This window comes from Castor canadensis, chromosome 1 (genome assembly GCF_047511655.1).
Source record: "Castor canadensis chromosome 1, mCasCan1.hap1v2, whole genome shotgun sequence".
NCBI classification, from domain to species: domain Eukaryota; kingdom Metazoa; phylum Chordata; class Mammalia; order Rodentia; family Castoridae; genus Castor; species Castor canadensis.
Window position 1 is genome coordinate 132,585,368 of NC_133386.1, and position 116,195 is coordinate 132,701,562.

Sequence of the window (116,195 nt, forward strand, 5' to 3'; positions counted from 1 at the left end):
TTATCTAGGGAACCCTCCCCCACTCACCCTTTAACCTCCTCCCTCCTTAAAATTCCTTTCCAGAATCTTCTTTTCACTGTCTCTTCCCCAGGGTAGCCTCTGAACTGAGGAGGAGGCAGGGAGCTCTTGGGAGGGTCTAAAACACCAGCTTCGCAAGGATCCCCTAGGAAAGGAATAGCCAGGACACCACCAGCTCTGGGTTTCCCATTCCCACACATCTGAGAAAGGCCTGTTCATAAGATTGGCAAGTGCTCGGACCAGACGTTGGTCTTCTAACCAATAACAGCAGTTCCCTTTTTAAAAACATCTATTCTGGGACAGACATTTCACTAGGGGGTTTCCTCCGTAATTTTTTAATTTAATATCCCCCCTCCTCCAACGATTGGCCCGATTTTACAAAAGAGGAGCCTCAGACTCCCAAAGGTGAAGCGACCAGCCCAAGGACAGCAAGTCGTCAGGAGCTTGGGATTTGAGCCCACCAAGGTCCCAGATCTGCTGTTGCCCAGGAGCAGAGGAGGGCGGAGCTGCCAGAGCTGCGGGAGGAGGGGACACAGAGAGGGCAAGCTCCCAGCAGCACGCGCTGACGACAGCAGGTGATTTTTTTCTGCAGCGCGCTTTCTCTCAGCATCTTTCCTGGATTTTTCCCCCTCTTGCTGAGCGGCAGAAAAGGGTGGGGCCGTCTCTCTGCAGCAGCAGCAGCAGCATCGGAGGCAGCGGCGGAAGCTGCAGTGCCCAGTCTCCACTGGAGGTGACCACCTCCAAGCCCTGCTCGGTGGCCGGCTGCGACCAGAGGCCGGAGGAAAGGAGAATCGAGCCAGTCGGCAGATCCTACCCAGCCCTTCCACTGCGCCATGGCTTAAACCCGCAGCCACCTTGCTTTGAGTCGCCTCGTTCCACCTGGGTCTGCGCTCCGCCGCAGCAGCCGCAGGGAGGGGCGCGACACAGACGCCCTAGGCCGGGGACTCCAGGACGCAGAGCCTCTCATCCTTTCATGCCCTCAGCAGCTGCGCTCCTGAAGGCGTTTGCAGCCGGTAATCGAGGGACTTCACAGTCCCAATCTCTGCGACAGCTCTCTCTGGGTGCTCCCTGAGGGAGGAGGGCGATAGGGGGAGAAAGCGGTGGGAACCACATTGGTGGGTTGGGGCCGTGGGCTAAAGGAAGAAGAGAGACTTGTTTTAGAACCACAAAAAGAAAGAGCGGGGCAGCTTTGCATCTAGCATCATGGCGTGGCCGTGCATCACACGGGCCTGCTGCATCGCCCGTTTCTGGAACCAGCTGGACAAGGCGGACATCGCCGTGCCGCTGGTTTTCACCAAGTACTCGGAGGCCACCGAGCACCCGGGCGCCCCACCGCAGCCGCCACTGGCACAACAGCAGCCGGCGCTCGCGCCCCCCTCCGCGCGCGCGGTCGCCATAGAGACGCAGCCGGCCCAGGGCGAGTTGGATGCAGTTGCCCGGGCAACAGGGCCGGCGCCCGGGCCTAGCGGCCAACGCGAGGGTGCGGCTGCGCCAGGCCGTAGTGGGCCTGGCCCGGGCGCGGGCTCAGGCTCCACCTCCAGCGCAGGCCCGGCGGACTCGGTGATGCGACAGGACTATCGAGCCTGGAAGGTGCAGCGGCCCGAGCCTAGCTGCCGGCCGCGCAGTGAGTACCAGCCATCCGACGCGCCCTTTGAGCGCGAGACCCAGTACCAGAAGGACTTTCGCGCCTGGCCGCTGCCGCGCCGCGGGGACCACCCTTGGATCCCCAAACCCGTGCAGATCCCCGCGTCCTCTCAAGCTTCGGCGCCCATTCTCGGGGCGCCCAAGCGCCGGCCGCAGAGCCAGGAGCGCTGGCCCATGCAGTCCGCTGCCGAAGTCCCAGAGCAGGGGACCCCTGGAGGAGCCGGTGTCCTGGCGGCTGGAAAGGCTTCCGGCGCTGACGAGCGCGATACGCGCAGGAAGGCCGGGCCCGCCTGGATGATGCGTCGCTCTGAAGGGTACGAGCACTCGCCGCTTCCCGCCGCCCAGGCCCAGGCCGAAGAGGGTGGCCCAGCGGCTGGAAAGGCTTCCGGTGCGGATGAGCGCGACACCCGCAGGAAGGCCGGGCCCGCCTGGATGGTGCGCCGCACAGAAGGGCACGACCAGACGCCTGTGCCCGCCATCCAGGCCCAGGCCGAAGAGGGTGGCCCGGCAGCTGGGAAGGCATCGGGGGCGGATGAGCGCGACACGCGCAGGAAGGCCGGGCCCGCCTGGATGGTGCGCCGCACAGAAGGGCACGACCAGACGCCTGTGCCCGCCATCCAGGCCCAGGCCGAAGAGGGTGGCCCCGCAGCTGGGAAGGCATCGGGGGCGGATGAGCGCGATACCCGCAGGAAGGCCGGGCCGGCTTGGATGGTGCGCCGCACAGAAGGGCACGACCAGACGCCTGTGCCCGCCACCCAGGCCCAGGCCGAAGAGGGTGGCCCGGCAGCTGGGAAGGCATCGGGGGCGGATGAGCGCGACACCCGCAGGAAGGCTGGGCCGGCCTGGATGGTGCGCCGCACAGAAGGGCACGACCAGACACCTGTGCCCGCCATCCAGGCCCAGGCCGAAGAGGGTGGCCCGGCAGCTGGGAAGGCATCGGGGGCGGATGAGCGCGACACCCGCAGGAAGGCCGGGCCCGCCTGGATGGTGCGTCGCACAGAAGGGCACGACCAGACCCAGGCCACAGGCCCCGAAGGTGGCAAGGGGCGCGCAGTAGCGGATGCCCTCAACCGGCAAATCCGTGAGGAGGTAACAAGTGCAGTGAGCAGCTCCTACAGGTGAGAAGCAGGCAGCGGGACGCGGTGAGGTTGGTCACCCTTTTCGTCTTCGGAGGATTGCCCAGGGCTCATTCTCACCATCACAGGGCTTACATTCGGGGTCCTTTTGCTTACCAGACCACACCCTTCTCTAGTCGCATCCCAGGCACCTTCCCTTCGCAAACTTCTTTTCCCTGTCCTGTGGGAAAGCTGTCGTATTGTCCATCTCAGCCTTCCCAGCCCTTTCTCTTTACAACTTTAGCCACTTCCCTCCCCGCCCCCTCCGCCCCCCCCCCACCCTGTCCCCCAGTTCGGATCTCTGTCTGCGCAACAGAGATTCTGCTAGTTTCTCAATGCCCCACCCAAATTCGCCTGTTGCTTTAGCCTGGATGCTGCCCCCTAGCTGGCTCCCCTGTCACCCACCCACCTTAGGGTCCTCATCCTTCTAAAACAAATTTTCCTCTCCTTGCTAGCCCACTTCACTTGGCCTTTCATTCTTCCTCCTCTCAGTCCTTGAACCACACCCTTTTCTAGATTCTCCACAGGATCTTTACAAATCACCTTCCTCCTCTATCACTTGTATTTTGGGGCAATTTTCCACTTGCTTCTTACTAGCTGTGAACACATTGGGCAAGTTTCTTAATCTTTCGAGGCCTCAGATTTTTACTTCTAAGATGTAATTGGTAATAGATTCCTTTTAGGATTATTCACACATTTATTGATACAAATTATTAGCATATTTTTGAATGTCTGTTATATACCAAGCACTGTGCTAGGCTTTGTGAATATTAAGGGAGATGATTCCGGAAGACTGATCATGACCTGCAACTGTGGTAATTAGGTTTGTTTCCATTCCTGCTTTCCACAGATGCTTCATTATTCTGATTTCTACTTCCTAGATACCTCCAGCCATCGCTCCTAATTGAGGCATCTCCTTTCCCTTTGTGTGTTCAGATGTGGTTCTTACTCTGTCGCCAACAAGAACTCCCTCTTTAGCATGTTCACATTCCTTATAAATGAATTCTTTCATGCATGGAAACACCCACCAACATCCCCCACCGCCTTCTAGAATTCTCCCTGTGCTGTAGCCTTGGTCCTTCCAGTCTGCTTTCTCACCTTTCATCCATGCAATATATATTTCTGAATGTTTCGTTCTCAGTCCTGCCTTTGTGTTTCAACCAACATTAATTAACAGATCCCAGTTGACTCTGAAATGTAATTCTGGGTTTAGGGTCTCTGAGGAAGCAGACATGCATGATGAGCAATGAGCTAGAAATATTCAAAATATGGTTTATGAGGTCCTTCATCACTGCCACAGCCAGTTAGTTGCCTCCTTCCTGCAGGAGGGTATGATGGGAGGACTGCAGAATTCGTGTCCTCTGCCAAGACCCCGTATGTGGCCTTGGGTCAGACTGATGTCATCCAACGAATATGACACATACTCCCTATTGTGCTGCAGAAAGTCTAGCACATGTCAACATCTTCTCTTAAGACAAAATATGACCCCTCCCTCACTGCCCCAGGGATTCATGTCTTCCTGAATCCCACTTGCTGTCTCCCTCAGTTTATTGCTATTTCAACCTCACTGGCCTCCCAGCAGTAGAGCATCACTTCCTTTTAAAACTCTGGGTCAAGCAAAAGCACATCCTTTTCCTTGGTTAGCCACAGGGAGGTGGGATTTTCACAATATTTTTTATGCTGTAACTAAGGGAGGATCAAAAGAAAAGAGCGGACACAAACAAGCAAGGAGTATTTAAAAAATGAAACTAAGACATAGTTTTCTGATTCTGTCATGGCTTTCTTGTGTGCAAGGCCCTACCTCATTCTCTGAGAAGCCTAAGGCTGGCCCACCATCACAGATTCCTGGCGTGGCTGCTTCATTATCCTACTCTTCTTCTATTACCCCTGTGGCAAGTGGAACCTTCCCACCCACCAGGCAGGAGCTATGTTTTCTCACCTGTTTACAGTCAGTGCCAATCCAGAGAGTCCAGGCTTTCATACCTAACTGGAAGGACTTGCTTTGCTCATGGATGATTGGCCACACAGTCAGGGAATGATCGCACCTGTCAGACTCAACTCACTCCAAATTTTGGTTTGTACCTTTAAAGCTTTTTTCCCAAAACAAAACATTCACTGTGCAGTTAGCATGTCATGCTTCACAGTTGGAATCACACACACGTACTGGAAAGGGTAGACTGGGTTGGGAAAAGCAAGCCTCTTGTAGCTGGTAAGAATTTTTTTTTTTTTTTTTTTTTAGCAGCTATCAGAATTCTAGCAACCTGTCAAGAAAACTCTTTGAACATCTCAAACTGTTTTTAAATTCAGATCTTCTGTAAAACATAATTATACATAAGACTTTGGGGCCATCAGTACCATTTTGTGTATAATCAAAAGCCTTTCAAAACATAATAAGCAAATGAGTGTTGCTAAGAGACATAAATTTCTTTAATGAATAATTTGAATGCATGACAAATTTGATGTGAAATTTAACTTAATTTTTGTTACAGAAAAAAATTAACCAATAATAGGGAAATGGATGAAAGTAGACATGAAGAAATAAGATAGTCAATAAATTAAACACACTGTAGAGAAAAAAATGCTTGGAAATTATAGAGATTTCTGGAACATTGATTTCTCCTCCCTGTTGTCTGATATGTTTTCCTTGCTGTGATTCTGGCTATCTCCTGAAATTAAGTATGCGCAATGCCTACTGTAGATGGTCCTTACATCACTGTAGAAACCAAGTAAGGGTTCATTTCAATGATAATTTGATTTACAAAACCTTTTTTTCTGCCGCTCTACATAAATTACGGTGTATGTACACCATGGTGTCTGGTTCCTCTCAAGGGCTTGGAAGTGGTATCCCTCACATGACATCATTGTGAACAATTTGCTTGAATAAAGAAAGGACACATAATCTGTCAGCTTAATATGTTGGTGTGTAATGTTAAATATACATTTGACGTTCAGAAGCATATGTATGCTAATATAGTCAGTAAATACCATTAGATATCCTTTGACACTAGGGTTTTGAGAAATAGTCTTTATTCAACAGTTCATCTGATCCATAACCCATTCATACTAGTTTGGGATTTTTGCATTCAAGTGATATCTGAGATGTCTTTGGAATTATTCACAATCACGAGGTTGATTAATTTAATACATTCATTTTACAAAGATGATATTCTAAAATTGAGAAGCATGTCTTTATTACTATTTTTCATGTTAAGAATGGATTTCACTGGGAAGCCATTTGTGACTTTAGACCTGGGTGCTCTCAGTTAGAAAATAGATGAGTCACCAGGAGGAGATTAAAATTCCCTTCCCAGTCAGCCCCATTGCCCTGGTCATCAGTTAATAGGGATAGATGGGGTAGCAGGTGCTCCCTATAGAAATGCTAATGAGAAACTTCTAGAAGAAATCAGCGGAGGCACCGGGAGGTAGAATTAATAAACCAAAGGGAAAATGCTTGAAAAATGAGAGCAATAACAAGGATGTCAGACAGAAAAAAGAGCCTTTGATGTCTGCCCTCCAGCCTTGCATGAAGGTGAGAGAAAGGGCCTTCTGACTTAGCTTCTGTTGGGAGAACTGCCCTCAGCCACAACCCTCCGTTTCCTTAACTTCATCCTGCCTAAGTCCCAGCAACACCTCAAAGCCAATCTTCCGGGACACCTTCCTGGGTCCTGCCGTTCAGAATTAATTTGCCATTCAGAATTAATTTTTTTATTCCCATTTTATTGACTGAATCCTTTTCGCTGTGTTCCTGCTTACTGTGTGTCAAATACTTTTGCTGTATCTGCCTCTCACCTCTCTTCCCGATCATGAACACATGGAGAAAGGGGCTGGGTTTTGTCCATTTCTGTGTGTCTCACAGTCTAACCTTGGGCCTCTGTGCTGTTTTAGAGTTGTTGATCCAATGGAATTTTTAGGACTTGGTGAAAATTTTATTTACCTACATATTGATTCATTTCCTTCAGTTTCATTTAGTTGAATTTATCTCAGAAAATGATCCTCGACCCTTGCTATGTACCAGCCAGGGTGCTGAATAAGTTGTAATTCTATCTGAGGAGGTTGTGTCTTAAAAATCTGGATAGAGTTCGACTCCTACCAGGTTACACCGGAAAGAAATGTTCACATGAGGAAGGCAAGCTTTCCAGGTGTGACTTTGGATGTACCTTCACCTAGGGCAGGGACCTCCACCTCCTGGCACATTGGAATTGCTTTTCAAATGTTGATGCACTAAGTGCCTTGCCCAGAAAATCTGATGTAGTCAGTCTGGGGTGTGGCCAGGGCACCTGAATGTTCTAATGGGCAACCCAGGTTCCACAAAGCAAGGACCTCAAAATTGAGTACTCGAGCTGGGCACCAGTAGCTCATGCCTATTCCTAGCTATATGGGGAGGATCAAAGTCCAGATTGGCCTGCACAAAAAGCAAGACCCTGTCTCCAAAATCACCAAAGCAAAAAGAGCTGAAGGTGTGGCTTTAGGGATAGAGTGCCTGCCTCACAAGCTTGGACTGTCTCTGGAGATGATGTGTGTATGTGTAAGACCAATATAAAAAGGAAAAAGGATCACACACGAGGAACTGATTAGAACATCCAGGATAGTGTTTGAATAGCGTGTGATACCAGACGTGAGACTGCTTCTAAAATTTTATCATTAAGTCTGAGGAGATCAGGTTAAGAACCTTCTTAGAGTTTTTTTTTCTTTTCTTTCCTTTTTTTTGGTTCTGTTGTTGGGGGTTGAACTCAGAGCCTCCTGCTTGCTACGCAGGTGCTCTGTATCACTTGAGCTACTTCCCAGCCCTTTTTGTTTGTTTATTTTTGAGATAGGCTTGCCTGTACCATGACCCTCCTATTTGTGCTTTTGAGAGTAACTGGATGAGAAGCATGCACCACCACGCCCAGCCAGGAGTTTCTAAAAATGTAGAGGGGTGTTGAATTTTATTGAATGGTTTTTCTATATCAATTGAGATGATCTCGTGATTTTTGTTTTTTAATTATGTTACAGATTTCTTCCTGATATTAAGCCATTTTAACATTCCTGGGAAAAATCTTCCTTAGACAAAATATTTTTTATTATGCTGAATTTGGTTTGCTATTTATTTAAAATGTTGGCATATTTATTTGTCAATAAAAATGGTCTACAGTTTTTCCTTTTTAAATATTGTTCCTGTACAGTATTGGGATCAAGATGATAAAATTGCATAAACAGATTTTCCTCCTTTTCAGTCGTTTGGAACAATTTGAATAAGGGCTGTTTCTTAAATATCTGATAAGAATGTCCTATAAAACTTTCTGGACCTGGTTTCTTTTCTATGATTTTTTTTTAAAATACCACTTTGATGTCTTTAATGGTAATTTACTTATTCAGAATTTATATTTCTACTTGGGCCAATTTTAGTAATCGATATTTTCTGGAAATTTTTATATTTCTTCTAATTTTAAATCTTATTGGCATAAAATTGATTATCAAATTACCTTGTGGATTAAAAATCTCTGGTTTTCTATAGCCATATCCCCTTTTTCATACCTATTTTTTCTTCAGTGCTGGTGATAGAACTCAGGGTCTCTCCCATTCTACCTCTTGAGCCATGCCCCCAGTCCTTTTGTTTTTAGTTTTCAGACTGAATCTTGAGCTTCTCTCTTGGCTGACCTTGGACCAGAATTTCCTTCCTAGGTCTCCAGTGTAGTTGGGATTACAAGAATGCATTACCACACCTGGTTGCTAATATTAATTTTTTCCTTCTCTCTCTTTTACAGGATAAGTCTTGTTGTGGTTAATTTTGTTTTTTAATCTTTTCAAAGAATAAAATTTCAGTTTTGCTGAACATCTTTGTTTTCAGTAAGATTCACGTTCTGTATATTATTCCCTTTCTAAAAAGAGGGGAACATAGGCCAGACTATGCATAGCCTTGCAGCCCTGGCTAAGGAGTTTGATTGCTCCTGTTGACTATCATGAGTCAGTGAAGGAATCTGGGAGGGAACAACATACTTTGATTGAAATGTTATAATTTCTCACTGGCTGGTTGACCTGGGGAGATCAGAGAAAGGAAAGCCAATAAGAAAGCTACTGAAACAATCCAAAGAGTAAGATAATGGCCGCACCGTGCTATAGGTAGAGAGTCCTAATGTAATGTAGATACAAAACAGATCTTAATGGCCACTGAGGTGCAAGGCTACACCCAAGATGACCCCCATGTTTCTGGTTTTGGAACTGGTAGTGGTGCTAGTCACCGGACCAGGGAATATAGAGGAGAAAAAGGCCAGAGGTGGAGTTGGAACTTACTTTTTAGTAGATAGGGTTTGAGTTGGGGCACTTGATGGGGCTGGTTGAGTAAATGGATATGAGGAATAACCGTAGAATGGAGCACTGTCAGCGTGTGGGTATTACTGAAGCTGTAGAGGGAGGTGCAATCATCCCTAGGGAGGGGGCAGAGGAGATCAGCTGTCAGAGAATGGAGCACCGGGGAATGCCAGTATTTGGAGGGTGATGGCAGAAGGGATATCAATGGAAAAGATGAAGTAGTGATCAAGGGAAGGAAGAAAGCTAGAAGAGAGATTTGTCATGGAAACCACATCACATGCCTCACTCAGCAGTACTTTATGCCTACTTGGGAATTTTTTCGGAGGCTCTACTATGCGCAAGGCATTTTGGTAGATCATTGGTTGATTTGCATTTTACTCTGAGGGATATATTACTAAGACAAACCCACAGAGGAGGTATGTTCCATGATTAGTTCTTGCTTGCTGTCCTAGAGAAAAATGGCATCTATATGAGCACGCAAAACAACAATCCCAAACCTACAGCTGCTAAGGCTCACTCAATATCCTGCATACAGCGCAGAAATAACCCAGTGAGTGTCTGCTAGCATTAAGGGGCCAGCTTTATAAGACAGTTTTGGCTTTACAAGTTGTGTCAACTGCATTGATGTAGATAGGCTAGGTGGCCCTTTAATTCTTGCTGAAGGAAGGTAATTTCAAGATGGGCCTGAACCAACAAACTAAAACTTCTCTTGTTCACTGAAGAAGCTACTTTTACTGTTAGAAAGTAGCTAGTTGAGGGCCTACTTCTACTGCTTGTCAGAAAGCTAGAAGCCTCAGATGCATTTTCTTCAGTGATTTTTGCAGTAGCCCTGCAGGTACAGAACTGTTACTTCCTGGTTGCACTTAGAACCCATAAGGTCTCTTGACCTTAGGTTTTGAAATCATTGAAAGCACAGACTTTATGTACACCCGTCTTTCTCTGCCCTTCTTTCAGGTCGTATTAACATGTACTGTTTCAATTTAGTCACCTTGGTCTCAATCCAGCAAGTACTTGTTAGCATCTACCCTATGTCAGGCTATGAACTAGGTCCTGAAATAACAAAGTGGCCTTTTTCTCTCAAGAAGTTTGTGTTTATTAGGCAAAAACAAATGTGCTGAGAAGTTATAGATGCCATTGTAAACAAAACAAAACAACCCTGCGCAGGGTCGGGTATGGCACAGAGGAGAGAGGAATTAAGTCCACCAGATTCAATGACTATGGGAAAAGGGCTCAGTAGAGAATGTGACTGGTAGGCTGAGGCTTGAACGATGAGTGGACACTAAATGGGGAGTTGAGTAAAAGTATAGAAGTTTTTTAAAGTAATTCTGTGCAAGTAGAACTTGCTTGTGGATGGGGTGGTGAGGAGGGATGGGGAACATAGGCTGTCCCAGACCCTTTAGAAGCTAAGAGAAGAATCAGGATCTGTTTTGGATTTTAGAAAAGGTGGCTATGTCAGCAGTGGGAAGGATGGATTGGAGAGAGAGGGTTGGAAGCACTGGGGCTAGGAAAGAAGTTGTAGGCTAGGTGAGAGATGATGAGGACCTTCAGCAAGGGAAGAATGTAAGTAAGTGCTGTTGGCAGAGAATAAAATAATGAGTGGCTAATGGAAAGTAGACAGAAAGGGAGCAGGAAGAGTCTAAGTTTCCCAGGTCTCCTGCTCTGGATGTCTGGATAACGATGGAATCATTCACTGAACTGAACAGCACAGTTTGGAGGTGTCTTTAAAAGGTTTGCATGGAGATGCTCAGTACAGAATGAAAATGGAAACACTGCCAGTAATGGCATAAGTTGGTATGACCACTTCATAGTATTGCCTGTTCAATTTAAATGTTTATCATGTAACCCAACAACTCCTGTTATGAGTATAGACCTAACAGGAATAAGTGTAGAATATTTGTTCCTGAAAACTTATAGTGACATTGTTAATGAAAGCCAGAAAACTAAAACAGAAAGATGTCCATCAAGAACAGAATACACAAATATTATGGAGAATATTGTATCAGGGTGTGTAAGTAGAATAACGCCTCCCTCAAGAAGGCATTATTCTCAACTGGGAAGAAATTTGTCCCCAACAGGTGCCTTTGGGCAATGCCTGGAGACATTTTCATTGTCACCACTCAGGGCAGGGAGAAGTAGAAAAGAGCATGAGCACGGACTGGGTAAAGGCCAAGAGAAGTTGCTAAACATCCTGCAATGTACAAGACAGTGCCTCCCAACAAGGAATTATCCAGTGTAAATTGTCTACAATGCTGAACTAGAAAAGTCCTATGTATCAGTCTCTGTTAGCACTGTAACAGAATGTTACAGTAATGTAAGAATGTCCACATCTTAGCGCCTGGAACCTGTGAATATTTTACCTCATATGGCAAAGGGGATTTTGCAGATGCTATTAAGTTAAGGACCTTGAGATGGGGAGACTAGCTTGGATTATACAGGTGGGCTAAATGTAATCTTTTAGGTGAAATAGGAAGACAGGTGTCAAGGTGAAGAGTGAAACAGCGTGATAGTCTTGGCTGGCCATTACTGACTGAAGATGGAAGGGTGATACATGCCCAGGAATGCAGGCAAGCTGGGAAAAGCTAGGAAATGGATTCTGTCCTAAAGTCCCAAATGAGATCCAGTTTGGACTTCTGAGCAACAGAATTGTGAGATAATGAATTTTAGTTGTTTTAAGCCATTCAGTTCATGGCAGTTTGTTACAGTAGCTAACAGAGACTGATACATAGGACTTTTCTAGTTCAGCATTGTAGACAATTTACACTGGATAATTCCTTGTTGGGAGGCACTGTCTTGTACATTGCAGGATGTTTAGCAACTTCTCTTGGCCTTTACCCAGTCCGTGCTCATGCTCTTTTCTACTTCTCCCTGCCCTGAGTGGTGACAATGAAAATGTCTCCAGGCATTGCCCAAAGGCACCTGTTGGGGACAAATTTCTTCCCAGTTGAGAACTACTTACATAGCAAAAAAAAAAAAAAAAAGTGACTGGGACACTCAGGAATATAGACAGATCACACACATAATGCTGAGTAAAAGAAACTGAATACAGGTGCACTTGCTGAATGACTCCATTTATGTAAAGTTCAAAAACAGGGACAGTAAATTGATGTGGTAGAATAGTGGTGATGTCTGCAACTGGGGTATTTGGTCAAGAAGGAACATAAGGAACCTTCTGAGGTACTGGAAATGTTCTATATCTTGATCTCAGTGGTAATTTCATGGGTCTGTACATGCCAACAACTAAGACTTATGGACTTTATTCTTGGTATTATTATACTGCAACAAAAAATAAGCTCAAAATACAAACCACCTAAATGGAGATATAGTTTGCTGCTTAGGAGAAAGGACAGAACAGAAAAGAAAGATCTGACATCGACATGTTGCTGGGTGGGGTATACAGAAGATGAGCAGAAAAGAATGCTAAAGTCAGAGCCCAGCAAGCCCTGACCTTCCAGGGATGGAGGGAGAAGCCAATAAAGGTGTGCCACTGTTTTCTATGCCTCCCCATCTGAGAGGAGAGTGAGTCTCCCCACTGTGTCCACCTTCCCAGCTCCCTTCACCTCGGCTTTGCCTAACATCTCCACTGTGCCTTTCTTATTCTAGCGTAGTCCACCAGCAATGTGTAACTGCTTTCAGATGAATGAAGAGTTGTTTTTATCGGACCAAGCCTGGTATAGCTTCTTTTGGTGGGAAAATTGTGGCCAGGCCTCAAGCCACAAAACCCACAAATGTCTCCTAGAAGCACTGCCTCCTTCACTTGCCATTCCTTGTGGTTGCTGTGCATTTCCTACAGTGACTTCAAAAAGTTGGCCTACATCATGACATATCCTCAAGTACATTTTTCAAGCCTCTTCACCTTTAGGATTGTTCACTATTAAACAATAGTCATTAGGAGAAGGGTAGCAATGGCAAAATGCAAAAGAACAAAATGTTAGAGGGAATGCACACTTAATTGAGTTTCAGCTTCACTTTTTGAGTGCTTACTCTGTGCCAACTGCTATAACATATCTTTTTATTTAGCATTTTTAATGGCCTTTTAAGGAAAGTATCTCTATCTTTACAGGTGAAGGATAGAGTTAAGGAGGTGTGGGGACTGGGATCACATAGCCAGTCAGCATCCAAATTGGCTTGGAAATTCTCTTTCCCTCACTCCAACCACAACTGTATCTGACTTGTGAGCTCATGCAGACCCTTACTTGTCTCCTCAGTCCCCTCAGTTCATCAGCCATTCTTGAGAGGGCTGCTGCTAACCTCAAACTTTGTGCTGTTTCTGCGGTCCCCAACTCTCCTAAACCTAAGCAGTTCTCCTCCACCAAGTTGTTTCTTGCTGTGGAGGTTGGTGGGGAGAGTCTCACCACTCCTTGTCCTAGCTCTCCGTGGTTCCCCTTCCCTCCAGGACAAGGCCCAAACTTTGGCCTGCAGTCAAAACCTTCCAGTGCTTCTAGGCTTTCCATTTCCTGTTCCCTGCACACACCTGAGAACTCCTGGGAGTCCTTGATTCACATTAAAATCACAGAGAACCCAAATCTGGCCAAATCACAGCCAAGCTGGGCTCTTATAAACCCCACACTTAACTAGTGCAGGATTTTTTGTGTGTGTATGTGGTGGCACAAGGGTTTGAACTCAGGGCCTCATACTTGCTAGGCAGGTGCTCTTACTGCTCAAGACACTCCACCAATCCTTTTTTGTGTTGGGTTTTTTGCAATAGGGTCTCGTGAACTATTTGCCTGGAGCTGGCTTCAAACTGCAGTCCTCCTGACCTCTGCCTCCTGAGTAGCTAGGGTTACAGGCGTGAGACACCGGCACCCAGCTAGTGCAGGATTTTGCTCACAATTTTTCCTCCTGCCCTCCTCCCATCTTCTTTCTAAATCCTCTCTATCCTTCAGAGCTTTTAGTCCATTGCGAAAGAGGCTTATACTGTAAGTACAGGGAATTAGGTTGGATTTATTTGATCCTGATTCCATAGTAATGCATTGAGATGAATAATATTAATAATACTTCATTATTGCAACATCTTAAGAGCATGAAAGGCTGGGACTATGGGCTCTGAGGGTCTTGGTTAAGAGTGCATGCCTGCTCGCTGAAGATTGCTGTCTCATGACCGCATGTATGCAAATATCTAAAGTACAGGCAGGCCCCTATCAGAGGCCAGAATTCTCAAGGGGCATGACAAGGGCTGTTTAATTCTGTTGGAAGATTTATGGGAGGAATGGTTGTTTACATCCTGTCTTGATGTCCTGTGAAGGACTTGGCGACCGTTAAAACTGGGTTTGAATCATGTCTCTAACTTAAAATCTGTGTGACTTTGGGAAAGCTTTGATTGTCCCCGTCAGTTAAATGGGGACAATGACACAGAAGGAACTTCAGAGTCATGATAAAGGTGGATGGTAGTAATGCTGTGTGCAGTACATGCCTACCACAGCAAGTGCTGTATGCTTTTGTTATTATTACTGAGAACATGGAGCAGAATAGGTTATCAAGGGAAGTCTTTCATTTATTCATTCAGGAAACATCTGTCAATTCTCATATGAGGCACCTGTGCTAGGACCTGGAGGTAAAAGATGAATTACATAGATACTGGTCCCAAAGGAGCATCTAGTCTAGTGAGAGAAACACATGGTAAGGAAATTATAGAAATGGTACTAAGTGCAATCATAGAAATATGAATGTAGTGTTGAGGGATGTAGATGAAAGGTGAGTATGAATCTGGCCAGGGACTGCTTCCTGGAGGAGCGAGGCGTGTGCAGTGTCAAGGCATTGAAACTAGTTCCTTTGGGAAAGGAAAGGATTGGGATCTATATTTCTTACTAAAAGTCTTTAACAACTAAGTGAGGATGCAGAAGGCCATTTAAGGGTACCATATTTGTAATTCCAGCTCCTCCCAGATATGTAACTTTTTGGGGAGCTGTGGCTTCAAATCCTTCATGACACATATTAACTCTTTGACTTTGGGCAAATTACTTAGCTTCTCTCCTCCAATTTTGTTTCTTCACTGATAAAATAGAACCAATAATACTTACCTTGTAAGGTTGTTGAAAGACTTAACATTCCATTAAGTCCTTGACTCTTACCTGCCTTATTTCTCATTATATTCCCTGAACTTAGCTTAGAAGTACATGGTGTTTAGAAAATGTTTAATGGATTTTAATTGAACAAATGAATGAATGATGTATGTAGTTAGCATAGTGCCTCACGCATAGTAATCACTTAATGGTGGGTTGAGTGCCACTTGTTTACACAAATTCTTGAATTTCTGGGAAAAGAACCATGAAATACTCAGACAAGATTTTCTATGGGCATTCTTTTCAGCCTAACAACCATCTCTGAGTCACTATTTTATAATCTGTCTGTGCAAATATGAATTAACGGGGGAGCCAGGCTCTTGCCACGTTGTATACAGGAAAACATTGCATACACAAAACAAGAAACATAAAATTAGACTCTTAATGAAAGCAATTAGAAAAGATTGTTAGCAAGCTTAAATTTGCACTGAAAATGAATTCAGAACTGTTTCTGGATTTAGTAAACTGCTGTTATCTAATTTTTGCCACATTCCAGATTTTTCATTTCCTAGGTGGCATGAGTCAGAGTTTGGGTTGTTTATGTGCAAACTCAGGATAGACTTTTCCACTTTTAGCTGTAATGACTTCCCAGCTGAGTATCTAGCTGTGCTTCACTGACAACATTATGCCAGTCGCTCCCCAAAATCCCAGGGCTTTAAGGAGTCCTCCCATGGATATAGTATATGTCACCTGATCCTGCAGGACTGTACAAGAAAGTCCACTAGCCTAAGTTCCTTGTGAGGCAGTGCCTGAGTCTGTTCTTTTCTCTCTGTCTCTGGACTTGGACAGAAGAAAATCCAATCTATGTAGAATCTGTGTGAGTGAACAGGCCCATTACCATTCCTTCAGTGCCTCCTGAGGACCATCTTCTTCCTTGTGCATTTACCACACTGCTGGGTTAAATGTGCAATTCAGACACTGAGATTCCTTCCAAGAGCACAGGGGAAAAATGGGGAGTCATGATGTAATACTAGTGGGAGAGAATGTAAGAGGGCAAGGTGTAGGGACATCACTGGGAGTGTTGCTGTCCACCTGCACTGTGCCCACAGCCCAGTGACATGAGAAGAAACTACTTAGCAAGGGCTCGAAGGATGGATTCATGGTGTCATTTTTAAGTCATACTCACTACTGTGGCATGGGGGCCATACACCATTCTCTATCCTTGTAACTCAGCCACTTCTTTCCTAGGGCTGACAATGACCCAAGTCACTGGCAAAAATAAAAGCCACACAATTTTGAATAGAGTTTAGATCATCCTTTCAATAGGAATCAGGTTAGCTTCGCATTATTTCCCCTCTGTGCAAGAGTCCATTATTCATCCATTAAGCAGACATTTGTCAGTCTCCTGTACACAGGTAGTCTCTTGTCCAGCACTCTTGCTGTCTAGGAGGGGAAACAGCCACAGTTAGATGTGAGCTAACTATAGCAGTGTTACATTCTATAGGATGTCACAGGCTGTCTCAGCAGAAGAACATGATTACTTCTGACTTGAAGGATCAGGGAAGATTTCAAAGGAGGGTAACACTTGAGCTGGACCTTGAAGGATCAATCTGATTTCAGTAGACAAAGCAAACAGGCAGGCAGGGAGGTGGCACATTCCAGGCAGAACGGGTGCTTTGCCATGGAAAGCTGGAGATGCATATGGAGAACCACAGACATGCAGATTTGCCAAGTGTTCCAAGTGTAAGGACTAACCTGGGGACATGAGTCTGGAAAAGTGACTTCAGCCTAACTAGAAGTCGGCTAACTTCCTGTAAAGGGACAGATTGTAAACATTTTAGGCTTTGCGGGTCAAGATGCAAAATTAAGGATATTTTGTAGGTACTTATGTGACAAGAAGGAAAACAAATTTCCCCAAAAAATGTTATTGCCAAAATTATATATAATAATGTATAATGACAATAATTGAATATACTCATATACCATACATTAATGACAAAAATGGATTTTGGGAATAATATTGGCTTAGTTGAAGTTCAAAATTAGTGTTTCCTTTTATCAAATTGACTGCAAAAATTCATTTATAAAACCATTCTTAGGGCTGGAGTGTGGTGGAGTGGTAGAGCATTTGTTTAGCATGCCTGAGGCCCTGGTTTCAAACCGCCCCCCCCCAAAAAAAAAACAAACCAACAAAGCTGTTCTTAGCTCATCTCTAAACAAAACCAGGTGGAGGGCTAGATTTGGCTCATGGCCCATAGTTTACTAATCTCTGATCTATGTTATTGAGGACAAAATTCTGTGCTACCAAGTTGAGACTGTATTTAATTAACAAATAACCAACTATCTGAACAGAGTGTCTGAGAATACTTGGGTTGACTGTGTCTTATTAAGGACATCATTTATTCTTCCCAAGTGACATAGTCATTCTCTTTATTTCTTTATAACTGAAAAGCAGTAGAAGCTATGGACATGTAAGAATCTCTTTGTCTTTATTTATAATGAGTAACCAAGCCATCTTTCATAGCAACCAAGAGTACAAGATACAGATTCACCACTGTTAAATAGTGGCCTGGCTGCTATGATCATTTTGTGTGGGGTTCCCTTGGGAGTTGGAAGACTTTTAAAACAAATGGGCAAGAATAAATGGTATTGAAATATGCTAAGGAAATTGTCTGACTAGAATCCAGTACCCAAGAGTAGCACAGAAGAGCACTACCAAGAAGGGGTTGGATCTTCTCACAGAAGCCCTGCTTAACATTTCTCAGGGTTGACCAAAGGCAGACTGTGAAGTACAGAGAGGCTTAGTGATTCTAGCTGCTAAAAATCTAATCTAGCAATACCATTCCCTAGGGAGCCCTTTAACACATCAGAATTGTCCTAATCCAAGCTCTATTTGGGAGAAGGTGACACTCTACAAGCACTGTCATAATCTCTGTCTAGCTGGAGGAATTTTGACAGAGATTATTACTTTAGTCATTTGTTTATTCATTCAATTAATATTTGTTGAGCTCATGCTATGAACAACACTGAGCTGGGCTTTGGAGATACGGTTCTGAGGTCCAGAGTTTGGGGCATCTTGATTTACTCTATGTTAGCTCCTACTTCAGTAGGGGAAATACAATGATGGTGGTGGTAGTGGTTGTTGTCATGGAGCAGGGGACAGACAAATCAGCGGAAATATAAATGTTTTTAAATAACTAAACCTTCAGGGATGTGGTCAGTGATGGAGGAAGGAAAAGCGCTGAAGAAAAAGTGAGGACCACAAAGTAAATTAGTTACATAGTCCTCTCTTACCCAGGGTTTTGTTTTCCATGGTTTCAGCTACTTGTGATCAAACAGTAAATGGAAAACTCCAGAAATAAATCATTCGTAAGTTTTAAGTTGCATGCCATTTGAAGTAGCATGATGAACTCTCCCATCATCCCTCTCTGTCTTGTTTAGGATGTGAACCATCCCTTTGTCCAGTATATCCAAGCTGTATTATGACCCCTGCACAACACATTGTAGATATTTCGGTTATCAGATTGACTGTTGAGGTATCACAGTACTTGGGTTCACGTGACCCATATTTTACTTATTACTGGTCTCAAAGTACAAAAGTAACGATGCTGGCAATTTTATTGTGTTATATTAGAATTGCTTTATTTTATTATTAGTTATTATTGTCACTCTCTTACTGTGCCCCTTAATTTATAAATTAAACTTGTCATAGTTATTTATGTATAGGAAAAAACATAGTGTATGTATATATATATATATATGTATATGGTGTATATGGTTTGGTATTATCCAGTTTCTGGCATCCACTGGGGGTCTTTAAAGTACATCCTTCATGAACAAGGGGGGCCCACTGTAAACATGGCTGCTGTTCTGGTAGCCACTGTGCAGTGTATCAGCCAAATGTCTTAGGATCAGAAAGGCTCAGCTCAAATCCAACCCTTTCTGTTTACTATTTGTGTGAGCTTGTGGAAGTTATTTTGACTCCAAGCCTCAATCTCCTCTTTAGGAACCTGAAATTTAAATAGTCTTTTAAGATTACTCTTTTCTTTTTTTGTGGTACTAGGGTTTGAACTCAGAGCCTACACCTTGAGCCACTCTACAGGCCCTTTTGGGGAGAATGGGTTTTTTCGAGATAGGGTCTCACAAACGATTCGTGATCCGCTTGTTCTCTGGCTCCTGAGTAGCTAGGATTACAGGCATGAGCCACCAGCACCCGGTTTCTAAGATTATTCTCGTGCACACCAACAGTCTTCAGTAATTCAAAAAAGACTTGGCCCAAAACAGCCATATTTGACTGGGATTAGGAAAACTGAACTCCTTAAACTGACCTGGAAAGTTACTGACTTCCTTTGTATGCAAAGCATATAGTTTGTTGTCTGGCAGGTAGCACTTGTTGTAGTATTTATGAAATTTGTCTTGAGTGCCTTGTCAAGGCCAGAACCACACAGGATCTATGGGGTATGTGTGTGTGTATGCTTGGAGCAGGGGGAGTGAACAGAAGGATGCAGAATACTGGGTAATTCAGATGTCCCTCCAGCCTGTTCCCTGCCCAATACTAGCAGCCATCTGCTCTGAGCAGCCTGCGGTCTGGGAGTGGAGGGTATCCATGGGAACCAGTGTGGAGATTACCAAGAGGATGCTATGGCAGCCAGCCAGAGGGGAAAGTAGAAATCAAGTGGAACTGAGAGTGACAGACTTGTGTGTTCAGTGAAGTGGGAAGTGTTCAGCTGTTAGGGCCAGGGTGGGGGCCTTAGCACAGCCAAGCTAGCATTTGGGCACCCAGAGGAAACCCTCTGACAATGCCATGCGCTCACCCAGTTGAGCCCTGGAGAGTCAACTTTAGGGAATATTAGCAGTGATTTCTCTCTCTGTGTCTGTCTCTCCTTTCCCCACCCTTCTCTCTTCCTTTAATGGGAAATTTAGTAAGCACAATACGGAGAAGTAAAAGAAAAAAAAAACCTTTATTTTTATTAAAAAAGAAAAATTTAATCACCTCACATAACACTGTTCATAAGTAGATGTTTTAGTTTTGGTGTTGGTTTGTCTTTTTTTTTTTTGTGACTTTGAAATCATGCATTTGCAATTCTGTATTCTTCTTTCTAAAAAGTTCTTTTGAGTCAGACATTTAGGTGTGAGAAAAAGGCATGGGATTTGGAGCAAGATGGCTTCTGCATTTGCATCCCAGATCAGCCTCAGCTAATGGCCGAAACCAAGATGGCAAATTGGTCCAAAATGGATATTCATAACTGAATGTACGTGCTGTCTTAGCCAGCAGCACCCATTTTAGTCATTTCTCGGTGTTTGAATTGGGAATTTCTTGGGTCTTTAAGCAGTTTTGATTGAAGAGAAAAATGGAAAAGAACAAAGAGAAAGGAGATTGTTTTGCTATTTCTGAAAAGAGAATTGAAATTCAAAATGCTACACTCACACAGGAATAGTGCAACAACCAGATGGCTCTTGCTCCAGTTACCCAAGGAGAACCAAGGGTGGAGTTGGGGAAGGTGGGGAAGAACACCTCAATGGCAGGTCTGAGTCCTCCCAGTGGCCAACACGTGTGAGAAGGAATGGGCGTGACCTGGAGGGAGACCCAGCTGTCATTCAAATCAGACGTGTCACACATGAGTCACTGTTTAGAACATTCTTGTTCTGATCGATTTGTCCGGCTTCATAGGATCATGAGCAGGACATTTCATGGGGATGATGACAGCCATCCTGACAGCCACAGGATGGGCTAATTTGGGGGGAGCTTATCAGTACACTGTGCAAAGCATGGCTCAGACAAGGCCACCTTAGTCTTTTTGCATTTTCTCTTCATTTATGTCACTTAAGTGATTTCATGCTACTCTGTCATGTGGATGTAGCACATTTTATTTATCCATTTCCCCATTACTGAATGTCTCACTTATTTTTAGCTTTTTACCACTGTTAATTTTTTTCTTTTTTTTTCCTTCCCTCCCTTCCCCTATTCCATCCTTCTGAATCAGCTCCATTTCAAAGCCACAATTTAGGAGTTTTAAGTAGTCCATTCTACTCTCCCATTTTACAGATACAACATTTGAGGCTGAGAGCTGGGTTTGTGATTTGTCCAGTGGCACAGAGAGGTAGGTTCCAGAGTAAAGAATGGAATCTGAGTCTTTTTGGACCCCTGGTCTCATGCTCTCCATCTTTCAGGTTTGCTTCCTCTCAATTTCATATCCCATCACACAGGAATACTCCAAAGCAGATCATCCAAAACACTTTAAATAGTTGGCTTTATTTTATTGGATGTGTTTTCACCCTTTAAAATATTTCTATCCTTTTAAATGCTTATTTATAAGTCAATACTGTCATTTTCCTGGCAACCTAGAAAGGAGAAACTGCTTTTTTCTTGCATGTTTGAAAGGAACCTGTGATAGCTCGACCAGTCCATGTAGTCATTTGTTTTTACACTTTTTCTTGAGAAAAGCAATGTGTATTTGAGAGGAGTTTGAAAATCGACATGAAATGCTAAACCCCAAAGTGAACAAGATCAAGTTTTTAAACATACTCAACAAACATTTTAAAACCCCACAGTGAGTGAAACAGTGTTCATCCAATAAGTGTTCAACAGAAAGCGTGTCTTCAAGTTGCCTCTATTTAGTCTGAGAGGTCATGTTAAAATGTTTTGTTACTATTTATTTATTACTATTCAGGTTTGGTGAGGCCAACTGCTCAGCAGAGAACTACCATTGAGAAGATCGTTTGTTCCCAAAAGGAACACCATGCCATCCATGTAGGGAAGCACCAGGGTTGGTCAGGAGGAGAAGAAGTGAGAGAAAAGAGCCTTTGTTTTGGTTTTCCTGGGAAGGACTGGGCCTGGTGGGGTGAGTAGGCGAGGTAGATTTTGTGTTGCTCATTCAAATAGTTTGGGGGGCTCTGAGGCATAGGAGCTGCCCATGGTTGTATGATACTAGGGCAGTAGATAGTACAAGAGCCCTGTGAGAGCCTGATAAAGCAGGTACTGGGGAGTAGCCATGGATGGGTTGGCTTGCACACACATGAAAGTCACACTCTCAGGCAAATTGCTTACTGATTGAGAATTGGGTAGGCCTGGGGTGGGGGAAGAGTTTCAGGGTCCATAAGGCCCCACATCGGGAGAAGACATGCCTAATTCAGGGGCAAGACAGGTACTTAATGCTAGCATTGTATAGTGGGGAAAGCTGCAAGGAACTGCACACTCTAGGTGTTAAGATGATGGGGTTGCTGGAGGAGTGGCTCAAGAAGTGTTAGAGTGCCTGCCTAGTAAGCACGAAGCCCTGAGTTTAAACCCCAGTACTGAAAAAAAAATCCTTAAGATGAAGGGGTTATTTCTAGAATAGTTGTCCTGGCACAGGCTTAATGGAAGAATTGGCTTTTCAGTAGGGTGGGTGAGGGGAAAGAGCACCCACCACTCATTGGCAAGCTGCCCACTGTGGGCAAATTACAGAAACCCTCCAGCCATATTTATTCTGATTCTATCCAAAGGTTGCTGGGCAGATCAGGTCAATATCTGTTTTTCTCAAGGTGCATAGTCCACAGTCCTGCATCAGAATCACCTGGAGTGCTTGTTTATAAGGCAGCTTCCTAGGACCAGAGCCAGACTCTGACATTGGGGCTGGGAGCTTGCATTCTAACACACCCCTCATCTTCACCCTGGGTGACTCATAGGAGCACTGAAGCTGCACAACAGCCCAGAGAAAACAATGCTAGGCGCCTTCTAGAATCTAAAGGGTACAATTCTACACATTCCCAGAGCCTTTCTGTATTTGTTACTACTGTGCTTCAGTGTCTTACACATGTCAGCTCCTTAGACAAGAATTATGTGTGGGTGGCCTTCCTCTGTAGCATCTTCTTAGCCAGGTACTACACACATTGCCAACAACAAACATCCCTCCCACAAACCCTGCCTCCTGCCACTAGCTGGGCTGTCTTAGGCCAGCTGCTGGGGGAGGCTAATGTTACAGATGTTCTGATACGACTCCGACAGGCATGAAGCCAAGCAACCAAGTCCTCAGACTTCAAGAAGACTTCAGGCACAACTTGGCTGCAGATGCAACTCTGTCATTTCAAATCCATATTTATCCCATGGGTTTCTATTCTTATCTCAGATTTTTAAAAATATGAGCTGACAAGCTAACCAAAAATGATCTTGGCAGTTTCAAAGGAAAATACATGGGTAAAAGTGATTGAATAATTGCTGAGTCCTTTGGCCTTGCTGAATGGGGTTTTCCATAGGCAGGCTCCATGTGAGCTCTAGGGGCTGAAGGGGTTGAGAGACTAACATTTACTAAGTGCCAGGTGCCACTTGTACCTTGGTGTTGAGATTTTCAGTCTTCACAGTACCTAGGAGGGACATTTCCCACATTTCACTTCTGCACAGTGAGGCTCAGAGGTGTTCTCCTTTGCCTATCGTTGAAAGTATGGTTAGGATGAAGATTTTTGACCAGCTTCTTCTGCTCACACAGAGCCTCATTTTATTGTCCTGCCCGGCTGGAAAGGGGGAGTCAAAGGCCATCCCTTTACCTCCCAACAATGGACCTTTCCCTCTCTGTTCACTGACCTTCCCAGAGATAATTCTCAGATCCCTAACAGAACAACCAAAATCCTGCCTATCCACGTTTTTCCTTCCTATTTCCCTAGTAATTATACAGTAATTATTGTGTTGGCAATTACCTCATTAGTAATTTGGTATGAGAAAGCTTAATGAAAGTATAATAAAAAGGCCTTTATAGCTACAAGATTATAAATGACACCTACGGTTTTAATAGCTGTTAAACCCTCATTAAGAGAAAAAGTTTTCCTGTACTGTGTTTTGAAAAATGTTGGCATTTCCTTTAATCAATACATGTTTCTCTAAAGAGCCCAAGTTGTTCTTGTCTAAAGAAAAGTGAGCAATGTTAGGTACCAGTCCATGAGGTCGGTGCACAGGGTATGAAAGATTTCACGGAAAAACAAGAAGTGAAGCAGAAGCTAAGTTTTATTCACTTTCCAAGGGAGAAAAGGGGCCAATACTAAAAGGTATTGGCCCAGAATGACTAGGACTGAGGTTTATAAGCATTTGAGATGTAGAAGGAATATACTGTTGATGTTTTGTGTTTTTTTGATTTAGCTAGCCATTCCAGGAACTGGCTAGGGTGGTTAGTTTCTCAATATTTTGCCAAGGTGGTGGTTTGTCAGTTTGTACAATATTTTCTATGGCATCGTGAAGTAAAATATGTTGTGGACAAGATGCAAGTGGGGTTCCATGTGAGTTCAGAAAAACAGTTTCTGCAAAACAAAGTAAAATAGCCTTCCTTCCTGACAAGATGGAGTCCTTTACAACATGGAGTAGTAGGTCAGGCCAATTTACAAGCATGGGAGCTCTGAAAGTTCTAGTGAAAAAGAGTGGCAGCAACTGGTTTGAGCAGCCTCACGGCTTCCCTGGTTATGCTGCAGATGGAGGGAGATGTGGCCACAGCTTCATAAAAACTGGAAAAGAAGTTCAGCTGACAAGGAAACTTGTATCCTTGTATCCTGTCATAGGTCCCCAGAGCCAGCACCTCAAAGTCTTTTCCCCTGAAACCAGGTTAGAAGCCCGTGGAGGCAGAGCCTTTGTCCCACGCAAGCCCAGGGCTCCTTGGTGCGGTAGGCCTGGCTCCTCATGGTCTGGCTTCAGTGACAGCCCTGCACTCCCATGCTCCCCACCCTCCAGTGACTCAGGCCACAGTCACATCTTGGAATCGTTGTGGAATTTGCATTCACCATTTTGTGGCTATGAAAAGCCCTATGTCTCCCATCTTTGGAAAATTCCTGTCATCAAGATTGAACAAATGTTTTCTTTGACATTTTTTGCTATTGCCGCACATTCATAAGATAGAATAAATCTTCTCATCTTTATACCCTTAGCCCATTTTCCATACTTCTTGTGTAATGCTGTTCATTCAGCAAGCACTGGTAACTTGCCCCCAAGGTCACAGAGTTAACATTTGAATCCCAAAGCCACAGCAGAAAACAAATATAAAAGGAGTCAAAAGAGTGCCTCCTATAATTATAGACTGTTGATTAATGTATTTAAAGTAAGAAACATCGGTAAGGTGCTCACAGAGGTAATAACACCACTGTTATAAATCCACTTCTTCACATACTTAATGTGTGAATAAATATAACAAATATATCAGCAAAATATAGCTGAAATGCCTTTGCAGGTGGTGTTTGCTGGATGGAATTGGATCATCCCATCTAAGTAAGACAATCCTCCTGTTCTATCCCAGTGCCTATCTCTTGGGACAGCAAAGATGATTACTTTCCATTGATCTCCTTCTGTACCTGCCCTTGATATTCCTTCCTGTGTCCCCTACATGTATCAAAGCACCTGAAGAGATACGTGTACTCTCCAATTGAATTTCACTGCTCTCATGCTGAGGCTTGTCTCAAAACAAGCCTTGATCAGTGAGTCACCAGCCTTTGAATCTGCTTCTTTTTCTTCCCTTTTCCTGTGTGAGTTCTGTGAGCTAAAACAGCCACTCAAGGGTCATCCATCATTGTCATTGTGACAATGCATTTGTGCTGTCTCCTGCTGGCCCTGTGTTCAATGATCCCATCTGGAGGAGGGCCTAGGAGGGAGCAGAGGGCAGAGGACAGTTAAGAAAATATTTCTAGGGACTGGGATATAGCTCAGTGGTACAGCATGTACTTAGCATGTGCAAGGCTGGATTTAATCCCCAGTATCCCCATCCCTCCCACACACACGCAAAAACACTTCTGTATTTCATTACATCAATACAGCAAGGTAGAAGACATTATCTCTATTTTGCAGACGAGGGAGCTGAGGCTCAGGAAAGGCAGTTCTTTACATTATGCAGCTGGTCTGGCAAAATTGAAATTCCATACCCATGCTCCTTCTGATGGGTCACGATTGGTTACTGCAGAGAATGAATGAGATCGTAGACCCCAAGAGACCTAGATCTGCCTGCAATTCCACCAACAATTGAGTTTTACCCATTATACCCCTCTTTAAGGGAATTCAAATTATACTCCCTGAACTAGTCACACTGGTATCCACAGCGTGCTGTCTGGCCAGGCACTTTCCAGACACTATTTCCTTTATTCATCACTCTCGTGATAACTTTAAAGTAGTGGTCAGTGTTTCTCACTACCGTTTCTGAAGTCTTTATAAGTTAAACTTTTTGTACTTTAAATGCAGTTATTGACTCTTTTCATGAATAATGAGTTTAGGAAGGACACAGACAGGAACCTGGTGTAAGGCTTAGTTGAATGAATTTTGCCTGGTACCCAGAAGAATTTGAGGTAATTTATTTTTAGGACTGACTACTGGGTCACAACTATAAAATTCAAGTCCTGGTATAAATAGTCTGAAATTTGGCCTAGAGCCTAGACTTTTGTAATATTCTATGACATACCATAGAAGCCTCTTTTAAATATTTAAATAAAATATCCATGACAAATTATATCTGAGAAGATATGAAATTATAGAAACAGATTCATTTCAACCGGATTTCTTTTAATGATTATTAACTACGTGCTGGGTACAACTGGTTACAAAAACAAACAAGTCAGTGAATTCTAACAAACCTTCAAAGAAGAATTAATATTAATTTTTCAAAGAATAGAAGGGGGGAAAGCTCATCCTGTACTGTTGGTTTGCCCTGATACCAAAACCAGACAAAGACAGAAGTCACCTGTGAAGGTGGGAAGTAGCTACGTGAGGAGACAAGCGATGGTTCTCTGACCCTTCAAGGGGAGGGTTCAGACAGGAGGCCAGTTAAAAGACCACGATGAGGCCCATAGTAGCAAGGTGATGACAATGACAGCAGTGCATGTGCACACACTCCTGTATACGGCTTTGAGACCAACGGTATGTTTGTGTCAGGCACTCTTCCCTAAGGTAGGTCTTGTCTTTTCCATGTTCCAGATATCTCACTGTTGTGGGTATTGGGACAACGTAGAAATTAGATGTGTCACTCGTGAACAAGATTGAGACTTTACTCCTGTGCCGACAAAATGGCTGTCTTTGTCTTCTTGCTTTCCCTTCTCCCCTTCAGGCAACAGTCTCCCGTGATCCCTCGCTGTCCTTTCAGATAGCTATCTCCAGTTAACACCCCTGCCAGTGTTTCTCCAGCTCCGTTTTACAAACTTGGATTCAGACCTTGACCTAGGTGTTTGCTTATGGTTACTGAAAGTTTTATTAATTCTTTGACACACAATCAAGTGATGGCTGCCACACAATAAGTATCTTCTTTCCGACCCTTTTAGTCTCCAAATAGAGGACTACATTTTGTGTTAGTATGTAGAGAAAAGTCTTTTGCTCTTTGCGGGGAAATCTGTATTGGATGCACGAGAAAAGGATTAACTCAGAATAAGTATACCTCTGGTACAGGATGCCACAAAAGCTCCCATTCCAAGAACTACCCTCAGTTGGCTCAGGTTGACCTACTGGAGACTCAGGAGAAGACAAAATAGGAGACCTGACTTGAGTCCTTGTGAGTTTGGGTCCTGGCGCTGACAAGGACTTAGCTCTATGACTTTAGGCATTCCTTGACCTCTCTGAGCCTCCATATTCCAATCTGTAAAATAGGAATAATAACTTCCATCTTGAAGATTAGTTTAAGATTAAATTACATCAAGAGTCTAAATCCATTTTTAAAGCTTCGGACACACAGTGAAATCCTCACTATTTGTAAATATAACTTTTACATTGACCAACAGCAGCATTGAATGGTTTATACCTCCCCCACTATCCCTTTCAATCTATTCTGTGGTAGAAGTTCTTCCCCAGTCTGTGGATGAAACTGCAGACAAGTCTCATAACTTGTACAGTATTTGAGAAAATCTCATAAGTTGGCAAAAATAGTAAATAAAAGCCCTCTCATTATTAAAATGCCCCATCTTGTGTAACAGCCCAAAGACCAGTCTATTTAAAGTAGTGTTTTTTTCCCCTTGCCTCTCTGGTCTGCTCCAGAGGAGATGCCCACAGTGGGACTTCTATCCTTTCCCTACCCCTCCCCCAGCTTCAACCTTTCCAAGTTGGTGTGTGGGTAGCCAGAGGGGAGGCACAGGAGCAGGAGAGCTGTTGCTTGGACTTGGAGCCATGATCTGTGCTGTTCACCAGCAGGTGCTTAAGGTGGACTCTGTGTCTTATGGGTGTTTTGCTGGATTCTTCAGAGGCGCCTACCACTGTTGCAGATCTCATCCCACAGGCACCCTGAATCCCTCTGGCTGGTCCCCTGTTCCTCCCTGAGCATCTTGCAGTCCCTCCAGCTTTACTGGGGAGAGCTGTTTACCCCTTGAGTTGGCACTCTTGACCCTCTGTGGGCCAGGGATTTGGCAGGGTGCTGGTAGCCCTAACAGAATCTCTGAGCCAGCTGCAGCACAGCCATTTCTCCCTCACTCTGCCCTGGCACTGGCTAGCCAGCCTCTCCTGAGCCTTTGCATTTTTTAGATGGGCCTCATGGCCCATCACAGCCCATGAGGTCCAAGTGCCGTTGACCCTGTCTCTTGATTTCAGCTGACGAGAGTAGTGGTCTCTACACAGCTCCCAGACTCTCACCAATATCCTTTCTCTCCATCAATCCCAGCCTTTCCTTTGGAAATCTTGCTTCCATTGGGAGCGCCTGCTTCACTTAGAGATATGATATTGCCTGAGCACCTGGACTGTCTGACCTTCAGTCCTGGGACACAGCTATAAATTGTGCTGTCCTTGTATAATTCTAGCATCTCCACTCAGTACTCTCCAAGGTCAGGACACTTAAGCTGCGCAGCTCCCGTCTCCTCCTCTGTAAAACAGGAATGATAATAATAGTGCCTGCCTTTCAGGGTTTCATGAGCATGAAATGAGAGAATGTGTAAAGAATGTGTAAAGTGCACGTCTCCTGGTTCCCACCCCAAGCAGGCTCTGTGTGCCTGGGCAGCTTTCACTGTCACAATTATCATGTTTAATCACAAAGCAAATCAGTCTCTAACTGGAAAGACTCTTACTTTCATATCCTTTTGTTACCCTGCCACACACACACACACACACAGACACACATGACACAGGAAGTCACATGTGCAGAGTGGTGTCCATTTGGAGGAGTCTTCCACAACTAGCACCCTGATGCCCTGCCCCCTCCACCACCACTAACTAAGGGGCGGGCCAGCTGCTGCTGACCTGCTAGCTGTCTGTCCCAGGCCTCCTGGGGTCCCCTAATGGAGCAGTTTCCTGTAGTAGAGCGATGGCTTACCCCATGGTTGGGAAATCCCATGTGGATCCTCCCTGTGAATTGATGAGTGGGAAGATGGTTTCTGAATTTCATGTAGTAATTCGATGTGGACTCCTCCTCTTCTTTCAGTCATTTCCTCTTAGGTCTTCCCCAGTCTGGCTTTGCTCAAAGAGGAAAAATAAGGGATAGGGTGGTAGACCCACTTTCAACTCAACATTTTTCTGTTACCCATGACAATAAGACTTCATCCATCCCATACCAGTGGTTGCAGCCTCTGCTCTGAGCCTTTTTCGTTCCCTTTGTTTCTCTGGGTTACGGCTGCTAGCATGCAATGTGACTCAGATCATTTGTCTTTCTGCCCTGCCCCTCACCAGACTGGGAGTGCCTTGTCTCTCATCCAGGTATAACAGAGCCTGGCCATAGTGCTACACTCTGAGGCCTGAGATGAGTAACTGCACCTCTTCAAGATTTAGTTTCTCTCCCATAAAATGAAAAGTCATAGATTCCTTTCAAAAGGAAGCCCCTGGGATTACACTGGATAAAGAGAGCAAAGCTCTGCTACTCAATAGGCCCTCCATAAGGGCATCCATCTTATGATTGCTGTAGGCGCTCCATCAGTAAATTAAATAATTTGTTAGCGTTAACACTAGGTGTATATTCAGCCCATCACTAAGTAATGCATGAATCTGCAGCCTCCAGTCTCTTCCTATCCCTGCCTCTCATTGCCCCCAAGTGGCCTGAGTCACCCAACCAAGGTACCTCCCAGTCCACATTGTCATGTCATTCCTCTACTCTGAGGCCTGGAGCAGCTCCTGCTGCTTCCAGAGTCAAAGCTGAGCTCCAGTGCTTGGCTTTGTTCACCATGTCACCTGATTTGTCACTACTGCCATTCTCATGATTCTCAGGTGTAAAACAAAGTGAGTCTTCACGTGCTGTCCAGCTCTGCCGCTTTGTGCATCTCACATCTTTATGTCTCCTCCACTCAAGGGAGACTTGGGAACTCAGAACAGTACAGTGCTCAAGAGCTCCCATCTGAAGGAGGACAAAGACAATGACAGCAGTGTGGTGTGGATGTGATAGCCGGAATGGGCATTCTCAACCTGTCTGGGGGTCAGCGATGGCTCACGGAGTTGACATTTGAGTGGAGTCAAGCCAAGAGTACAGAGACTAGGTGGCATTCTAGAAAGAGAGAACAGTATCAGTAAAGTGTATAGGGTATGGCTAAGCTACTGGGGGATGGGAGTGGGAGGCAGTAGGCCTACTAAAGTGGATTGTGTTGAACTAGAACCCATGTCTGCCAGGGAGCCTGACCTTGATCCTTCAGAGGTGAAACTGGCAGAAGTTGTTTAACCATTCTGAGCATATCAACCATGGCCAGAAATGTATGTGTCTCCCTCTGGCAGCATAATTTGTACATGTGTTTGGGCACCAAATTTTATTTTGGTATTCCAGTAAGAGAAAAAAAGCTGTGAGTTTTGGTTTGATTTGGTTTTTGTTCTCCATATGGAAACTTGATTAATGTAAATAATGAGAAAATATCAGATCTGTAGTTAGTTGTTCACTCTTAAATTTGATTTCTGGTCCTTCCATTTACTATCTGTGTGCCCTTGAGCAAATCATTTGCCTTTCTGAGGCTAGGTTTGCTCATTTAGTAAAATGGTGTGATGTCCCCCACCTTATGACGTTTTCGTGAAGCAACTGGCACACTGTAGGCCTGGCTATCCCCTTCTCTTCAATTCCCCCAGTCTCTGATGCCAAACTCATGACCTGCATGTTGGCAGGTAAAAAATGCAGGAGCCTGCTGTGAAGGCGATTTCCTTTGAAATATCCACTGTGTTCCCCAAAGAAAGTGTTCCGAAGGCTTTGTTTTCCCAGCCCAACACTCATGGCATGGACCAGCCCCACCCTGCTACCCCCAACTGCCTGGAAGACGCCACTGCAGCCAGCCCTGCACTGAGGCCGTGTGAACACATCTTCCTGGGAGTAGCTCTGGGAAGCTGGGAGGAGGGAGGATCAGGAATGTCAGTGCCTCCCTAAAGCTGCACTTGGATCCCTCTGTGAGGGCCTGGGTTCCCACAGCCCTTCCCTTGGTGGCCCTATCGTGTACCTTTGTCTTCCTTGTGTTCGTGAGACCACATCCCTACCGGGCAGCAAGTCGTTAAAGGCCAGTTCATTTCATTCTCCGGGGAGCTGAGCCAGCAGGTGCTCAGAGGCAGGAAACAGTATTTTAAATGTAGCTGACCACCAGCTAAGTGCAAGGTGTGTGCCCAGAAAATGTTGGCTGCCCAGTGGGGTGAACTGGGGGACATAGGGACCTGGGGTACAGGTGATACCTGCCTTTTTTAAGAAATATTGGCCTTCTCCTGAGGGGCTCATACATTATGAAGGCTTGTGTCTTTTGCCTCTTTCTCTCTACTGCTTTCTTTGCTGTATTTGAGTTGCATCTTGAAATTAGTAAAAAAAGGGAAGAAAAACATTCAGGCAAGGACAGGACATGCTGACAGATGAATGAAAATGCTTCAAGCTTCTGCAGGGCAGCATTTAGAGCTTGAGATGTGGGGTTGGACAGGCCTAGGTTCCAATCTGGCCTGGCTGGCCAAAATACCTCAAGGAAGATCTTGTACTTTTCTGGGACCCAGAAGGTCTCCAGCCTGACTTGCCTGGAAGGTGAATGCTGCCCACCCCTCACACAGACAGGGAGCCAGGAAACACAAACGTGTTTGTGTCCTTCTCTTGCCCCTGGGCAGCTGACCTCTAAAGGTGTCAACCACACCAAATCACTGTCACCCTGGGTGTTGCTACTTTGTGATGAGATTCTAGATCCCATTTTTGAGGAAACCTCTCTGGTTTCATGACCTGCAAAGCAGTCTCACATTTCCTTAGCCTCTGACACCTCTGAGAGTGTCTGTTGTTCCTCTCAAAGTGAGCAGGGTGCTGAAAAACTTGCTGAAGTTAAAATTACAATGTGAAAAAGAAAGATTCGGAATCATGAAAGGTTAGTTGTGCCTGGGGAAAAAAAAGTCCAAAATGCATTCAGCAGACTGCTGGCCCCATTACTGCCAGGCTGCACTTTCTCGGAAGCACTCCAGGGCTCCCATCACTTTAGATGAGCCAGTGTGGGCAGCCAGAGGCAGAACTTAGTGGGCATCACCTCCAGTGAGTCATTCCCAACAAGAAACAAAAGTGGCATTACATGTAAAAATGGCATTGTAAGATCACCTACTTAATTGGGTTACACCCAATATTATTTAGTCTAAGGTTTAGTCATGACCCAGACAGGCTTAGAATTCATTTTTATTTCTAAACAAAGGCGTGCCTTGGAGACCTCACACAGGATGATAACCAAGTTTGTAATACCTAAAAAAAGATGCTGTCTTGCACAGTTACTTCTTTATCACAAGTTCCTGGAAGTGGAATCACCAGATCAAAGGATAGCAACATGAAAGGTTCCATTCATTAACTCATGTATTCTGCAAGTAGCCATTGAACACCGTGGATGCACCAGACCCTCTGCAGGGCCCTGGAGCGGCCACAGTACCACTGGTTAGACCAGGCTACTTTTCCCTCCTTATCAGCAGAGGATACTATTATATCTCTTCTGCTTTGCCAGTCTGCATGAACATAGTGACTTAAAGATCTAAATGTAAATTAAATACATAAATGTGTAAAATCACAAATAAATATTGATACCATTGTGGGATATGGAATATGGAAGGGCTTTTCAAGTGTAAACTCAAGAGCAGGTACCTCTTTTCCTTTTCACTTTGCAACTCAGATTGGTCTCAAGCTTGTGATCCTCCTGCCTCAACCTCTTGAGAGCTGGGCTTACAAGCATGCAGTCACCAAGAGCAGATAAAGCAAAAGCTAAATTAGTCCACATCCAATTTAAAGCTTATTTGGAGATACAAGGCAAAAGACAAACTGGGAAACATATTTCAAAGAATCATGACCTTTTATTTATCTCTAATAGCGTGTTCTTTTTTAAAAATTGTATTAGTATAGTTATACAGGGGATTTCGTTATGACTTTTCTTTATAAATATATATTGTACCCTGGTTTGGTTCATCCCCTCCATTATTCTCCCTTTCCCCACTGCCCTTCTTGAAATGACGGTGACAGGTTTCAGTGTTCCATATTCATACATGTATAGAAAGTATGTCAACCATGTTCACCCTCCTTCACTCTCTTCCTTTGCCCTCCCCCTCCTGCTAATACTCTCCTCTTACCATGACCTGTTTCAGTGTCTGTTCATTGGTCAGTGGGGTTTCGCCTTGGTATTTTACCTGTGAATATATTGTACTTTAATCAGTCTAATCCTCTCTATAAATCTTCCTTACCCTTTTTTTCCTATCCTGCATTGTTCAACAGTTTTCAGTTATTTTGTTGTGTCTTATTCTTACACAGATGTGATGTATTTCAATATTATTCACTCCCTATCACTTTTTTCTTCCTCCCTTAGTCTCCTCTAACATCCCACTTTTGGCAACATTTATACATACATGTATATACAATAATGCTTGTATTTGTATTCAGGTCTGTCTTCCACATATGACAGAAAGCATGTGGTCTTTGTCTTTCTGAACCTGGCTTACTGCACAATGTTTTCCAGTCCCATCCGTTTACCTGCAAATGACAAAATTTCATTCTTCTTTATAGTTCTGTATACATATAGATATATCACATTTTCTTAGTTCCATTTATCAGTCATAGGACATCTGGGCTGTTTCTATAGCGTGGCTATTGTGAATAATGCTTCAATAAACATGGGTGTGCCCGTGTTTCTTGCTCTTTTTTTTGCAAGTGTCTTTACTGCATTCTGTCTTACATTCCTTCAGATATATGCCTAAGAGTGATATTGCTGGATCTTAAGGTAGTTCTATTTTTCAGGAGCCTGCATTCTGTTTTCCATAGTCAAACTAGTAAGAAAAAGAAAAATTGACAACTAACTATAATTGTTACATGACATGTCTACAGTTAAAAGAGTAAAGAGGAAAGTGTTTATTTTGTTCAGCAACACTGACTGAGTGCATGCTGAAATGTACCAACTCCCAAACCCAGCATCAGGGACACCCACACCATCTCTGCCCCCTCTGTCCTGCAGATGGACTTGAGAACAGATACCAAAGAGCACAGCATGCAAAAATCAAAGAAACTGGTCCCAAGAAGACCCAGGGCAACAAAGGGGCAGGAACCAACTCCTTGCAAATGAAGGGATGACAGGGAAAGGGACATTCCTGCAGGATTTAAAAACAGCTGTACGGAGGTATAATTTACATAACATAAGACTCACCTCTTGTCAGTGTAGATTTGGATGAGACTAGTGCAATCATGCCAGAAAGTTTTTAGAGTCCTCCCTCTCGTTCCTAGACCTAGGCAGCTCTGATCTTTCTCTTCCTACAGTTTGCCTTTTCTGGAAATTTCATAGAAGTGGAATCGTACAACATGCATTGTTTCTGTCAGGCTTATTTCATGTAGCTTGACATTTTTCTAGAATCAGCATATTGATTCACTCCTTTTTATTGCTGAGTAGTGTTTTTAATCTTGTTCATTCGAATATTCATTAGGTTATGGATATTTGGGTGGTTTTCAGCTTTTTGGCAAAAATGAATAGTTATTAACATTCATGTATGAGTTGTTTGTAGATGTAAGTTTTCATTTCTGTTTGATACTGAGTAGAATTGATAGGTAGCATAGTAAGGTGTGGTTAACTTGCAAAATTGTTTTCCATAGTGACTTATTTCCATCAGAAATGTATGAGACTCAGCTATTCCCCATCCTTGGTAACATTTGCAGTTGTCAGTTTTCCTCATTTGAGCCATTTTAGTGGATGTGTAGTGAGTGGTATTCATTGTGGTTTTATTTGTATTTTCTTAATTAGTATAAGTGTTGATCATCTTCTGTATGCTTCTTCTTTGGTGAAGTATGTCTTATATTTTTCCCATTTTTAAATTGAGTTGTCTTACTGAGTTTTAAGAGCTCTTCATATAATCTGGACACAAATCCTCCATTAGATTTTTGTTTTGGAGATATTTTTTCTCATGCCATGGCTTGTCTTTTCATTGTCTTACGGTGTTTTTTTGAAAAGTGATAATGTTTAATTTTGATGAGCTTGAATTCATCTTTTTTTCCTTTCTTCTTTTGGTTGTTGTAGCCTATCTAAGCAATCTTTGCTTACCCAGAATCACAAAGATTTTTCTCCTATTCTGGAAGTTTTATGGTTTTCAATTAGGTCTATAGTCCTTTTCTAATTAATTTTTTATGTATGACGGAAGGCAATAACAGAGATCCATTTTCTTTTCTTGTGGATATCTAGTTTTCTCAGCACTTTGTTGAAAAGTTTTTCCTTTCCTCTATTGAATTACCATAGCACATTTGTCAAAGGTAAATTGGACACACATAGAAGCCAGTGGTGTGGTGGTAAATGTTTAGCAATTGCTAATAAGGACAAAAGAACGGGGCTTCTGTGAAGTGTTGGCCAATTTCTTGATGCGAATACTCTTGCAAGGCTACCAGTGGTTTATAATCAGCTCACCAAATTCCTGAGAATTTAGTAGTGGGCTCTACAAGCCATTATGAGTCTGCTTCAGCACACTACTGTAGGCAAACATCCGAATTCTCTGTTCTGTTCACACACTTGTGTCTATCCCGGTGCCCGTAACACACTTGATTAGCGTGGCTTTATAAATTTCAAAGTCAGGTAGTATAGATATTCAGATTTTTTTCTCTTTGCAAAATCATTTTGACAATTTCTTTTCCATTTCCATATACATTTTAAGATCAGCTTACCATTTTCTTTGTTTGTTTGGTTTGGTTTGGTAGTTTGGTTGTTCAGGCAGTCTTGCTATGTAGCCCAGGCTGGTCTTGAACTTGCAATCCTGTCGCAGCCTTCTGAGTGCTAGAATTATAGGCCTGTGCTATCATGCCTGGCCCGGCTTGCCATTTTCTACAAAGAACCCTGATGGGATATTGAAGGGGGTTGTTTTGCAGTTATAGATTATTTGTAGCTAATCACATTACCGTCTTAACCATGTTATGAACATGAACTCTTCAGTCTCTCTCAGCAATATGTATACTTTTCAGTATTACAGGGTTACATGTCTCATTAAATTTATTCTTAAGCATTCAATTCTTCTTGACGCTATGGTGAGTGGATTTTTAAAGTTTTTATTTTACTGTTGCTTATATTGATTTGGTGTCCAGCAATCTTACTAAACTCACTCATTGTTCTAGTAGCATTTTTCGATCCATGAGGAATTTAATTTGTAGCTGCCTCCTCCTGATTCTGTACATGTCATACACGTGGGCTTTCTTCGCATGAGATGCTGTTTCCCTCACAGTGCTCAGGGGCCTGGGAGCCACATGCAGCCTATGGTAGACTTTGATGACCCCACATGCAGAGTGAACCATTTCCTTAACAAGAGATCCAAACCCTCACACCTGTCCTTGCCAAATCAGATATCAGATCCTTTGATACAAAGAAAGGATTGTTCTTGGGAGAGAAAGAGAGAGATTCTTTCCTTATTTTAGAATATCATAATATATGGTGTAGCTGTGCTTACTGGATATTACGGATAAGAAGAATACCCCTTAGTGATTAGAACACTGGCATTTTCTATATGAGTCTCGCCTCCTTTTCATACAAAAGCAGCTGAGAGATGCACGCAGTCACATAAGTGTATATATATGCACACAGATCCTAAAGCTCCTCTCTGATCCAGCCATTTCTGGCTGGGAGGAAGCCATCTTTTATCCCCTCTAAAAGGAGAGAGAAGGTTTTTTAAGCCACTTATAACCCTATAGGCTCAAGGATGTTCTTTTCTTCTCAATCTACAGATCCTACTTTCTTTAACTACCTCCTGACGATAGCTTGGCTGACTGCCTACATCAGATTTCACAAGGGAGCCTGCTTCCTTTCATCAAGGACACTTTAATGTGACAAATTCAGGCAAGATTTTTGAACATAGACTGGATATGTTTCCATGACAACATAAATTACTTATGAAAATCTGGAGGAAAATTTTAGACCATTAAGGCAGGAGAGTATTGTCTTCTTCCTTCATAATGTAATCAAGAAATGTTAGAAATTTTATTGTGTAGAGGATAGGGAAAAAATTTGATTTCCCAAGGTCTTAGATACATAATAAATAAATCTGTGGCTTATGGAAGGAGAAATTAAATTTTTATATGATTGTAGTTGCAGTAATCCATTATTCTAAGTCTCCACTTGTGTCAAGAAGTGATCTATACCAATTAACACATGGAGCTATTCTTCATAGCAGTAAAACTTGTTCCTTTATAATTCTGTTTCATTGTTTCTTGTAAATGTCTGCATTTTGCAAATTAGAAATGAAAGAACAGCATCCCTTTTATTCTCCCACAACTCTTTTTTTTTTCTAAGGCCAAACCCTCTCCCCATGTTCCTGATGCCTCCCCTCTTCCTTCTGGGAGCTGGCTTGTCTGTGACCTGCTCTCACAGCTGTCTTTGGTCTTTCCCTCTGTAATTGCTCTTTCAGTATCTCTCCCTTGAATCACTTCAGGCAAATGTGCTTAAGTGGGACAAGGCTTTAAAAAGGGAACATCTGCTTCTAGTGGATACTCAGTATTGGACATTCAATTAGTCAGGCATTCATTGAATGCTACTTTGTTCAAGTCTAACTGGAAATGAGCTCAGAAATAAGCCTGGGCCTAGAGATGGCTATCCAAATTTTGCCCAGTCTGGGCACCACAAATTGTGGTGGTCAGAAATATAATAATAGCTGGACAAATACTTGACTGTGTAACTGTTTATATCTGACAAGGTCTGTGGAAACAAGAGCTGCATACATGCCTGTAATACAGAGGATCTGCAGTAATTTTTCTTGAGTAAACAACTGTAATGAAAATCAAATACACTTATTATATAGTTATCTACCATGGGCTTTGTAATTCTGACAGGAATATCCATGCCCTCCCATTTAACCTTCCTTCACAAATGGCCTGAGGCTAAAGCCCAGGCTTATCTCTTTCCAGGGACCCACTGTCTCTGTTCTGGTAGAGGCTCAGTGCTTCTTCTCATCTTGTTAACCTCTGTCTGCATTTCACTGAGTCCCAAGTGTGGCATATTCCAAGACATGTAGACATTGTGTTCTCCTGTGGTGGCCTGTTTTGTTTGTGCTTGTGACTTGGCCCCAAGGCACTGCCTCTTTATCAGCTTGACTGTGTCATTCTAATGAAGGCCGCCAGCCATTTACCCTTGGTTTCTTAGGACCAGAGCATGATCTCTCTCCGTGAACTTGAAGCCACAGCGCTGCTGGGAATTTGAGAACGACTGTGCTCGGCTCATACCAGTCCTTTCTGCCTTGCTGAAATGGAGCAGGAGGGTTTAAACACCTTGCAATGGGAAGAATATTTTCGGATTGGGATCTTATTACACTCTATTGCTGTGTGACAAATTATTCCAAAATATGGCAGCTCAAGGAACTGGTTTTAGCTGAAGGTGTCTCATGAGGGCATGTGAAGTTTGTTTGCCTCAGGTTGGGAGCTGCTTCTAAGTTGCTCATGCCCATGGCTTTTGGCAGGAAGCCTCAGCCCTGTCCCCACACGAACCTCTTCCTGAGGCTTCCTTGAGTGTCCTCCTGACGTGGCAGCTTGCTGTCCCCAGAGAGATCAAGGAGAAGGATGTTCCTTTAACGGCCCACCCTGGGAAGTTATGTGCCACTACTTCTGCCATATTCTGCCACCAACTCCAACCACATTCAAGCAGAGGCATTGAGCACCACCTAAGCTGGAGTACCATAGAGTTTGGGGACATAGTGTGGGAGGCGATATGGATGCCACATGTTTGGGTAACCACTTTACACCCTCTCCTCCTGGGGCAGCCCAGGGACTTTGTGGGGGAAGTAGAGCCTGCGTCCCTGGCCTAGCATGTGAGGGGCTGCTGAGAAAGACACAGTGAAAACAGACTTACACAGGAGCAGTTTTGGAGGCTCCTTACCCTCAGGTGAGCAGGTGTGAGAGGGTAGGAGGATTTCTACTCAGGTAGCCGGCAGGGTCTGAGAGGCAGACTGCGAAAGGACACTTCATTCCGCTGGGGGAAGGGAAAGTGGGCTGGGGCATGCGGAGGGGAGCGCACTGGAGGGAGGCTGCGGCTTATTTCAGTAGCTGGAGGTTTGGAGAAGACTGAGCGCCAGGTCTGAGAGTGGCAGCTTGAGCAGAGCTCAGTGGAAGGAAAGGGCAGCATGAGTTTGGAGAAGGGCAGCAAGGAGCAGTGTTCTCTACCAGCAAGATGGGTAGCATCACCTCCATGAAGGGTTGTGGTGAGGATCACAGGACATGATGCATCTAAAGCGTGTTGCACAGCACCAGACACACAAAATGCTCACTACATGACTGACAGATGCTAAGAAATAAAGCTGGAACCCTCCATGTCATCTCAGCATGTGGGAGCTAAAAGGGACCAGAACGCAGACTTCATCCTAGAAGAGACAGCAGCCTCTTAGAGGGCTTTGGTGGGGGCACCATGTACATGGCTGAGGTGAGATTTATCCTGCGTTGTGTGCCAGGGAAATCAGAGGTGTGTTTGTGGAGGGCGGGGGGTGGTGGATGCAACCGGGACTCTGATGCTGTGATGTGATGTGCTGGTCTAAGGAGAGGTGGCACTGAGGCCCAGCAAAGGGAGGGACAGAGGGCAGGACAGGAGTGAAGATAGAGTGTCTATTGACTCCCTTAAAAACATCACCTGGTCAACAAAAACCTAAAATCCCTCTGTGACAGCTGCACTGAAGGTGGTTGGCAGCTGTCCAAGGCTGCCGGGGAGCAGCCTAAAACACTCGCCACCATGTCTCCATGAATGGCTCAAGCTGGATCTGGCTCTGTCATTCCTTGGTCAGAGCTTGGGCTAGCCAGCCTATCCTCTGTACATTTTTCTCAGCGCAAATGGGCCCTGGAGGAATTAGTCAAATATATTGATTGGGTCCACTTGTATGCAGTTTACCACCCACTGGGGGACCCTCCTCTGTCCCTGTGGGGATTATGAAGGAAGTAAGTCACGCACTGAGCCATGAAGGACGGGGTCCACCAATGGATGTGTTGTGGTGGGGACAGAGGGACAGAGGGCCTGCAGTGATAGCTGAAGACCGTCGTGTTCCTGTGACTTCCACACACCATGATACAAGGAGGAACGTCTCTGGGATGCCAGGGGTAATCATCCTGCAGATGCAAGCAGCACTAGAGTGCACACTCAGACCGGCCAGAGGAAAGTTCTTTCTTGTGACTGTGGCCAGGAGCCAAAGTGGTCACGATCCTGAAGGACCCTCAAGATGAACTTGGACCACACATCACCCCCAGGTGTTGGGTGGTGGGAGGATCAAGGGTTTTGGAGTGAGGCATTCTTATGCCACTGAAGAGCAAGTGCCTGCCCTATCTGGGGCAAGGAAGGAAGGTTCAGGAAGGGTTCATGAGCTTACGAGGGGTGAAAGCAAATGATGGCTACTCCCATTAACTGCCCACTGCACGCCAAGCCCTAAGCCTGGGAAGTATGTAAGAAAGCTTGAGGGGCGGCTGCGGGCATGGGAAGAGTGCTGGCGGGACAGGCAGGCAGGGGCCTCGCCAGCTCAGCCCTACCCGGCAGTCTGACTTAGAATAAGTTCAAGGACCTGCCTTCCTAGCCATGCAGATGAGCTGGAATTCATGCAAAAGTAAGATTCTGTGCTGAATTTTCTATTACATATTTTATCCCTTAAGCAAGACAAAATGAACTCATGAAAGAGTTGAAAGTTGTAAAATTTCACAGTAACTACAAAGTTGGCCAGTATGGTCACTGATCCAGTACCCCAAAGTGGGAAGCTTTGGCTGAGTAATCCAAGAGGGCTTCCTGGAAGAGGAGACCCCTGGTGGGGCCTTAAAGAATCATTAAAATCTGGTAAGAGGAGGCCACCCTCAGGGAAGAAATAGTGCTGCCTTGCTCAAGAGCTTTCAGTGGCTCTTATTGCCCCACCTACACGTGACATTCTAGCTCTGTGCAGCCCAGCCCAGCTTCTAGCCACCCTCTGCACCCTAAGCAACCACCTTGATCTGCTGACCTGCCTTGAAGCTCAGATTGGTGCCTGAATTCCCTTCGTGCACTTCTCTACCTTACCCTTCAACACCCTTTCCCCACTCCTCACCCCTCTTCAGAATTAAGCACTCTTTGCTCCTAAGCTCTGTTTGATTTGCCTCATTCTTCCTTTTCTTAGGATCATATATGGACAGGTCCCAAATCACTGAGTGAGACACCTTAGCCATGCTTCCTCATTCCTCTGGGACACATGCCATGCCTATGGCTGGTGTTTGGTAAATGTGAAGGGAATGGATGAATGAATGAATGATCAGGTGGAAATACTTTATATAGGAAGAAGGGACTGTGGTGCAGGGAACTGGACATGACTGACCCAAGAGTGGGACCCATAGTGTTCTTTGTCAAGAGCTGGGGGAACTCAGTTGTTACCTCATCCAGTCTGTGTCATTGAACCCTGCCACAGCATTGTAGGCAGCAGGCCAAACAGGTGTGGACAGGCAGACATGTGGACATGCTGCACCGCTAACCCAGTGCAGTGGGAAAGAAATGGGCTGGGGAGCCAACTGACCTGTGCTCACACCCCAACTCTGATGTTTGTCATCTCTGTGGCTTTGGGCAAGCCATTTAACCTCTCTAAGCCTTGGCACCTCCTTTATAAAAGGGTAGAATACTACTGTGTTTTCAGAGCTGTAATGTTTGTAGAGAATATCCAACCCCAAAATAAGCCCTCTGGCTTAGAAAAGGTAAGTAATGAATGGCAGCTAATTTTATTTTATAACGTGATTAGTTATTCCTTGTGACTGTAGGACATTTTAAGGAGAGTTTTTTTAATAAAGTTGTAAGTATGGAGTTTGAGCTTAAAATTAGCAGCCTGTTGTAGGTGCAGCAGAGACCTATCATAGAACACCTGGGGAACATCTCATACGGTGTACCAAAGGTGTTCAAGGTCAGGGGTCACCAAACCTTTCCCGTGGGGCACATGTCTCGTGGATGCTGCTCTCAAGTGAGATGCTTGTCCTCAGGGGGGCGCTACAGAGGTGCAGGAGGCTGCAATGCTAGCCTGGGAGGGGTGACCAGGAAACAGTGCTTAGGAGCAGGGCACACCTACCTTGGTCCTGGTTGTGAAACACACAGGACTGGAAGCAGAGAGTCCAGGTTGCTGCACCTTCTCCTCAAGAGCCAGGTTGCTCTTGAGGAGGTTGTCTTAGGGGCTCTGAAGGGTTGGAGGGCCTGGAGCCTTTGGCAGGTGATGGCAGTCAGTGCCCCAAATTACCCTAGGCTGTGTGTACAGAGCCACAATGGTTCAGAAGCCAGGTCGTGACAACTGATTAAACCTAAAACAGGTAGAGAAGGGAGGAAGTGAAGAAAGGATCCAAAAGTAGCCTTGAAGCTGGGCATGGAATGTATGCCTGTAATACCAACTTCTCTGGAGGTGGAGGCCAGAGGATAGTGAGTTCAAGGACAGGGCAGGCAAAGTTAGGGAGACCCTGTCTCAAAAGCAAAATACAAAACCAAAAGGGCTGGGGCATAGCTCACATAGTAGAGTGCTTACCTAGCATGCAGGCCTTAAGTTCAATCCCCAGTACCACAGAACAAAACAAAAACCAGGCTTCATGCCTGGACCTCATCTGGCATGAGTCTTTTATTTTACAAACAAGGAAACTAAGGCTTAGAGCAGGAGTTCTGCTCAGCAGCTAGAGGAAATGCTAGAGCGAGACCCCATGTCTCCATCCAGTCGAAGCTCTGTCCACGGTCCCTGTGGCCTCCTTATCCATGGCACTCATCTCTGAGCCTGAGGGAGGGTGTCAGTGAGGCTACAGGAGGGCCTTACGTGAACCCAGCTCAGCAAGGTGCCTGCACTAACTCCCGCTTCCCACAGCACAGCTGCTCAGGCCCCAGACCACACTCAGGCCCAAGCAAGGCCTTGAGTCCAAACCTTCTACACTGAGTCCCATTCCCTTACACAGGAAGGACCTTTTCAGGCTCCAGCACCACCTATATTTATTTTACCCTGTTTTGAACATTTTGGGCCGTTTATTCTCCAGCCCTATGACAGAGCAGAAATAGCTAATTAGAGGAGAGGGATTGGTATGGGCAGAAAAATTAACACATCCACTCAAAAAAAGTAGCTGATAAGGGTAACGAAGGGGAAGGACCAGTAGTCACTCACATCCAGGCACTTGAATGTCCTACAAGTCCTATTTGTGACATCCACACGATGCTTTGGACATGTTGCTTACTTAAGATCTGCAAACATTTAGACAGCCCACAAGGATGTCCATCTAAAGTGATTTTGGCACTATAAGAAGCAATTCCTCTGCTATTCAAAGGTAGGAATTATCCTTAAGATTCTGAAAAACAAAGGTTCTTCACTAGAAAAAAGGGGGGAAGGGAATTGGCATTTATTTATAGGCCAGTGTGCCCAACGGTGTGCCTAATGCCCTATCTCATCCAAGTTCACAACTCTTTAACCCAGCAGCTGTCTGATATTTGTGGAACTTATGAAAGATGAACTGGGCTGGGTTTTTCAGCCTCATTTTGGAGCCTGGAAAACAAGGCCTGAAGATGACAGTTGCCTGTCTGTGACTGCATGGTACAGGGTTGGGAAGGACCCTGAGTGCTTCCTCCAGGCTCTCCTGCTATTGCCATAACCTGGGTCAACTTTGCAAGATGGAAAGCTGTCACTTTTAGGGATGACAGAGTGGTACTTGAGTCGGTGCCAAAAGCACTGATCAAGAGCTTGCTGCATTGTGCACAATAAGAGAATGTGTCAGTATTTCAGGGTTCTACATTATATCTGTAAAATGTGACTTTTTTTATCACAACAAAAAAAAATAGCTTGCTGCGTGTGCAACAGGAATTGGGAGCATTGCTTTTGGGCATGTGTTGTCTCACATTGCTTATGCTTTCTTCGACTAACAGGAACGAATTCAAAGCATGGACAGATATCAAGCCTGTGAAACCAATCAAAGCCAAGCCCCAGTACAAGCCTCCAGATGACAAGATGGCTCATGAGACCAGTTACAGTGCTCAGTTCAAAGGGGAGGCCAATAAGCCTACCACAGCTGACAATAAAGTCATCGATCGCAGAAGAATACGCAGCCTCTATAGTGAACCTTTCAAGGAACCCCCAAAGGTGAGAAGGATCTCCTGGGGAAGCCCGCAGCACAGCCTGCACTGGAAGAGTTGCCTGCCTCAGCGCTAGGGAGTGGGGCCAGGGCCTACCTGGCCAGCCCCCAGCAGCTCCTGTTGAATCTCTCCTTTCCTCTTTAGCACACAGAGGTCCAGGGGCACCTTTAACAGAAGCTGTGTTAAATTCAAAGGAAATGTTAGAAACAAACATTACCTAATATAAAAACAGCTTAAAGTTTGTCACATTTCCAGAGAACTAGCTTCTGGGTTTGAGAAATCCAGGGGAAAAAAGTAACAGAAAATCTCACCTGAACCCTAAGTCCCCTTGTTTTAAAATTGCTCGGCTACTGCCCTGAAGGGCTGGCCCAGGGTTGCAGGCCCCCTTGTCTGGCTTCCTTACTATCTGGCCCTAGCCCTGCCTCCCCTTCCACCCTACTCCAACCGCTGAATCTTTTCTTTTCCCTAGGCCCTAAAACACATCTGCCCTTGCTCATTCCTCCCTTGATAAACACCATCCACCAGCTGTGCCCAGTCTGTCACAACTCGTCTATCAACTACAAGATGTGTTCCCAGTCATTTGTTTTAAAGAATTCAGGGATTTTTCTTATACTAACACTACCCTGCCTTATTTGCATCTCAGTCTGATTTCACCAGTGAGAAGCATGTGGAGAGAGAGCTAGTGAAGTTGTAAGGGTACACACCAAGCAGCCTCACTTACTGTCTGTCAGACCACATGGCATTGGGCAAGGGTCACCTCTCCTATGCATAAAAGCAAAAAACATTGTAGAACTGAGATACCTCCAGAACCTTTTCTCTGCTTTGTCCTAAAGTCTAGCACTCAAGTGGAGATTTCTATGTGGCCAGGACCACTTCATAGCTAAGTGAAGTTTTCCTGGAATGCTTCCCATTTTAGCTGAAAGATGGAACTGAAAGTTCCATGTTCCAGGAATCCTTTCCATTCCAGGCAAACCAGGAAGATTGGTTACCTTATTTGCAGGTAAAATTACTGGATGTCAGTAAGTGAATATGCCAGCCTGGGAGGCCCAACATCAGCTCTGTCCATCCACAGATGAGGTGGGACCAGGACATGGAGTTGGCATTGTACAAAAGAAGATTTCAGAGAAGGAAGGAGGGAAGAATGGGGAAATTAAACCTAGAGATGGATGGGAGGGAGTGGCATGTTAAGCCATCATGCCCAGTGGCTCCAGAGTTCTCTCAGAAAGAGAAGGTAAGGCCATCTCCTCAGAATGAGGGGACAGAGCTACAGCTGGAAGCCTGGGGGAAGAGGAGTAGCCCTGGGACAGCTGCTGTGGGGAGCTGGTCAAGGCCCAGCCAGCGATGAGTAGCTTGTGTCTGGCGGTGCTGATGGCCTGGCTGAACCTGCAGTCACCTGACCAAAAATCTCAGCAAGGACATTTGTTCATAAGCGCTCACCATCCCAGAGATAGAAACAGGGAAAGGCCAGCTGTGAGCAGTAGCACACCACCCTGGCACCCAGCATCCAGCATCAGCCAAGAGTCATCTCCCACGAGCCCCTCACCCTTCCCCCATGGCTGAGCACCATTCCTCATTCCCTCTTAAGTCCAGGACTGGGGTAGGAGTGCCTTCCTATAGCAGAGGACAGAGATCACTGAAGCACAGGCTGACTCTTTCTTTTCTTTTCTTTTTTTTGTTTGGTTGTACTGGGGTTTGAACTTAGGGCCTCTCTCTTGCTAGGCAGGTGCTCTGCCTCTTGAGCTACTCTGCCAGCCCAACAGGCTGACTCTTGAATCCTGGGTCTGGAGTAACCCATGTCCTCCTCACATTCCACCGAGTACAGTAAACTGTATGCCGTGCCTGTGTTGAATGAGGTGACAGGGTATAATCTTCCCACGGGGAGGGGTCAAAAGAGTCATCTAGTCCACCACCCCTTGTGGTCCAGGGAGAGGGTGGGCAGGGCCGGGGCCTATGCAGCCTTTGAAAGTGTTACCACACAGTGACCAGGGAGACAGGAGAAGCCAGGTGCCCAGATAGCAATGAGAGGCTTTGCTCTGCCAGTGTCAAACGCCATCACTACCGTTATCTTTTCATTAACATTGTGATGTCTTTTCTCTGAATCCTCTCTCCTACTCCCTCCCTTTTGTGTTTCTGTATTTGTGCTCTGTCTATCTCTCCATGCAGGTGGAGAAACCTAGTGTTCAGAGTTCCAAACCAAAAAAGACCTCAGCAAGCCATAAGCCCCCGAAGAAGGCCAAAGACAAGCAGGTGGTGTCGGGCCAGGCCGCCAAGAAAAAGAGTACAGAGGGCACTGGTGCCACCAAACCTGATGACAAGGAGCAAAGTAAAGAGATGAACAATAAACTGGCTGAGGCTAAAGAGTAAATGTCACCGCACTTTCCTTTTACTCTTCTCTTTCTCTCTCTCTCTTTTTTTAACCAACAAACAAAACAGGCCACAAAATTAATTAGAGACTTCTCATCTGCCTTGGTCCTGAGTGTCCCTGGAGCTGTTTGGTTGTCTTCTTTTGGTGGAGGGATTCTGTTTCACTGACTGAGGAGCGTATTCCTCCTGCAGTGGCCCTGTGGCTAACCAGGAGCCCCAGGGACTCTAGGAAGCATCCTCCCTGGCTGTGCCTTCCCTGCAGGGCTCAGCAAGGGCAGGTCTCAGCTGGCTGCCAAGCGCACCTCCTGGTAGAGCTTGGAAGTGACTGCTATAGGGTCCCCTCCTGCTGCTCCAAGGTCTGTGTCACTGGCCAATTTTGAACTTTAGGTAAATGATCTTTTCCAAAGTTCAGAGGATAATTGCGTGCTATGGGTGTCAGCATTTGACAACATTTGTGGAAGTACTAGAGACCAAAACAAAGAACAAAAAACAACAACCTTGGCCTTAATATTGATGAAATGCAGTTGTTTCTGTTAACTTTAAGTAATCTCCTAGAGTCTTCTGTTAGAGTTTGTGCCTGTTTATCATTTCCTAATGGTGGGTTTTAAATGGTATATCCAGTAATAGATAGGCCACTGGTAGCTGCAGCCAGGCCAGGGCTGGTGAAGGAGTGGGTGTTATAGATGTTGTAGTTGCCCTAGGAAGGATCTAGAAACAGGAGACTACTTCCCTCTGTTTGCCCCCAGTGTGCTGCCAATGTTGTAGAGTGACTGGCTTAGGTGACTGAGGAAGAAAGGTCAGCCACTGGGATAGTGGCTTTGGGTGATTTTCTGAGAAGTCCAAGTGGGACGTAGACATGGCTGCAAGTATGGCCGTGCTTCTCCCCACCTTCCTGAATAGCTCTTGCTGTGTCCCGCAGAGAGGCCGGTGTGCTGAGCTTCTGGCTGGCACGTCTGTGACGTAGCTGCAAACTCTGAGAGTGCCCTGCTAAAGGGTTAGCAAGCGTCTTTGGCTTCTTTGGCCAATAAAAGCAGCTCTTGATGTGCTCTATGTTGCATGTCTGTGTGGCCAAAACCCCCAGGGGAGGCAAGTGCCACCTTAGCTGGGCTAGAGTTGTGTCATAAGAATTAGTCAGGGAGTTGTTATGAAAAGACACCCCCGTGCTTGTGAGGGAACCCAAAATGTCTACCAGAAACATTCTGATGACACTTAGATTACTCAGCACATTTTATTTCCCCTGTCCCCAAAGTCCTCATCTTCTCTGGCATTCTGAGCAGCTGGGCTGCTGTAGGATATCAGGCCTGCACTCAAGGCTTGCTTTCTTTTGGCTAAAAGTAGTGCAGAGGGAAGGTCTCACACTTCCTTACCTCAGAAGACCCTTCCAGCCCTTGTGGTCTGGAGAAGACACAAGGAGAAGCTCCACAGCTGTCTTATTCTCACTGTCCAGGTAGCATAGTATTCATTTACACTATTCTCTTTGTCACCTTGGGGATGGTTGAGAAGTCTTTGCAAATTAATTTACCATGTGCTGTGCAAGCCCTAGTTTTTTACAGAACAGGAAAACTAGAAACTAGACACATGGCCAGGCTGTGTGCCACTTTCCTTTCCATCCTGGAGTGGGGACTGTGAGGGAGGAGAAGTGCTGGCAAGAGTAGTGAGTCTGAGTGCTATGACTGACAGATTGCATATGCCTAGTTGGAAATGTTTCTGGCTACTTGTTTTATTATTTATCAGAGAACTCTATCAGCACAATCTAACTGTATCTAGAGAATTTGCCAATATATGGTCGTTCTTCAAGCTTAAGCATCAGTCAGATGTGGTTGTTAGCCACAACTTGAGTTTTGCAGTAGAAGAATCACGTTTTGCAGATGCAGTAATCAGAGTTTACAATGCACAGGGGATCATTCATTCAGCATTCACACTGAATGCCTTATACCAGGCACTGTGCTAGACTTGGTGGGCAGCCTAAAGAAATCTGTTTCCACAGCAATGCAGGCAGACACGTGCACATGACAGCCCCACGTGCACAATGAGAGTTGAGTTGGTGTTGTCCAAACCATACTTTGCTGTAAGGGCCCCACAGGCTTTTCTACTGACCTCGCAGCCCCAGGGTCTGAATTTCCTACCCTGCCTCTCCTGAGGCTTTTGGTGACCTGTACAATGTCGTTCAGGCTGTCAGTGTCCCCTTCTTTTTCACATACCCAAATTGGGAAAACCTTTTTCGGTTTACTTGGACTCCTGAATGTCACTTCACTGGCAAGAAATTTCCTTTGATTTCTACTGTTTACAAATAAAACTCAGCCAGTCTCGTTCAGTAACCCTAACTACTGAATGAAACTGATCTTGGTTCCTCAAGCAGTGTTCGGTGTTGCCTTTTTGAAGGCCACCAAGCTTCTATGCCTGTCCTGCTAATTCTGGACACTTTCTGTGGCTCCTATACTCCCCTGACCAGAGGGCCAGGATAGAGACTTTCCTGTTGTCTGCTTGGCCTGCCTGCACAAGTCCTGCCAAAGCTGTGCACTGGCTTCTCCCAGCTTTCTGAACTCTTCCTGGGCTCCCGCCCAGCCCGTATAGCTGTGCCTCACTGAGCAGACAGGAAGTGTCTATTACAATTTTGTGGCCTGGGTTTTGTTGCATACCACAGATTGTCTATGTAATGTGTAGCACACACCTCTCTTGGTGCTATTTCATTCCTGCTGTTAGTAAGAGAATGACAAAAATATTCATGTATAGCCAATTGATTGTGACGTGCTTGTGGTCTGTGCTTGCTCAGAAAACAAACAAACAGTTTTTCCAATTATAAATAAATGCTAAAGACGAACACCACTTTCTTGATCTTATTTCCTTGGTGAGGCCCAGCTGAGTAGGTGAAGGAACCAACCTTTGGCATTTGAGCCGCTCTGCACAAGATGAGCTATGCCCAGCAGTTGTCCTGGGTTCTCCATAATGCAGCTTGACTCTTAGATTGCCTCTCAGATTCTAATTGCAAGCAGTCAGAGCTAAGTGTTGGGAAAGGCGAAGATGGACCGGGAGACGCACTGGCCAAAAAGGTAGTGTAACGTTTTGATCCCATGTCGGCGGACCAGTGACCATCTGTGCCTGCACTGCCCTGCCATGCTGGGAGCTGGGCTCCAACTCTTCCCCTCCCTGTGGCAGGCAGCAATGATGGTTCTGGCTGTTTTTTTCCTCGCAGGGGCAGCAGAGATGCCTTCACTTGCTCATTTAATCTGTGGTCATGTTGGAGGATGTACCCTCAAGGGATGGCTTGCTATGTGGGGTATGGGGGCTGTCAGGTGTGTGTCTGTCACAGGGGTGCTGAAACAACTATGAGAGGCTCAAACAAAGTCAAGCAGGTGAAGGAACTGGGGGCTCCAGTGGAGGACAGCTTTCTCCTGTATGGCTGGGAGTTCCAGAGGCTCCATTCCACAATGGAGGTTGGTGGGATGTGACAAGCAGGGCATGGAGGACAGGTTGACAGGCAGGGAGCAGATCCAGGGATGGGAAAGTGGGGGCCAGTAGAGAACCTCAAGGCCAAAGCCAAATTTGCCTACTTTGTTATCCTTCTGGTAAAGTGGAAGGCAAAAGACTTTCTACTCTTTATTTTTCCAACATGTGTTGATTGGATACCTGTTGTGTGCCAGGCCCTGTGCTGGGCACTAGGGAAACCAGGATGACTGAGACTCTGCCTCTGATCACAGTGGGGCATGAAGGAGGAGTCCGTGGATCAGGAAAGACTTCAGCTGATGGGTAGGTGTTGCCCAGGTGAACAGAACCGAACCTGTCCCAGGCATGCCAGGCAGGGGCATCTGCACAAACAAAAGTGTGGAGGAGTCACACGTCAGTGAGCTCAGGTCTGGGGATAGTTCACGCATGGGGTCAGGGCAAAGGCCAGAGTAGTAGAGCTGTTGGTGGAAAGGCCTGGGGTCTCTATTCTATCTGCCCCAATTGCACCACATCCTGCATGCTTTTCCATCACGCTTTGCCCCTCACTTTGCCATGGCTACAGGTCCTCTCTTGCTCTATGTGAGGAGCCCTAGGGCAGGATTTTTATTCTATTGCTGATTCTGAGTCCTGAGTTAAGGGATGGGAGGCAGAGGCAGGACTCAGTCAAGAGTAATAATAAGAAAAACACTATGCACTTGTTTTCCAGATCAATAGAAAACATTCTATCCACCTGTCTACTTTTGCATATGGAGAAAACACAGAAACTGTTCAATAAATAAAACAAATACATAAAAGTTAGCTCACTTTTGATCATTTGAGAGACAGATGAGACATATGGAGAGAGATGGTGAAAAGAAAAGGAGAGAAACAGAGGTCAAAATAGAGGCAGAGAAGAAAAAAAGACAAAAAATAGATATGAAGACACAGAATAACTAATAAAATGAGGGAAGGTAAGATATATCCAGAACCAGAGAGGGCAAAAATTGAGCCACAGAGAAATCAGGAAGGTGGGGAAGCCTGGTTCCATTCACCTGTACAGCCCAAGTGAGCAGGGCTTACCTCACACACTTACAGCTCCCCCTCTGCTGCTCAGAGTTCCCAAGGGGAATCTACAACCCTCTCTCATATCTTCTTCTTTAAACGTACATAACATAAACTAATGTCTAGTTTTAAAATAGGTCGTTATTGCTAAATTAGTTAGAAATGTATTTTAATTCTTCCTCAAAGTTTATATACTCTTAGTGAAAATCTTCCTTTGGGCAGTATCAAGTCCTACCTCAAAGAGACCACAGGCATGTCCTTGTGATTTCAAGGTGTTTTTACTAATCACGTATCTTACAACAGTTCACATTTTCCAGATATTTATAAAAAGCTTCTTTCATGATGCAGCCATCTACAGTAAAAAGAGCTCCATCCATAGACCCACTGTAGTCAGCAAACTGGCACGGTGGCTGGAGTAGACAAGGCCACCAAGGCAGAAGAGACAAGAGTTTGTCCACTAGCTCTCTCCAGGACCACAGCTCGCAGGACCCAGGCAGGAACTCCAAATCCCTACCCCATTCCCTTGGGATGCACACATCCTCAGAACACCTAAGCCATCCTAGAATACCCACGACAATAGGTAGAGCCAGGACTTATATCTGTGCATATTGGATCCCGTGAACTCTGTGACATGGCAGTGCACTCAGGCAGGGCAGTGCTCAGGGGTGGAAATCTGTGCTGCTGTACAGCGCTCCAACCTCTTTGAGCCTTGGTGTCCTCTGGACATGGGGACACTAGAGTATTTAGCTTAGGAGCAGAGTGGGTAGTAACATGACATGAGGGTGGGAAAGACCTCATAGTAGACACTAGAAACACCACTTTAGGCTCTTCCCTGCTCTTTCCAGTGCTGGAAAGCATGGGTGATACATAAGCAGTTAACTGTGAACTAGTTACACATGAGGTTGACTGAGGCAAATGCTCGAAAGGAGAATTCCAGTTATTGAATTGAATTACCTGGAGTCCACACATGAACAATGTTCTAAAAATTTCTATGCATTGATTGCTTAGAAAACATTTCTTTCTGTGAAAGCTGTGAAGCAGTGTTTGCCCCAAGGTAACGGGAGAAAGGGAAGCTCAGAGGGGAGGGGATCCTGGCCAGCTTGGCCAGGCTTAAAAGACTGAGGAAGCATCAAAGCCCAGGCCTCCTTTCCACAACTCAGGCTGTCTCTCCCTGCCCTGAAGGAGGCTGGGCTGGCCTGAGGTGAGGCAGGTTTCAGACAAGTGGGATCCTTAATGAAAATGACACCTAAACCCCACAAGGCCACATGTTGGCTAGGCCTTCGCATGCTCTCCAGCAGGCTGGCTTTGAATGGATTCTGCAAATCTTAGGATCCAGATACAAACTGAGAGAAAATAAGAATTGGGTGAGGTCCCTACACACCGTTTGCTTAAATATCTTGACTGAACTGACCAATCAACTCAGTCCAGTACAACGTTTCTCATTTGGGCACTAAATTAACCAGCTGGGTGACTGAAACATGTGGTTATAAGTACAAAGTGGTCCAAAAGATTTTCCTTCTTACAAAATATAGTTGGTACTTGGTACTGGAGATACTAGTGGTAGAGTCAGTATCCAGTACCTGGAATATAGGATCAGAGACTACCACTTGGTGCTTTTTTTTTTTCAAACAGTGGAACTAAGATTAAATCTGTGTCCCTGTCCTCATGTAAATGACCCTCAGTCACTTGTGCACTAGCATTGTATACAACGATCTCAACAGATGGCCTCAGACATCTTATCTGGGGCAGCGGGATTTCAGATGCAGAGAGTTTTGTGTGATTGCCACTGCTCTGGGCTTAAGCTGCTGGAGGGATCTGTACACTTGCAAACCTGGCCATGTCACCCTGCTTCAAACCATCGGCTCCTCCTGCCTGCAGAAGCTTGTCGTTCTCAGTGCGCCATGTTGCTTCTCACCTTCATGCCTTCCCCACGCTGTCCCACCTGCCCAGAATGCCCTTCTCCTGCCTCTCACCTGGCTAACTCATCCTTCAAGACTCTGCTAAGGGGACCGTTCCCGGAAGCCTTTCCCGCACCTCCCAGGCTGGGTAAGATGCTCCCTGTGTGTGTCTTCATCGTGGGACCTACCACATGTTCTGTGTCATTGGCTCATGTGTGTGTGTGTGTGTCCCTCACTGGACTGTGCACCCCCAGGGTAAAGACCAGTTCCTTCTGTCCATCTTTGTAGCCCTGTATCCTGGCCCAATGCTCTCACAGAGAATGTCTTCTGATGTGTTTGTTGAATGAATAATGAGTGAGTAGGTGAGTGAATGACCATATTCACCATGTGTCCCCACGTTCACCATGGTGCCTCCACAAGGCTTTATTCTGCCTGGTTACTGTCCCGGCTCATACGGAAGAGGTGGTTGTGATACATGTCACAGCAACAGCAGAGCAGAGACCAGGTGGCAACTGCTTTTATAATGCTCATCCTCTGTTTGGACCAGCACTTTATGTAGCCACTGTTTCTAAACAGTCCCGACTTCATAAAATCATGAGCTTTTGGTACTGGGTAATCTTGAGAAGTAGCCTCATCCCACCATTTACACAGTACAGAGTTTTGGGGGGATTTTTTGGTGGTACTTGGGTATGAACTCAGGGCCTCACACTTGCTAGGCAGACACTCTACTACTTGAGCCATTCCACCAGCCCTATTTTGTGTTGGGTATTTGCCCGGGCTGGCTTTGAACCTTGATCCTCCTGATCTCTGCCTCCTGAGTAGCTAAGATTACAGACGTGAGCCACTGGCACCCGGTGGTACAGAGCTCTTAACTCTAGGATGACCCCATCCTAGGGGTATGTCATAGGGCAAAGGACTCAGAATTAGAACCAGCAGGGCTGGGTTCCAATCCAGGCTCTGCTATTTGCTAGCTGTGTGACCTTGGTTGAGTCTCTGAATTTCTTTAAGCCTCAAAAAGATAACAATACTTGTATCCATCACTCTCCAAATCTATTTGGCTCCCAAGTTCAGGAAGCAAGAGTTGGGCCACCAAGGGCTAGCATGATGTAGATAGACTCTGTTTGTTTCTGGAGTTTGGGATGGCACGTAGGAAGAGTTCAGACAGCAAGGAGTTCCTATCTCTTGTCCACTAGACTGTTGTGAGAGGCTTATGGGGGTGCAGTAAAATCCTCTGTGAACTAGAACGTGGAATGCCCTCATCAATAGCTCAGCTCATGAGTAGCTTTGCTGAGCACTTGGTCCCTAACAGTGTGGTATCTAGGGCTGCACTGGGGAAATGTACCCTGCCACACAAGGGCCTGAGAATCAGATGGCTCTCTGTCGCTCCCCTCCCCCAGCCCTTCATCTGCCCCTCCTCTCTGAGCCCCTTCCTCTCTGAGCACACCCTATAAATCACCTGGTGCAGATTCCAGTTTTGCAATTACACGCTCATTTGAACACTTGAAGCCAATTTTGATTAATTGCCTGAGATTCCATCCTTGCTTTAGATGGGGGTTAGGGAAGGGCAAAAATTGATTTGCAAGCTCCCAGGAGCACAGAGCCATTGCTGTCGGCGGCCTTAGTCCAGTGCTTTATATTTAAAAATGGTCACTAGCAGGGTTATCCGATTCCAGGTGTCCCTTGAGACAGTCAGTCTGCCGTTGACTTTGCCTTCTTGGTATTAACACAGCCAAGGATGCTTTTTACAATATTTTTTATGTAAAAGGGAATTTATTTAGTTCTTCTTGGCAGGTCAAATCTATAAAAGGTATTTAATAGTAAGAAATAATAACAGAAGTACATTACAGGGCAGAAAGCCCCCAGCCTCATAGCCACCTAGTGCAACCCTTCCCAAACCCGACTCCCCTCCCTAAACTTCCTTATCTAGAAGGGACCCCCAGAGTGGTAGAGAGAGCCCGGGAACTAGGAGTCCACCCCAGGTCACTGGTTTGACTTTTGTAAAATGCACAGTTGGCCCACCCTACAGGAAGGAGTGAACACGCACTTGGCCTTTACACACTGGTCTCATTTCATCCTCATGGTCAGGTTAGAGTCTAGGTGTCATCCCTCTTTACAGATAAATCAAACTTAGTGATTAAGTAATGAAGTCATACAACTTGTAAGTGCCCAGCCACGGTCGAAGCCATTAGGAGATTCTTTGTCCAGTCCTAGGCCATGGCTGGGATTTCTACTGTAAAGAAAACTTGATCCTCTGTCCCTCATCAGTGACAAATACCCTAGTCTATGGAATATGAGTCACTGGGTGTAGATGCACATGCTGTTCTCCAGGAGCTTGGAGGTTTGAGATCAGCATAGGCAACAAAGTGAATTTGAGGCCAACCTGGGCTCTAGAGAGACCTTGTCTCAAGGAAAAAAAAAAAAAGTCATACAAAAGTCAGGGATACCAAGGTCACCAACCCACCTCCATCCAGAACCAAGCCTTGTGGTGGCAGAAGCTCCTTAGCTATGGTTCCAACTGCTCATCTGTAGTGACAAGCCACAGTGGGTAAACTCTGCAGTCACACAGGTAGGGCTGACCGGTGCCAGTGGGGATGGCACTCGGACTGGAGGCCGTTGCTTTCTAGGGCTGCCTTCTTGCCAGTCTCTGTTGAATGCAGTAGGTAACCTGGGGGCCTTGGACGGTACATTAGGGAAGGGCTGAGTCAAAGGGAGCCTGGATAGGCAGTTGTGGGGGCCTGACCCCAGAAGGCCACAACTCTCAGGATGTTCATTTGGGAGCTCTGAGCTGAGACCTGCAGAGGAGCAATACAAGCCGGCCCTGGTTCAGATGCTGCAGGCACATTTGGGAGTTCTGTATTTGTAGAGATGAGTGAGTTTCCCAGTTAAGGTCCTGACATTGCTGCACACTCTCCATGTGACTTTAGACAACTTATGTCCCCTTTCTAAACCTGGTTTTCACTTCTGGAAAATGGAGGCAAGAACAATCCCTATTTGCAGGGCTGATCCATTGTGAGAACCAAAGGCCATGTTGTATGTACAGTCCTTACAGAAAACCTTAGAGAGATGTTACAAAAAAAGGATAAAAAGATGCTAAGGCATTTAAAAATAGGAAGCTGTGTGTATCACGTAGTTGTTAGAATTTAAAACTCCTCATTTAGGGTACTGGCCTCCTGTTATATGCCAGCCTAGGCTACATCTCTCTGGTCCTCCACTATTTTCAATGGCCTGGCACAAGGTAGGCATTTATGAAGTATTTGTGGAAGGAAGGAAAGAAGGAGAGGGGAATGGAGAGAAAGGGAAGGAGAAACAGAGGGAGGAAAGGAAAGATAAGAAAGAGAGCAGACATGGTCTCTGCCCTCAAAAAGCCCAGTCTAGAGGCAACTACAATCTAGATGGCAACTGATCCTAGGGGGCAGCTGTGAAGGGTGGGAACATAGAAGAAGAAGAAGGGTGTCAAGGTGGTTTCATGGCAGAAGCAGCCCAGGAACTGAATCTTGTGTTGCTGAGGAGGGACTTGCTAGGCAGGTGGGGAGGGATGGTGTCTGGTGCCAGCAGACACCACGTGATACCAGGCTCTGGTGCCTGAGAGGGAGCAAAGCAAGGTGGGCTGACCTATGGAGGTGGGCTCTAGGACAGGGGTGCTGGGTCCTGTTTAGAGGCCACCCTGCAGCATAGCTTTCAGTTCTGGGCTCACACTTCCCAAGGAATGGGAGCCAAGTGAGACATGTTGTAAGGAGAGTAATCAGGGCAGTGAGGGCAACAAAAACCAGTGCCCAAACTGGAGTGTGGTGCATGTTACCCAGTGAAGCTTGGAATAAGGACACAACTGCTGCCCCTTCTCTTGAGACAGGTAGCGTGGCATTCCCTGAGAGGGTTTCCAGAGCAGAAAATCAGGGTCAGTGCAGGGAGGGAGCACAGATGGAAACACAGATTTCTGCTCAGGCACCAAGAAATGGGGTAGGGGAATGTGTATCTACCCCAGGGCAACCAGGGTTAGGGAGACACCAGCAGAGTGTCTCAGAAGGCCCAAAGGCCCGGGTCTGTCCTCCCAGCCCTGGCACCTTGGGTCTGGCTCCATTGGAGCTGTGATTTCGTGGGACAGTGAGGGAACACTCCGCAAAAGTGATGTCTTTGCTCCCAAAGAGACCTGTCTTTGAAGAGACCCAGGTTGATAAAGGGTTGGGGCCATGGCTGGTGATGGTACCTGTTCACTGGTGGTGACATTATGTTCTAGATATATTTATCAGTCTGGTAGGGGGCCGATGAAGCCAAGGTCAGGTCTCACTTCTATGTCCTCAGCACAGAGCCTCACAGAGCAAGCACTCAGAAGAGTTTGTCCAATGAATGGATAAAAGAGAAAAATAAGAGAATAAAGAGAAAAAGCCACACACCAGACATTGTTATTCTCACTGGTGTCTTCCAGGTAGTCATATCAGCTAGACATCGTGCTAGGTACAGTGTGACACAACAAGGAAGAAAACAGTCCCATGGTCTAGCAGGAGAGGTAGGTAATTACCAAACAACATGGTAATTACTGAAATAATGGCTCCCACCAAGTCCTGCGGGGGAGAGAGGCGGCGAGGACTCCTTGTCTCCCATATTTCCTTCCTAAGAATAATGAGCCTTCCAAAGACGGTTTCCTTGGCAATCCCCTTGAGGTGGCACATTTCCCATCTTGGGCTTAGGAGCTTTGTTTGTGTCTGGAAAACATGGGCATGTGTACAGGGTCCCCAGAGCCGGGCAGGGAACAAAGTTGTGATATCAGCCTGTCTACTGCCCACCTCCTGCTAAAGACTGTGGTGCTGTTGGCCTGAGCCCCCCTCTTCTGGTCCTGGTCATCTTTGCTCCAAGTGAGTGGAGCGCCCTGTCTTCCCACCTACAGTGGTGCTGGGAGGCCCATGTTTTTGTCCCAGTGACTGTGGGAGAGCTATTTGCCATTCTGACCCAATCACCAAGTCCCTCTTTGGGGCTACCATTTACTAAACATGACCTGCATCCCAGGAGTCACTCTGTGAGCATTCCCCTCAGTTAACCCCCCTTTTATAGATAAGGAAACTGAGGCTTGGAGTCTGGTGTGCCCTGACACCATCCCGTGACTCAGCATTCGAACCCAGGTCTTCTGGCCTCAAGCCATTCACTGTACTTTCTCCTCCAGGAGACTGCTTGTTGCATTAAGTGAAACAGTAAATGTTAAAACATCTGACCTGAGCCTAGCACATTGAATTATTCAGTTAGTAAGGGTTCTTTTCTTCCTCTGAGTTTTCCCACCCTGTGGAAAGCAGGAAATTCAAGGTCAGGGCTCTTTGAAGCTAAGAGGGCATTGCCCCAACTCTGGGTTGCTTTGATGGTATAACCAGAGACAATCTAAGAGGAAATAGGCTTCAGATTGTGTGCAAGAACAGGAACCTGCAGGAGACCTGCCAGTCAGACAGCTCTTAGTAATTCTACTTCCAGACTCTGCAAAGAATGGATCCAATGTCAGTATGTGTACTTGGAGGCATTGACTGTCTCCATGGAAACAGGATGAGGCTGAGAGTGAAGTATCTAAGACTTAGGATGTCTCATATAGCCTTAAACATTGAGTTTTGCAAATAGGACAGAAAAGGCTCGCTCTTAGTCATTCACTGGGCAAGTATAGTCTTATATTTGGACCCTGTCCCTAGGTCAGGTACTGTTCTAGGTACAGAGGACAGATACAATGATGTGCAAAATAGACCTGGTCCCTGACCTCTGAACACTTCCATCTAGTAGGTAAAACATTAATTCAAAGAATACAAATAATTGGCTGAGACAAAGGAGAGGAAAGGAAGTGCCAGGGACCAAGAGAGTGGGCAGTAGGGTCCTGGCCATGACTGTGTGGTCAGGGAAAGGTTCCCTTTGTGGTGCAGCAGTAAGCTGAGTGATGGATGGAGGATGGGTAGGCATTCTCCAGTGAAGAAGGAATAGAATATTCCAGGAGGAGACAGCAGCATGTGCAAAAGCTGGGAAGGAGTGGGATGGGCTGGAGGTACAGTGTGAAGTCCCAGGGGCTGGCGCATATGGGCAGGAGCAGGGTGGGAGGAGGCTCTCAGCTAGAGCTTAGCTCGAGGAGACGAGACGCCATCAAAGGGTTGAAAGCAGGGGGTCGGGGCGGGGGGTGGGCGGGGGACACAAGATCAGGTTTGATCTCCTGAAGATTCTGATCTCAACATGAAATACAATGGATGAGAACAAGAATAGACCACCAGGGACATCAGTTAAGGGGCTGTTACAGTGTTTTTGAATGACGATCGCATGGAAGGTGGTGGAGGAAGGGAAGGAGGGAAAGAAGTGAGAATATTCAAGAGAAAAATATTAGGAGCTGAAGTTGATGGGACTTGATGGGTTAGGTGAGGGCTCTGAGGGAGAGGAAGGAATCGAGGATGAGTCTGAGTTTCTACCTGGAGCCATGGAATAGAGGATGAATCAGGCTTTGACACCAATAATCTATAAATCTTTCTGTTTGGCCCTCTTTGTGCCAGGCTGGGCGTTAGAGCTGTAGGTGAAGTTCAAAGCTCTTGCCTTCAGTGAGCTCCCAGTGAGACAGGGGTGGTTAAGGGTGTGGAGCCAGACTGTAATTTGAAGAGATGCAGGCAGGAAGACCTTGTGAGAACATAGGGTCCAGCCCAGCTTTCACCAACAGGTAGAGCTTCAGAAGCGAAGAGATGCGGGACGAGGCAACCCAGGAAACAGAAACAACAGACACATAGGCAGCATGGGGAGGCTGTAAATAGTGTGAGAGCACAGGGCAAGAAGAAAGGGCTGCAGGACAGACTGCCTTCTTTCAGGGCTGCGTAAGGGCTGAAGGGTAAATCCTTATTACAGTTACTATGGGAATGGACGTATTTATGTCACACACCCAAGCACTTTACAAATACCAAGAATTGTGACCCATATCCCTGCCTAATAGTATCATCTGATCTGTCAAAACAGTCCCTACCCCTTCTGTTATACCCATTTTACAGGTGAGAAAACTGAAGACTGTGTGATTAAGCAATTGCCCACGCCTGACCTCTAAGACAATAAACAGCACAAATGCCAAGATAAGCCTGGCTTTTATTCCCCGCCTTCTGAGAGATTCAGGCTGCAAAGGACAAAGACTGTGTCATGCCTCTCTCCAGAAGATTCACAGCTGGCCCAGAGCTCAAGATTTGGTTGTGCAGGATAGCCGTGCCCAGGGACAGCTGGCTTGTCCAGCTGAACCAGCTCACTTCCCATAGCTCAGTCGTGAACCCAGCTTCCACTGGAGGAGGGCTTTGTCTCACACAGTGCTGTGAGTCAGGAGGGTCATTTTATAGATGGATAGACTGGCAGAGGCTGTGGAGCTGAGGGCAGCCTTGACTGGCTGCCCAGTCAAGGCTGGTTTGATAGTGCCTTTGAGGGTGAATTTGTGCATGGAAAAACCTATCAAGGCTGCTTTGGTTTTTAAAATCAATGCCTAATTTATAAAATTAATAAAAATTCAGTAAAATGTAACATTCTCTTTTAGGGAATATTTTATATTTTAATTTAACTCCTCTAAAACAAGTCAAATTATAAATAAATTAGAATAAATTAAGCATAAAAACGCAGTGGCCAATGGGTGTCATAAAAAGTTCCACTGTTGTTTATAGATTTGTACAACGCTTTTAGTTTTTAACTTTAAATTCTAAGTCCAACTTAACAGACTGATGGCTTGCCCAGAGCTGGCAGGACCAGGGCAAAGGCAGCAGCTGTTCTGTCCAACAAAGCCCTGCAGACACCAGGCCATGCTTCTCTTTGCTTCCTCCAGACACCGTGAGTGCCAGCCATTTGTAAATGCTTAGTGAATATTTGCTGTTCTCATGTGCCATTCACCACAAGTTTTGATGGTACAAAGAAGCAGAATTTTAATTTTGCTTTTCAAAGCATGAAGAAAAATTCAAGTTTTCCCATTTGATATGAAAAGATCCCAGCATCACTTATCTTTATTTATTTGTTTATTTTGCTTTTTAATTTTGGTGGGTCTAAGTTTGAATTCAGGGCCTAAGCTCTGACTGCTAGGCAGGTGCTCTACCACTTGAGCCACTCACCCAGTCCTTTGATCATCTTTAAATTGTCTGAAAAGCTGATTCAGTACCTGGGAAATACTTATAGCCCAGATTTTATTTATGATAAAATATAAGAGACAAATATTGAGATTTTCTTCATAAGTCATATTTCACAGAAGGGTTTTAATTATTTTTTTGATGTCCTGATTATATTTTCAAACTTCTTTATTAAGAAAAGTACATAGGAATAAAACAAAATAACATATATATCTAATTTACTCCATGATCCATTTCATACTGGAGTCACAAAACTTAACAGTTAGTCTAATATGCCAAACTATCTTAAACATTGCATATACTTTTTAACTAAATCACAGATTTTTTTCCTAAAGTTAACACTAAAAAAAAGGAATACTTTGGGTTTGATTTAACTCATCATTTCTAATCTGAATTCTAATCCACTCATAATTAAAGACAATTACTTTAAGGAGAAAAATTTACTAATCAAACCAATATGGAGTACTTTATCCATGAAAATTTGGAGTTATCTCACAGCTGGGTGAAAGTGTTCAATAAACAGAAATTTGGGATGTGGCATAGGAGCCAATGCCACAAACATTCAGGGAAATGTCTTGCCAATGGGGTTCTGCAGCCCAAGCACCTCAGATCAGGCTTAGCCATGGTCACCTTCTTTTACCCCCTCTGGACTTCATTGCCCCATCAGGATGACCTTACCCAAGTTGCCTCAGGATCTGAGAGGATGCATCTAATCCATTCCCTGCTTCATTCTATTCTGAACTTGATTTTTACTTTTCCCTTCTGGCTAGCCCCAGTGACTGGTGTTTCAATGCCATCTTTCAATTCTGCATGCTCCTCACAGACTTCCCTGGCCCTCTTCTCAAGCCCTAAGGTCCTGCTGGTGACAACCAGCTCTGTCCACTTGGCTAGGGCAGCTGCACCTTGTATCATACTGAACCAGGAGCCACCCTGGCCCTCTCCTTCCACTGTAGCGAAAGCAAAGGTGGATAGGACAGATAGGCTGTGTGCACTGTGTACATGCTGAGAGACATAAGTCCCTAGGTAGCTCAAGATGCCAAAAAGCAGTGAAAAACTCCTGGATCAGGATTCTATGATGCAATAAAAATAGTCCAAATATGTGTAACTGTACTTCTAAGTAAATAGGAAAGCAGTCATAATACCACCTAATCCTCCCATGATGCAAAGTGCTCTATGTACCTGACCTCTAATCATTATACATTTCTAAGTAAATATCATTATACTTGATGAATAGATGACAAGCTCAAGGCCCAGAGGGATTAAACCCTAATGAGCTGAGAAAGTGTTATCAGGTAGAGGTCTCAGTGGAGCAGCTTGGAGAAGCAAGTAAGGACTGGGGTGTGGCCCAGGGGTACAGTTCTTGCCTAGCATGTGAGGGTTCTTTCCCTCTCATGTAAAAAAAAAAAGAGGTGGGAAGGAGGAAGAAGAGAAGAGAGAGAGAGAAAGAGAAAGGGAGAGAGGGAGGGAGGGAGGAAGGAAGGAAGGAAAGGGAGGAAGGAAGAGCACATCCTTTAAAAGGATGGAACTTCAAATGCTACAGTGGTCCTAAGCATATAAATTTACAGACTTGGTGTGAAGTGTAACAGAAGCATAAAGTAGTAATAATAAGAACTACCTTATATTTGAGCACCTGTTGTGAACCAGGCACTCTAGGGGAAAGAGCACAGGCAGGAGAGCAGAAAGACCCAGACTCTAGACTCTCACTTGCCCTCGCAGGACTTCAGTTTCTTCATCTACCACCAGGGATAATAAAATCTGTGTCACCCTGTGTGTCCACAGGACTCTGAAATGAGCTGTAGAGAGAAGTGATATAGAAGGCAGAATGTGCCTAGTTGTGCAAGATTTGTGAAGCTGGTTCAGCAATGCCACTCTTAAGTAGTGACTTTCAGCCTGGCCTGTGAGGAAGGGGTGTGCACTGTGGACCAGAGTGTGGCAGTGTTTGCTTTTGGGCGACCGTGTTTGCATATGTGCTCTGAAATGTGGGTGGATCAAGGGATGGGGCAGGTGGCTGCAATGAGGCACATGGAGTGGAGCAGCCCAGAGGACTCTGGGAGAGGTTTGGGCTCTTGGTTGCAGGGAAATAAGCCCAGGACCCTTGGAGCAGGTGAGGGAGAGGGTTTGAGGAGAGTAGAGGGAAAGTAAGTGGGGATGAAGGTAGGAACCAGGGTCTCATCAAAATGGAGAGTTCCATCCAGTTACCTACCAAAGGCAGGGGCAGTGAGGGTGATACCCTGTCTATAGAGAATTTAATGGCAATAATGTTAAAAAGCGGATTGACTTTTTATTATCACTCTGTGCTGACTGTTCTAAACAACGTCAGTGATAAAATACTTTTCCCTTTGCAGGGAAGGGAGTGAGGCTATTTCCACCGCCCCTTTCTTAATACACTATGGACACCTTGCCTCTCAAAGTAGTCAGCCCTAATGGGCACTGGGAAGGAAAGAAACCTCAGAAAGCCCTGAAAACAAGGACCAAGCAACCTGGCCTGTAGGATCATCTGAGCAGATAGCTAAGATGGGGTTCCCAGAATGGGCCCCGCAATCCTGGGCAGAGTGTGGGCTGGACGGGCTGCTGGGATGCCACTAGACAACTCTGATCCAGCGGCAGTACTGCCGTGTCACCTGGGCACTGCCCTCTGTGCTGCATGCAGGTTATAATCAATTGGCAAACACATTGAATGGCTGAGTCCTGAGCCTCCACCGCCCAACCCCTCATTCTGTGCTGACACGGAATCCACAATTCCCTCCTGGCTCTCCAGGACAGCGGGTCCTCCCAGGCTGGCTAGGCCAAGTCTCAGCAGGCCCGAACTCTGTCCTCATCATGACCACCTCTCTCTCCTTTGCAGGAGTCCCGTCCAGCCTGCTGGAGATTTACATAAGAATCAAGGTCCTGTAGCCACAGAGCCAGACAAGAGTCAAGCTCCTGTGGGCCCAGGACTCCTAAAAAGTCAAGGTCCTGTGGTCCAAGAGCCTCCGAAGGATCAAGGTCCTCTAGTTCCTGAGTCTCCAAGGGGTCAAGGTGCTGTGGTTCCGGGGCCTCTGAAGGATATTGGTCCCCTGGCCCCAGGACCCATCAAAGATCAAGATCACACAGTCCTTGGGCCCTTAAAGAACGAAGGTTCTGCACTCTCAGCACCAGCCAAGGACCAAGCTCCCTTGGTCCCAGAGAATCAGAGTCCTGTGGTTCCAGCACGAGTTAAGGATTCAGAGTCCATGGTACCAGCATCTCTGAAGGATCAAGGTCCTGTGGCCCCTGAGGCTGGGAAGGATCAAAGTGCTGAGGTCACAGCACCTGTAAAGGATGAAGGTTCCGTAGTCTCTGAGCCTGTGAAGAATCAAGGCTTAGTGGTCCCAGAGTCAGTTAAGGATCAAGATGTAGAAGTCCCTGAGCATCTGAAGGGACCTGATCCAGTGGTTGTGCCACCCATAAAGAATCAAGGTTCTGTGGTCCCTGAGTCTGTGAAGAACCAAGACCGCATGGTTCCAGCACCAGCCAAGGATCAAGGTTCCGTGGTCCCAGGGCCTCCAAAGAATCAAGGTCCTGTGGCCCCTGAGCCCATGAAGAATCAAGTTCCTCTAGTCCTGGTGCCTCTGAAGGAACCAGGTCCTCTGGTGACAGCACCAGCAAAGGACCAAGGTCCTGTGGTCCCAGAGCCTTTGAAGACTCCAGGTCCCAGGGGCCTTCAACTGCCCTCTGTCTCACCTCCGCCCCCAGTCATGATCCCCACGGCCCCCCATGCAGAGTATATTGAGGGATCCCCTTGATGCCCCCCTTTGACTTGCCATTGAAGGAGCTGCCAGTGGAAAAGTGCTCCCCTCCCGGGGCGGGGGGGCACATATTTAATCTGCATGAAGCTGTGCTCTATAGTCTTGCTGGAATCTAATAAAACTGGTCCCTCTGGCTCAGCAGTGTCTCTCTTTGACTCTGTGGGGGTGGGGGCACATGTGTGCATGCCATGTACACTCCAAAATGGGCATGTCGGGCTCTACGGTGACCATGTGGCCAGCAGAGTCTTAAGAAATGCCCAGTTCCTGCGGTTTGTCCACATGAGAAGGGAGTGGGTAGGAGATAGCAAGAGCTCGAGGATGAGACCCACCATGAAAGTGGCAGGGCAAGGCAAGGGACAGAGTCTTGAAAGCCTGTGATAGGCACCAAATCCCAACAGGCTCAGCCGGGGGTGGGTCAGAGTTGAAGCCTGAAGATGAACCCAGCAGGCACCCAGCAGACCCAGGGTAATTCTGGGTGACAGTTGTTTGCCATGGGCAGGCTTGATCGTGAGTCTCAGGACACTAATGAGGGTCAAAGCTAATACTTGCTGGTCCTCATTTAATGTCCATGACAGCTCAACAAGGCGCTTCTAAAAAATGCCTTGAATTGAGTGGGGATTTTTTTTTTTTTTGCAGCACTGGGGTTTGAACTCAGTGCCTCACACTTGCTAGGCAGGTGCTCTTATGGCTTGAGCCACTCCACCAGCCCACGTTTTGTTTTTTTGAGAGAGGGGCCTGCTGTGTAGCCCAGACTGGCATGGAACTCATGCTCCTGACAGCTGGGATTACAGATGTGTGCAACCACACCCAGTCAAAATAAGATTCTTTTAATAAAATAAAAATTTTAAATGCCCAAAGTCCTGCATTCACTCCTACATGCAGCAGACTTTTCCTTAGCACCTACTGTGTGCCAGGATTAGGGTCACTGCTGTAATTATAAAATGTGTGTGAGATGAAGCCCTAGGACAATGGCTTTGAGAGGACAATGGAAGGAGGACGCTGGTGGGGTCAGCCAAGGCTTCCTGGAGAAAGTGGCAGTGGTATTCTGAGAGGGTGCTAGACAGTCCAGGCAGGCTGTAGAAAAGGACATCGGTGTGGCTAGAGGGCCAGGGTCCGGTCTCTCACTCTGGTAGTCCTTGAATGAAAGGCATGATTGCATGAGGACTTGGCCAAGAGGTTGGCAGGTCTCTGGCGCAGAAAACTGGGACCAGTCAGGGGAGATCAGTCTTGTGAATCCCAGGACATGGGGGAAGGAGCAAGGGCCAACCCTGAGGTCTGTGAATGTAGTGCTGGCAGCCAGGTGATGAGAAAGAAGCCTGGGGAACTACCAGCAAGCCTGAAGCTCAGCCTCAGCCTCAGTCAGACACAGGTCCTGCCAGGAGCCCACTGGATGAGCCTCAAGGCTGTGTGGTGGCCTCCCTTTTAAAGCCTGGAGCCATAAGGGAACTGGCAGCAGGGTGGTGGGGGAGCACTCCACCTGTTCTCACCAAAGCTTGCTCCCAAAGAATACTCCTACCCCTGTTAAAGTTGTTTTAACACTGCCCCCTTTAAAGGAGCTCAGCTCAGCTCTTACAAGACCAAGGCCGGAAGTACTAAGAGCTCCCTGAAGTCCAGTTTCCTGAGCAAGCTTCCCCATCCAGCTAGCCCAAGCCTGCTCCTCACCTCACACCCACAGAACTAGGGTTTCCTGCCCCAAGAAACCACCTCAACATACACACACACACACACACACACACACACACACACACACACACACACACACAGGTTTCTCCTGGCCCCCAGAGCTTGCTGCCATATAAGCATTCATCATGAGGGACCTGAAGACAAGAAAAAGCCACTGAGGCTAAAGAGATTTTAAGTGTGGACATGTCCCACTTCCTCTCAGTTCTTCCTCTGACCCCATGATGCACAGGCCAGGCTGATGATGGTACCACATCTGAGATGGCAAACGAGGTGCCCTGGCCTCCCGGACACCCAGGGCAGGAAGCCACTGGCTATCAGGCAGGGTTGGCTAGAAATCAGACCCAAGAGTTGGGGGGTGGAAGGGAGGTAATCATTGAAGCCCCACACCAGAAGTGGAGTTCCTCAGAGACAGTGTCAAAATGGAAGGAGAAGTGGCCCACTTCAAAGCCTCGGAGACTTAAGAGGCCAGAAGAGAAGTGCACACAGGAAGGTAGCAGAAGCGATTTCCACAAGAAGCTGGGGGAGAATGAGGATGAGGACAGAGAGCTGCAGTGAGATATAGCAGGAACCCAGCACCGGCCACTTCAATATGCTCATTTGTAAGAAGGCCCTGACTATTCAACGAGATTGTAAGGCAGAAAACCTCCAGCTCAGGAACAACAGCAAGCCTCAGAGCCTCTGAAATGCAGGTTGTGCCTCCTACACATGCCCTGCTCTGGTAAGGCCAGCTCTCCATTACAGAGGAGGTGAAAAGGTGTGGTGAGGGAAGGGAGGTCAGGGCTCAGGGCCTCCCATCCTGAGCTGGGGCAAGGAAAGTCAGAAAACAGGCCACAGTCTTTTTGCCCTTCTCAGTGCAGGCTTCTGCAGGTCCACTGTCTCCAACCTTCCCCATCCTTCCCCCTTGGGGCCTGCAGTTCTCACATGAAGAAAGAGGAAGGACCCTGGCTCAGGTGCCCCTCCCTACCCCAGTCGTCCACTGAGGACAAGGACCTAGGAGGATGGGCAAGTGGGGTGCCTGGAAGACGAGGCTCCTGCTGCTGGCCCAGGAGCAGATCCTGGCACTAAATCAGAGGAGACAATGCCATCCCCACATTCCCTGGGCTCAGAAGGGCGACTGCACCCACACTGTTCCATCTGTGACTCTCCACTGAGAAACGTCCAGCCCTGGGCCTGGAATCACACTTTGGCTGCCCACTCCAGCCCACAGCTCAAGGTAACTGCCAGTTTCCCGGGCTTGGCCTCCAGGCCTCACAGCTCATGCAGCCTGGCCCACAGGGATGAGCCTGTGGAAAGGACAATGCCCTGGACACAAGGGCATGAAAGGGACCTCGGGACCAGCGAGGCACAGAGCCTGTCCTGACTGGAACCACCTGAAGGTTAGGCTTGCTGCAGCCCCTGGTGGCTGATCTGAGGAAAGGCCACAGTGTCATTCTTTTCCTCACACAATGATCTGTCTTAATGCATGCCAGGTGCACGCACTGCCTGGGCATTTGTGACATATTGGGGGAGAGGAGAGACCATGCATGTAAATAGGAGGCAGGGACTGGACCAAGGTCAAACTGGAGTGACAGCCCTGAGAGTCTTAGTCATGGAGTGGATGGCTCATCTAGAGGAAGAGGTGGGAAATGCATATACCATATCACAATTTGTCATTCCGATATGGATCACAGTGTGTCATTCAGGGTGTAAGAAATGCAACCTTTCTTTATTTTGATAAATCACATTAGGTACAGTTGATGCCCCCTGCTCTTTTGGCCAGGGTTGGCAGGAAATCTGATAGTCATTTCCCCAGAGCCTCACTCTGTCTCAGGGCTGGTCACAATTCCAGGAGGCGTCGGCCATCCTGAGAAGATACACAAGGGTTATCACTATGGCTTCCCCAGCACAAACCAGGGGAATTCTAGTAGCCACTTTTCCTCTACTCCAGACTTGTCAGGGAGCTCTCAGAGCCTGCCCAGTTTTCCCAGGCACTTTGATGGGTCATCCATACCCAAGCCATCCCTTAAAGGCCCTGCAATCCGCCCTCTCCATATCCCTCAATTACCTAAGCTGGGCCACTGCCCACCACAACTACCACCACCACCACCTCAGGGCATCCAGTTTAACATCCTCCATGGTATTGATCCAGCTCTGGGAAGCCAGGACTGTATGATTTTACATTCCCATCTGCAACAAATGAGGATTTCAATTTCTCCACATTTCACCCAGACTTGTTGTCTTTGTCATTACAGCAGTAATTCTTCAGCATATTCCAAAATCTTAAATTTTTCTTCTATACCCATTATGTATTAATCAATATTGGTTGAGTAGATGAGTGGAAATTCAGGGAACAGTTGGTTTGGGCAGAAAGATGGACAATTTTATACATGGGGAATGGAAATGTCTGTGGGCCGGCCAGGGATCCATGTCCTGGAGACTTCCTGACTTAGTGGTCTGAGACCGGGAAAGGTGTGTGGGCTAATGGCAGAGATGGGGACCTCACTGAAATGTGGGTCTTACAGCTCAGCGGGTTGTGAGGACATGAAAGAGGGTATGTTAACCCAGAGAGAGTGTGGAAAGTGAGAGGTAGAGAACCCAGGTCAGAACCCTGCAAACACCAACATTAAGGGGACAGGCAGAGAAAGGAGGCCACAAGTGGAGCTCACCATGGAGCAGTGAAGGAGTAAGAGAGAACAGGAAAGAAGGCCATCTTGGGGAAAGCATCAGGGAAGAAGTGTTCAACAGGGTCTGAGACCATGAGTGTTTCCCTAGGACATGGATTAATATGTCATTTAAAGGCCGGGTACCAGTGGCTCATGCCTGTAATCCTAGCTACTCAGGAGGCAGAGATCAGGAAGATCATGGTTCAAAGCCAGCCCAGACAAATAGTTCGTGAAACCCTATCTCAAAAAAAAAAAAAAAAAAAAAAAAAAACCCATCACAGAGTTCAAGCCCCAATACTACAAAAAAATGTCCATTGAAGAGCTTGTGGAGTGGCTCAAGTGGTAGAGCACCTGCCTAGCAAGTGTGAGGCCCTGAGTTCAAGCCCCAGTGCTGCTAAAAAAAAAATGTCCATTGAACAAAATGGGAAAATGTCAATACATATTGAAGTTGTGTGATGGGTACGTGGATATTCATTATCTCATTCTCTGAACTTTCGTGTATGTTGGAAATTTTTCGTATTTCTAAAATAAGGGATTTTTTTGTTTTTTGTTTTTGTCTTTTTGAGATGGAGTCTCGCTATATGTCCTCAAACTCACCATTCTCCTGCTTCAATTTCCAACTCTCTGGAGTGGAAGGAGCAAAACCCTGACTCCAGCACACAGAGAATGACCCAGTGGGGAGAAAGTGAGTGTTTTCATATCCAATGCATGATTCCTTGACATCCTATTTAACATCACTGAGCATGGACACCTAGAATGTCTGGGGAAACAGAAGACTGTGGGTAGCAGGCATCACGTACTTTCATAGTCCCTTGGTACCTTCCGCACAGGGATTTTTCTCAGCTAGGCCCAGCAGTGAGCCCAGGAGCTCTTCCTCAAGGGGTTGGGGGTGGGGAATTGCTTGCCAAAAGCACCCAGTTTTGCTCCTTATTTCTACGGTGATTCTTCTATCAGAGATTATTCATGGGTTCGAACATCATCCCTTCAGCAGCAGACACTTTGGATCTGCTATGTCATCAGGGATCCGAGCTCTGTTTCAGAGCAGCTTGTCCTTCAGCCTGGACCACCTGGAAGCCTTCGTTTGCTCTGGGCCCCACTGAAAGCCAGCAGCCTTCCAGGTTACTCAGTAAATATGTCAGAGCAGCACACCAAAATGTCATATGTGTCACCTCCAAAATACACAGACGCTCAACAAGTTTTATGCTTATTTCTTACTACCAATAAGGGCTAGAAACCACAGTGAGCTGTCTTATTTTTGCAGGGTTTTTCCTGGCAAGATCCAGATCACTGGACATCCAGAAACTTCGCTTGGATGGCAGACCCCTACATTCTTGGGGGATTTAGTTTCCATTCTCAGGCACATTTGTGTCTCTTCAGTACACCTAAAGGATCTGCTACCTCCCACTCTCCTAATCCTAGGACCACGATGTGATCAATATAGTGAAAAAGCAGCTGTCCTGTGACACCTGGGAGGATGATCAAAATCCCCCTTGACAAGATCATAATGGAGAACCAGAGGCTTGATAAGTTTCGAGACAAGATGAGAAATGCACTACTGTCCCTGCCAAGAGAAAGAAAACCGTATCAGGGGTTCTCTATAGAGAATGGCCTGTAACTAAGTCACCATCTGAGTAAGCTGATGACAATACCTTTTTTTATTATTATTGTTTTATTATTCATATGTGCATACAAGGCTTGGGTCATTTCTCCCCCCTGCCCCACCCCCTCCCTTACCAACCACTCCACCCCCTCCCTCTCCCCCCATCTCCTCAATACCCAGCAGAAACTATTTTGCCCTTATTTCTAATTTTGTTGTAGAGAGAGTATAAGCAATAATACTCACATTGATTTCCTGTGCACGTGTGTTACCTTCTAGGTTAATTCTTTTTGATCTAACCTTTTCTCTAGTACCTGTTCCCCTTTTCCTATTGGCCTCAGTTGCTTTAAGGTATCTGCTTTAGTTTCTCTGCGTTAAGGGCAACAAATGCCAGCTAGTTTTTAGGTGGATGACAATACCTTGTCATTCTCTAAGAACTGCCACCTGCATAGCCAAACGGGCTTAAACGGGATGTGGTAGAAACTGTCCCTGCATCTTTCAAGTCTTTGATGATCCTGTCTAGGATTCCCCTTGAGTCACAGCATTCCTTCTGAGTTATTATTTTTGTGAGAAGGGGATGATCTAGAGTCTTACAATTTGTCCTTTCGACCATCATGTCCCTTACGTCACAGGTCTGGAGGCTCATGTATGAATTGTGTCTATAAATTCCAATTATATACCCTGAAACAGAAAATAATTGCAGGATGAGTCCTGGGTCCCCCTGGGCTCACCATGCTTGGATTTGGGTCAAAACTCCAATTGTCACCTGTCTACCTGAGCTTCTGCACAATGGCAGAATGGGTCCTTGGGGATTAACATTTGAGAGGTTGAACCTCCCTTAATCCCTAAAGAGTGTGGGGGTTGTCTCTTCACAGAGTGCAGTTCTCTGGCAAGTGGCCCAGGTCCCTTGTGGAAGGCCAAAAAGAAGAGTCACGATACGTGAAGGTTACTGGCCTTTCTTTTACTCTAGGGACTCTAGGCGAGAGGCCAGGATCTTTTGGAGTGACTCTAGTCAGGATGCTAGTTGCCAGACATGTGGGCGTTGGTTTGTGCTTCTGTTGTAGAGATTAAGAACCTTAGGAGGCTGCCTAGCCATTGATCCCACAAGTGTGTTGTTTAGCAACAGCTAATCCTCAGTGGCCACTTCCCCATCTGGCTGTCCATGGATTAGCCTTTGCCTAAGACACTGTGGGTCAGACAATGCTGATTATCACTGAAGGCTGTGGTCCTAGGTGCTGCTGCCTGGCCTCTGCTCCCCTAGAAACCCTCATTTCCATAGAGATCATGGAGCCCATTTCCATGGCAGCATCTCTCACCATGGACTGTAGAGAAATACTGCATCGTGTTTCAAAGGAGTATTTCTGGAGCCATGGTAATGGGAAGATCTTCTAGTTTCTGCAAGAGAAAGTTAGGGAGCCAGGGTGAGGTGGTGCATTTCTATAATTCAGTAGACACAGGTAGACTACATATGCCTATGCAGTAGACATAGGTAGGAGGATCGCAGTCCAAAGCCAGCCTGGCAAAAACGAGAGACCCAATCTGAAAAATAACTACGGTTAAAAAAAAAAGAAAAGGCCAGGGGTGTGGCTTGAGTGGTAGATTTCCTGCCTAGCAAGCTCAGAGCCCTGAGTTCAAATCCCCCACACCACAAAGAGGGAGAGAAAGAGGGAGAGAGTAAGTTAGGGGCATGTAACCTAGCCAGGGGCCGAGGCTACTGCGCCTGAAGAAGCCAAGATGAAGAGTGTGGACAGAGACACAGCATCCCAGCCATTCCATCTGAGCCCAGTGTCCAGTGAATGCAGACATCTGAGCAAACCCAGGCAGGGCCAGCACAAGATCTGCCCAAACAATCCCCAGACCTGTGAAGAACAAGTATGGAGTGGCTTGTTACTCAGCAACAAATACCACAATGCTTTTCAGGGTCACTTCCAGGCAAAGTCACTTCCAGGTCTTCAGGCCCTGCAGAAGATCAGGCAAAGAGGAAGAGGGGTCGCTTCTGCTGCAAGGAGGCCCAGCAGAGCTATAAACATGTCCCCTGTCTCATTCCCACTGAGATTGGTGACCTAAATTCCACTCAAGACCTAGTGGTGCTGCGAGTTCAACTGATATATTGGTAGTGTAATTTGGTGGCGGCCATCCACTCCTGTCCTTATAAGCCACAGGATATGACTTAGCACTTGACTTCTGGTCCTCTTGTCCCCAGTATCGAGTGTGACCTCTGACTTACACCACGGGTGAGTAATGGAGGAATGATCTGGAGAAAAGGAAAGTAAGAGCTGCCAGTCTGAATACGTGTATTTTGTGTGCACAAACATGTCTTGGTTCTTACTGGGTGGCCAGGCTGGTCAGTACATGCTGGGGCCTGAGCCTGGTGCTGCCCCCAGAGACACTAGAGATTGGAGTGTGGTAGAGCTGATGTGTCAGGTCACTCTGAGGTAAAGAAGGAGAGGGGGCAGCAAGACATGTGCAGGACCCAGTGTCTCCCAGAGTCCCCTGAGCAGATGCAGCGGATGCCTTTGAGCCGCTGGGACTGAGCACAGGGTGCTGACTGGGGCCGGAAGTTTCCCTGGGGAGGTGGTGGTGACCTTTGAGATAGGACTGGAAGGATGAGGAGAGCTGCACAAGCAGGGCTGGGGAAGGCAGAGGCCAGGCAGAGGAGATGGAGAGCAAAAGGAAAGGGGAACTGATGAGATGGACTGCAGATGGAGCAGGATGTGGCAAGCAAGGGCTCAGAAATTGGAGGAGTTGAGTGAGGATGACCACCTGCTCAGTTCCTGTAACCTGAGCTGCTTTGTGTCTTATTGGGATGGGACTGCCAGGCCCACCCTGCTGTCCCTCTCTGTGCTCTCAGCTTGCTCTGTGTGTTCCAGCTACTGCACCTCTGTTTCAGCCATTCCTCTCAGCTGGAATTCCTCTTTCTTCCCTTTTCTATCCAGCTCTCACTCCCCACTCCAAGATTTTTCCCCCACATGTCAGCCCAGCCTGAGCCCAAGGCACTGTGGCATAATGAAAAGAATCAGGCTTTAAAGTCAAGGAAATGTGGACTCCAGCCCTAGCACTGCTGTACGAGCTTGAATCACCACTGTCTCTCATTATAAGTTGCTGACATTCATTGACCACGTGCTCTTTGCCACGTACCACGGGCATCTCATGTAACTTGACCCCAACCTCGAGCGCTCGGTATTGTTAGCATTCCCATCTTACTACTAAGGAAATTGAAGCTCAAAAAGATTAAGTAGCCAGAACCGGTGGCTCACGCCTGTAATCCTTGCTACTCAGGAGGCAGAGATCAGGAGGATTATGGTTCAAAGCCAGCCCAGGCAAATAGTTTACAAGACTCTATCTAGAAAACACCCATCACAAAAAGGGCTGGTGGAGTGGCTCAAGGTGAAGGCCCTAAGTTCAAGCCCCAGTACCAAAAAAAAAAAAAAAAAAAGATTAAATAGCCTACTCAATGTCACACAGTTAGGGAGCGACAGAGCCAAGACTTGTGTGAGGTTGTCTGGTTCCAACACCTCTGGTGCTAAGTAAGCACCACAGCACCACTGGACCACTTCCTTTGAATGAGTAATTATTGGGCACCTCCTGTGTGCTGGGCATTATTCTAAATATGGAAATTTAGGACAAGGGCAGACAAAGGCATGCCCTTGAGGAGGTCACAGCTAGAGTCTTGGGGAGGACAAAAAAGCCCTGTGCTGCAGGGATGGAGTAAAGTTGCTCTCCCCCAGTCTATGGCATACCAGTAACTTCTTCGTCCACAGCCAGGAGACCTGAGTTCTCAGGTGGGCAGAGCGTTGACCTGCTGAGTGGCCTTCCTTAGACTGGTCATTTCATCTCTCTGAGCCCCAGTGTTCTCACCTATAACATGGGACAGTAAGAACTATTCTTTAGGGGAAGCTCTGAGAATTAAGTAAGCAAACCTGCAAGTATCAGGCACAGAATAGGTGCTCTGTTGAAGGTTCATTCCATCTCCACACTTACACCCACATTGGGACCCTCACAACCCAACACACACCTCATCACTCTGAGACTTGGTGGGAATAACAGGGTGATCCTTCCTCTAGGTGGCAGGACAGCTGCAAACAGGATGGTGGTCAGCCACAGCAAGTGTTCATGCTGGTGGAACAGCCTCCAGCCTCACCTGCCTCTGCCCCACCCTAGGGCCCCTGTGTTGCCACCATCTCACCAGCATCCACCCCAGCACAGACCTCTAACCCTCTCACCTGTGACCCAAGGGAGGGAGGAGCTTGACTCTGGGCCCCTCAGTGTGATCTGGTCACCTAATCCAGGCCTGACTCTCAGTTCACCACCTGCTTCCACCTGAAGGGGGAGCTGTTGCCTGCTGACCAACAGAGGCAGGAGGCCCAGTTCTTGACCAGGGCCGGCCTTCTCTGGATTATGATTAGTGTGACCCTGTCTTGATGGGTGATTGTGGGGTTGAGTGAGCGGTATTAGACCACAGGAGGATATGCCCCTATATGATTAGGACCTGGTCAGTCCCTCTCCGTCCCACGGAGCCAGTTCAATCCACTGGCTGAGTATCCTCAGGCATCTTTCAGTCTCAGTGACCTCACTCATAAAACGGGGACAACCCCCACCTAGCCTGGATGTTAGGCTTGAATACAATTATATACATCAAGTATCTTGCACCTAGTAAGAGCTAAACACAAGAGTGATACTGCTGGTGTTACTAAAGTCATCATTCTGATCAAATCTGCACAACTTTCAAAGTCGCCCACCCCTCACTCCTCCTGGGAACCTTCCTTGCTTCCCCAAGAGCCATAGCTTCCTCTCCTGGATCCCCAAAGCCCAGGATCCCTTCTATACCAGCCCTTTCACATACTTAATGAATTTTTCCAGTGCTTGGTACATATACAATGCTGACTTCAGAAGTGAACACCCAACAATGAGCCAGACATGGCCCACATGGGGGAGGCAGACAGGGAAGGTGCGCCGTAAGTAGATATCCTAGTGCTAAGAAGTCAGCAAAATGAGAAGAGGTAGTAAGGAAGCTCAGAGTGGTCCAGGCCTCTCTGAGCAGGTGACATCTGAGCTGAGTCCTAGATGACAAAAAGCAGCCAAAGATCTACAAGTGTCATTTGCCAGGCAGGGCAACAAGCCTAGCATGTCTAGGGATAGGAGAATCTAGGGGACTGGACCATTGGGTCCTGAGGATATTGTCATTGTCACCCAATCTCCACCTTTAGATAAAGCCACTGCGGGGGGAGATCTAACTTATTGAACTCACAGAACAGGACAGATCCTGGATTCTTAAATTTTGCTAAAATTCCATGTGGTAGTAATGGGAGCCACACACCTCTTCTATAACCTCATTCACACCTGGTGGACTTTGTTGGATAGCCTGGCCAGGTAGAGGTACCTTCTGTGGACCAAACAACCCCCAGGGCAGACTTGTTGGCAGAGGAGAAATGGAGAAAGTGGGAGTGGCCTGTCCAAGGTCACAGCCAGTAGGCAGCAGAGATGGAGCTTAAACCATTTGCTCCTCTGCCTCCCTTGCCACTGGCGTCCTGTTCTGTGCACCTTGTCCCTGACAAATGATGTCAAGAGCCCTAAGGATTATGAGAGGCAACTATGCAGATGGTATCAGAAGGGACTGTATGGCTTCCTCCTTCCCTGCCACACAGGCTACCAGAGAGCAGTGATTCCCACAAGCTTCCTGCTCCCACTGAATTTACCCCCTCTGGCCCTCTGGGATGAAATCAGCTTGAATGCCTGGGGCCCTGCACAGCAGGATGAGGGTGGCTGGGGTTCCCAGTCCAGTACTGTCATTTGGGCCCTATAACCTCAAACTCTCCAGGGCTGCTTAACCCAGAATAGTGTCTTTAGTCACCACCCTGCCACATGCATTGTCTACAGTTATCTGCCAGCATTCCAGGGCTTGATATAGGCTGCAAAAGAGACTTTGTCCCCCGAGGAGAACAACATGGGAAGCTCCGGATCCAATCTTCTGTTCTCCAACAAAATTTCACTGGAAAAGTTTTATTGAAAAAACATTGTACAAATAAGTTCTCATTTTGACAGCAACAAAGGCACATGTTCCCTCTTCCCTCCCCTTCATTGAAAAACTAAACAAGGAAAAGACAAAAAAATTCATCCCCATGCTCTCTGAGGCAATGATTCTTGACTGGGGGTCTGCCCAGGAGCCCCTTCTATGACTGTCTCCCAATCCCTGTCACTGGGCTGGGACCAAAGGCCATTCTGGGGGTGCCTGGTCCCAGGGGCTGCAGCACCTAGTTTTGTAGTTGAAAGTTGGGGGTGGTTGGTAGAGTCAGGGAGGACCCAAAGAGGGGTGACTGTGGTAAGTGAAGAGGCCCAGGCTGACCTCCTCCTTCCCCCAGCTCGATTATCTCACAGCTAAGACTTGGCTGTAAATAGAACACTGATTGGCTGGTTGAGGCAGGCTGGATCTAGGACTTTGATGGCCCAGGTCCCAAGGTGTGGAGTCTCTGGGCTCAGCATTATGGTATCTGGTGCCCATGTCCAAGTGGAGTGGATTCCAGCTGGGAAGATCCGCTCAGTCACATGGGAACCCCTAGCTGCTTTCCCATCCCCACCCCATGGAATCCAAGACTGGCACCTCCCCCCACCCCAATAGCACCCATGTGTCTCAGGAGCCTTTGGCCACCTCCTGCTATCCTGTGCCCACCTTGGGGCTTATAATTCATCTCGCATCTTGTCACCCTTGGGCCGGACCAGGCGTCCGATGAACAGCAAGGAACCACTCTGGGTGTCTCGCACCAGGAAGATGAAGGGGTGGTCAGCATAGAACAGCTTGGGGCTACGCAGCTCCTCACGTCCGTAGATGTCCTGGTCAAAAGGGTTGCCATCTGTGTCCCACTCAAAGGCAGTGGCATGGAATACGCTGGCCAGGTACAGGTCCTTCTTGCCCGACATGCGGGACAAGTCTGCCTTGTTCTTGTCGATGGCCTCTGTCAGGCCAAGGCCAGCCAGATGTTTCTGTGGGATTAGGTGCCAGGTGAGACCATAGACCGCCAGGCTGCTATATCCTCACCCTCCACCCATATCACCCTGATGGCTCCTCCAAGAAGAGACAGCCTCTCCTGGGCCACCTTCTGTGTGCCAGGCAGTGCTGGGTGCTTCAAACACTGCTTTCCTCATTCCCATGGCAACCCTCCTGGGGCTTCCAGCACCACTTCATAGATGAGGAAACTGAGGCTCAAGCACAAGGTGGACTAGATCCCTGGCACTGAGAAGCAAGCTCAAGCTGTACTTCTCCAAGAGTGCTCCAGCACACCTGGAGCTTATGCAGGTTCCAGGAAGACATAAGAGAAACAAGAGAGAAAGGAGGAGGCCATTGAAGGAGCTGGGGAAGATGTGGGGGTATGCCCAGGTGGGAGACAGTGAGGCAACCTCTCTAGGAACTCTGTTCACAATAAAAAAAGGACACAAACTCTGCTAGTCTCTGGTTTGGAATCTAAGTCCCATCTCATCTCAAGCTTTCTCTCTCCCAGCACTCTCTGGGGCGAGTCTAAATTCTGAGGCAAGAAGCCTGCCAAGGAGCCACTTCTGGCATCCAAGGCAAGAATGAGATGAAAGTTTTCTTTTGAGCAAGTCAAATTCTCTGTCTCTCTTGATGGATAAAAAAGCCACCCCATGTTGTCACCTTGAAATGTAACTGCAGCTCCACCCCTAATAAGTGGGGGCAGGGGCGCTGCAGTAAGTCACTGCCTCTGAGTCTCTGTCCCCACACCACCCAAGGTGACCATAAGGAGGAACTAACTTATCCTGAATGTGTATGCTAAGTTTCTGGCCACCCTGAGTGGCATAGTGACATGGCAGATAATCCTCCAGTTTGAGTACTAAAACTGGGGACCTTATAGACTCCTAGAAGCAGTGCAGCCCTCCTGAGGGCTGAAGGGGATGTAAGATGTCCCAATTACCGGCTGAGTGATTTTGGACAGGTGACTTAACCTCTCTGAGCCTGTTTCCTCATCTGTCACTTTATTGTCCTAACTAAGGAAGTTGTTTTGAAGATATGGCAAGTTTAACCCATGAAGTGTTTAGAAGGATGCCTGGCACTGAGCACATATCCACTTCTATTCAGCTGCTGTTATTTTCATCTGCCCAAGGGCAGAGACCACACCTGTTCCCAGCATCCCCTCAGAGCCCAGGGGCCACAGGACAGACCTGCTGATGAAGTGAGGAATGCCTAAACCACCACCTCCCCCTTCAGCCCTCACCTGCAGGTCGTGGGTCACCTCCACCACTCCCTTGGGCAGGGAGATGGCGACAGCCTTCTTCTGCATCTTTCCCATCCAGACCTTCAGCTGCTCTTTGGTCAGCAGCTTCTCGAGACGCTCAAGCGGCTCCACGTGGTGGGGCATGAGGATGATAAGGCTGGAGAGCTTGTGGGCCAGGGGCATCTCCAGGATCTGCAGCTTCTCCTTCTCGTCGTCATAGTAGTTGTAGAGGCCTGGGCAAAGAACGGAGGATGCTCGGTGCACTGTGCAGTGCGGGGCAGGCTGAACCACGAGCATCCTGGGACTCCCACCTCGACCCTCTACCCCACAAGGCACCTACCTGTCCGGTGCATCATGGTCACACCCACAGTGTAAGAACGAGTCACCATGAAGCCACGGTTGTCCACCATCTTGTGGTGAAACTTCTCATCCCAGTGTGCTGCAGTGGGGACAGACCACAGGGTCAGGGATCCATTTCCCCTACACACAATCACAGCACAACCACAGCCAAATGCACACTGGGCACATGTCCTTGCCACAGGCCTTTGCTCCACTTTTTGGAGCCAGGCTGCAGCCTGCAGCACCCCAAAGCCCCAAGCCCACGGAGTCTATGTTCCCTGCTGTGGGGTGAGGGTGTGCTGGCCGGGGACATGCCATGAGGATGCACCTGGCAACTGAGGGGGGGTCTGTGCCCTGGGCAGGGCATACCCTATAACTGCCATACTTAAGTCCTGTGTCTGCCAAGAAAGATGACCAAAAGCAAAGTATGTGTGACAAAGGGCTGGGCCTTGTGGTTAGTCACAACCAGACCTTTGTTCCAATCCAGGGTCAGCTACTAAATGGTTGTGAGGCCTTCTCACCTTTCCTTTGGTGGCCTCTTTGTAAACCAGGGGTTACAGTACCATCTAGCTGGGTACCTAATCATCCATTAACACAGGCCCTTGGCCTAAGTCCTGGCTTTGTTACCTCCTCCCTGAGCCTCAGTTTCCTGCCCTCTGAAATGGGGTAATACTGCCTGCTCCTAGGCTGTTTTAAGGAATTGGGGCCTTTTCTCCATCCCATTACTGAGACAGAATTGATTCCAAGACACACAAGCCACAGTAGGAGTGCATCTCTGGAGGCCCCTTTGAGGGCCTGGACCCCTGCTGGGGACCATTAAACTCTCTGGATGTAGTTTGTAGAATGTAAAAGCGGCTTAGTAACAGTCCTGCCTCCGTGGGTTGTCCGGAGCACTAAATGAGAAGCAATTGATGAGTTTAGGAATAAGGAAGGCCTGTTGAGGGGCTTCTGATAGGAAGAGAACCGCCCCCCACCCCCCATGGACTCACGCTTGAAGAACATGGCATTGACCAGCAGGGCACCGTCCGTGCGCTCCACGTCCTTGGTGACCTCGGGCAACTTGCCATCAGTGGTCTGCGAGGCCCACTCATTGATGGACTGCAGGGCGCTGCGCTTGTCGCGGAAGTTGATCTTGGAGTGCTCGCAGTTATAGTGCTGCTTGCTGCTGCGCACGAAGTCATCCGCGAAGCTCACGGAGCTGGGCCCATACAGGCGACTGCCCAGCTTCCACGTGACATTGCGCGCCGTGGAGTTGCTGAGCGAGCGCAGCAGCTCGCCCAGGCCAGCGTGCACCTCCTCATCACGCAGCTGCTCGGCGCTCAGCACTGCCTTCGCCTGCGATGCTGTGGCAGCCTTGCCACCCAGCGACACGAGTCCCAGCGACGAGGCCACCACCACAGGTGACACCAGGATGTTCTCCACGGCCTGGTCCTTGGCCATGGCCTCGTACAGGCTGAAGGCCAGACCAGTACTGCGTTCTGCCAACGTGGCCGCCTTCGGGCTTAGCTTCTCTGCGGTGCCAGGGGCAGCTGGCGATGTAGGTTTCTTCACCTCGGCGGCCAGGGTCATGGGCAGGAGGCAGAAGATGCCCAGGAACAGGAGGGAGTGCATGGCTGGGAGGGGGGCTGTATGCACCACAGGTGATCTGTGAGGGCTGCAGAGAGAGGGTGGCCCTGAAGCCATTGCCTTCCTCCCCAGCAACCATCCCCTGCCTTCTTTCTGCTACTAAGGCCCTGGAGGTGGGTACAAGACAGTCCAGAGTTCTGGAAGCCCAGACCTGACTCACCTGCTGCCCCGGTCTTTGGGAGGCCTTCATGACCTTCCTACCTAAAGCAAGATTTCCACCTGACACCCTATTGATTTCCTACACTGGACCCCAACACATTTATGTACCTCTTATAAATCAGTTTCTGCCCCTAACGTAGCAAGTCTACTTCCCCACTCTATCCCAGTGACAGGCCTCAGCTGTTCCTGCATGAGAGTAAAACAGGGCTACCTGGCCAGACCTGGGTCCTCAGGAACTATACAGAGCTCAGCTCTGACCTCACACAGCCTTTCAGGTCCTTGTCCAGTGAGAAAAGGCACAGCTGGGCTGAGGATAAGCAGGAAGCCCAGGACCAGGCAAAGGATGTCATGTGGGACAAAGGTGTGGCCTGCTCCACCCCCACCCCTTTCATTTGCTTTGGGATGTTAATGAGTCACTGGTTGGTTCACTCATTAAATGGGGAGCCCAGATGCTCCACTCTGCTGCACCTGGAGTGACCTTGCATGTGTGTGTGCAAGTGTGTACAAGCATGTGCGTCCACGAAGCCTCAGTCTCCCTTTTTCAAGCTGGAAGGGTCTAGGTTTCCATGCCCAAGGTCTCTCTCTTGACAAGGACTTGTCCTGACCATCTGCCCATGGCTCTTGGTCCAGATGGGAAATCTCAAGACAAAAGCTCCTGGGAAACTCAAGAGTGGAGAGGGCTTCCTGAGAGAACACCCCGGACAGGATCCTGGGGAGAGGGTGAGTCACAGCTCAATGGAGTGGTGACCCCTCCCCTACCTCCTGGGGCTGGTCAGATGTGTTTACCCTCTAGGAAGCTGTAGTCACATCAGATTCCATTCTGCCCTCTCCATCTGACAGTCCTCAAGGAGAGGCCCTTAGGCACCCTCCTCAACCCCAACTCCCCCCAACAACAGTAGCAGGAACTCCAGCACAAGCCCCACTCCCCTCTCTGGAGTCTCCAATCAGGATGTCTCTATTTATGGGACAGTTACACACACCCTCTTTACTTCATGCAGCAGGAGAGGAGAGATGATAGAGCGAAAGGAAAGGTCAGAAAGAACCATGGTGGAAGCTGGGACTCCACTACTCTGGCAGATCTTGTTTCATGGACTCCTGCAGGAAGATCAAAAATTTGAAATCTTGGCAGAAGATACTCTGCTCTGGCCTGCCAGAAGGAGCACTGGATTTCTGGAAAAACTCTACTGCTGTCACCTTATAAGTTCAAACAGGTTTCTTATCTCCCTGGGCTGCCACCCTCCTTCAGGTGGCAAAGGAAAAGCAAAGGGCCCAAGGAGGCAAGGGGAGGAAAGGAGGGAGGGCCGCTGAGCCCCACAGATGCCTGGGGCGGAGGGCAGAGTGGGTGGGCGGGAAAGGCATAAGAGAGATCTGTGCCTCACTCTCAAGTAAAAATGGTTTGGGGGAACCCAGGCTTCCTCCCTCCCAGCCCTGGCTCCTTCCCCAGCAGACCTTCATCCTCAAAGGCAGAGTGACTGTATAATTTATTATATAAACAAGGACACTGATGAGAGCAAAATGGAGCAATACTAATTTTTGCACCAGAGCAAAAGACAACCCCATTCAGAAGCCATCTCTAATCCATCAGGAGCCACCAGCAACCCCTTTCTTAACAGGCAGTATTGGAGCCTAGCCCTGCCACGTGGCAACCACCATCTTGATAGCTCCCACCCACCAGTCAACCAGAACCTGGGAGGGGCTTCTCAAGAAAGCTCCAAATAACTAGTTTGGGATTCCTAGGGCAACCACACCACTCCTGGTGACGTGGCAGGCAGAAGATTGAATTAGAGGCCTAGGTTCAGGCCCAGGGGTGCTATGGATTTGCCCAGAATCTTCAGGAGCTTCCAGGGCCTCAGTTTCCCACTTGCATGTCAGTCTCTGAAGGGAGAGGCAAGGCTGAAGAGAAGGGCGCCCTGTTAAATCCAGTAGCAGGAATGGAAGAAGGCAAGTCACCACAAGCAAGCCAGCCTCCCACGCAGCCCAGCCGTCTTGCTAGAGAAATGCTAGCCCTCAGGCCAAGGTTAGACTATCTACAGCCTCGTGGAGAAAAACAGGAGACGGTTGTCTCACCCACAACTGGCTCTGAGAGCTGGGACCAGGAGAGAAGGGGAGGGGATGCTAGGGGCCACCAGAGGGTCTCAAACACTTGAGGAGTCTAAAGTACCTTGAAACTGCCTCAGAGGGAGGTCAATGCCTGCCTTTTTCATTCTGAAAGAAAACAGAAGAGTGAGGAGAATGGGACCCCAGAGGGCAGGTGGGGAGCAAGGGTCTGCCAGGCCCAGTCTCCAAAGAGCACCCAATCTACAGGGACCTTGGGAGTGGAGACCTCACTGGGCAGATCGCACAGGAACAGGAGGGGTCAGGCTTCCTAGTGAGGGTCTCCTTTCCCTCAGAAGCACTCACAGAACCCTCCTGCAGTGCAGGCTTGTGGTGTCCCGTTACACAGCCAGTATAGGAATTCCAGCAACCAGAGACAAAGGACCAGACAGGAAAGGGGGATGGGGTAGAAGGGTGTGGTTCCAGTCAGATTTCCAGGCAACCAAAGCCCCTCGGTTTCCCCAGGCCTCCATCCGGGCCCTGCAGCCCAAAGGGGCCAGCAGGAAACTGGGGAAGGAGGAGGGGCCAGGCCTTGAGGCCAGGATATAAGTGCTTTCATTCTTCCTCTGAGGGAGGCTCTGGAATGTCCCTAAAGCTGAGAGTAGGGAACCCCAGCCTTGGAAGAAGCCCTACCCCTACAATTCCTACAGGATCCAGGTGGATGGGCAGAATAAGGGTGACCCAATCTCACCCTGCAGTGAGCCCACACCCAGGCCATACAGACTCCTCACTCTTTTTGAGGGGAAAGAGTGGAGCCACTCAACTACTTCCATCAGCTGCTGAAGGAAGTCACCTCCTTTCCTAGGCTCAGGTGACCCCATCCAGCCTATTTGGGATGCTGAGCAACGTCAATCAATGCTGGATCTTGGGTCTCCAACCCAGAACTGCTCTCTGCCCCAGCCCTCAGGCGGCCCCATCACCAGAGCCCAAGGCCCTCCATCCTAAACCCTCCAGCTGCCCCCAAGTGCCAGGGACTCCAGTTTGTGGGTTCTGGCTTGGGCCTAACCCCTCCTGGGGGCGATCGCCCCTTCTCACTCCCTTGAGCACCCCGAGGTCGCCCGGCGGGCGCTCCCGCCCCTCACCTGGGCAGGGCTGGGCTGCGCGGGTCGGACGGGAACCCGGCTGTCAGGCTGCGGATCAACTCTACTCTCCGCCTGCGGCCCCGCGCCTGTAATCTATATATGGCTGACCCCACCCCCTCCAGCCCGTCCCAAGAAACTTCTGGAAAGTTGGAAACGCTTCCGGAGGGCGCCCCAGCTCCGCCAAAAAAACCCAAAGACCTCCCCCTAACCGCCCCGGCTCCCGCCCCTCTTCCTGCGGGCGCGCTCCCAGCCCCTGGGTCCTACTGCCCCCTTCGCCAGGCTGGCTGCGGGGCACCTGGGAGCCCCCACCGGGACCAGCCAGTCCTAACGAGCACGGGCATCTGTTGGCTCCGCAGAGACTCGGGATCCTGGCTGTCCTGGAGGTAGGGGTGTGGGTTCGCACCATTGAGCTGGAGGGGACACCAGCTCCAAGGTCGAGCTCTCTCGGACTGGAGCCCCTTTGGTGGCAGATGGCTTCTGGCACCCCTTTCCCTGCTGTGCTCACGCAGATCCATCCTCCCACCCAATTCAAGCTTTAATGGGGTTCCCCTCCTTTGCCTCGGGGAAGCGATCAGATCAGGCTTTTAAGAGTCAGTGCCCCTCCCCAGGTCAGAGTTCACCAAAAACCGGAGTCTTGGAGTACTAGAGGCAGACACCTGGGGAACACCAGGTGGTGGTGCCAGATCAGGGAGGAAGAATGCACAGAAAGAACATCTAAGCTGTCCACTAAGTGCTGTGCTGTGTGACCCTAAGCAAGTTACCTTCCTTTTCTGAGCCTTAGTGTCCTTGACTGTGAAATGTGGCATTAAAGCTACTCCTGTTCCTCTCTCCTTTCTTTATCTCACAATGGTTATCCCTGCCCCACTCCATATCTCTGTCCCCTCCCTCAAGCTCTCCCACCCCACCCTCCCAAACTGATAGCCCCTTGAGCTCTGAGTTGACCTGGGGTATTCATTACTGGGCTAGGTGCTAGGACCCAGCTGCCCTCTGCACAAAGTCCCCACCCTCTGGGACGTCCATTCTGAGTGCACCTTTGTAGAGAGCTCTCCATAAAGTAGGTGGCTGAGGGCAGCCCCAATATTCTTTCAGTGACATGATAGATAACAGGTTGGCACACAGTGGAGAAGAAGGGACAAGGTGGAGAGAACTTTTATTTTTTGTATTTGTTTCTGGCACTTGGGATCCAGCCCAGAGCCTCAGGTATGCCAGGCAAGTGCTCTACCACTAAGCCCATCCCCAGCCCTGAAGGATCTGTTATTTACTTACCCCCACACTCACTCAGCAAACTGTGCTGACCATCTTCTTTCCTCCAGGTGCACGCCTGGATCCTGGGGAGTGAATGAATCCCAGCCCCCACATACCAGCAAATGAATCCTCTGAGTCCCTGGCCTCGGTCAGTTGCAGGAGTTATGAGAAGCCTGGTGGTGGTGACTAAATTCTGGGCATGGGTTAGGCTGATTACAAGGGCTATGGGAAACCTTAGATCCCAAAAGCTTCAGACTCTCAATCAAGGTCAAAGAATGAGAGATCACTTGAAGCCTAAAGTGATCACTGTCACATGTGATAATCTTATACTTTGAGTCTTAGAATCTTACAATAGTCTCTGAATCCTGCTAAGGAATCTTAGCCTGCTAGAATGTCAAAGGATCTTAGAATAAAAATGTCAAAAACTCAAGGAGTGCTGGCCTCAGTGGCTCACCCCTGCAATCCTAGGATCTCCAAGAGGATCTCCCCTGGGGGAGTGGAGTGGGGGGGTAGTTCATGAGATTCCTTTAAATTAATAAAAGCTGGGTATGGTGGCACACACCTGCCATCCCAACTACGCAGGAAGTGTACATAGGATCGTGGTCCAGGTCAGCCAGGGCAAAAAGGGAGACCCTATTCCAAAATAACTAAAGCAAAAGAAAAGGGCTAGAGGTGTGACTTGGGTGACAGAGTCACCGTAACTGTGTTTATTACAATAATTTGGAGCAGTCTGTTCGTGTCAAAAATATAACACATTTCCGATCATCTCACAGCATGCACTCCTATAAACATTTTAAAGTTAATTTTAATCAAAAAGTGGCCATTTAAAAACTGCATGTTTGATATTACCAACATTCCCAGCTCAGCACAACCAAATGATGGAAAACCACTAGATCACAGTGGGTGTGTCCCACAAAAAGTGCAACAATGTACAAATGTTTTATATAGTTTATACTATAAAATTAGTTAAAATAAATTCCAGGTAAACATATTACATTAAGAAATAGTACTAGTAAGGCTGGGCCCACTGGCTCACATCTGTAATCCCTGCTATCAGGGAAGCAGAGATGGGGAGGATCTTGGTTGGAGGCCAGCCCAGTCAAAAAGTTATTGAGACCCTCAGCTCAACAAACTAGCTCAGAGTTGGGGTAAATGCCTGCAATCCTAGTTAGGAGGGAGCCATAAGTAGGAGGATCACAGTCAGAGGTCAGTCCACACAAAAACTTAAGACTGTATCTGCAAAATAATTTTTTTAAAAAGGCTGGAATGTGGCTCAAGTGGTAGATGGTCTGCTTAGCAAATACAAGGCCCTGAGTTCAATCCCCCGAACCACAAAATTTTTTAAAATGTTAAAAAAAAAAAAAAAAAAGGCACTCAAAGAGAAAAACACAAACATATTTTCAACAATAAAAACACTAGACAGTGGAATTAGAAACTTTCAAATAAGACATTATGTAACTCATTTAGCTCTATTATGGGGTGGACCTTCTGAAATTATGCATAATGAATTACTTGAGGATAGTCTCAATGACATGGCAAGAGCCTGTCTCAAAAAACTCACACACACACACACACACACACACACACACACACACACACACAGCCCTCAGGGAGGAAAGACATCCCAGAGTTTTGAGTTCATGGGTTCCTGTCTGCAGCCCAAGCAGAAGTCTTCTCCATGCTATCTCCCAAAGGCAAGCACCCAGGGACCCAACGAGATGGTGTCCGTCTCTTTGGAGTGGCTGTCCTGGTTCTCCTGTGTTTCCTGCCTCAACTGTGCATTGCTTGTAAGAATAAATCCTTGCTATTTGAGGACTCAGCCTGGGTCCCCGGTACCACTTCCCACCCCCACCCTCATCTTGGCCCTCCTCCCTCTGGGTCCCTTGTAACTTGGTGAGTGAGCCAAGGGCTGGGGCAGAAACAGAGGGCTCCTCAGGCTGGTGGCCTAGAGGCTTTGAAAAGATGGGGCCTCAACCTTGTCCCCTGTCCCCAGCTCCCAGCCCAGGGCAAGGCACAGAAGAAGTGCTTGGTGAACACAGCAGCCAGCAAGTGAGTGATGGGAAGTGGCTAACTGTCTCCCATGCTCTAAGCACCAAGTATGAGTGCTTTTCTCCATGAGGAAAGAAAGGCCACGGCTCCTTTAAATTTCCAGCATCAGCAAAAAAAAATGTCAAGAGGCTTTGCCACAGTATTCTTAGCTCTGAGCCCAGCCCAGGCGCTGACTGGGCCCTTCCCCCACATTCCAGGCTGCTCTTTCTGGAAAAAGTCCTCTTTTTGATGAGGGGTGGGGGTGGAGGGGAACACTTTGAAATGCCAGAAACTCTCCAGTGTTTCATGTCTGGATTCCTTCGTGCCTGCAGATCTGTTCCTACCGCCCTGCACACAAGAACCTGCCTGGCTGGAAATCCTGTAGGTCCAAGAGATGTGGACAACAGGACATAGAAAACCATCTAGTCCAACTGCATCCACAGAGAAGAAAACTAAGCCCCAGGTCACACAGCAGGTCAAAGGTGAAGATGGGCAGGATCTCATGTCCTAAACCCCAAACCTCCTTCCCCCACACCACCCTCTACCTAAGCAGCCAGAGAGGCAGGCCTAGTTCTGCCATTGACTACAGGAACAGCTTCCTTTGGCTCCTGTGGCTAAATTCACCCATTCCTCACTGTATAGAATCCTAGGACAGAAATTAGCATGTCATTTAAGTGCTTAGCCTGTCCACATTTACCATTGTATCTAATCCTTTCGGTAGATAAGAATAATCCATTTATTTATTTATTTTTATTATTTTGGTGCCAAGGGTACAAAAGTGACATTTACAAAAGTTCTTACAATATATCATAGTTATTCACCCCCTAATCCTTCTCCTTTTCCCCCTTCCCCATTCCTGAAATAGTTCCAACAGGTTTCATTTTTCCATTTACATTCATGTGTACACAATATTTGTAACATATTCACCCTCCTACACCCTTTCCCCATATCCTCCCCCCTCTTATTGGTACCAACTCCTCAGTACAGACCTGTTCTGCCCTTCTGTTCTCCGTTTTTGTAAAAAAAAAATTTTTTTAATTTTTTGAAAAGCTTTTTTTACTTAAGATAGCTATACATTGGTTTCCTTGTGACATTTCCATGTATATATGTATTATAATCTGAATTGTTTCATCTCCCCTAATTTTCTCCTTTCTATTTTAGGGGAGGTCACTAATGAGAGGGACAGCAAAAGAAAGAAGTTAAGAAGGTGAATATGGTTGACGTACTTCCTATACAAGAATGAAAACAGAATTTTTAAATCTGTTGAAATCACCATAGAAGAAAACTAAGGTAGACTGATCCCATTTTAAACCTGAAGGCGTCAGGGAGAATAGGCGTTAAATTCAAGGGTACACAGCAAGTTGGGATTAGAACCAGGGAGGGATTGGAGGAGGTATGACAATGATGGCTCATTTGTGCCAGGCACTGTGCCAGACACCCTGGATAGTGTCTCAATTTTAGAGGACATTAGTTGGAAATGTATTTAATTCCCTTGTCCTTTTTAGGTGAGGTAAAATGGAGCCAGAAAGGTTCTGACACTCAGTCCGGGTCACCCTCTCCCTGGGAGTCAGAGCCCACAGGCAGTTCCTCTGTGACAGCTGTCCAGGGGCCAAGTGTGCTCTCAGCCCAAGCATGAGTCAGGGAAAGGGATTCTGCAATCTTCGATTCTCACAAGGACTTCACAGCCTTCCATCCAAGAGGGCTGTCCTAGGCTGCCACGTTGGAGGGAGGAAGGCTGCAGGCCAGAAAGGGGTGGGTAGGCATGCACGTGGTTCCCACATGGTTCCTCCCCTCCTCTTCCCAGAGCAGGCTGCCTCACCCCCACCCCTCTGCAGCCTCTCAGGAACGCTGTCCTTCACCCACGTCTAACACAATACCCAGGGACACAAGCCCACTGACATGTTGTGAATATGTGTGTATCTGTGTGGCAATGCAGAGCACACCGCGTTCAGAGACAGCTCCGTCATCCCATCCCGGTACTTGCATATCTGCATAACTCTCCAGCAACCCAAATGCAACACATAAAGTACCTGATGCTTCCATGTTCACAGGCACAGGCCCCTTGGCTCTTCCCAGCCTCCTCTCCCAAGCCTCCTCCGGCAATGCATGGACCCAGCTCTAGCTGCCTGCAAGGCCAGTCCGGAGGGCTGGTAGGATGGGCTGGTGGCTGTTGGACTCTGCCCTGTCCTTTCTTCCTTCCTTCTCTCTCTCTCTCTTCCTTCACTATTATTACAGGCATCCACACCTGTAATAATAGTGATGACCAGGTTGGCTACAGGGCTGTCCTCCCTGTCCGAGCATCTCTGACACTCAGAAAAGGGACTCCTGCGCTCCCCAGCCGCCAGGTCTAATCTGCTCCAACACAGTGCAGTACCTCTCAAGTGTTATGGAATGTAAAAACTTGGACTTGGGTCAGGAGACTGGAATCCTGTCCTGACTCTGCCACTTCTTATCTATATGTCTGTGATCTGATTCTTCCCTGGGTGACACAGTACTGTCACCCTCAAAGATGAGAAGTAAGAGGAGAAAACGCCTGAGAGAGCACTTTGTGAACTCTAGATGACGTCAGGAGCTCCACCTTTTACCAATGGGTCACCTCCTACCTACTCTGAGGAACCACCCCGACCTTTCCCATTCTGTCCTCTGAGTGCTGTCCTAGCCCTAACATTTCCACTTGCCCCTTCCTTGCGCAAACACAAGGCTAGCAGAGGGCTGTTGCTGGAGTAGGGACCTCGCTGGGACACACAGGCAAAAGATGGTAGCCTAGTCAAGTGGGGAGAACCCAGCCTTGGAGTCAGGAAGTCTGGGTCAATATCAGTCCCACTACACTCCTGAGTGATCTTGAGAGTCACTGACCTCTCTGCAGCTCAGTCACCTCATCTGTAATGCCAGGATATGAGCAGGGCCTGGGTGGATCTAAGAACCTGAGAGCTCTAAGTTCAAACAGAAAGAAGGCTTTCATACACACCTCCAGCAAGAGGAGAAATTATCCCAACTCTTTCTAGAAGGCATTAGCACCACAAGCTTTAAAAACGTTACTGAAGAGTTTCCTGCAACATGTTTTGTCACATCAAAAATTAGAAACAGCCTAACTACCCACAGATAGGGAGTAGAGAGAAGCAAGTGAGGAAGTTTTTATGTTCTGATGGGAATTTAATCCTAGCGTGGAAGCAGAGTGAAGAAGGGCGTGTGTGGTGTGTGCCTTGCTTAGACATCACGCCATCTGGAAGATCATGGAGAAACTGGGAACATTCCTTGCAGGGCAGGAGGACTGGATGGAAGGCAGAGTAGGAGTCTTGCCTTCCATCCATCATGAAATTTTGACTCTATGAATGCATTACCTATTCATACACTTTACAAATTTGAAATGATTTGTGTTCTTTGTGGAAAAAATCCATTTTAAGGAATTTATGGAAATGTTTTTAAATATAAGCAATGCACCTGGTATATGTACGAGAATGTTCATTGAAGACTTTTGTTGTGTAGTGACAAAAAATTGGAGCCAAGGTCAGTAAGGAATGGAATGTTGGCAGACATCAGAAAGAGGGAGCTGTTGTAATCCTCAGGCAGAGAACGATAGCTTGATGGCTTGTTGGATAAAAAAATCAAGCAGTTTATAAAACAGCATGTTTATGAAAATTCTATGTGCAGAGTTATAGATATTTGGAAGGCCATTCGTGTTTCAACAAAAAGTCAAAGCCCGTTATTGTGTGATTTTCGTTTAATTTTTAAAACATTTCTGCTTTTTAGAGGTCTGGGTTTATTTTCTTCTTAATGAATGTTTACTATAAGCAATTAATAAAACATACAGAGAAATGTATACTATTCATACAGAAAGGCTACAAAGAAATACTCGTAAATGGTTTAATAGTGATTATCTCTAGAGATGAAAATGCATGTAACCTCTGCTTTCTTTTCTCTGCTCTGAAGTTTTTCAATAGCATGTTTTATTTATTAAGCTTAAAAAGTATCAATTGAATGACTAGAAAAGAACCATCCATTGTGAGGGAAGCTACAGCCTGAAGAGGGCTCATGTCTGAGTGACAGCCAGGGGGTCGTAGGCCATTTTGAGGGCTTGGGGTTCCATCCACTCATTGTAACACTGGGAAAGGTAGGAGGCTGGGTCTGGAGAACTCTCTGGCCAGGCCTGGCACTTCCCATCAGCCCAGGCCTGTTGAGTGGACCAGAGAGGAGAGTCACAATAGCCCAGAATGAGATGCTGAAGCCTGGGCCCTGGCAGGGACTGCAGAGGTAGGGAGACCCTGGTGTGGATTGGGCATGGAGGGCCCTGGAGGAATAGGGGAAGGAGGACTCCTTGGTATCTGGATAAAGATACCAAGCTGGTGGCAAACGATCCTTTTCCTGAGGTGGAGAGTATGGGGCAGGGGTGGCAATGGGAGATGGCAAGCTCCCTCCTGTAGACTGGAGACATCCAGGAGGCTGTAGTATCTGTGTGTCTGGCCCTGGGGAGAGGACACTCCAGAGATGACAATGTGAGAGTCACGGCCCAGGATAGTAATGGACATTATGGATGGACGACGTGGATCAGAGCAAGTACAGAGGGTGAGAAGAACAGAAGCTGGGGAGAAACAGGCCCATATCAGGGAATAGGAAGACTTCTGCACCTTCAGGAGGAAAACCAAGGCTGAGCCTGCAAGGCTGCTGGTGGGGCAGGGCTGAGTGGGAAGGCCATGTTGGATGCGATGGAGCTGTGGCTTTCTCTTACCTCCTCTCTGGCTGAGAATGAGGACCAGGCTGCTTCAGATCTGTGGTGGGTGTGGTGGGTCAGTTCTGGGGTCTGTACACTCGGCCAGGCCCCATTGGCTGTTGGGGCTGCAGCTTCGCAGAGACAGGCCGAGCTGATGCAACGTGGGCCTATCATTGCAGGCCCTGCGGAGGGGATGCAGCTGTGCTGGCCACTGCCCAGCCGTTCCAGCTGGGAGGGGGGCCTGGCTCTCAAGGCAGGCTGGCGCCCAGAGATTGCAGCCCAGCCAGGCCCAAAGGATGTCTGTTCTGGGTCTGCTCTGACTCAAGAGGGAAACACGCCTTTCATGGAAGTACCCAGAGCCCTGAGCTCTGTGTGTGTGTGTGTGTGTGTGTGTGTGTGTGTCTACATACGTGCCAAGTGGAATGAGCCACAGCTGATTGATGCTGCACTACAGCCCTTTCTCTCCCATTCAGGGCTCCCAGGGCCAGTTGGGGAGACAGGGGAGTGGACAGGCCCCACGAAGCCTGCTTACCTCTGTGTGTGAGACTTTGGGCCAGTCCCTGGTCCCTCTGAGCCTAAGGTTCCTCATCTTTCACACAGACTTGGGAAAAAGAACACAGAGGCTGGGGTGAAGATGGAAAGAGTTCCTCCAGAGGGCACAGCAGACTGCCTGAGCCCCCAAAGCAAGCACAAGAGCAAGGACACAAGCATTTACTAATGCCTGTTGTGTGCCCACAGCTCTCCATTCTCCAAACTTCCTGTGACCTTGCTATGAGGTTAGCATTTTAACCCTATTTGCAGCTGAGGAAAATGAGCCTCTAGCAGACTGGGAATGAGAGTCTGGATCTGAAGCCGGGTCTCTGGACTCCTGGGCCACACCAGAGAGAGCATCAGGAAGCTTAAGCTGGCATCAGTGTTGCCAATGACTTTGGGTACTGCAACAAGTCGATTACCTTGTTAACTCTGCCTAGGCCCTCGGCAAGGGCCGTGAGGTTTTAGGGCAACTAAGAAGGGGGAGATGGGCACATGGTGACGAGGGCTGAGGGATACTAGGATGAAATTGGGGATCCAAGGGGTCAATCAGAGCACAAGCTGAGACTCTGGGACCCTCGGGCAGCTTTCTTAAGTTCTGGGACACAGGGCCCCAGCTCTGGAAAACTGGCAAGGGTGGGGCTGAGGGCTAGAAAGGGTCTTGGATGCAAATTTAGACACCATGGCCTAGTCCCACGAATAAAGCAGGGAGCCTGGCTGATGGAGCAAGACTGTAGGGTCCCTGAGGTTAGTGCCTCCCAACATTGGCTGGACCCAGAGATGGAGTTCACAGTTGTGCAGTGAATGAGTGGGTCAGTGAAAGGCCACTGATCAGGTAGCAGCAGAATTGGATGACCCTGGCCTTGGTCATCCAATGACCAGATGTCTGACCTGCCACCCAGAGTGGGGCTGGGTTTACCCTGATGCTCCTGGGAGGGAGGGGTGGGGATGAGCAGGTCTGATGTACAAAGGGCTGGCTCCACCTCCACCGGGCGCTTTCAGAGATGGAGACTTGCTCAAGGGCCTCCCCTATAGGGCCCTAACCCAGAACCTTCTATAGAGAAGGGATCAACCCAACAACATCAAGCAGGTAGAATTCAAACACTGGCAGGCACTCATTGTCACTGAAAAGCAGCTTATCCTGAGCAAAGGTTCTAAGACAGGCCCTGAGCTGAGAACACAGAGACAAACTAAACCCATTCTCTGTGCTGAGATTTGTGACCAAGGAGACAGAAAGCAGGGGGCTGCCGGGGGCCCAGAAGTACCTAGTGGTGGGCTAGGGTCAAGAGGACCCAACACAAAAAAGGGCTGGTGGAGTGCCTCAAGCAGTAAGAGCACTTGCCTAGAAAGCATGAGGCCCTGAATTCAAACCCCAGTGTCACAAAAGAAAAAAACAACAAAACAAAACTTGTTTTCCCATGTTCTGAAGGACAAAAAAAAAAAAAGACATTGTGTTTGAAGTGTCCTATTAACTGGACAGCTCAGCTCCAGATCCTGCTGGCAGGCACTCCATTATCTCCCTGCCCCTCCCCTGCCTCTCTCTCCCTCCTTTCTAGCAACTCAGAGATCCCTTTCATGCCCCCTTCCAAGAGCCTGGGAGGCATCCCCAGTTGGCCAGAGCTCTGTCCCTTGTCCTCAGTGTGCACAAGAGATAGAAGTTGAAATTCTTTGTTTATTCCTTTTTTCTTCTGTGCAATAAATATTTACCCAGAATGCCCTATGTACAGGGGCTGATCTAGGAGCTGGAATACAAGAGTGAACAGAACTAGGCCTTTGCCCTTGAGAGTTCACATGCTGGCCAGGGAAACTAGCAATGAACCAGGAAACAAACGTGATAATTTCAGGTAATAAGTGCTGTGAAGAAACCGAGACAGGTGGAAGAGGTGAGGGAAAACACCCAAATAGCAAGAAGTGGGCTTCATTTCTGGTGACGGCTGTCACAAATTTCATAAACTGAGTAACTCAAAACAACACAAATTCATTCTTTTATGGTTCTGAAGGTCAGAAACGTAAAATGGGCTGGTAGTTCCTTCTGGAAGCTCCAGGTAGATCTGCCCTTTTAGGGGCCTGTGTGTTCCTTGAGTCCCCTAGCACATCTCTTTCTCTGACTTTGCTCCCCCAACTCCCTTTAATAAGGACCCTTCTGATTACATTGGACTACCAGTAAAAATCCCCCTATCTCAAGATCCATAACTTAATCATGTCTGTAAAGTTCCCTTACTGGACCAGGGAATGAACGCCCAGGTCCTAGAGATTAGGATGTGGACATCTTTAGGGAGCCATTATTCCTCTCATTAAAGAAGCCAACCCTTGGGCAGACCTGAAGGTGGGAGGTGAGCATCCCCAGCAGGGGAGCTGTGTGTTCTAGAAACAACAAGAAGGCTGACCTTCTGGAAAACAAAGCCGCAGGTCACTCCCACCCCCATAGACAAAGGCAATGTGTTCAACCCGTTGCCTCAGGATAACACCACAGGGAGCTCAAGTTCATCACCTCAGTGCCCCTGCTTGAGATCTTCACAGACTTGGAGCAAGAATTTGAAGAAGGGGCCCTGCCTGGGCACTCACCTGGGCCCAGGGGCAGACTGACTCTGATGGAGGGGTGGGTCTAGCCCCTGGTACTAAGTATAATCCTGTTTTATCTTCCCCACTGAAGGCCAGGATTGTGTGGCTGAGGGAGGATGGGGTAGGAAAGCTGGACCTGGGGTGGCGGTAGAAGACGTCAATGGCTATATTGTTAGCTGTGGGCTGTGTCAGGGAGGGTGCCAAGGTCTGCTGAATGAGGCTTCTGTGCTCCCTAGGTTGGGATGCCCAGGTCAGGAGCTCTCTTGAGAGATGCCTCCTACTGCTTGACATCTCTTGGGGACCAGAGCTGTAACTGGTTGGCTCACTGTGCCACTGGCTGTTGGATGGTGGCCTTCCCTGTTAGGAGGTAGTTCTCCAAATAAGCCAGGAACTGTCTGTCTTCACCTAAGTCTCAGCACCCAACACTAGCCCAGGGCTGGGCTCCATGTACGCCTGCCATGGATGGATGCATGGATGGACAGGAAATGCCGTTACCCTTGCTTCACCTGGCCACCTCTTCCTTGCCCACTAGCCTCCTTGCTCCTCCACACTGTTGCCCTGGGAACAATTCTAACAGACCAGCTAGTTAAAAGCTTCCTGAAGTTCCCTGTATCCCTCAGGATCCAGCCCACCTCTCAGACTGACACCAAAGCCTTTCTCAAACCCTGCCAGCTTCGCCAGGCTCTCTATTCACCAGTTCTCTCTTCCACCTTGAGCACACTGGCATTCTCCAGCCCCTGTCCCCTGGGCTTACATATTGTGCCCAGAGTGACCTTCCTGCTTGCCCCCCCACCTGGATGACTCCTACCCATGGTTCAGGTGGTCAGCTCCTCCAGAAGCCTGACCTAACCACAACCAGCCTCCTATGGATCCCCTGCCCCTCCTCGCCCTGGACAACAGTTCTAATTGCCTGCCTTTCCATACCCCGAGTCCCTCAAGGGCAGGGAGTAAGTCTGACCCAAGTCTGTCATTCCCAGGACCCTGGGCATGGTTACACCCAGAATAAAATGCTCCACAAAAGTGTAAGCCCAACCCCGGGACAGTGGGCGGGTCCTGAGGTCTGACCAGTGGAACATTCTGCCCTCTTGTGGCCATTTGGGTCACTACGCTCTTCCTCTGCTTTCCTGGCTTTCCGAGATTGTTAAGTGTGGTTCCAGGACCAGCAGCATCAGCCTCACCTTGGAATTGGTTGGAAGTTAAAATGGGGCCCATTCTAGATCTGTGAACAAGGAGCCTTGGGGGCAGGGCTTAGAGCTCTGGGTTTTAGCAAGCCCTCCAGGTGATTCACATACAGGCTAAAGTTTCAGAACCCTGGGCCTTAGCCACCCTGAAGCCCCAGGTAATGAAGGGGGCAAGCCCTACTTGGTAGGGATGTCAGAAAAAATATAGGATGTCCAGTTAAAGTTGACTTTCAGGTAAACAATGAAAATTTTTATTGCAAATATTGCATGAGACACACAAACTAAGAAAATTACTGTTTATCTGAAATTCAACTTTAGGTATCCAATGTTTTAGATTTATAAATCTGGCAAGGGTAGGCTACAGGACTCTGCTCTTGATTTAACTCTCTACTGTCACCATCTTGAGATTCTTAATTATTTTTAAACAAAGAGCCCTACTTTTTTTTTTTTTTTTTTTTGGTGGAACTTGGGGGTTGAACTAAGGACTTTGCTTTTGCTAGACAGACGCTCCAGCACTTGAGCCACACCCTAATCCGTTTAGTTATTTTGGGGGCAGGGTCTTGCTTTTTGCTCAGGCCAGCCTGAACTACTTATGCTTCCTGAGTAGTTGAGATGACAGGTATGTGACCCCATGCCCAGCTATTGGTTGAGATGGGGTCTTGATAACTTTTTTCCCCAGGCTGGCCTTGTACCACAATTCTTCCAATCTCCTGAGTAGCTAGGATTGCAGGTGTGAGGCACCATGCCTGGCCAGAGCCCTGCATTTTGATTTTGCACTGGGCCCTGCAAAATGTTAGCCAGTCCTAGAAAGGTTTTTTACAATACCTCATCTGGAACATTCAGGATCCAGAGCTCAAAGGCAGAGGAAGGACTGACAACCCCCAAGCTGTGCCTCCAAGTTTTCCCAGCTCAGCCAAACCTTTGTCTCCCCACAGATTGTAGCACCTCTCTCTCTGCTACCTTGTTGCCTCTCTTGCTCAAAACTTTTTTCCAGTTGTCTCCTTACCACTCACTGCCTTTCCAACAACCAGTGACCAGCTTCACAGAGTACCAAACTGGAGCTCGCTGCTTTCCCTCCTTATCTCCTGTGTCCTGCAAATCATCCTGTCTCTGGCAATGCCCCAGATGGGGATGTTGTGGGCAGAATCCACCTATAGCCTCAGGGAGAGCAGAGTGTCTGCCCCAGTTAATGTCTGGGGAAGAGCAGCTGCCAGGAAGGCAACAGAGGAGCAGGGAGTGGAGCGGCTGCAGAATGATTCAATGAGCACCTTTTACTTGCTGGGGACTCTCCTGGGTGGTAGAAACAGTAGTGAGAAAACCAAATAGGACCTATTCATGCCCTTCAAGGGCATGCCCCCAATGACCTCAAGACCTCCCTAGTGGCCCCACCTTTAAAGGTTCCTTTGCTTCCCAATAGCACGTGGCTGGGAACAAAGCCTTTAACACATGGGCCTTTGGGAGACATTTAAGATTCAAAGATGGCAGGTAGTAAATTCTAGAAGTGTTACTAAGAGATGTGGCAGGCGGTGGTTTGAAGCCAGTGGAAGATAGGAGCTACTTCAATTTGTTTGTTTGACTTCTCTGCAGCCCCCTGATGAGGTTCTGTGACTAAGGTTATGACACCCTCCCAATAGAAGGTTTGTTTCTTTGGTTTTTTTTTTTTTTGAGATGTAGTCTTGCTATATAGTCCCTGGCATGACTCAAACTCCAAACCTCAAGTGCTGAGGACATCACCATCATGCCCAACCTAACAGAAACTATGGCTCGCTGCACGTAATGCCAAATGGCCCCTTCTGAAGTTAACAGTTCCTGACACGATTTTATCTGGGAACAATCAATAGACCAATTCAGAATATTTCCTTTAACTCCTTCAAAACCATCCACACATTTTTTTTATGGCAGTACTGGGTTTGAACTTAAGGTCTTGTACTTGCTAGGCAGGTACTGTACCACTTGAGCCACCTCCCCAGCCCTTCTTGCTTTAGTCATTTTTCAGACAGGGTCTGGCCTTTTTGCCCAGGCAAGCCTCAGACTGCAATCCTCCCACATAACTGAAATCACAGAAGTGGGTCTAGCTTGTTGGATGAGATGGGATTTTTCTAACTTTTTGCCCTGGCTGGCTGTGAACCAAAATCTTCCCAATCTCCTGAAATAACTGGGATTATAGGCATGTATCACCATGCCCAGCTAAATTTATTGTTTTAAAGTCCAGTTCAAAGTAATATTCAAATTCAAAAATCTCATCCAGACTAGAATGAGATCCTTCTCTGGGGTGGGCTTGCCTCAGTATCTAGAAACCTGGAGAGGCCACTGTGCGCTCCCTCTGTAACTATCTCCAGCTGCTACTTGTGGCTTGCAGGGTGGAAAACGGAGCCAGAGAGAGAACAGAAAAATCCCTCCTTATCTGACACAGTAGGGACCTGGTCTGGAGAACCTGGGGACATGGTGGCAGTCCAAAGCCTACTAACTCTCCTGGAGGTTTTTCAGGGACCCTCCTCCTTGGGGATCTCTCACCTAATCTCCTCAGGCAAGGCAATACTGCCTCTGTTGGCAGCTTCTCCCCTGGGCATGGGTTTTGGCAGTTCCCCCTGTCCTGGGGTTGCCTACCTTTTGGTTGTCATTTGACCCACCGGAGAAGCAGCCATCCTTTGTCCTGTCCACCTGGCCATGAGAACCACTCCCAGTGTACCACTGACTCTCCCCACTACACCCTATGTGTGGCCATTAGCTTCTGCGTGTGTGAGGCACAGCTTCGTCCCGTCTCCCTCCTCAAACCCTGTCCCTCTGACCAGCTCTCTCTCCATGCTTCCTCATTTGGAGGGAGGCTCAGAGCAGAATCACGAGTCTCTCTCAAGAGTCCCTTTTAACAGGGTGATGTCAGGCTGGGTCATCCTGGGGGCACTCTCTTTAGTCCCATAGGATGCTCTGACACTCCGTTAAGGACACAAGGTGCTTGGGCCTCTCATCCCTAGCCTCTGGTGCCCTCTGCAGAGACTCCAGCCAACAGGAAGAGCTCCATCCTTCCTAGATTTGGAAAGCTGCAACAGGTGACCCTCCCCTTGTCCCCTGGATCCTCTCAGCCACATTCTATGCTGATGGGACCTCCATCAACCCCTGCCTCCCCAGGACCATTCCCTGCCTGTCCTGTGGCAGTCCCCTCCCCGCCAAGCTCCTGCTGCAACTTCTCCACTCCCCGTTGGAGCAATTGATCTATTTTTAAAGTTGTCTGTGTCACATCTCCCTGTCATATTGTGAGTTCTTTGAAGCATTCTTGGATGGCTCTGACTTACTGGGTCCTGGCTTCTTGTCCAAGGATTGCCTGTTATGGATGCAGCAACAGCATCCCATATGCACCCAGCATTAGCCGTGTGCCTGGCTCCATGCCATGTTGCATTAATCCCGCCTACTTCCTCCTGAGACAGGTATGGCCAGCCTATTTAGGATGAGAAAACTGAAGCTCAAAGGTGACATCCTCTGGTCAGTACCACATAGCGGAAGGTGGGAGGGAGGGAGAGGCAGGATTTGATTTGAGCCTTTCTGAGTGCAGAGGGGGTCTGCAGTGCTTCCTGGAGCACAGATGGAGCCTGCTTGCCTCAGACCCTAGTAGGTGGGGACTCTGTGCTTTCTTGGGGAATCACAAGACATACAGAGACTCAGGGGACAAGGAAAGTGAAGACGGCCAGGGGACTGTGTCTTCTGAGGTGAATGCAAAGTTAATCCAGTTGTAATCTGGGCTGTCACTTGAGGCTGGCATTGGTGAGTCTCATTTCTTCAACACCTCAATCTTTGCTTCACCTCTAACCTGAGCAGCGGCTCCCAGGGATGGGGGAAGCAAATGCCTGGAATCCAGCAGGTTGTAGGGTTCAGGATCTGGGTACCCCTAAGGGCAGTGACAGGTCCCGGCTGGGCCACAGCTCTACAGTGACTCACTGACCTGGTTTGCCCAAGGAATGAGGGACATGGGACTTTCGATGCTGAAAATGGGGACAGTCCTTGGCAAACCAGGGCAGTGGGTCACCTGGCAACAGCTCTGATCTGGCAATGCTCCTGCTTAGGAGGTGCTTTAGACCAGGGATGAAAGGCACTAGGGAAGACTGGATAATGTCAGTCAGTCCAGGCCCACAGGTTCACACAGGCATGTGGGCGTGGCTCAAGGAAGAGCAGGACACAGGGACTAGAGTGATCAGGGCTGGAGCCACTTCAGCTTCACACTGACTGGGTGGCCTTGGGTCACTTGCTTCATATCTCTGAGCCTCCAGTCTCTTCTCTAAAATGACTAATATCCACTTAGCAGGGATGTGTAAGGATGAAGATGCGATAACTGTAGGATTAGGTTCTGCTGTGAGTCATAGAACTAAGAATAACAGTGGCTTCAACAAGCAGACTTCTCACTCAGATAAAAATCTGGAAATAGATGGTCCATGAGTGATATGGGGGCTCTGTTTCATTAATTCCTCAGCATTCAGACCCCTTTGAGCTCATGCTACTTTCATTCCTAGGTTGTGGTTATTGTCTTCAAAGACCAAGAGCCTCAGCCAACACATCCCTCAACCAGGAAGCAGGTAGAAGGGCCAATAAGTGCATACCCTTCTCTCTAAGGGCACTTGGCAGAGGTCATATACAGCAATCTGTTTACACTCCATTTATCATAAGTTTAGTCTCGGGGCCACAGATAACTGCAAGAGAGTCTTTGGAATGTAGCATTTGTTTGGAGGACTCACAGGTCCATGTGAAAATCAGGAAAGCTCTTACAATGGGAGGAAGGCACTGACATCAGCAGAAGTGCTGGCCACATGTGCCAAGCACTGTACCTGGTGCACGGCAGAACATTCAGGAAACATGAGCTCCTCTTTCCCTTTAACATTCGCCGACCTTCCCCCGACCTGAGAAAGGCCAACCTGGGTGCCTTGAAGGAGTGTGAGGATGGAGAACGGAGCTGGGACTGACCAGGAAGTAAGAGGCAGGGACATTCCTGGATGGACCTGGCCAGTCTATAATGCTCCAGGTCTCAGTGTGTGCTGTCCCAAATCCAAAGGGCTTCTCTGGACCTTCAGCAGTGGGGCTCTGGGCGCAAGTAGTCGTCAAAATTGACTGAGGGCTGGAGGGGAGGCTCCAGTAAGAGCAAGAGGCTGGGGACATCAGGCAGGCACTGGGGCCCAGCCTTGCACAGTAGGCTGTAGAGTGGGCAGAGATCAGGGTCCCTGGACAGAGCATGGCCTTCCCAGAGGACCATGTGGAAGAAAAAGAAGACATGGGAGGGCTGGGGGTGTGGATCAGTGGTACAGTGCCTGTCCAGCATGTGCAAGGCCCTGCGTTCTGTCCTCACTCCCTCCTGGATCTTCAGTGGCTCTCTCATCACATCCTTTCCCTTCAGCAGACACACATTCTAAATTACAAAAACTTCCATTTTCCTGTTTGTCCTCTTCATCCTTTCCCCTATATCAACACTGCTCAGAAAAGCGGTCCACATTTCTGACTCCAATTCCTTCCTCCTACTCTCTCTAACCTTACTCTAACCAGGGTTCTGTGTCTACCTTTCCACTGAAACTCTTCTCCCCAAGGTCCCTTAGAGCTCCATGTTGCTTAATCCAGTGGTGAATTCTCCATGATCCTCTCACTTGACAGAGGTGGCTGGCTGTCCTTGGTCACTCCCCTCAGCTGACCTTCCACCTCCTGGAGGCTCCTTAGTCTCTGTGGCTGGCTCCTCCTCTTCCCTTGGTGTAGGGGCTTCAAAGCTTGCTCCCCTTCTCTTTTCTAGCTACCACCATAGCCTTGACAGGTACATCCAGACACATTGCTCCTATATCTGAAACTCCTGAGTTTCTGGACCTCTCGCAGACCCAACTGTATGCCTGACATCTTTACTTGGCTGTCTACAGGACATCTTCAGATGGACATGTCCAACCTGGATTCCGGTTTGCTCCCCAAGACCTTCTCCTCCCATCTTCTTCCTTGAATCAGATAATGGCGGTACCATTCTGTAGGTCAAAAATGTGGGGTCATACTTGACTTCCCTCTTTCTCACAATCTATCTATCATTTATCTGAAAATCCTGGCTGATATGGTGGCTCACACCTTTGATCACAGCTATCGTAGGATTGTTGTCAGAGTCCCATCTTGAGCAAAAATGAGAGACCCTATCTGAAAAATAACTAAAACAAAAAAATAGGTTGGAGGCTTGGCTCAAGTGGTAGAGTGCCTGAGTTTAACCCCCTACTACCACACACAAGAGAAAGAGAGAGAGAGACAGAGAGAGAAGAGAAGGAAAAAAGAGGAGAGGAGAGGAGAGGAGAAAGGAGAAAGGAAAGGAAGTCCTGTGGCTTTGGCTCTTCCTAAAACACATCCCAGAATCTGACTGCCTGTCATACTGTCCCTGCTTTCACTGTGACCTGAGCCACCATGCTCTCCCCTCAGATTGCTGCATTCCATCTCTCTGCTTCTGCCCTACCCTACTCTACTTTCTAAGTCAAATGATGACACCCTCTGGTTAAGACTCCAGTGCCTTCTCTTCAACTGGAGTGCAAGTCAAGTTCTTACCATAGCCTCCATGATCTCGTTGGTCTCTATGACCTTGTAGATGCATCTTTCACCTCCCCAGTCCCCACCAGGCACTCCTTCCCTTCTAGCTGCGTCACCTTCTGGCTTGGACATATGACCCAGGAGGACTTTAATTTCATAAAGGCAGAGATTTTCGAAGCATTCTAATAATTCTGGGCACAAAGTATACTATAATTTAAAGAATGAAGAAAGGAAGGAAGCAGTGAATAAATGAGTAACTGACTCCCCATTCAGGAGAGGTGAGCAGGCCAGAAAGGGCATCGGCCAGGGCTGTGTGCACCATAATATGCCAGGCCCCGTGCAGAGTGATGGAGTGTGGCCTAGTGAAGCAGTCACTTAAGCTGATGTTCACAGGATGATGGTAAGTGGTTGGAGAAGAGGAGAGCTCATGGTCCATGGAGGGCCCTGCCCTGAAGTCATACTTGGCCATTCTCACAGCTGCTCCTCTAGTCCAGCTGTGCCTCTGAGCCAGCAGTGATAAAGTCCCAGTCTGGGAGCCAAGACAGCCTAGATTTGCATGTTGGTTTACCAGCTGGGTGACTTTGGGCTGGTGACTTCCTCTCGCTAGACCTCAGTTTTCTCATTCTTAAGCTGCATCACCTGCTGGTCTAGGCCTTAGACCTCCCATCTTCAACACCAGTCAAGCCATGACCATCTGCTGCTCCCATCTCCCTTCAGGAGAGACTAGGTATGTAGTCAGCAGCAGCCTCAGTCAGCTTCACCAACTGGGATCTGCCTTGGCCTTCCTGCCCAGACCACAGCTCACCGTGAGGGAGAAGCAGCCTGGCCCCTCTGCCCAATGGCGTCTCCTCAAATAGGAATTTGTGCTGGGGATCCCCATGGGGCCAGCCAAGGCTCTCTCTGAACTGCACTGCTGTCTGAGGCTTCTTACTTTATTCTTTTCTTTTTGTGGTACTGGGGCTTGAACTCAGGGCCTACACCTTGAGCTACTCCACCAGCCCTTTTTTTGTGATGTGTTTTTTTGAGATAAGTTCTCACTGAGAATTTGCCCAGGCTGGTTTCGAACTGCAGTCCTCACAATCTCTGCCTCCTGAGCTCCTGAGTAGCTAGGATTACAGATGTGAGCCACTGGTGCCTGGCCCTACTTTATTCTTCTTTCCCTCTCTCCTGTCACAGATGGCAGATCTACCTCCCAGGGGAGAGGGGCTTCCTGGAGAAGGCAACCCTGGAAAATGTCTTCCAGTTTGACCACCATGGGGAGGGTCCGGCATGTACAGCTGAGGGGCCAGCACTAGGAGTCACCCACAGGTTCCAACTGGGGGAATGGTGTGGTCAAATCTGAGTCTGGAGAGGGTACTAAAGGAGGCAGGAGTGCAGCGAGGGGCTGTGCTGATAAGGCCTAGCCTGGGGAGCGGATTATGGAGCCACTTTCTCAGCAAGGATATGGAAAATGCTCAGATGTTTAGGATAGGAATTCCACAGTTGGAAGAATGGTGGTTTTGACTACTCTAGGATTCCTCTCCAAGTCTCCATGACTGCCTACAAGGAGTGAAGTCAAGGATGGCTCTTGCTGAAACTGGATGAGGCAGATAGATATTGCAGTCTGTTATAGGGTTGGGGAGTACAGGGGAAGGAGCAGTTTTACGGGTTGGGGGGGCAAGAAGTTCAGTTTGGGACATGGCAAGGTGAGATGAGGCAGGAGGAATCAGAGAAAATGAGGCATGGGAAACAGCAGCCAGGAATTTACAAATAAGTATTGTATTTATGAATAGCTCAATTAAAAAATATAGATACTGCTTTCTTTGCTTTAAGCCTTATACTCCCTCAACAGGCTGCAACACTTACTAAAAGAGAAAAAAAAAAGGGGAAAAGAATAACCCTCTCCCTCTAACCTTGTCCGCTTGCCAGAAATAATTAGTGTGCTCTGAGAATTGAGCAAGGATATCTTAAAGAAAGACATTTACCCTGGGGAAAAAAGCTAGGAAAACGACAACCCTGGGCACAAAAAGTGTCTACAAAGGCAAATGCTTATCACAAAGATGGACACCTGTCCTGAAGGTGGCAGGACCCATCCTTTGTTTAAAGGGATGTTCAACACCTATCATACTATTATCTATCCATCTATCATACTGACCCAAATTTAAAGAGTGGGCCAACCTTCAAATCTTTGCACCTAAATGATAACACAATGTAACAACAAAAGCAACTAACTATACCAGGTGTTAGAACAAAGAGAAGCATTTTTCCTAAGGTAAATCCAGATCAAACTCCCAACGTACTTTTTCACTGTAAATACCCTTGATGTTAAACCCTCACTGTACCTGTTATCAGATGTGCCTGCACCCATGTCTGTGTTGTGTACTATATTTCTGTCTTGCCTTTGCTTTGCTTTTCTAATAAACATTTTTGGCCTCTACCTTGATGTGTCCTAAAATTCTTTTTTTCAACAACATCATGAACTTGGTACCCAAGGGCCAAGCAGAAGCTTCCTCCCTTTTAGAGACCTCCTCCCTGTAGCACCACCAGTTCCAGCAACAGAGACTTGTAGATCACCCAGAGGAATGTGGGCGTGCTCCTAAGAGGAGCGCTGGGCCACGGAGAGAGTCAGCAAGGCCCTGGCAGTAGAGCAGAGCACCTGGGAAGCACACGGGCTCATGATGACAGTCAAGTGTCAACCAAGTGTGGTCATCCTCAGTTCCTCCTCCCCCTACCTTTCTGGTCCCATGAGGACAGAGTATGCTTCCTTACCCTACCTAGACTGAAATTGGTTTTGTGACTTGCTTTGGCCAGTGGAATGTGGGCAGAAGAGGATGCAGAATGGCTGGTTTGACCCCCAGATCTTAATAGGCAGCTTGTGTTCCTGCCCGCACCCCTCAGTTTCTGCCATCCTGTGAGGAAAGTGTGCTCTAGGTAGCCACTGATCCCAGAATGAAAGACACACAATGCCCCTGTGATCCTGAAAACCAACCCCAAGGAGAGCCTTCCCTGTTCCTCAAGCCCATCTGCAGACCTGTGATGAGAAAAAAGAAACATTATTTATAAGCCATGAGATTTTTGATTTGTTTATTTTGTAGCATTATTACAGCAATAGCTGACCAATACACTAAAGTAGGAGAAGTGATCACAAAAGGTTACCTTAAAAGTCATAAATGGCCGGGCACCAGTAGCTCATACCTGTAATATCAGCTAGTCAGGAGGCAGAGATCAGGAGGATGGAGGTTTAAAGTCAGCCCCGGGGAAATAGTTCAAGAGACCCTATCTCAAAAAAACCCAACACAAAAAATAGCTGGCAGAGTGTCTCAAGTGGTAAGAGTGCCTGCTTAGCACGCATGAGGACCTGAGTTCAAACCCTAGTGCCACCAAAAAAAAAAAAATCATAAATGAAGGTTGGCTTGCTCATTAAATTTGGATCACTATGACATAGATGTTTGAACGTCCCTTTAATGGTGGTACATGCCTGTAATCCCAGCACTCAGGAGGCTGAGGCAGGAAGGTGGAAAGTTTGAAGCCAGCCTAGGCTACATAGACCCTGTCTCAAAAGAAAACAAAAAGTGGTGAATGAGTGAATTTTAACATTGCTTAGAAATGCATATGAAATAATGGTGAGTGAAACAGCAAGTCCACAATAGTGCAGACATAATGACTGCACAGACATGCATGCATTGATCGTATGGAGGATACCCGGCAGCTTGTCTGCACCGTTTCCAGGAATCACCTCTCTCCCCTCCTCCACAGCTGCAAACACATGGACCATGTCTTTCACTCTTCTTCCCCCAATGAGAGATGAGAGATGAAGACCAGAGCCCACCTGGGTCAACCATCTTCTTCCTGAGAATTTTGGAAGCAGGATGGAGATGGAAACCTGTTTCTCTTTGGTGTACGGACCACACTACTATTAATCTCCAGCTTGTTAGATGGCCCTACTTTGTTCTCATCTTGAGGCCTGATGGCATCCCTGTCCTTGGAGCTGGGGACACTCCCCCACATCTCTCCACTGAACTCCCCTTTATGCTGAAATTACTTCAGTACAGGATTCTGTTACAAACCCAAAGGAACTAACTTCAGGGAAACTAAAGAGAAGCTTGGAGGACGACACAGGTGGCATTTGGAATTTGTGAAATGTCCCTTGTAAAGGTAACATGAACAAAAGGATCTGATATAATTATGAGTCTGTCTCCTCCCCCAGACTCAGCTCTCCTCCTAATTCCACTTCCTATCTTAGTGCCAGCCTGGGGCAGGGATGGACTGGGTGTTCAGCAAAGACTCCTTGAATTGAATTATTATGGGTATCCATGGTGAGTGTCACCATTGTCCCATTGTCACAGTGCTGGTTGGTTGGGATGTTTCTTGTTTTCTGCCCCAAACAATGCCCAATGATTTCCTCTGAAGTACACACTGTTACAGGCAAGACTGTATGATGTCCCCTTGTCTCTCCTTTTCCTTCCCCTCCCCAACTGCCTCTGTTCTAAGGCAAAATGATACAGTGGAAAAGAGTGGCAGTTCTTTGCATCCAGGACCTATTGCTTGCCAGCTGTGTTACTCTGGGCAAACTGCTCAGTCTCTGAGCCTCAGCTTCCTCATCCACAAAGGGAGCAGTAATGTTGGAGGCGCGGTGGTAATACTAAGCTTCTATGAGTCCCAAACTTTCCCTATTTTTAGCCTGCCTTAGTAATTTTAAATGAGGTGTTTAAACAGCTTTTGCTGAACAGCGTTGACTCCCTTCATGGGCCCACAGATTAACTAAAAGCAGGAGAAAAGCTTGGCATCTTTGCTTCCATTTTGTATCTGTCTTTGCTCTGAGCCATTCACCTTGCAGTCACCTTGGAGTCCAGGAAGGACAGGACTGACTCATAACATGTTTACAAGGAGGGAGAGAGAAGGCTGCCCCCAAGAAAAAGAGCAGCAGAGCCTCCTCAGGACAGAGCACATACCAGGCAATGACTTGCTTATCCTAACGAGGTTCTCTCAAGTGAGGATGATTTCACCTATTTGTAAAACGTCTCTAGACTGAGATGATGACCATCCAGGCCTTGGATGGTCACACCTGTGACCAAGACTATTGATGCATTCCTTTTGCCTCCTGTTCTAATTTCTTTAAACCAAAAGCTCTTCAGCCCCAGAGATGCCTGAAGATGGACTGAACTGCTTACTTTGACTCTTCCTGGGGCATGACCCAGGCTGAGTGATCGATCTCCTTTCTCAGCCCTTCACCAAGCCTTTTTATTTGGCTTATAGAGGCAAGTGGCTGGACCTGACATGTGTAAGCCCTAGAGTTTGGGTCTGGGGCCTAAAACTTCAGTTTCAGTATTACCTCCCTCACAGTACCATTATGAGGTATAGGAGTGAAATGCTTGTCAACAACAACAACAAAACCTCTATTTTTAAATGGGCAAAGGACATGACCAGACAGTTCTTCAAAGGAGAGACATGAATTTCCAAATAAACACATGAAACCATGTTCAGCATCACTAATCATTTTGGAAATGCAAACCAAACCCAGTGATCTACCACTTCATACCCATTAGGGTGACTTCTATCCAAAAAGCAGCAAATATGTGTTGGCCAGGATATGCAGAAATTGGATCCCTTGCACTGCTAGTGGGAATGTAAAATGGTACAACTGCTGTAGAACACAATGCAGTGGTTCCTCAAAAGATTTTAAAAAGCTGAGTGGCTCAAGCTGTAAGAGAGCCTGCCTAGCAAGAATGAGGCCCTCAGTTCAAACCCCAGTACCACCAAAAAAAATAAAATTAAATTAAAAATAAAATTACCCATGAGATCCAGCAATTTCATGTATATAATCCACCTCCTGAAAAAACTGACAGCAGCTTCTCTAAAGAATAATTTGCATTATTCACAGCAGCCCTACTCACAATAGCCAAGAAGTAGAAGCAACTCAAGTGTCCAAGGACAGATGAATGGAGAAGGAAAAGGAGGTGTGTTCGTATAATGGAATATACTTCCATTAAAAAGGAAGGAAATTCTAACACGTCACATGTGTGACCCTTGAGGACATTACGCCTAGTGAGATAAACCAGGCTCAAAAAAGACAAGTAGGGGACGGTCCCTCCTGTGTGAGGTGCCATACAGGTGCAGAGACAGGAAGTAGAACAGTGGTTCCCAAGAGCTTGGGGGTGGGAAGAATGGGACCGGGAGTCATTGTTTAATTGGTGTAGAGTTTTGGTTTGGCAAGATAACACAAGCTCTGGAAACAGATGGTGGTCACCGTAGCACAGTGCAGACATACTTCATGTGAGTGTCCTGAACTGGACCCTGAAATTTTGTTATGTATATTTTAGCACAATTCTTTTGTGGTTGTTGTTAGTTTTTAAGTGCCAAAGTGCTTGGACCTGTGCCTGGTACACAATGCACACTCCAGAGCCAATGTCAGACCCTTGCAGGAGTCTGGAAGCTCAAAGTTCTTTTTATAATAAGAAGGTATCATTTGCCTTTGTCACTGGGTTGACATTTCCCTGATCCTGCAAGAGCAGGGGTTGGGGGTGAGTGTGGGTGTGGATGGGGGGCTGTAGATCAGAGCAGCCACCCCCAACTGTGCTAGGAGTCACCACTTGCTTCACTCTGCCAGGGCACTTAGGAGTCTCAAGGAAAATCATTCAACTCATTATATACTGACCCCAGAATATGTCAATACATCTTTGTGTGTGTGTGTGTGTGTGTGTGTGTGTGTGTGTGTGTGTGGTGGGACTGGGGTTTGAAACTCAGTTTGTACTTGTTAGGCAGATGCTCTACTTGAACCACTCCTCCAGTTCTTTTTGCTCCAGTTATTTTGGAGATAGGGTCTTGCTTTTTGCCCAGCCCAGCCCAGCCCAGACCGCAAACCTCCTGTTTTAAGATTGTGGCAATGTGCCACCACACTCAGCTTTTTTTCATTGAGATGAAGTCTTACAATTTTTTTTTTGCCTAGGCTGGCCTGGAACCGCAATCCTCCTGATCTCAGACTCCCATGTAGCTTGGGATGACAGGCATGAGCCACCAATATCCAGCCTGTATGTCGTGTGTGGTGTGTGTGTGTATGGTGTATGTGTGCGGTATGTGTGTGGTGTGTGTGTGTGTGTGGTGTGTGTGGTGTGTGTGTGTGTGTGTGGTGTGTGTGGTGTGTGTGGTGTGTATGTATGTGGTATGTGTGGTGTGTGTGTGCGGTGTGTGTGGTGTGTGTGTGGTGTGTGTGTGTGGTGTGTGTGTGTGGTGTGTGTTGTGTGTGTGTGTGGTGTGTGTGTATGTGGTGTGTGTGGTGTGTGTGGTGTGTGTGTGTGTGGTATGTGTGTGTGCGGTGTGTGTGTGTGGTGTGTGTGTGCGGTGTATGTGGTGTGTGTGTGTTTGTGTGTGTGTGTGTGGTGTGTGTGGTGTGTGTGTGGTGTGTGGTGTGTGTGTGTGTGTGTGTGTCTGTTGCTGGGGATGGAACCCAGGGCCTAGCACCTGTTAAGCCCTTGCTTTGTCACTGAACCACATTCCAGTCCCACAGGTCTTTTTAAAATTCTGTGTGACAAAATGGAGAATGTCACAAAGCCATTCTGCTGTACAGCACGCAATACGAAGACTGTCTCCAGGAAAAGCATTGGTGCAATTGTTTGAACTGTGAGCTAGCTGAACTAGCTATTTTTTTTCATGGAACATTTACTTGAAAGGAATACTGACAGATGAATTATGGCTATGGAGGCTGTGGATCTGGCAGACATTTTCTCAAAAATGAATAAAGTACATCTGTCATGTTCCAGGCAAACTGATAGCATTTATCACTAATGATAAAATTCAAGCTTTCAAATGGAAAATTAGAATTTTGGGAAACTCGTCTTCACTACTGTGAGCTTGACAGCGTCCTAATACTTAAAGACTTCTCTGGTAAGATTGATGGTGAGATTCGTGAATGTGGTTTTTTTGGGGAAGTACTGGGGTTTGAATGCAGGACCTTATGTTTGCTAGGCAAGTGCTCTGCCACTTGAGCCAGGCCTCCAGCTCTTCTTCTTATTACTTTTAGATAATCTCAAATTTTTGTACAAGGCTAGCCTATACCATGATCAACCTACCTATGGCCTTCCATGTAGCTGGGATCATAGGTATGCACCATCTCACCTGGCTTATTTGCTGAGACGGGGGTCTCACTAAATTTTTTCTCAGGTGGCCTCAAACTGCAATCCTCCCAATCTCTGCTTCCTAAGTAGATGGAGTTACAGGCATGAGTCACCACATTCTGTGTGATTTTTAAAAATGTCGTATATTGAAAATCGTTGATATTTGGAAGATCTGCATAATTTCTCCCAAAGGGCCAAGGCATGATGTTACATTTAAAGGTAAAAGATACATTGAAAGTGCAAAAGTGTCTGATTTTAATGTAACTAAACATGAAAAATTCATTGGTATGGTTTCAGATTCTAGTCTCAACTAACCTTCAAGAAGCTACCACTTGTTGAGTTTTGGTTATTACCAAAGAAGAACATCCACAGTTATTTGAAAATAATGTTAAGAATCCCTTTTCCAACTACATATCTACGTAAGCCCATATTTTCTCCAAAAACTTCAATTAAAATAACATATTGGGTCAGATTGAATGCAGAAGCTATGAGAATCCAGCTATTAAGCCAAACACTAAGAAATGTGTAAGCATATAAAATAATAGCACTCTTATCATTAATTTTTTGTTTTGGAGAATAGTTATCTTTCCTAAAAATATTATTATGTTGACATTATTCTTGTTTGCTATTTTATATTAACACAAATATATTTTAAATGCACACATTTTGACTTATAATAATGCAAATGACAGTGAATGTAAACCACATAAACAGAAGTTCTTTCCCATTCTCAATAATTTTTAGGTGTGAAAATGGGTCCTGAAACCAAAGATGTGACAGCCAGCATTCTTGCGTGAGCATATTATTCTGCACTAACAAGAATTAGGCAGCAGGGGGCAGCAGAGGCAGCCAAATAAAGGCATCACTTTGCCTTTCTACCAAAATAGGTATTGCACCTGCTAGGTGTGACTCATGCCTAGCTGTGCTAAGGACACAGAGGTAAATCTGACAAGGAGTTCATGGTCCAGGGAGTAACACACCCTGCAATTGGCAGTGGTAGGGACAAAGTAATACCCTCTCTGATGAGTGTTCATGAGTGCCGGTAAAGGGTCAGCTTGGAGCTAGGATCACCCTTATTGCTATTGGCAAGCGAGGAGCCTGGTGGATGAGAAGGCCCCAGGATCTGAGGTCAGAGACAAATTGAAGGTCCCAATCTGGGCTGGGAGAGTTTGGCAAAAGTGGTGGATGGAGCACCTTCCTGGCAAGCTCAAGGCCCTGAGAGAGAGAGAGAGAGAGAGAGAGAGAGATCCCCCTGGTCACCTATTCAGGAAAATGAGATGAGCCAGGTATCACCTTTAATTAACTTGACACATTGCCCAAAGCCAAGCCCAACCCCTCTACCAAGTCAGAAGGGGCCACAAAGATTTTCCTCACCTGTGCCTGTCCCTTCTGAGGTTGTCCTCAGTCCCCTCTAAAAGTGCTGCCTCTCCTCATTGCTGGGTCAGCCTCATCTTTATCTTAGGAAGTCCTGCTTATCCTTAGATATCCAACTCAAGTGCCATGGCCCTGTGACACTTTCCTTGCCCTGGCATGTCTTGCCCCAACTGAATTGCGCAGCCCCTGAGTTCCCAGAGCACTTGGCACATGTATCCATGTAGACAGCACTGGGCCAGGGGCTCTGCCCGGAGGGTTCTCACTCTCCCACCCACCCCTGGGTGTCCAATGTCTGGTATAGGATTGATCCAGGATACATTGGACAGTGAGGGACTGAGATGCACAACCCTGAGAAAGAGGGAAACCAGGTTTCATCCCTGCTTCTCATAGGAACTGTCCTGTGTGGTGGGCTGGAGAAAGTCCTCACTAGTTGATGAGGACACATGCAGGTAGGAGAGAAAGAGACAGACCCCAGGCTGTGGTAGAGCCAGAGGCAGAGGTGGAAAAGCATTGAAAATGCTTCAGCCCAATGAGTTCAGCTGAGTCTAACATCCCCACAGTGAACTGCAGGAGGGCACGGTCCCATCTGCCACCTGTGCCACAGTGTGCCTGCCACAACCTAGCACTGTGTCTGCCATAATGCATGTAGCGTAAGGAAGGCCTGGGAGCAGATCTAGTGGAGAAGCCTTATCCAACTCAGTGGTATATTTAGGAAAAGAATGCAAAATTACTGGTAACTGGAGACATGAAAGTGAGTGCTTATCTGGGAGGGGAACAGGGAAGTGGCTGTGTTCACAGAGGGCCTGAAGCAGGCTGCAGAGCTTCTGGGAACCCCCTCTGGCAAAAGGCACAAAGGAAGCAGAAGGTTCTTGGGAGCAGTGGGTACACAGAAAAGGCTACTGTTTTCAATCAGCCTCCAGGCACAGGTTCCTAGCTACCCCAAGCCCTCAGTCACCCTCCTATACAAGACACTGTCACACTGGAGGCCTCCTTCACCGCAGAAAGGCCAGATTTGCCCAGTTCAGATGGCTCCCACCCTGCTGGAGGGGTGGCCAGGGGCAAATGTGCGCATTTGAGACTGTGGGCTGATCACCTCCTAGTGACCTTGGGCGGGTCTTGGGGGTCACTGAGGGTCTGTTCTGAAAAGCTCCTTTTCTTTCTGACATTCTGACGTGCTAAGGCGGCTTTCCCAGTAGGGACAGCCAGAGAGATTTTCTCTGAGAACCTCATTCATTCATTGCCCAACGCTGAGGTTTCATAAGAGCCACCAGGCACTGGGGGCAGGAAGGGGTGATGATGGGTGGGGCACCCTGCCATAGAGGGGCTCCCAGCCAGTGTGCGTGTTGGGGGGGAGTAGACATGGACTTGCATAATTATAGAACCTTCCAGACAAGGAAGCCAAACCACAGGCCTGCTGTCGGGGCTGGAGGTGGGGGTGGGAGGGGTGTTTCAGAAGGCTTTTCAGAGGAGGTTACATCTGACTGTGGATGAAACACTCACCAAGCACCTGTTCTGTGCCAGGCTCTGTGCCAGGCTCTGAGACACAGCAGTAAGGAGGACAGATGAGCTCTTGCCTTCAGCACAGGAGGAAAGCAGGAAAGCACTCAGGACAGAAGGGGAGCAGGGCCCCCAGCCCAGGGGGACAGCAAGGAGAAGTCACATGGAGGAACTTCATGAGCATAGAACACATCCTGCTTATTGCTGGAGCTGAAAAAGTGTAATGTGGGGTGAGAAGGAAGAGGTGGTAAGATGAGGTGGGTGAAGCTGAGAGAGAGCAATAATGGAGGGGTTGGAATGCTAAGCTAGGGGTGGAGTGCTTGATCATGCTGCCAACTCAGAGCTCAGAAAGGTTCTGAGCAAAAGAAGAAGTACAAACTTTCTTAGCACCATTACCAAGTTCAACACAGGCAAAATTGCCTCCTACTAGGCTCCTGTGACCAGTCTAAACTGCCAGAAGCCAACCTCTAGCCCCCAGCTCCTGGGCCTGGCTGAGAGGCAACCCTGCCTGCTTTACAACCTGGACTTCGGCCTCTGCCCACCCTCTTCCTTCTGCCCACCAGGCTCTCAGCTTGCCTGGTGTACTCTAAGGAAGGGACTAGACAGCCTTTGGGTCAGGCTTTTGAGTCCCTGGGACTCTTCTCAGGCAAGCCCTGCACTGTGTGTCTCTTGGCCTCAAGTTACTTGCTTTCCTCTAAAAACTCCATCTTTCTCAGATCAACACCTGGCTTTAAAATTTCCCAGGGCTCCCTTCTGACAACCAGTTGAGACCAAAGTCAGCGCTGTTCAAGGCTTGAACCTCAGCAGCACTCTGATGGGCTCAGAATGCTGAGACAGACCCCAATAGCATTCTGGGTCCTTAGAATACAGGCTGAACTCCTTCCTTTGTGACCTCATGCCTCTCTAGGCTCTCCCTGGGAGCTCCAGTCACCTTTTACTTTTCTGGCTTCTACCACAGAGCCAAACTCTCCTCACCTCCAGGGGGTTTTTCCTGGAGCTGCTAGCCCAGCTAAACTCTCTGGCTCATTCTACCCAGCTCATTCTGTGCTAACCAGAATAAGTCAGGGGTCTCCAGAGGTGTTCTTTCAGACTCCATGTCTTTAGACTCCATGCCTTGACATATTGCAGTTTCCTCTGCCCTTCCCTCCATCCTCTGAAGCCCTCTGCCTGCCTATTACCAAGTCATGGCATCTTGGTCCTTTTTTTTTTTTCCTTTTTCTTTAACAGACAAGAACCAGAGGCTCCGAGAGGTAGAACAAACTTTCAAAGCCCCATGGCTTTGCTTGGAAATGCGCTAGTGATGGGTGGATAGGATCCTGTGTCAGCTGTGGGACCTGGGGACACCCTGCCTCCTCTCTGCGCTTGGGTCCTCAGCAGTGAAATGAGGTTCCAACCGCAGGAAGGTTGATGTGAGGCTTACAGAGAAGCTGTACTGTGCTGCCTCAATCCCTCGGCTCCCAGGCCAATTAGTGGCTTTCACATCGCCCCCGCACACTTTCAACATTCATTCATACATCAAACCCTTCCAACGCCTGCTGAGTGCCAGACCCCGCGCACGACACGGGGGACTCAGAGACTTTAGACACACAACCCACATCCAAGGCGCCAGGGCGGGGAGGGGCGTGCACAATCGGCAGACATATCACGATTCGAGGTGTGTGGTCCTCACACACCTCTGCTCTTGACTTCGTATTTTTAAAACAGACAACGACGCTCCTTTTTGGCAACGAAAGGGGAAGCGTGGAAGAGAGATCCGCTCTTTAAAACTTATTTTTCACCGCTTCCTAAAATCTGGACATTTTAAAGCACTCGACTCTCACGTCCGCTTACTGAGCCCTAGAAGCTGGGGAGGGGAAAGAGGAGCGCAGCGTCGCACCGCCCCCGGGGCTCCATCTCTGGGACCCGCTAGCCCTGGTATTCCACTTTGCCTCCACCCTGCCTAGCCCCGGCCCACTACAGGCCTCACACCCGGGTCCCAGATGATCCAGCCTTTCCC

General features: G+C 47.4%; 2 protein-coding genes and 1 long non-coding RNA gene across 6 annotated transcripts; 2 read left to right on the forward strand and 1 right to left on the reverse strand.

Moving 5' to 3' along the window:
- Positions 1 to 408: 408 nt before the first annotated feature.
- Positions 409 to 65,158, forward strand: Map6 (microtubule associated protein 6). The gene is made up of 4 exons (XM_020155452.2): positions 409 to 2,780; positions 44,216 to 44,429; positions 46,586 to 46,782; positions 64,099 to 65,158. Exons 1-4 carry the CDS (start codon positions 1,222 to 1,224, stop codon positions 65,015 to 65,017), a joined length of 2,889 nt encoding a protein of 962 aa, XP_020011041.2. The 5' UTR covers positions 409 to 1,221; the 3' UTR covers positions 65,018 to 65,158.
- An 11,768-nt stretch (positions 65,159 to 76,926) lies between these two features.
- Serpinh1 (serpin family H member 1) lies at positions 76,927 to 84,623 on the reverse strand. 2 transcript variants are annotated; one of them, XM_074082696.1, is made up of 6 exons: positions 84,465 to 84,604; positions 83,450 to 83,493; positions 80,493 to 81,157; positions 79,505 to 79,603; positions 79,165 to 79,397; positions 76,927 to 77,920 (listed from the first exon to the last, which is right to left on the reverse strand). In XM_074082696.1, exons 3-6 carry the CDS (start codon positions 81,112 to 81,114, stop codon positions 77,618 to 77,620), a joined length of 1,257 nt encoding a protein of 418 aa, XP_073938797.1. In that variant the 5' UTR covers positions 81,115 to 81,157; positions 83,450 to 83,493; positions 84,465 to 84,604; the 3' UTR covers positions 76,927 to 77,617. The 2 variants fall into 2 exon arrangements, with proteins under 2 accessions (XP_073938797.1, XP_020011046.2); XM_020155457.2 differs by lacking the exon at positions 83,450 to 83,493 and having other exon boundaries at positions 84,465 to 84,623.
- A 45-nt stretch (positions 84,624 to 84,668) lies between these two features.
- Positions 84,669 to 92,033, forward strand: LOC109680775 (uncharacterized). Of its 3 annotated transcripts, XR_002211845.2 has the most exons (5): positions 84,669 to 84,847; positions 85,778 to 85,857; positions 87,404 to 87,496; positions 88,070 to 88,219; positions 88,899 to 92,033. It is a non-coding gene; the product is annotated as an uncharacterized lncRNA (long non-coding RNA). The 3 variants fall into 3 exon arrangements; XR_012450723.1 differs by lacking the exon at positions 85,778 to 85,857 and having other exon boundaries at positions 84,676 to 84,847; positions 88,899 to 92,032; XR_012450724.1 differs by lacking the exons at positions 85,778 to 85,857; positions 87,404 to 87,496 and having other exon boundaries at positions 84,683 to 84,847; positions 88,899 to 92,031.
- Positions 92,034 to 116,195: the final 24,162 nt, after the last annotated feature.

Bases quoted from the DNA above. Each gene is read 5' to 3' on its own strand.
- Map6 (XM_020155452.2), top strand. From the start codon at position 1,222: ATGGCGTGGCCGTGCATCACACGGGCCTGCTGCATCGCCCGTTTCTGG. The intron at 2,781-44,215 runs GTGAGAAGCAGG...TTCGACTAACAG, and splicing joins GCAGTGAGCAGCTCCTACAG to GAACGAATTCAAAGCATGGA. The intron at 44,430-46,585 runs GTGAGAAGGATC...CTCTCCATGCAG, and splicing joins CTTTCAAGGAACCCCCAAAG to GTGGAGAAACCTAGTGTTCA.
- Serpinh1 (XM_020155457.2), bottom strand. From the start codon at position 81,114: ATGCACTCCCTCCTGTTCCTGGGCATCTTCTGCCTCCTGCCCATGACC. The intron at 79,398-79,504 runs GTAGGTGCCTTG...TTCTTTGCCCAG, and splicing joins GACCATGATGCACCGGACAG to GCCTCTACAACTACTATGAC. The intron at 77,921-79,164 runs GTGAGGGCTGAA...CTAATCCCACAG, and splicing joins AGGTGACCCACGACCTGCAG to AAACATCTGGCTGGCCTTGG.